Genomic DNA, 144,179 nt, shown 5'->3' on the forward strand with positions numbered 1-144,179 from the left:
TAAAAACTGTCCAGAAAGTGGGCATAGAGGGAAACTACCTCAACATAATAAAAGCCATATATGACAAACCCACAGCCAACATCATTCTCAATGGTGAAAAACTGAAAGCATTTCCTCTAAACTCAGGAACAAGACAAGGGTGTCCACTCTCACCACTATTATTCAACATAGTTCTGGAAGTTTTAGCCATGGCAATCAGAGAAGAAAAAGAAATAAAAGTAATTCAAATTGGAAAAGAAGAAGTAAAACTGTCACTGTTTGCAGATGACATGATACTATACATAGAGAATCCGAAAGATGCCACCAGAAAACTACCAGAGCTAATCAATGAATTTGGTAAAGTAGCAGGATACAAAATTAATGCACAGAAATCTCTTACATTCCTATACACTAACAATGAAAACTCAAAAAGAGAAATTAAGGAAACACTCCCATTTACCACTGCAACAAAAAGAATAAAATACCTAGGAATAAACCTACCTAAGGAGGCAAAAGACCTGTACGCAAAAACTATGACACTGATGAAAGAAATCAAAGATGATACAAACAGACGGAAAGATATATCAGGTTCTTGGATTGGAAGAGTTAACATTGTGAAAATATTGTTTGTATTGTATATTGTGAAATATACTACCCAAAGCAATCTACCGATTCAATGCAATCCCTATCAAATTACCAATGGCATTTTTCACAGAACTAGGACAAAAATTTTTACAATTTGTATGGAAACACAAAAGACCCCGAATAGCAAAAAGCAATCTTGAGAAAGAAAAATGGAGCTAGAGGAATCAGTCTCCCTCACTTCAGACTATACTACAAAGTGACGGTAATCAAGACAATATTGTACTGGCACAAAAACAGAAATATAGATCAGTGGAACAGGATAGAAAGCCCAGAGATAAACCCACACACATATGGTCATCTTATCTTTGACAAAGGAGGCAAAAATACACAATGGAGAAAAGATAGCCTCTTTAATAAGTGGTGCGGGGAAAACTGGACAGCTGTAAAAGAATGAAGTTAGAACACTTCCTAACACCTTACACAAAAATAAACTCAAAATGGATCAAAGACCTAAATGTAAGGCTAGACACTATAAAACTCTTAGAGGAAAACATAGGCAGAACACTCTATGACATAAATCACAGCAAGATCTTTTTTGACCCACCTCCTAGAGTAATGGAAATAAAATCAAAAATAAACAAATAGGACCTAATGAAACTTAAAAGCTTTTGCACAGCAAAGGAAACCATAAACAAGACGAAAAGACAACCCTCAGAATGGGAGAAAATATTTGCAAATGAAGCAACTGACAAAGGATTAATCTCCAAAATATACAAGCAGCTCATGCAGCTCAATATCAAAAAAACAAACAACCTAATCCAAAAATGGGCAGAAGACCTAAATAGACATTTCCCCAACGTAGACATACAGATTGCCAACAAACACATGAAAAGATGCTCAACATCATTAATCGTTAGAGAAATGCAAATCAAAACTGCAATGAGGTATCACCTCACACCGGTCAGAATGGCCATCATCAAAAAATCTACAAACAATAAATGCTGGAGAGGGTGTGGAGAAAGGGGAACTCTCCTGCACTGTTGGTGGGAATGTAAATTGATACAGCCACTATGGAGAACAGTATGGAGGTTCCTTAAAATACTAAAAATAGAACTACCATATGACCCAGCAATCCCACTACTGGGCATATACCCTGAGAAAACCATAATTCAAAAAGAGTCATGTACCACAATGTTCATTGCAGCACTATTTACATTAGCCAGGACATGGAAGCAACCTAAATGTCCATCGACTGATGAATGGATAAAGAAGATGTGGCATATATATACAATGGAATATTACTCAGCCATAAAAAGGGATGAAACTGAGTTATTTGTAATTACGTGGATGGACCTAGAGTCTGTCATACAGAGTGAAGTAAGTCAGAAAGAGAAAAACAAATACCGTATGCTAACGCACAATTATGGAATCTAAAAAAAATGGTGCTGATGAACCTAGTGGCAGGACAGGAATAAAGAAGCAGACGTAGAGAACAGACTTGAAGACATAGTGGGGGAAGGGGAAGCCGGGACAAAGTGATTGCCTAGCATGGACATATATACACTACCAAATGTAAAATGGATGGCTAGTGGGAAGCTGCTGCATAGCACAGGGAGGTCAGCTCGATGCTTTATGACCACCTAGAGGGGTGGGATAGGGAAGGTGGGAGGGAGGATCAAGAGGGAGGGGATATGGGAATATATGTAAACATATAGCTGATTCACTTTGTTGTACAGCAGAAACTAACACAACATTGTAAAGTAATTATATTCCAATAAAGATATTAAAAAAAAATCTCTGCTCCACTTGGAGATTTTTCCAATGCACAGAGTGAAGTACAGAGCCATATCTGTCTTTTCCCCAAAATGGCTATTCTGTTGTCCCAGTATCCTTTAACTAAACTTCATCTTTACAATATTGATTTGAGATGCCACCTGTATCGTTTACTAATTTCTTATGTATGTTCTGAGCTATCTTGGGACTGTTCTGTTCTGTTTGTCCGTATATCTCTTCCAATGCCACATGGTTTTCATTACTGAAGCTGTGGAGTATTTTCAAATTCTCTGGTAGGGCTAGTCTCTTATTGTTCTTTTTTTTTTAAGTTATTTCTCAGGATTTTTTGTTTATTTATTTTTCCATATAAACTTTAGAACACCTTGTCTAGTTCCAGGGGGAAAGCAAAATTTGCTGATATATTATTGGGATTGTATTAAACATATAAATGAACCTAGGAACTATTGACCTTTTCATGATATCGAATGTTCACGTCCAAGAGCATGGCAGGGGCTGGGGTGAGGAGAGAGAATGAGTTCCAGCTGCAGGGTCTTGAGGCAGGTGTGTGATGGGTAATAAGTGTGGTGAGGGTCAAGTCTGAACTTACCGTGTTCCCCCAGCCATTCCTGCTGTGACAGTTTTGGAGCCAAAGTTCACCCCCATTGTTCCTAGTTCACTCCTATTACTTGAGATTTTATGAGGGGACATAAGAGGTACTGAAGAACTTTAGCAGGACACACTAAACATGTGATCTAATTTCAATCATCTCCTGAATATCCAATTTAGGATTAGAATTGCTCAAGTGTCACTGTGGGGAGAAAAAACACAGGAAGACGAGTTACAAGATTAATGGGTGCTTCCTACCTACTAAGACTGGGGAGTGGGATTTACAAGGAGGGAGAGATTCCCAGACACCCCAGAGCATGCAGCTGTGTTCAACAGCTTGCAACTCCTTAATGCAGGGGCTGGGGTCCTATGACACTGACACCAAAGGGAACACGCAATATGGGTTTTAAGTTTTCAAGTTTAGAGAGAAGAGCATTTATGGATAGTAGAGAGGGGCCTCAGCAAGACATTGAGATCCATGAAATTTCCCCTTGTCTTTCACGTAGGCCCTTCCCTCCATCCATCTGAGCCTTCCTGCAGACATATGAACCTCCTGCTGGTGTTGGGCAGGTCATATTCCAGCCACACCAAACAACGCAAGATGCTCAGAGGCAGCGATGGATCTCATCTCTCTGTGCCTCTGCACACGCTGTTTTTTCTCCTGGGTTACCCTTTTCCCCTTGGCTGCCTGGCATATCTTGTCCATTCTTCCAGACTCAGCTCAAGCATCCCAGCACCTCCATGAGGCCACCCTGACCCTTTCCTGTACACCAACAGTCATTAATTCTCTGCCACCCTCCCGGGAGTGCTGTGTGCTCTGTACATCCTCTACTTGCTATGCCCGGTGGTATGCTTCCAAGAAGTCCTCCCCATTAGACCCTGAGCTTCTCCAGGGTGAGGACTTCCTTCGCATTTCAGTGCTGGACACATAGAAAACATACAATATCTGTTTGTAAAAATGAACAAGCTAACAAAGCAATAAGCAGGAAACCCCGGGTTCAAATCCCAAGCCTCCACCACCACCACTTACCACAACTAAGTGACCTTGGACAAGGTATTAAACCTCTGTTAGCCTCAGTTTCCATGTCTGTAAAATGGAGCAAATAATAACACCTTCTCATAGGATTGTTATTAGGATTAAGGAAGATAAGCCATGTAAAATGCCTGAAAAGAACGTAACTAAAATTAGCCACTATCACTGCTGTTAATGAGATTTTAGTAAATGAGGTTTGAAGCTTGAGCTTAATATTAAACAAGAGGATGCAGGGCTGGGCTTGGGGTCACATTTCCTGTAGGAGAGCTTTTTCCACCTCTTCCAAGAAATGTTCCTGCTCCAGCTGAGGCCAGAGTCGGTGTGCCGGGCCCCGCCAACGCAGATGCACTCAGAGTTTCCCGGGTTGAGTGTCCTTTGGAGCAGCTGCCACAGTGACAGAGAGCTCCCGAGCTCACCACAAAGGCTCCGAAGTCTGGGTTGGCGTCCCGGTGACACGCGGGACCCAGCAGGGCAGAAGCACAATGATAGCTCCGTGGGCTTTCCGGAGCATTCAACAGAAATGCTTGCTGAACAGCAAATCCCCACTCGACATACAGTCCCATTGGAAAACCGCTGACAAAGGCCTGGTTATGTAACTGAGATGGCAAATAATTAGCACAAATGCTCCCCAGAAGAAGCAGAAGAAACACCCTCTAAGGCCCGAGTCGTTCTCCGGAAGGAGATCGCGGAGAAAGTGGCTTGCCTGGTCCGAGTATTCGGAGAGGACTTTTCCTCCCGAGAACAGACTTAATTGAAAACCTCTGGAGGACACCCTGCCGAACCGAAGGCTTGGGGATCTACCCGGGGTGGGTGGGGGAGCGGGCGTGACAAGGCTTTCTTCACTTCCTGGGAAGGTGTGGGGAGAGGACAGGGGACAGGAGTTTATGGGCACCAGGCACCTGCACACGGAAAGGGGACACCCGTGCTGCTGGCTGGCCCATCGGGCACTTTTTAAGGCAGGTCCTCCTTGGGCTTCCCGTGGTCAGCACATAGCCGGCTCTGGATAAATGGTGTTGAATGAAGACATTTTTCCTGCATCTCAGGCTCCGGGCCCTCAGGGATTTCCAGGGGACTAGGGGAAGATGTGGGTCATCAGGGCAGTGGGGAGGGTAGCAGGCAGACCGCCTCTCCCTACGAGGTCCCACCTGCCTCCTTGAGTTATTCACCGCCCCTGGCTTCCTTTGCCTGAATCCAGGAGATGTGTTTCTTCCAGCTAAGGGTTAACCCCCAGCTCTCAGCCATGTGGAGTGAGTTCCCGCATAGATTATAAATCGGTGAGGGCTTCATAAAAAGCTGCCGAATAAATAGGCTATGCTTTAAAGGCCCTTAAATGTGAATTTAATTTTATACTACAATTCGCATTTGGAAAGTTGCTAAATGCCAATCCGTGCATGTGTCCGGGTGGCCGCCCTGAATGGATGCGTGTGTAGACATGATACAGCCTCAAGGCAAACTTCAGAGCCTTAACTCTGCACATGAGCCCCCATCCCCACCCTACCACATTATTCATGCTGTCTTTGGCAATGCTGTCAGAGCGTTTGACTTTGAACCCAGCCCGGAGACGAATCAAGGCCTTCAGAGTTACCCCCGGTCTGCCCCTGATGCCATCATCCCATGTAAGCCACGGGCAAAGGAGACCTCACTAAAAGGCCAGGCTTCCTCAGCTTCCACAAGCTGGACTGGTTGGGATTCAGGCTCTGACCTTCTTCGGAGCAAACTTCAGGGACAGTGCCAACTGCTCGACACAGCTTCTGGCGCATTTCCACCAGGCACAGGGCAAAGAGCAGTGACCCAGGCTCCCAGGCTACAGTTCCTATCCCAGCCCGGTCACTCATGGGCTGAGAGATCCCCACCCCATCACTTAACCTCTCTGGCCCTCAAGCTTCTCTCAGAGAATCCAGATGAAAACCACTGCCAGCCTACTTCACAGTCCTGAGACGATGAAACAAGATCATGGCTGTGAAATAGCACTTTGGAAACACAAAGCTACATGCCTGCACCTCGGATAATTACTGCAGCTTCAAGACAGCGCCCGGAAGCCCCGTGCTCGGAGGGCCCATAACCCCAGGCCAGGCTCAGTCTGTCCCCAACAAGGGTCTCTGCCTATGGCCAGGTGGAGCAACATGGTGATGGGGAAGGTGTCCTTGCCTGATGTCAGAAGCCCAGGGTGCCAGCCAGCCTGGCCACCCAGCACTTGCCTAGACCCCAATTTCTCGCACTGTAAAATGAAAGTCAGACCATCTGGCCTCAAAGGCCCCTCCCAGATCTCTGTGCTAAAGACACATGGAACCAGACCAGTATTTGCCTGGACACTTTTTCTAATGGTGTCAGAAGTTTATTTGAGGATTTGCAGAGCCAGTGAGCCCAATCCTGAGCCAGGTGGTCAAGATGACCCAAGAGGAGCATCAGGCAAGGCACCTGGCTCCAGGGGCTAAAAGTCAAGTTAGAACACAGGACACATGGGGCACATCATTCACAGTACCGGAGACTTTTCTGCACTCATCATAAAAATTTGCTGAGCGCTTCCATCGGGCCAAGTACTCTGTTACACACTTTACTTATGTGGTCTTGTTGCATCTTCCACAACCCCACGAGGGAAATTCTATGACCTCCATTTTTATGAGTCAGACAACAAAGGTTAGATGCAAAGCAACTTGCCCAAGTTCACACAGCTGTTAAGGGACAGAGCCAGAAAATGCACATCCTGCTTCTCTCCAAAATCTATGGTCCTGAGCACAAGGTACTTGCTGGCTGGGGTTGGCAAAGAAGGCTTTGTGGAAGAGGAATGTCGTTATTTATTTGTTCATTGATTTATACCCCTCACCCCATGTAATTCCAAAAAGCTTTCAAGTTGTGTTTATAATAAAGGTGTGCAATAATTGTAAAAGATCAAACCCCAGAGAGTAGAAAGAGAAGATGATTGTATCTGACATTTGAACTAAAATGTTCTATTTAATCATGTGTTCATTCATTCATCTCTCCATTCTATGAGCATTTATTGAGTATCTTGTAAGGTCCAGATCCAGATCCTGTGCAGGGCGTACTGAGCTGAAGGACACACTCTATGACCTCAAGGAACTTAAAGGGGGATGTGTGTGTGTGTGTGTGTGTGTGTGTGTGTGTGCGTGTTGAGAGAAAGGAAATGAGACAGTCAGCCTGATAATGTTCTGTAGAAGGAAAGCACGAACACCAGGAGCACTGAAGTCAGCCTCTTTCCCAGACTTGGGGAGTCAGAGAAGTTTTCCTTGAAGGATGTGTAAGAGAGGTTGGCTAGTCCAAGTATTTCAGACATTAGAGCTCCTAAGCACACAATTTAATTGAGTTTTCTGGCAACCAAAGCAGAAAGGGGAACTACGATCCGTTCCACAGTAGTCTAACATCAAGGGAGCCTTTATTTCCCTGTACTCAAGTCTAAGGTCATATGTATCCATATTTCAGGGACATGGCCTATGATGGGCAGTGTCTTCCAGAATGGGTTTGCAGACAGTGCAAACCTCCATCAAGTGGCCGTGACTTACAGCAATCTCCCAAGAGAGCCGAGAGTAGGACGCTGGAACGTCACCCAGTGCACAGAGTTAAGCAGGGAATCAAACTAATGCAGTGCCCCTATGTGGCTTTCCAGTTCCCAAACTTGGTGCTACAATTGAGCAGAAGAATGTAGGAGTAGGCAGTGAGAAAACCAGGAAATGAGAAGGGAACCTATTTTTTAAGAGCTTGCTATGTACCAGCCCCTGCACTAGGCATTTCATCCAATACCTCCAGCTCTTCAAAGTGGCTTCCCAAGGTCACAACGCTGGAGCTTACTGTTGAAGTCCTGGAAATTGAGCTGGCCCGGGTTGAGACAGCCCGTCTTCTCAAGTTGGCCACCCACAGCTCTTACCCACTCCGCTCATTCTAGATTGCCTGACACCTGGTCCAAACCACTCACCTGATGGAAGAGGAAATGGGCTGACAGATGCAAGTGACTTAGACCAGGAGGGGGACCACTTGCCTGACTCCCTTACACATTTTCCTCCCAGCCTTGCTCATCCTGGCAGATCAGCCAGGCTAGAGCCCCCACTAACTGCTACTTCTCAGCGATGGGGAGCTTTTTAGGACCGCTCTGCCCTTTGCCTGCCCTCCATCTCAAAGGCATGGCCACTTCTTACAGCTCTGAGGGCCAGATACAGAATTCTCCAAAGAAAGAACACATCCAGGACTCTATCCAAAGGAATGCAGTATCCAAAAATCCCATCCGTCTTTTATTAGGAGAATGCAGTGTCCCAAAATCCCATCCATCTTTTATTAGGAGACAATATCCACCCAGCGCAGGGAACCCAAGAAAAGTGAAAGGGGAAATCCTTCCACCAGCCTCCTCTGTGGATGCTTCTCTCTTCCCATGCACACTTCCTCTGATTTCTCTCTGAGTTCATGTGCAAATAGCTAATGACATTTTTAAAAGCCAAATGAGGGACTTTTAGCTAAATTCCTCACTAGTTGCAAATTATCACAGGAAGAATACCTTCATGGGGGCCATGGAGGGAAATGGCCCTGGGGGGGAAGGCAGGCAGACAGGCAGCAGGACCCACCGGCTGAGTGGGCTTCCCCCCAGCCACTGCTAGGACAAATCGTGGTCCCCGTGGTCACCTGAGACCACAAGAAGCTGCGTGGATGGAGGGCCAGGCCAAAGAGGCAGCATTCATACAGTCCGGTCATTTCTCTGTCCACTTCCTGTGATTTGCTAGTCAGTCAGCTTCCCACGAAGGAACTCAGGGTTTGGTTCAGAGAACTGTATAAGAGGAAAAAATTCCACCCACCCTCTGTGTTCTGCCAACAAGCAACTTCTACATGTGCGCATATATATATATATATATATATACCCACTTGTGTACACATATCCCAGGGGCCCTCACTGCAGAACGAGAGCATCAGAAAGAGAAAACATGTGTGACCCCGCAGTCGTGAAACCAACAGAGCTGATCCACTGAGCTCCACTAAACATTCTTTTAAGTACAAGATCGTCAGGAAATTTAGAAAACTTAAAACCCAGGGCTGGCCATTCCTGGTCCCTCCCTTTTCCTTTGTCTTCAAAAGTCAGCATCTTAACACATATATATGGAATCTAAAAAAAAAAAAAAATGGTTCTGAAGAACCTAGGGGCAGGACAGGAATAAAGACACAGACGTAGAGAATGGACTTGAGGACACAGGGAGGGGGAAGGGTAAGCTGGGACGAAGTGAGAGAGTGGCATTGACATATATACACTACCAAATGCAAAATAGATAGCTAGTGGGAAGCAGCCCCATAGCACAGGGAGATCAGCTCAGTGCTTTGTGTCCACCTAGCGGGGTGGGATAGGGATAGTGGGAGGGAGACGCAAGAGGGAGGGGATATGGGGATATAAGTATATGTATAGCTGATTCACTTTGTTATACAGCAGAAACTAACACACCCTTGTAAAGCAATTATACTGCAATAAAGATGTTAAAAAAAAAGTTAGCATCTTTGTGACCCCTGACCAGAGGGAGGTGGAGGAACTTTGGCCTCTGACCCCAGCCCTGGCCCCTGACCAATGCTCCTCACTCTCTATCACCATTGGCCGGGAGGATGATTATCCTATAGAGGCCCTCACCCAAATGGACTTTTCATGAAGTTGTGTTTGTCCACCAGAGCACATTGGAATCTTCCCATTTTATCGTTCTCCTGAGATTGTATGTTTCCTCCCCATTTCGAGAGGCAGCTGTTGGTCTCGGTTATGATGGCTTGGTGATTTTCAACAAGCTCCCTGTCCCTCGGCTGGTGGCCTTTCTCGATCACATACCTGAACAAGCAAGACTGGGTTTCCCCTTTCATTATCAGTAGTTCCCACTTAGTAAATAACAACACCCCCCCACCCCGCTCCCCTTTCCTCCCTAACCAGGCTCCTCCTTAACACTTCCACGCTCAGGCACGTGCCCTGGGTTGATTTTTCCTTACTAACTTCCCAGCTTATTTACCAAGACATCTGGCCGCAGTGCAGAGCAAACATGCACTCTTGGTGCAAATTCAGAAAGAGACTTGTAGAAGCCTGGCTTTTTTGCACTGGAATGTCATTTTTTTTTCCCTAGGAGGTTGAGGCTGGGTAAATCAGGACATGAGGTTATTTAAAGGGACAGGATGCAGAAATCCAGATGACAGTCGGCTTCATTATAAGATAAGCTTCCCGCAGAGGAACTCAGCTGAACTTGTTTAAACAGATGTCCGAGTCTCTATCTGCTACCAAGAAGCTCTCCCCACAGGGTTCCCTTCAACATCCTCCTCAATTCCGACCAGGCTGAGCTCCACGGTGCTTTGATGGCTGAACCAAAATTCTCTTTGTTCTACCCAACAGAAGAGAGTTTGCTGAGCAAATTAATTCTTTTAAATGAGATTTCAGGGTATGTATGTAACCGCCTAAGAGAAGAAAAAAAGGAGGATCGGACTAGGAAATAGAGTCTGGATTTCTAGCCTCAGCCTTGCTGCTGAGGACACACGGTGTGGCCTGGGATACTATGTAGTCTCCGGACTTGCTTCAACAAGGGAAAAGTTGTCCCAGGCTAGCACTCCCTGGGCTTCTGCTTCAATATACTAATTCCAGATTTCTGTTCCTCATTTTTTCTCAGTGTTCCACCTGCACACTCTCCTGGGACCCACTGAAATTCCATATCTACTTTCTTTCAGTCAATCAACAAACACTTGCTGAAGTTCCTCTCTGCCAGGCACCGTAGTAGGTGCTAAGGACATGGTGCTGAAAACACAAAAGATGAAGATCCTGCCCTCTTGGAGTTTACACTGTAGTAGAAGGAAGTAGATAATAAATACCCAACACACACTCTGTGCACACATGATCATATATGTGTATGTATAGTATAGTGGATCTGAAGGTGATAAGTAAGTGTGATAAGCTTTGGGAAAGTAAGTGTTCAAGATGGGAAGTCCTGAAGTAGGGGGCAAGGAAGCATGCCTTGGACAAGGAAGATCTCTTTAATTAGCTGACATCTGAGCAGGGAACCTGAAGGAAGGAAGGGAGGGAGGGAGATGGAACAGCCACTACAAAGACTCTAAGGTGGGAGCCAGCCTGGTGTGTTCAAAGAACAGCAGGAGGCCAAGGTGGCTGGAGCAGAGTCAGGGCAGGGGGGCAACAGTTGGAGAGGAGGTGGGAAAGGCAGCCAGACCAGATCCTGGAGACCTCCCAGGCCATTTCAAGGCCTACTTTAGATATTAGACTATATTTGTTAAGCAAGATTCTATAGTTTAGATTTTTTATTCATTTAGATGAGTCTACCTTAACTTCCCAGTTAATTCAAATGAGAGGAACTTGGCCCCAGGTTGTAGAAGGATGCAAGAAAAAGCACAGTGAAATCTGAAGAGGCTAAAACTAGGCGGGAAATGGCAATACTTGAACAAACCACAGGAGCGGAGGAGGCTGCCTAGCATACTGATGTCAACCTCATAGTTTCTGCTCTCAACTCCACTCCCTGTGGAAGGGAGAGTACCCTACAAAGGGGCTGGACCAGACAATGGGGAGATGCAGATGCAATGATGGTGACAGGGAGGCCAGTTCAGGGACTTGGGGTGGATGGTCCCCCGAGATGCTACTCAGTTGGATCCAGCCTCTGAGAGGAAGAGCAGCCTGACCTGAAGCAGAGGACTTGGAGGGGGAAAGCCTCACTTCTCCAGGGCCTGCAAATGCTGAACAAAAATGCCTGAACCAGAAGGTGACAAGGGAGAAAGCCAGCCAGGCAGAAGAAGGCTCAAAAGGAAGAGGATGAAAGACAGATTTCCTGGAAGAGAATGATTCCAAGTGTGCGCCAAGCTGAATTCCTAACAGGACACAGCCATGGGGAGTCAGCTAACCTCGGGGCACAGCCAGGGCCGTACCCAGAGCCCACACCTGTGGTCTCAGAGCCCACCTGCCAAAGGTGGAGGCTCTGGAGTCGCTTCAACAGTAAGGAAAGGTGTCTGAGGCCACAGCCCCGGCCTGACAAAGAGGATGGAGCTGGGGGGGTGGGGGGGTGGGGGGGAGGGATGGCAGATTCTCTGGGGGAACAGCCCCCAGGGATAGAAGTCAGAGGTCCTGCAGATGAACAGAACCTGAGAGGGTCCCCGGGAGCAACCACCAGAAATCAGTCACATGATCAGTTACAGTTATTCAGATGGAGGTGGCACCCCCAGTCCTCCCACTGTCCTGAGCGTATCAAATTTTATGCTGAGGATGTGGATTCCTGAGTCCACATGGAGATGCCCAGGACGGGGCCAGGCTGAGCTGTCCCCCTGATGTGTGGGGAAGAAAGCCCCACCCTGCCCTCTGAGCAGGGTCCCTTTCCCCCGGCAGACTCGGGGCAGGTGATGGGGTGGAGTGGAGGAAGTCCGCCAGCCGACACCCAAAGAGGAATGAGGCCCACGGTGCTAGCTCAGCCCCACCTCCACTCGCGGCACGGAGGGACCCAACAATTGTAGCTGCTCCCCAGATTGCCCAGGCTTTTTCTAGGCCTGTCCTTCCACAGCTGCCCTGGGCTGGACAGAGAGATGCATGGGTTTGGGTGAGTTTGAGGGGCTAGCGAGGGGTCATCGCCATCCCCTGGGATGACAGCATCTCTGGACCGTTTCCAATCATCAATAAAGTCAAGTCTCCTCCATTTGGGAGAGAAGGTTATTTCAGCAGCCCCCCAGGTAGAAATGCTATAACTATACTTCTAGGAGGCAGGCCTTTTCGTCCTTCATGTCACTGTGGTCTCACACTCACCCAGCTTTCCAACACAGTGAGAATTAAGAGTGATTTCAGGTTACTGGGGCCCCTGGAGAAAAAGGCCTTTCATCTTCCACTGAGGATAAAAGTGAAGGCTGGACTGGGCCAGTGGTGTTACCCCGCAAGGATTTGTTTGGCCAACCAGGCCGGACTCTCGTTTTGAAATGGAGAAGAGGGAGAGCTGCGGCCTGTATTTTAAACTGTCACGTTCCCGCATGTGGGTGGGCGGGGGAGGAGAGGAGAGAGGTCAGTCCACCATGCAGGCTCGGGAAAAATCAAGGGGGAGGTTTTCCTGGAAGCCTCTCTTCTGGCTGCAAGAGCTTCAGCACCCTGAATCATGCTCACGGTGGTAACTATGCAAACTCCTCCTACGGGGACGTTAGATGAGAATCAGTCACTTCTGCCTGCCTGGTCCCAGTGGAGGAGGCTCTGTGACCTCTGACTGCCCAGCAGGATCCAGGTCAAAGTGGTGACTAGAGAGCACCGTACCCAGGGAGGGAGGCCAGGGCCGGCTCGGTGGCTGCTCCATGTGGCCGATGGGTATGAACTTTCCAGGAAACACTGTTGTCTGAAAAGAGGAAATGGGGCAAAGCATGAGGGGCACTACCGTCAGCCATACCCAGAATGAGACCCAAGGCAGCAGTCTGCAGTTCTGCATAAGATGATTGGTGACAAATTGGAGCCACCAAGCAGGGTGGCGGTGTTTATTGAAAGAGAGATGAATTCCGCCTCCTTCCAAGTTATTCTGTGCCAGGCTGGTGAGTTCAGAAATAACTGGCAGTCACAGAATCACAGAATCCTGCTGTGGACGGGAACCTTGGAGAGCAGCGTCTCTGACCCTTCCCTTTGTAGACGAGCAAAGTGGGGGCCGGCCAGGTTAAGTGACTTGCCGACAGCCACGCCGGGGCTCTCAGAGCCCCACTGCCCTGCTGGACCTTCTCTGCATTCACGTGAGAACTTCTCCCCTCACACCCCTGGAGCGGCAGCTTCCCTTGCCCTGGACCACAGGTCCTTCTGGCGCCTTCCTGCAAACCAGGGAATGGCACCCCCTCCTTAGGGCTCAGGTGGATACACGGATGGATGAGTTGAGAGCAGCTGAATTGCAACCTCATATGCCCTCCCGGCCCGATGCCCCTGTACAGAGGACAACTTCAAAATCACCTGTGCAGCCCTCATGCTCCAGACCACACGTATGTTTGCATGGCCCACAGGCTATCTGGATTCTCCCTCACAGCCCCTGCCCAATGTGGGGCTTCTCCTCCCAGCGTCCTCTTCCACCAGCTCATCTGCCTTTACCTCCCTGTCGCAGTGGCAAACTGCCCTCTCTCTTCCTCCGACCTGTGGATGATTTCAGCCCCACCACCCGTCATCACTTCCTGCCACCAAAGCCCTATGGTCAGAGAGCCTGGGATTGAGAGCTTGGTCTCAGAGATCGTCTAGAACAGGGAGGTCAACTCCAGCCTGGGCCTGTTTTTGTAAATCCAGTTTTATTGGAACACAGTCAGGTCCCATCACTTACGTATTGCCTCTGTTTTCAAGCTACAGTGGCCGAGTTGGTAGTTGCAACCAAGACGCCATGGCGCACGAAGCCTATCATATTTATTAGCTGGCCCTTGAAAAAAAATGTTTGCCAATCCCCAATCTAGAGCAACATTTCTGAGGCTCAGGGAAATTCCGTGACTTAGCTAGGGTCGCTAGCTGATGGGTGGCCAAGCCAGAGTTTGAGCCCAGGTCCCCTGACACCCTCTCCAGGTATACCCCAGACTTCAGGAGGAGAGAATATGGACTTGAGTATGTCCTCAGACTCCCGCCTCATTGCCAGCCCTTTTTTCTATAAGGAAGTCACAGGGGAGGCGGTTCTGCTCACAAAGCATCAAGATGACTCAGAACTCATTCCCAAAAGCTTGGGTTGCAGACCTGGGGCTCCATCCCTGCAGGGAGTTTCTCAAAACCCCTGGAGGTGAAGCTGCTCTGGTCTTGCCTTGGGCCCCACCAGGGATGCCACGCCAGCCTGCCTGCCCCAGCTCCCACGGCCAGTCAATGCGTCCTGGTCTCAGTTTTGAGCTGGTACACCCACGGCAAAGGCACATCTTCTGCCTTCCCGAGTGGAGAGGGGGTGGCCACTCAGAGAGCGGACTCCTGGGAGCGTGACATTTGGATGTTCTGTAGCCACTGCCCTCAGCGACTTGCAGATCAAATCAACTCTGCTTTACATACAGGAGGAAGTTTCCTTTTTTCCCTCGCCTCCCCCCTGCCCTCTTAACTCCACTTGGCAATGCTTCCAAGAGCAGAGTCCAGGGGCCTGATGGTGATCATTTCTTGTTTCTGCCACAGGGAATCCGTGAAAGTGTCTCAGGACACAGAGAGGAGGAGGAAGAAGGGAGAAGCTCCAAGGACAGACCCCAGCACAGCTCTTCCCGCTGCCAAGAGGAGGAACCCTGGCCGGCCAGGCAGCAGCTGAGAATCTACGGAGGCCCAGCGTCATGTGGACACCGGGCAAAGGGAGGGGTGTAGCTGAGTGCCAGGCACTTGGCAGGGTATCCCATTTAATCCCAACACCGTTCTCATGAGGCAGGGCTGCTGGCCCCTTTTCACAGATAGAGAAACTGAGGCTCAGATTGGACATGGTCACCCAGCTGGTGATCAGCAGATTTGGAATTCAACTCCAGGTCTGCCTCACCCCCAAATGTACCCTCTTTCCAGCCCTGGAGCTGCCACAGCCGGGCCCAGCTGGGGCCTGGGGATGAAATCCTTGGAAGGACTCATGAGAGCAGCGTTGAGCAATCCTGGGAAACCTGTGTTGCCAAACAGGGCCTGGGGTGCAGGGAACTGAGATAACAACTCTGTGTCTGATCTCAGAACAAGGCAGGGAACCAGCCACGCGGCCCACACACCAGGGCCGCCCAGGGCCAGGGCGCGGCCCGCTGGATGCCAAGTCCTCTGAGCCCCTGAACCAGCCTCCTTGGATCCCCCACTGCCGCTGTAGGTCTATTCTAGGCCTTTAGCCCAGTCGAGTGGTCCCAGCTGCATTGAGAGGAGGGTGGCAGGGCAAGAGCCAGGCAGGAAGCTGATGTCTGGGTTCTGGGCAGAACCACAATTGCCCCAGGCTGGAAGCTTCCCCAGGGAGGGCAGAAGCATCCCTATAGGGTTTCAGTCTTGGCACTATACTAGAGCTTAGAAAACAGGATAAGACATCCTTGCAGACAGATGCCTATCCCAGATCAGCAGTGGCAAAAAGCTGGTGGCAAAAAGAAAAAGCTCATTTTACAAACTGCTGACTCTGCAGTAAAGGCACAGTGGGCCTATACTTCATGTGGATGACTCTCCCCGAAAGAACACTAACGTAATTTCAGATCTCTGGTGGCCCCTACCAATCTTGTCTCAATTCCTTTCCTGCTTCTCTCCACTTATCTGTCCCCCTAGCCTAATTTCAAAGTGTAGGCTCAAATGCCTTAGTGTTACTAAGATTCATTCAAACCATTAAACTAATTAGCATTAAGATAGTGAAACTTTATTCTTCCCAGTTTTATTTACATATTTTGAGAGGATCATGGAGAACAGGAATCATCTCAACCAAAGGAATGAATATTGAATGGTAAAATTTCAGCTATGTGATACCTGGGTGGGGAGATGTTTTAAGGCAGAGTAAAGCTGCCCAGCCTCTATTCCTCCTTCATAATGCCACCTCCATTTCCTTTGGGGAAATTTTCTCTCCCCCATGATGCAAGCCAAGGGTTTATCTCCCATTAGGGATGCCAGATGTGACATATAGCCTCCTCTCTCACCCAAGTGGGGAAGGAGGTAGGCACAAGGCCCCAGCTGAGCCAGCTGGATGACAATGGTTGGTTGTCGTTCATCACAGAGACAGTGGCATGCTGACCCTGTAGATTGTGCCTTCTGTCCCTTCAAATGTCCTTTGGTTCCTGCCCGAGCCTCCCTTGGTCCTCCCATCTCCCACTGACTCTATAAGCCAACTTCTCCCAAAGCCTTCTAAGTGAATCAGTCGTTGCTGTTTGCAAAGAACATGGATTGCCAGCTGAACTCCACAGCTGTTCTACCTTGCTCTACCCACGTAAGGCCAGCGGTGGCTGGAGAAGAGGGCGGGCTGGCTCACCATCCCTCCATCAGAGGCTGGAACATAGCACACCAACCTGATCACCACCAGGGACCAATGTTCCTAGTGCATATGCAGCCAGGAACAAGAGCCATTGGGGGGACCCAGGATTGGGAGAGAGAAGCATCTCATCTCCCAGTGGTGACAGGATGGGATCATGTGCAGCCCTGAAGGTCATGCGGGCACAAGGACCGGATTCCCTTCTCCTGGCAGTCTTCCCTCCTCCCTCCTGCTGTGTGCATACTCACACATGCCCTGAACACACACGAGCCCACACTCGCCAGCACTCACGCACGCGCACACACACACACACACGCACACACACACTCTGCCAGCAGGCATTCCCCTAGTATTCTCTGAAGGAGAATCTCTCCAAGAGAATATGGCAGGCAGAGCCTGGGTGGCAAACGGAGAAAAGGAGAAAAAGAGAAAAAGGATGGACCACAAGTGTCTTCCTTCTCTGCTGGGACCCAAGAGGCCAGGTCTCTGCCTTCACAATCACATACCTTAAAAAAACCAGGAGTCCCACCAGGAAGATACCACCCACTCTACATAAGACAAACTGTGCCACCTCACAGGGCCACCCAGGCAGCCTTCAAACAAAAACATCCGCAAGATGTGATGTCAGGTTGTCTCCCCCCGCCATCCCCACGGCTACCTTCATTCTCTTCCAGTTTGGGACCAACGGGCATTGGTGCTGATTGGGAAGGGAGGGAGGAGATGACAGGTGAACAGCCCGCAGGCTCAGCACAGCTGGGACCTCAGCCCCACCGTCTCCTAACAGAGCTCTATCACCCACAACGAGGACACACGACAGACACACGTGTGCACACGCGGACACACACGCTCTCCCAAGGCCCACCAGGAGCCCCCGGGAAGCAGCCAAGAGGTTGGCACTGGGCCAAGAACAAAATAGGGGCAAAGACACACCCAGAGTGAGGCAGAAGGCAGACTGCTTCCTAGTATGTTTATTGGAGCCTCTGCTAAGCGTGATATGGATCAGGAACCCCCTTCCACTGCCCAGTCAACCCGACTGGGGCAGGGACACAGGGAGCCAACCTCCTTTTTTTCCCATTATAGACAACATTATTAAAAAAAATAAACTTTACAATAATACATTTTCGCTCATCTGTTAGGGTATTGTTTCGTTAGTTTTGTTCCTTAAAAAAAGGAAAGGAGGGGGAACCACACAATATATGTATACGGATGTGTATATACATATATGTTGCGAAAGGAGCCGTGTTATGTACATACAGTGTGCGTACGTCTCGGAAATGAGGAAACAGAAGAGCGAGGCAGAGAGAAAAGAATTGGAGAGAGCCGCAGAGACCAGAGTGTGGTGCAGGTAGACGGGCCACCGTGATCTTCTCTGTCCCTCTCGGCACCAGCCCCTCCTTCCCAAGGGAGACCCACCAAATGGACCCAAGAGAAACCAAGGGAGTGGACAAAAAATCATTTCTCTTTGATTTCAAAACTCCTGCCACCAAGCAGGAAGAATCAGCCTTGAGGTGGTATCCAAGTTTTGCTCCCAACCCCCAATGGGATCTCCCAGGCAGGCTGGGCTCCCAAGCCCCCTGGAACTGCCCAGCCTCCCACTCTGTGCTACAGTGGAGGTCAAGGGGGCTCAGCACCACAACCTCCACAGGTCAGATCCAGCCCTCAGAGAAGGGAGGCAAAATAACCTCCATCCTTGAAGCCACCTGGAGGTGCTGAAGGTACCCAGCTGGACTCCGGGGGGGGGCAGCCTCGCTGCTCTGCTGCCCGACGCCCCCCGCCAGCCCCCGGCAGGTCCCCAGAGTGGGGAGCTTGAGAAGAGCGGCAGCCATCCTGCCCCAGCCCGTGTCCCTTAGGCAGTGGGGATGTCATCCTGGTCTCTCATGTCAGCAGGGTCCAGAGAGGAAAACACCAGAAGAAAGTGAAGGGCATCTCTAGACCCTTGTGCCCTCGTCAGCACTGGGTTTCCCCTGCCAGGGGACCTCTGGGCCAGCTCTTAGGCTGCCCGCCTGCTTGTCTGTTTGGTTTAGAAAAACTTCTCCAGAGAAGAAACCTGGGAGGAGACAGGTTCAGAGACAAGGTGGGAAAAGACATTTTTTTTTTTGCAAGGTGTGTGTGTGTCTGTGTGTGTTTCCATTTTGTCAGGCGGGTGTTCTCGTCCGTGTAGCTTTCGGAAATCTCCCAATGCGATTCCCAGAGCCTACAAGGCCAGCTTCAGCATCAGGAAGGAGACAGCGGTCAAGGCAGCCGATGGTCTGGCTCTGCGGGGGCCTGAGTTAGGTTTGACCACCCTTTTACTCCCTGGGATGATATTGGTCGTGAGCTGTGGCCAAGCAGAAGGGGGAAGAGAAGCAGAGAGAAGGACAAACGAGTCAGTAGGGCTGGGATCAGCCAAAAAAAAAAAAGGACTCTGGAAGTGGAGCACTAAGGCCCCTGCCCTCCTGGTCACCCAGGGGACCCTCTTTCGCAGAGCCAGGCTTCCATGGAGCTGGGCTGTGCCTCAGCTGACTACTCGGGGAACATGGCAGCAGCCCCCAGGGAAACGGGCTGCTCTCCCTGCCCGGCTGACGCAGACGAGCGAGGATGGGGATGGTATAAAGATCTAAAGGAAGAAAGTCCCGGGGTCCACAGGACCTGCTTCTGGAGAGGAGAGGGGAGGGGAGATGAGGGGGGAAGAGAGAAGCTCCGTTCTCCGGGTTCCTAAATTTGTTGGAATCCCTCCTCCATGGAGCCTCCGCTGCACACCCCTGTCTGAACTCTCTCTCCTTCTGCAGACTCGTAACGCTAACTTGACTTCTCCTCTAAGTTATATATATGCTATACATATACATAGTCACAGATCTACTCCTGTGCTGGGGCTCCTTCAAGGAAGGGCCCATGTCCTGTGCCATCTCTCCACCTCTTCAATGTCCCAGAACCAGCACAGAGCAGGCTGCTGGGAACACTTGTCTTAAAGAGTCAGGAAGGCTTGCCAGGACCTCTGCTCAGAGCAGCCTCTTGCGTCTCACCCAAGAGACAAGTAAGGGCCCTGGCGGCAACATCTACACCCACCCCGCCTCACCCCCAACAGAGTGAGCCCCTCCCCAGGTCCAGGTGGGCCAGAAACTCAGCTAGCCCAGTACATGCAATGGAATCTGGGAGCTTCAAGTCCAAGGCTCTCCTGGAAAACAACCCCCTCTGGCCCAGCCCCCGGCACCCACCCCCACTCAGGCCCTCACTCACCTCTGTGAAGCACATGCTTAACTCTTTGGAGTTATTGGCCTTCAGCCCCTGCTCCTGTGGGAGAGAAGGCGCTAGTAAGGATGGATCACCGGGGCTGGGTCTCTGGCCAGCCTTTGTCCCATGACTCAGATGAGACGACACATCCCGTGGCCCTGCCATCCATCACTGACATCACAGTGTACACGCAAAGATCACTGGAAGCACAGAGACCTTTGCCCTTCTCTGACACTCTCAGTGGTTAGGGCTCTTGAAGAAGAGAGTTCTAACTCTGCTCTCCAACTTACAGCCTAATAGAGCAATAAGCCACTCCCGGGTCTGTCTACCATACTCAGAGTTCGTCTTGATGAGGCAGGCACCATGTTTTCTTGCCTTGTGTAACAGCAGCTCAATAAATGTTATACTCAGTTACTGTTTGTTAACCGTCATTCATTAACATGTCTGTGAATGAATGAATGAATGAATGAATGAATGCCACAGATCAGAACTAGCATCTCAGTGCCAGCTCCAGAAAAACCATGAGTCCTCATTGGGCTCATGGGGAAGAGAGCTGTGATTGATTAGTGATGTCTGCCATTGGGGCAGGTTAGGCAGACATCTGGCCATGGTGCCAGGTGTTGGCTGTTCCATCCTAAACAGATGTGTGGCACCTGGGAGCTCTGTGGTCCAGGTGAGGAATGAGGAAGGAAAGCTGGCTTGGTGATGACTCCAGGGTTTTCCACCCCTGGCACAACCACCTGGATGAGGACCAGAGGGTATGTGTGATAAGCAGCCCTTTGTTGTCATCATCATAATAGTGATCCATGGGAACCAGCTGGGAGATGTGATGTTTCTAAACTGGCCTCAAATGGCTCTGGCCACCAGAAGCAACTGGGAAGCCCAAGAAATTATGCCTAAACCACTGCTCTTGGCCAGAGGTATTAATGATGCCTTGAACATCACAGGCAATCTACCACCCAGGGCATCTGGTCAGCTAAACAAGGCCCCAGCTGTCACACAAAGGCCCCAGCCAAGAGCAGAGTCACTACCGAAGGTGGAAATGTGATCATGGGGACAATGAGTGCAGCCGAGACAGAACCAGGGACCCAACCAAGGAAGATCCTGTTCAAGGCCGCAGCACCAGTGACTCTGGGTGCCAAGATGTAGCCCGGCCAAGCCACCAGCCTGCATCCCTGCAGAAGGGTGTGTGCTCAGAGGCCCTCGTGGACCCGAGGACTGGATTCCACTGCCCAGGACCAAGTGCAGCTCCAGATAGGGCTGTGGGAGGTCACTGCCTGATGGAGCCTGCCCACCCCACCTTAGAGGCTGCACTGTCACCATTAGCTTACACTTGACTGCCCCCCACCATCCTCACTCGGTCACCTCCCTGAGCAACTCCCAGCCCCAGCTATGTCCCCACCTATGACATCCTGTAGCCTGTCAGGATCTGTGCCACACAGCCCAGCACCTATATTTCCTGGCAGCCTTTCCAGCTCTAACTGTTGCAGGTACAGCAGCTGTGTCTCCACCCCCTCCAGGGTCCCTGTCTTCTCCCTGGCGCCCCCTCCCACAGTGCTCACTAAACAGGAGCCTGTGTGGAATCACAGGCAGACAGCTGGGGATCCTGGTCCTCACCACCACCCCCCACCTCAACCAAGAAGCTCCATTTTTACTTGTTTTTTGTTTTGTTTTGTTTTGTTTTTAACATCTTTATTGGAGTATAATTGCTTTACAATGGTGTGTTAGTTTCTGCTTTATAACAAAGTGAATCAGTTATACATATACATATGTTCCCACATCTCTTCCCTCTTGCGTCTCCCTCCCTCCCACCCTCCCTATCCCACCCGCCTAGGTGGTCACAAAGCACCGAGCTGATCTCCCTGTGCTATGTGGCTGCTTCCCACTAGCTATCTATTTTACGTTTGGTAGTGTATATATGTCCATGCCACTCTCTCACTTTGTCACAGCTTACCCTTCCCCCTCCCCATATCCTCAAGTCCATTCTCTAGTAGGTCTGTGTCTTTATTCCCATCTTGCCCCTAGGTTCTTCATGACCTTTTTTTTTTTTTTCTTAGATTCCATATATATGTGTTAGCATACGGTTTTTCTTTTCTCTTTCTGACTTACTTCACTCTGTATGAGGGACTCTAGGTCCATCCACCTCATTACGAATAACTCAATTTCGTTTCTTTTTATGGCTGAGTAATATTCCATTGTATATATTTATGCACCCAACATAGGAGCACCTCAATACATAAGGCAAATACTAACAGCCATAAAAGGGGAAATAGACAGTAACACAATCATAGTAGGGGATTTTAACACCCCACTTTCACCAATGGACAGATCATCCAAAATGAAAATAAATAAGGAAACACAAGCTTTAAATAATACATTAAACAAGATGGACTTAATTGATATTTATAGTATATTCCATCCAAAAACAACAGAATACACATTCTTATCAAGTGCTCATGGAACATTCTTCAGGATAGATCATATCTTGGGTCACAAATCAAGCCTTGGTAAATTTAAGAAAATTGAAATCGTATCAAGTATCTTTTCCGACCACAACGCTATGAGACTAGATATCAATTACAGGAAAAGATCTGTAAAAAATACAAACACATGGAGGCTACACAATACACTACTTAATAACCAAGTGATCACTGAAGAAATCAAAGAGGAAATCAAAAAATACCTAGAAACAAATGACAATGGAGACACAACGAAACTAAACCTACAGGATGCAGCAAAAGCAGTTCTAAGAGGGAAGTTTATAGCAATACAATCCTACCTTAAGAAACAGGAAACATCTCAAATAAACAACCTAACCTTGCACCTAAAGCAATTAGAGAAAGAAGAACAAAAAAACCCCAAAGTTAGCAGAAGGAAAGAAATCATAAATATCAGATCAGAAATAAATGAAAAAGAAATGAAGGAAATGATAGCAAAGATCAATAAAACTAAAAGCTGGTTCTTTGCGATGACTTGTTTTATATGTTGGAGTTATATACAAAATTATTTTTAAAAATAGTCTGTGGCTTAAAAATAAATAAGGTTTGAGAAAATAGCTAAACTAGATGACCTCTTGGCCTGACCTTCTGTGACAGGATGCCAGCTCTCAGGGAACCCAGGGTCCTGGACACAGACCTGGACACAACTTAGCCGGGTCAACCACACAGAGAGGAGCCGTTGGCGGAGGAGGTGAGATTTGAAGGCTCAGCTCTGGAGCCGCCTGGCCTATGGCTGGACTTTGCTCCTCAGAGTGGCTGGGACTTGAAAGTCTCCTCTTAAGAGGGAAGACACAGGAGGGGGTGTTGGCAAATATTAGATATGAAGCAGGAGGAAGAGGATAAGGAGGAAAGGGATAGAAGTAAGAGGAAATGAGAGGAAGGATGAAGTAGAGAAAAAAGGGAAAGACAGCACCCAAGGAGACAGGAGCACCAGGTAGGGAAGAGGGGGAGGGGAGGGAGTAGCGGGGGAGGGAGGGAGCATCAGGGGAGGGGAGGGAGCAGAGGGGGAGGAGAAGGAACAGGAGAGGACCCCTTCATCCTGTCCTCTGACCTGTATTATCGTGAGAGAGGGATGCCACCTCCCAGGACCAGGGCCAAAGGAATCCGACCCACTGTGTGGTCTCTGACAGGCCACAGGGACCTGGTGGGGGAAAAGGATGGGGCTCCATGAAGATCAGGACAGGACCCCTCCCCATGCCCCTTCAGTGACCCACCTTGGATCCGTCATCCACAGTACTTGCCCAAGCCCTTCTGAACCAACGGCATTTCTATCTGGCAGGCTCCAGGGCTGACCTGCCACACACTGAACACGTGCTGAGTGGCCAGGCGACACACTGGGCTTCCTCTCACTGTCCTGAAGTACTTCCTTCAAGTGCTACAACATCCAGCTTATAGATTTTTTGTCCTCAGAGACCCATCCCAGCCTTTCCTTTTTAGACTGCAGGGTCCTAATCCTTGGTGCCCATCCCCGTGGGACAGCCCCTTGATCCAAGGAAGGACCCCAGAGGCCAGAGCCCAGGGCTCCAGTCTTGGTTCAGCCACTGACCCCCGGCAAATCCCTTCATCTACTGGCACCTCAGTTTCCTCATCTATAAAATAGCGATAGTCAAGCGAACCTCACTGGCGCACCGTGAGATACATGAGACCGTGCATATGGCGCAGCAAAGCTCTGGACAAGTATAAATGCCCCTTAATCCCCAAGCATGATGCAGAGCGAAGCAGAGCTTGCATCCAGTAAACTCCCAGGACTGGGGCTGCAGGGTGAGACCCAGGTCAGCTGGTAGCCTGGGGCTATCCTAGCTCTACCCTGACAGCTCAGCAAGCAAAGCCAGGGAGAAGTCTGGGCCCCAGTGGACCCCTCCACCTGACTTCCAGAAAACACAGAACAGACAGTGAAGGGGTGAAGGCTGCAGTAACCTCCCCCAACAGCAAGCCCAAGACCTCTCCCCCAGTCCTGGGCACACAGAACAGTGTGGGTGTTTGCCAGTCAGCCAACCTTTTCTGAAAGTGGCAGATGGGGGAAGTGCATAGAGAAAGAGGTTCCACTACCTCATGCCCAAGCTTTAGGCTCAGATTCACCGCCTCCTTCACCATTAACTCCCCCCCACCATTCCCCGCAGGGGGTTCCAAAGATGAATGAGTCACAGCCCTGCTCACACCCAGATGAGAGAAATAAACACCCACAAGGTCACCTCTGCCCCAGTTCAGCAAATGGGAGGGGGAAGAGGCTCTATCTTCCCCAAGCCCCCCACGGTGCAGCTGTCCTCTGAGGTCACACCGCCCCCAAGACCACCCTTGATGCCTATGTCACCCGATTATGTTGGTAGCAGAAAGGGAGGATGGCAGCAAAGACAAGGTTCATCCTTCTAGAAATTTCTCCCAGAGGGGCCCTTTGCTCAGGAAGTTAGAAGGAAATTATCGTCTTCCTCCTCTTCCTTGCCACCTCTGTCCACACTCCTGAAACTGGGTCTGACATGTCCAGGTGCCAGGGACCAAGTCCAGTGTTGTCTCTATGGGAAAAGCCCTGGCCGGAGTTGGCAGGCCCTCTCCTGTGTCCCCTGCTTCTGTTCCCAGCCCCATCCCCAAATCTGTGCCCTTGGCGACCTCCGTCCTGCACACGCACACCCCCGGTAACACACCTCGCCCTCCTCCACTCCCCACCATCCCCTAGTACAACCCCTCTTTTCTCACCTCTGATGACCATCGACTATCACTGACTATTGCAAAAATCTCCTGACAGGTCCCCCAGTCACTCTCCCTCGACAACCAATCTCCACCTGCTGTCAGATTATCTTCCCAAATCACACTTCTCATCACGACATCCCTGCTCAAAAGCCTTCAGCGGCCTCTCCACACTCACCAGTTCAACCTGAAAATTAGGTTTGACTCCCCACCCCCTCCCTCCCATATCAGAACCCTGCGTTCTCCCAAACGCATGGCCTGTGCTCCTCTAGGTCGGGGGAGGCAAACATTTTCTGCAAAGGGCCAGAGAGTAACAATTTTAGGCTCTGCCGGCCATAGCGTCTGTCCCAACTTAACTCTGCCTGCAGCACCTGGACAATACATAACAATAGGGTGTGGCCGTGTACCAATAAAACTTAATTTATTCAAACAGGCAGCAGGCCAGATTCAGCCGGCAGGACCCGCCCCCTCCTCAGCTGCTCTGGGCTGCCCTGACTCCCTGTCTCTGCTCCCTCCCCACCCACTCCTCCCAATTCCACATCTCTGCATCTCCGTGTCCTCAATTCTCCCTGTTCCTCCAGGCCCAGCAGCAGGGTTCACCTGGTCCATGAGTCCTGTGCTTCCACTGCCAACCCAAAGCCGCCTCCCCCCTCCGCATCCATAACGCCTTATCCATCCCCCTGGCGCACCCATCACCTCCTGCCCCATAATTCTCTGAGCGTGCACCCTGTGCCTCCTGCTGGTATGAGAACCAAGGTACCGGCCTCATATGCTGGTCAGCCTCAGTGCCTGGAACAGAGTGACATGCGGTAAGAATTTACGTTGAATAAATGAGTGAATGCACTGACGGATGAATAAATGAATGACTACCAGGGAGAGCCAGAGGGAGGGAAGTAAAGAAGGAATGCATCAGCCTCTCAAAGCTTTGAAACGAGCCAAATTTGTAAATCAGAAATGTATGCCTAATAGGCATCTGGATACACTGACCAGCCTCTGGGTCCCATGCTCTGACAGCTACCGGCTTGCGTGCTGAGTAAGAGACCCATCCAGGGAACAGGCAGGAGGAGAAGGAGACGGAGGTGGCTGCTGGCTGCTGAGCCTGTGGCCGGCATGTGGTGAGGAGGGTTCACGGCAAGCCCTCCAAACTCATTTTTAATTCCCCCAGATGTGATGGGCACTAGCAAGGATGAGAGCAGAAATTGGCTGGTGGAGACAAGGAAAGCAAAGGAGATTGCGTTACTAGGGCCCCGCAGCCCTGCAGAAGGTGATATGACAGGGTCCCGCGAACTGGCCCAGAGCCACCCACCGGGAACACCAAGGACACTGGGAACAAACCAAGTCCAGGGAAAGTGGGAACCCACTGCCAGTCTGTCCCGCCCACGCTGCACTGCCCTGGTCCAGGCCCCATCTTATGACAAAAGAGCCTTCTATCCAATCCTCCTGCATCTTCACCTTCTTTACCTACTTCTTTACCTTCATACCTCACGGCACACAGAGGGCATCAATGAGAGGGAGGAAAGCTGAATAGAGTTGCCTGCGAGCAACAAAACAGACCGTTTTCTAGAACAGAGAGCAGGAAGTTCCCATAAATCCAATGATCGGGAACTCTGGGCTCTTTCTCTTGACCTGTGTGGAGCACCCACTCGATGCCAGGCACTAAGCACTCGGTTATAAGGGCTACCAAGGGGTAGGGGTGATGAGGCCCCTGCCCTCCAGGGATGCTTGTCTGGTGCGGGGAGCAGAACACGTCGTGATGGGGGCTGAAGGGAGGCAAAGTGGGAGCCCTAAGCAAGGAGAAGGCAGTTCTGCCAGAGCAGAGTCAGGAGACCACCCAAGAGGTGACATCCAAGTAGGATTCAAAGGCAGAGAGCTGGAAGAGAAGGGAAGGAGACGCCCTTCGCTCAGAGGAACTGATGAGGACAAGGGCCAGCATCTTGCTCAGCCTGGCCCTCGGGCCTACACCAGGGGTGCCTGATGGGCTTCAGAAACAAAGGACCTTGGATGAGGGTACAAGATTGATGGCCTCCTGTAGATTCCTCGCTTTAGGGACCACTGGGAAGGAGGGAGGGAGTTCACACAAGGGTGTGTGTGTGTGTGTGTGTGTGTGTGTGTGTGTGTCAGGGACAGAGGGAGACACTGTTCTGTAGATTCTGCCACACTTTCTCCAAGTTCCAGAGAGCCCCAGGCTGGCAGGGCCACCCGGAGAGGGGACCACAGCCAGGAGCGGAAGCATATGAGAGCCAGACTCCAGAGAGCGTCAAGGACCACAGACACAGGGCCAACTCGGGGTCTGCCCAGCTCCCGGCTCCTCTCTGGTACCTAAGACACCCACATTTCTGCTCAGCAGCCCCTCGATGGAGACAAGAGTCCCTCCAATTCCAGACCCCGCCCCACTGTGGGAAAGTCCTCTGGGGGAGCGGATGTGGAGGAAGCGGCAGCACAGTGCGGCCAGAAGAAAACTGTCCAGGAGCCGGGGGCCGGGGGTGCTGTGGACAAGTCACCGTCCTCACTGGCCTTCCATCCTCTGGGATTTGGGAAGGAGCTCTCAGAGAGCCCACTGATGCTAACATCCAATCACTCATGTGGGGTCCCCACCTGGCTACCATCTCTGGGTCAGTGAAGGAGGTTCCTAAGGCTTCCCCCAGGGTCCACCTGTGGATAAGAAGGAGGACAGAGGTAAGTGATCTTGCCTCTCTCTCCAGGGGTGTCTGGGGTGTGCGGCCTTCCTCTCCCTCCCTCCCTCCCTCGCTCAGCTCCCTGTCTCTGCCCTCACTCGGAGACTCCCTTCTGTGGCCATGGGTTGCTGTCATTCCCAAGGGCCCCACAAGGGCCACCACAGAGCCCTTCCAAGCTAGCAGAGCTGAGGGAGGGGGCACGGGCTGGGGAGGGACAGACCACCCACACCAGCCTCCAGCCAAGCTGAGGGCAGGAACGTGGGCTTATTCCCTCTGCACGCCCAGCACCTGGCACAGAGTAGTAGTTGCTCATTTAAAAGACCGCAATTAGGACTTCCCTGGTGGCGCAGTGGTTAAGAATCCGCCTGCCAATGTAGAGGACACGGGTTTGAGCCCTGGTCCGGGAAGATCCCACATGCCGCAGAGCAACTAAGCCTGTGCACCACGACTACTGAAGCCCACGCATGCTCCGCAACAAGAGAAGCCACGGCAATGAGAAGCCCGCGCACCGCCAGGAAGAGGAGCCCCCGCTCACCGCAACTAGAGAAAACCCGCGCGCAGCAACAAAGACCCAACGCAGCCAAAAATAAAATTAAAATAAAGAAATTTTTAAAAATGACAGAATAAAAAAATAAAAGACCATAATTAAAACAGAATCAGAGGCCCTTCCCTTTCAGTTTCTGTGAGAAAGAATGGGGGTATGAGGGTCTGCTTCTCTTCCATTCCTCCTGGGAGGTCCACCCCTGCTGTCCCACCCAGAGTGACTTAGTCAACAGACCCGAGTGGACGGACCCTGGGGCCAGGCCTGGGGGAGCCCCCTGCCAGACAGCCCTCCAGGATTCAAAACACCTATCATGTATGTAAGGTTCCTCACATACGTCATCTCTCATACAGATCGTGTGTTAACCCCACTGGAATCAAACCAAGTATAAGACAAGCCCCCAGATGGTCGGTCTGCAGAAAACCAGGCTGGGGCTGAAAGAAACCAGGTGATGGTTTAGCAAACCACTGGAGGGAAACAGCGGGTGGGAAAAAGGGAGTCAGAGTCATCAGGCACTGAGGGGGCTGCGGTGGGCATGAGACCAGGGCTTTGAACTTCTCCACGCCCACAGTGACTCTGCGGGAGTCTTAGGAAGGGTCCACAGCCCCTGCTGAGTGGGCATCTCCCCAGTGGGCCAGCCCCAAGGGGCTGGGGAGGAAGGTTGGCAGTGCCCAGAGGGACCACGCCAGAGCCTGGTCACCTGACAGGTGGCACAGCCCTGACCTGCCGAGCTGCCCGCCACTCTAGCATGAAATTGAGCCGGCAACCGTCTGTGGAGCGGACCCCGAGCCCCACCAGCAGCCGCTGAAGCGTGTTCAGTGTAATTAGGAGCCACCCAAGGGTGACACAGGCACCTCAGCCCAAATCAGGAGGGGCAGCCTAATGGAGGGGAGCGGGTCATGGAGGGGCCCACGCTGGGCCTGACCTGAAGGCACTTGGAGGTCAGCTGTTACAGCACAGGGTGCCCACCGGGAAGGGAAGGGGGAGTGGGCCTCCCAACCTGGACGGGCACCAGCAAGGGGTGCCCGGGGCGACCGGGACACCTCTGCCAGGCCCCATCCCTGCTCAGGTCTCACACCAGCACTCTGAAAGCCCACTGCTCTTCATCTCTGGCTGCATTGAGGTTATATTGACCATCAAAAATTGTATCTATTTGGGAATTCCCTGGCGGTCCAGCGGTTAGGACTCTGCGCTTCCACTGCAGTTGCCCGGTTTGATCCCTGGTTGGGGAATTAAGATCCCTCAAGCCGAGCGGCACAGCCAAAAAAAAAAAAAAAAAAAAAATTGTATATATTTAAGGTGCACAATCCAATATACATAAATATTGTAAAATACTCACCACGAGTCAATCAACACATCCATCACTTCACACTTCTACCATCTTCTTGTTTTGCTTTTTTTTTTTCGCACTGAGAACACTTAAGGTCTACACAAATTTCAAGTACACAGTACAACACTGTCAACTGCAGTCACATCACTGTAACCAGTTCTCCAGGACTTACTCATCTTGCAAGACTGAAACTTCGTAGTGAGTGCCCACTGGTGATCCCACAAGCCCACCCCACTCAGACTGGCATCTTCATTGCCACACGCAGCTGGGCCTGTTCCCCCGGCCCCCAAACCTATGCTCACGTTGTGCCCCCACTGGCTGGACTCCAGACCCCACCCCTCCTTGGCAATTCCAGCCCCAATTCCTGCCTGAAATATCCCCTTATCCCCACCACCACACCCTCACTGTTTCCCCCCTCCTCTGTTTTCCCTGATATTCTGCACAAGGTCTTCTTTTAAACTATTTGTTCTAGAGTATGAGTGTATATATGAGTATATATGAGTGTGTGTGAGAGAGAGTGTGTATGAGTGTGTGGGGGGGGGCGCGTTCTGATTAGAACCAACATCCTAAGCAAAGAATCTACTGTAGCAAATGGTGTGACAGCATGAGGATAGCTCAGCAGAGAGAAAGGCTGAGTGGGGAGCCCTGTGTCTCCACAATGCCACCCACGTGGTCCCATCCTGTGGCACTGACCGCAGCCCACGTCTGGTGCTTGTTGAACTGTCTGACCCTCGACAAGACCACAAGGACCACAAAACACAGGACTGCATCAGCCTCATTCACCAGTGTCTCCCTAGCATCTCTCATAAGACGTCGAACACAATGCATGCATAACACACGTTGGATGGATGGATGGATGCATGGATGGATGCATGGGTGGACGGATGGACAAACAAATGAAAATCACAGGTTTTGGAATCAGATGTAGGTTTGAAATCTTATTCCACCACTAACCAGCTGTGTGACCTTGGGTGTGTCGCCTAACACCCCTGGGCTAGTTTCCTGCGTGTAAAACAAGAATCCCAACAGCTCATTGTGTGAGAATCAATGAAATAGGTAGAGTCTACTAGCGCAGTACCCAGTAATTAGTACCCAGGAAATAGGTAGAGTCTACTAGCGCAGTACCCAGTAATTAGTAGATGGTTAGTAAATGGTAACCATTCCATTTCTCCGACACCCCCATGGTATCTAGTACAATCCTGCGACAGAACAGGTGTCTGATACTTGCAGGGTGATACTTAGTGAATTAAGCCCCCATCAGCTTAATGGAAAACTAGCCCCCATCAGCTCTTCCTGCCTCTTGGGTCCTGATCCAAAGGGAGGAACTTGCGTGCCCCGTCCCTGGTCCCCAGGCTGTAATTTCCCACCTCGCCTCTGGCATCAGGTGCTTCTCTAAGCTCTCAGACTGCCCCGGCTCCATTTCCCCAGCGGCAGAGCTGCATCCCCTCACCTGGACAGATGTGCAGGTTGTGATGACACTGGTCCCCAGGCTGGTGCTATCACTGAGGTCATCTGGCAAAGAAGGCGTTTTCTCTACCCGAGGGGCCTGCGTGGCCTGGAATGAGGGGTTTTTAGGGGACAGGTTCATATCTGTGCCATTGCCAAAGGCCTGGATGGCGTTCCCTGTGGGGAAAGAGAGCAGGGAGACACAGAGAAATCAGGGGCCCCTCCATCACTCTGCCCCTTGCCATCCCAAACTTGACCTTCCCTGTGATAGCCCAGAGCTGGGGGCGGGGTGGAACTCGTCCAGACTAACTTGGCTGAAGCTCCCTTTCAGAGAGCTACCAAGGTCTCATATCGAGAGAAGAAAAGAGCAGGAAGGAAGTTGAAAAAGAGAAACCGGAATAAAGGAAATGTACCGGATGCAGAATGAAGAGGAAAACAGGAGGAGAAGTGGGGTGTGGGGAGCCGGGAGGTGAGGAGCAGGCAGTGCCCAGGGCGCAAGCCCACCTTCTCTGCGGCATTCAGTATTGCAGACCACCACGTTCACGTGGCCCCCCGACGCAGTCCCCCTCCCCATGTGGCCTCATCCACCCCCCACTCAGTCAGTTACACTAATTCACTCAGGACCAACTAACAGGACCTCTTGGACAGAACTGCATCCCCAAGCCAAGAGCCTACATGAAGCTCCACCTCCAAGTCCCAGGTGCACTTCAAGTTCATCATGTCACCACCTGAACTAGGCACCACTCCCTCCACTGCAACATTGCCTCCCGCTGCGTTTCCAGTCCTGACGGTGACATCTTTCTCCGCCCAAGTCTCCCAAGTCACAAACCTGGGTTACTCAGGACACTTCCCTAACCACCCGCTTGCCATCAACCAAGCCCACCCCCCCACTCCACCCCCCGCCGCTGCCCTGGATCAGTGGGTGCTGTCTGCGCCTACGACAACCCCTAGCAGACTCTGTGTTGGGTCACCTGTGAGAACCACATCCCTACCCCCACCCCCTCCACACCAGAACCAGAGAGTGAGCCTTCCGAAATCAGATCTGACCATGGCACCACCTGCCGACACCCCTTCAGTGAGCTTCACACCACCTCCGCCACCTGCAGGACCCTAAGATCCAAACGCCTTCAGATCTGCAAGGGCGCTCACCAGGAGGACTCTCTCCACCTATCCAGGTGACCCGGGGCATCCTTATGCAGTGTGGCAAGGCTAAGTGGTCTGCAGTTCCTGAAACCCACCTCTGCCCAGAGCAGACTAGCAGGCCCTCCCTGCCCCTTCAGCTGACCGGTGGCCAGTGATCCCCAAGTGGGTCAGCTTCTGAGATGCCTTCAGGGCCCCCCTCCTCCAGGCTGACTTGGGCAGCCCCACGCTGGGCTTCTGCAGACCCCTCTGCAGACCTCCACCCTAGCACGGTTCCTCCCCCACCGTACTGTGATGGCTGTGACCCCCTGACGGTGCACCTCCTTCAGGGGGTGAGCTGCTCAATGACAAGCACTGTGCTGTCAGAAAGGCAGGATGGACAGACGGACGGAAGGAAGAAAAGAGGGCAGGAAAGGGGGAGGAGATCTCCAGGTGGGTGTGGAGAGCGAGGGTGTCAGACTAGAAAGACCAGGCAGGCAGAGCTTGTGGCTGACCTTTCCTTCTCTCTAGCCTTCGGATTAGGAGTTTGATGAAACTCCAATTCCAAGGGGAAATCGATCCTTAAAGGGAAAAGTGACAGATGCTAAGACCTCACCACAGGGCTGTGCCTGAAGGAACCTGGCTCAGACTGTCAGGATAACAGACCAGAAACCTTCGGCCTTGACTTGACATAAGTGGAAGGCCTCCAGTGGCCTCCGGACAGCTCCGGGGTGAATCTCCAAGAGCACAAAACCCATGGTCTCCGCAGGCAACCCCCCTGCTGGAGAAGCCCCGCAGGCATCACTAGCTGCCACACGGGGAAGGAGGGAATGGCCAGGCAGAGCTCCAGGGCCCCCTGGGATAGGAGGGGTTGGGGGTGGCTGCTGGCTGGGGAGGACGTGGCAGGACTCACGGAGGCACGGGTTCTCGGTGAAGTCCCTCAGGAACTTCTCACACTCCTCCTCCATGTTTCCGCTCCCACGACAACTGCACCAGGGGGACACCACGATGCCAGTGGGGCTGGAGTCCACGTAGTTGGGTGTTATATCGAACCCTAGGCAGGGAGAAAGGGAGGCAAAGGAGAGAGGGACAGTAAGGCTTCCCCTCGGGCCCCCAGACCCCAGGCCCATCAGAGAAGAGGCTTCGGACACCCCCCTCCCTCCCATCCACCTGCCCCTCAACACGCATACATCCCAGCTCACATTCCAAACCACGGGGGTCAGCAGGGGGCATAAAGGACAGACCAGGGTGGCAGAGGGGATACCCAGGAGCCCCCCCCCCGCACCCGAGAGCACGGGCCCTCGCTTTCTCTTTCGCCAACAAGCAGAGCATGTGTCCCCCAGTCAGGGAGGCTAAGGCTCTCTCTTGGGTTTGGATCCCAGTGCCAACGTTGACCAGCAGAGTGAACCTGCACAAGTTACTTAGCTTCCCCAAGCCTCAGTTTTCCCATCTGTAAAATGGAGCCCCATCTCCTGCCTAATAAGGGCTGCTGTGAGATTTAAATAAGACAGTCCACGTAAACTGCTTAGCACAGCGTCTGGAATGTTGCACAATGTATGTTACCCTTTCTTCTTATTTTGGAAGCTCCTAAGGCCCCTGGGGCCTCCTCCCCCATGATAAAGCTCCGGCTCCCATCACAGCAGAGAAGGGCCAGCTCAGGCTGTCCACCCGCCGGCCCTGAGCTGGGCCTCGGTCCCTAACTGAGCCTGGGGCAGCCGGGAGCCACCGAGAGCCCGGGTTGGGGTGGCTTACCGATCATGCCAGCGTAGGAGCCCAGACACGCCTGGTAATTGTCGGTGGGGCAGCCGGTGAGCGTCTGGTAGGAGGCACGACAGTTGGCATGGAAGTCCGCCAGCCGGGACCTGGGGTCAAGAGAAGACCCATCGGACAGCAAGTTAGTCTGGCGGCCCTCCCGCTTCCCTGGCAGCAGAGCGGCTCCTCCACAGCCTCCCAGGGTGGGAAGAAGCCAGGAAGACAGAGAGGAGGAAGATGGAGGGGAAGAAGTTTGGAGGGCTTTAGGCTAGGAGCTCCTTGAGGACAGGACTTCCTGGAGACCCAGGTACCCAGTTTAGGCAAGGCCTGCTCTGAATGGGTCTCTCCGTCGGAGGAACACAAAGGGAACCCAGGTGGGTTTGCTGAGAATGCCTGAGACCCAGCCAGGAAGGCCAGGCTCTGCTTCCTGCTCAACCCACTCCTGGTGACCTTTCCCAAGTCCTCCAGCACAGCACCATTGCCACTCACAGAATGAGTACAATAATCCCTGCCCAGCCACTTCATAGAATCCGTCTGGGGGTCAAAGGGGACAGCCCCCAGGGAGGTTAAAGAAAGAGTCCCCCTAGGACGAGACATCCCCTGGGCCTTCCTGACCCACCTCTTCTGCATCAAATCAGAGCAAAGCCTCCCCTGCCATCCCTCCACCAGCTTCCCCATCCTGCAAGGCAGAATCAGCCTTTTCTTCCCCTGGCGATGTAACCTGTCATCACCCACTCCTCTCTGTCAATGCAGATAAAGCTGCTTTGTAACCACCTGCACACAGTTCTGTGCTCCCCAGTCGACCATGAGCTGCCTAAAGGCAGCTGCTGTCTGACCTGGTCTGTCTCCAGCCCCCAGCACCTGGATGCAGAGGTCACAGGGAGCCCACGGCACCCAAGTCTAACCTGCACGGCAATTCCCTTTCCTTCTTCTTCCTGCCCTAGCACCCTGGCCCCAGGCTGTTACCATCAATCAGCCCAGGCCACCGCCCACCTCCCCACCCACCGGGGCTTCCTATAGGCGAGTGCCCTTTGCCACAAGGTCCTCGCCATCATATCCTGAGTGTCTCACAGCAGCTGCAGGCAGCAGGTACCAAGGTCTTGTTCACTGGTGTTTTCCCAATGATGGGCACATAGTAGGACCTCGACAATACGGGCTCGGTGAGAACATTACAGTAGCCACAGGAAGGACCAGAACCCAGGCCATCTGCCTCCCTGCCCAAGCTCTGTCCTGCCTCACAAAGCCATCCCAAAGGTCACCCCGAATTCAGCTCCCCTGCTTCTCCACTGGAACTCTGTCCGTATCAGGAAGGAGTAGATAGAGAGAAAGACAAGAAGCTGAGAGAGACCAGGACAGCCTAAGAGGAATGCTCTCAACACAGAGGCGGCTCCTTGGGTCCCACCTGGTTTGCCTGGAGGCCCAACAGTCCCGGGAGAGGGGGTTTAGGAGAAGGAGGAAGCTCTCCAGAGTGATCTGACCCCAAAGAGACCTTGAGTGTCCCTGGATCCCTGCAGCCCGCAGAGGCAGCGAGGTGCTGGAGATGGAAGATGAGCTCCCAGCTGAGAGCTGGGGGCGAGGTCTCACTTCAGCTCCGCCCCATCTTGCTGCGAGACCTCAGATGAGTCCTTGCTTCTTGGGGACTCATTTGCCTTATTTATCCAATGAATAAAAAGTATTTTCACAGTCAGGGAAGATGAAAAAGTTCTGGAGATGGATGGCGGTTAATGGCTGCACAACAGTGGGAGTGCACTTAACGCCGCTGAGCTGTACATTTAAATGTGGTGGAAACGGTCAATTTTATGTTGTGTGTAATTGACCACGATAAAAACGTGACTTAAGAAGAGGTCCTTTCACATCCACCTTTTATCACGTAATCCTCACAAAAACTTTGCCAAGATCTGCTGAGCAGTTGTTATCACCATCCTCCTTCACAGAGGAGGAAGCTGAGCCTAAGAGAAGCTGAGTAACTTGCCCAAGACCCCAGAGCTTCTTAGCAGCGGAGTCAAGACTCCAGCCCAGAAGCCCAACAATAAGGGCTACCCCTTCCGGCAGGTCCTTCACCCACATCCTGCTCCTCTATAAAAGTATCTTGTCCTCCATAGGAAAAGAGAAGGAAAGCTGCCGTGTCTCCGCCCTCCCTCCCGCCCGTAAATCATACCCTCTATCTCCTCACCACCCAGCCCCCAAAACAGGGAAAAGCAGCATTTCCAACCAAGCCCCCAGCCCCTGCAGAATGACACTTGGTCTTGAATGGCCAGACCGGAGTCTGTCCTGCTCCGTGAACTAGCAAATGAATGAAGGTCAATGAGAGATGGTCTCTGCCCACACCCCGGACCTCCAGAGACCTGTCAGGGGGCCAGGAGGGGACACAGACTTAATAGGTAAAGGAGATTTGGAGGCCAACAAACCAAAATCTCTAAGCAGCTATCGTGGGTTGAATTGTGTCACCCAAAGAGCTAGGTCCTCATCCTTGGTACCTGTGAACGTGACCTTACTCAGAAATAAGCTCTTTGCAGATGTAACCAAGATGAGGTCACAGTGGATTAGCGTGGGCCCCCAATCCAGTGTCTGGTGTCCTTATAAGAAGAAGAGAAGAGACACAGACACAGAGTGAGAATGCCATGTGAAGATCAAGGCAGCATTTGGAGTGAGGCGCCTACAAGTCCAGGAATGCCAAAGATTGCCGGCAACCCCAGAAGCTACGAGGAAGGCATGGAACAGATTCTCCCTTCAAGCCTTCACAGGGAGCACAGTCCTGCCAACACCTTGATTTTGGACTTCTGGCCTCCAGAATTGTGAAAAAATCAGTTTCTGTTTTAAGCCACCCAGTTGTGGCACTCTGTTACAGCAGCTAGGGAAACGAATACAGCGCCTTCAAAGATTTCACTGTTTGCTTTGGCCAAATGTCTCCCTCCAGAAGGAGCCAAGGGGCTGTGGTCAGGCCCTGCAGTGAGGAGGGCTGCAGGGGGGCAGCGTGAAGCCACATCCGAGCTCCTGCAGGGTGTGGGGCCGCGAGATTACAGGCAGAGCTGCTAGTTACCATCTCCTCCCCACCAAGGAGACGTTCTAATAGGATCTCTTAGCCAAAATACAGGAGTCCATTCTAATGTCATTTGATCACACACAGAGCCCAAGCCCCTCTTACCACCTCCCCAATGCTCACTGTCAGTCCTGCCCGTGAAGCCCTTTCTGCCCCTCCAGCCACATGGACTTCGTCTACCTCTGTATTCCAGCTACACATACAGTCTGGACCAGTCAATTTCATACTTAATTGCATACAGACTTATTGATATTGCCCTGTTTGCTCTCTCCAACTGGAACACACATTCCCAAAGTGGCAGACTCTACTGATTTCTTCATCCATATCCTCCAAACCCCTTTGGGCAAGTGGTAGATATCCATTCATCTTTTCTCCAAATACGTATTGAGGCCCTGCCATGTGACTGACAGACTAAGGATGGGAATGGCACGCATGTCAGTGCAATGTCAGGAAGGTAATTCCAGCTGATGGGGTCAGGGCTCCACAGAGGTCAATGTCGGCTCACCGTCCCAGAGGAGCGTGCCACCTGCTGCAGCAGACCTGAGGGCCCAGCTCCATCCTCCCGGAAGCTCCGCTCCCCACCCTGCACTCAGGGCCTCACCTCCCTTCTGCAAGGCCGGTTCTCCAATCACTGACAGTAAGAACCTCAAGGATCTTGCTGTCCTCACCATCCATGAGGCTTCTTAAAATATCACTGGGTCCCAGGCTGGAGACGGGAGTGAATGTGTGAAAATGGGAGTATGATGCCCGCAGAGAGAGACAAGGTCATCCAGAGAGAAGGGGTGGGTAAAGGAAGTAAGCCAGGACACGGAAAGTGAAAGAGTTCCAACACCAGGTACAGTGGGCCAGTGAGACCCCTCAGTGAGGAGGGGAGGGCAGATCCAGCTGCTGGGAGAGAAGGGAGCAGCTGTCACACAACCACATTCAGTCTACCGCTCGCCTGCTGTGTGACCTTGGGCAGGCCTAGTGTGTCTCTGTGCTCAGTGTCCCCAGTTATCAAATGGGGTGGGCTGTGCCTGCCTGCCTCCCTCACGGGATACATGGGAGAGCTGGGGCACAGAGAGGAGACACCGTCCTTATCTTTCTCCTCTACCCAGATGTCTCATCCCCAGCACCGTGCCTGCCACAGACAAACAGGGAGTAGCTTTTCCTGTGTCTGATGTAGAAGAAAAATACCTGTTCACCCCTCCGAGGCGGGTCTGGACCCCACACAAGGCAATGTGAGCCTATGGGGAGAGACAGCTGCCTCTCTCTCCCCACCAGGCTCCAGAGTCAGCCTGCTGGACCGAGGTGAACAATGGTCTCCCTGCCCCACGTCACTCTCCATGCCATGCTGAGGACACAGGAGGAGCAGCACAGGCCCCTTTGCTAGACCTTGGGTGACCAATGGGGAAAGGCCACCTTGCTCCTCTGAGGCTACGGTCTACTTCCTTTACAGCAGCACTGTGGCTCTCTTCAGAGCACAGGGAGGGGAGGGAGAGGAGCTAAGGGGAAGGGTGGAGGGAAGGGAAGCGGCCAGGCTTTCTGTTGCTCCATTTCTCTGTCCTCAGCATCCAGGCAGCCTTGGCAAGCCAGAGTGACAAATGGGGCTGTTTAGGAGGACGCCGTGTCCAAGTCTCCAGGAGGCCTTTGATTGCTCAAGTTCCCTCTGTCCCTTAAGTCACACCAAAGTCCATAGCAGCCGGCTCCCTCCACCAGCATGCGAGACCAGCGGGGCCAATTTCCTTCAAGCCCATGACACTCTCAACTCCAACCATGAGTGAATCAGTCCAGTCCTGGTAGGTACAGTCTCCAAGGCAAATGTTATCCTTTTCATAATGCGCGGTGAGCCAGCTGGGGATCTCGGGCCAGATGCCACTCGTCCCTGCTGGCGCCATGAGGTCCCCAGTCTCTTGGACTCTGTTCTCACTTCCAGGAGCAGCCTTTTCCTAGACCAGCCACATCGCTTCTCAGATTTCTGCCTTGAAGAGCCCCCATAGGAGTGATGGCATAAAAGAAAGCATGAGAGACAGACAGACAGACAAAGAGAAAAACAGAGAGCCAGCAAGAGAACCAACAATGAACACGAGCCAAGTCCTTCTCAGCAAGGTGGAGCAAAGACTGCCAAATGCGCTCAGGGCAGCAGGTGGATCTGTCCAAAACACACAAATCCTCTTTGGGCTTGTTTCCTCAGCAGCTGTAGCCTATTCAATCACAGGAAAGCGGCAAGAGAGGCAGAGAGAGACATCTGACCCCCAGTTTTATTAAACAGTCACCAGATTAAATGCAGGATGTCCATTTAATTTCAATTTCAGATAAACAATGAATTTTTTTTTAATATAAGTACATCCCATGCAATATCTGGGATATACTTATACCAAACAGTTTTTCAATGTTTGTCTGGAATTCAAGTTTAACTGGGTAGCCTGTATTTTTATTAGATCTGGCAACCCTATTTGATGGGCAGGTGTGTTCCTGAAAGGAAAAAAGAGGCAAAGCTGGAAGTGCCAAGGTCAACCCACACAAGCAGAATCTTCCAAAACTGGGGGGGTGGGGATGGGAGAGGGTGGACTTCCTATAGCTCAGTGGTTCTTAAAGTATGGTCTGCAGACCCACAGCATCAGTGTAAAACTGGGAACTTCTTAGAAATGCATATTTTCCAGATCCCACCCCAGATATAACGGATCTTAAATCTAGGGGCAGGGCCCAGCAATCTTCATTTTAACCAGCCCTCCAGGTGATTCCGATGCAGGCAAAAGTTGGGGGATGAAGCAAATCTGCACAGGCTTCAGAGCTGGGATTGTGGGAACCCTCCAGACCCCACTCCCTGGTCTCAGCTTTAAATATACCGACGATATAGCCCAGCCCATGGAAGAAAGTAATGCTTCAGGCTGTAGCCCAAGAAGTTTCACAGTTACAAGACTGTGCATGTTTGTACACACACGCACACACACACACACACACACACACATTCCTATCCCCATACAAACACAGTTACACTTGGGCACACACCTCTCGCTTCTTTTCTTTGGCCTTAGCCAAGAAAGTACAGGTACCTGTTATCAACAAATCCCTCCCTTGGTGCAGATTGTAAACACCTTCCCAAGCACAAAGACTCTTCTCAAATCTGTCTGGCCTAGAATAATACTACCGTAAATTGCTCCCCAGAACCCCAAAGCATTCCAATGCTGGCCAATACGTAGCTTTAGGGTCTGAAGCTCTTGGCCAAGTTTCCATTTATCAGGTTAGACCTGTTATGCTGCTGCCACAGAAACCCATGGGTTTCTACTGGTTTAGAATCGGAGGAGGAGTAAAGGAAGCTAATATTTACTGAGGATACACCATGTGCCAGTCGCGGTTTTCGCATTTAACTTTCTGAACAATCCCACAAAGTAGACATATTTCACAGCGAGGACATGGCAGCTCCGAGAGGTAGGTCGCACGGTCACACACCCTACAGCCAGCAAGGCAGGGCCAGGCACCTGTCAGTGAGGACAGGGTCTTTCTCTGGCTCTGCTGCCATGACTCGCCACCACTAACAATGCTTCCGGACGGCTGCCACCAGCGCTGCTGCATGCTGATGAACAGGGCACTTGAATATCTTATGGAGGAGAAAAAGGGTTCCCAAGAAATGCAAACTACTCATGATGGTCTTCAGAGACAACTTAGGGGAACACAGAGGAAATGGCTGTCATAGACCCAAGAGCCTCTGGAACGGCTTTCCGAGGCCCCCTCCAGTGGTGCAGGGCACGGTTAAGTAGGCTCAATGTTACGTGACACTGAGAAAGGGGAAAATGGATTTCCCCCACGTGCCTGCTTTCTGACTCCTCCAGGGCTCACCGTGGACAGCCTGAGCCCCCGTCCTCTCCTGCCTGTTCCCGAGGACTACCGCCACTTGTCTCATGAAATCAGGAATCCACTTGGCTTCCTTCCCTCCTGTTTATTCTTTACGTGTACATGGATACTCATTCTCTCTGCCTAGAACAGCAGCTCCCCTTACGGGGTGGGTTGCGGACTTCCTCCTCCGGCCAGGTAGTTCTTACAGGCTGTCAACCGTGGCACTCCACCGTCCGGGGCCACAGGCGGACACGTGACCCAGGCTTGGCCCACCACACGCTCTCTTCCTGGCCACACTGACTAGTCCAGGGATAAGGAAATAACACAAGCCAGGCCCAGCAGAGCCCTGCCCAGAGACTTTCCTAATGGAGCAAAGAAGAACATTCTTTTCTTTCTGGTTATAAGACACTATGGATGTGAGCCCAGATAAATTGGGACCATAGATCTAGCCTCGTGGTCACAGTAAGGATAAGCATGCAGCTGACCTGCAGAGAGAAACAGAAACTAGAGACAAGGCGAGACAGAGGGAGACCTATTTGTATTTGAGTCCTGGAATACACTCCTGCCCTTTCTGTATTTTATTGGAAGCCAACAGATTCCTTTTTAATTTTTCTTAAGGTAGTTGGGTCTGTGTCACTTAAAACAGAAAAATTCTTGGGAATTCCCTGGCAGTCCAGTGGTTAGGACTCCGCGCTTCCAATGCAGGGGGCCCGGGTTCTATCCCTGATCAGGGAACTAAGATCCTGCAAGCCACGCAGCACGGCCAAAAAAGAAAACGAAAAAAAGAAAAATTCTTCACTACTGCTTAGCTTTGCTCTCTGATTTTATCTGATCTTCTTTGTCCAAGTTCAAAGCAAATAAAAAAGGCACACACTGAAACGGACACACACCAAAAACCAAACCCACAAAGGGTCTATCTAATCCACGTGAAAGAGGCAGGATCACAGGAACGCTTCAGTGGGAGTAACTTGGAAAACAGATGATGGTACAATTCATGAAGGAAGACAGACCTGGCCTTGGATTCTTTCCTAGAGAGGAATGGTTCAGATGGGTAAGCCACAGAAAGCCACATGGCTAGTGAAAATGACAAGGACGTAGATGATACCAACATGTGAAAATTTAAACATGAAATCATGTTAAGAGATAAAATGCAGGAGACAATATACTTTACGCACCCTGGTTACAAACAGGGGAACATGGTGAGTGTGTGAACTGACACAATCCAGAATTAAACTTCAAAAGATGCTAATAGAATACACTGTTTATTATGTGCTCTTTTAATAAAGCTGCTTTAAGATGGTAATTCTTTCTCTACATTTAATGGAATGAGGCCCCAGGAATCCTGCGTTTTTATAAACAATGATTTCTCAAAGCCTTTGGTTAGAGAAAATGTTATTGGTTCCAGAAGCATCAGCAAATGCGACTGACCCTAGATCCCAAAAGAAAGAGGCTGAGAGAGCAAAGCTACCCATCTCAGAGCACTGGCCCCTCATTCCAGGGCAGCTCTGAGTCCTAGGAGCTTGCAGGTGAGAGAGCTTGATGCCACACTGGCAAATGCAGGTCAGAACCCTTCTGGACCTGACCAAGAGCTCAGGGCAGGCTACTGCAAGGAGAAATGTTTGCTCCCTTTCCCCAGGAGGTCCTGAACTCTGAGAGAACCCCACCCCTCCACTGAAGGAGGCCCACCCGTGAGGTCCAATTTCTGACATCTTTTCATCCTGGTTGGGTCTGAAAGTTGGCTCAGCTCTGTGGCCTGGACAAGGTCGTTAAACCTCTCCAGGTTTCCTCATCTGCAAAACGGAGGTTATAATAGTACTTACCTCCTCGTACAGTGGGGACGAGGATTGAATGAGCAAACGGGTGATGCTGCCCCATCAACACCTGCTACACTGTTATCGAGATTAGGGGACTCCGCTCACCACTGCTGAGCATGGGACACTGTGTAGAAGGCATGGACTCTCCCTTCAGGCCAAAGGAATATAACATCTGTGATCTATTAACAAGCATCTCCTGCATTTACCCCGAGTCACACAAAGTACTTCCACTAACACCACCACACTTTACCCTGACAACAATTCTCTGAAGTTAGCATGATTACCCCTGTTTTACAGGTAAGGAAATAGAGGCATAGAGAGGTTAATTAACTCACTTAATATCACAGCAGCAAGGCACAAGACTTAGCTTCAAATCTTAGCTCCAAAGCCAGTGGGTCTTCCCCAGCACCCCACTGCCCCCACCCTTATCCAGCCCTCTCTTTTCTCAACCCACTGCTCCCTCCCCTTCTCCCAGCATGTGGAAGCCACAAAAAGGAGAAAGGCTTATTTCTCTTCTGGTGTCATCCACGGGAATCAGTGAGGTGCTACTTTCCTCCTTGGCCCCCCTTTTCCATCCAGTCTGGAGCTCCCCCAGCATCCCCTCTCTCCTCCCGGTGAGCCATGAGGGCATCCAGAGGAAATGACCTGGAGATGGCTGTGGTTGGAGCCACTGGACCCCAGGTGACCAGAAGCAATCAATTAGACCCAGGCCACCATCAAAAGACTGGCATGCCAACCAGAGCGGCCAACAGAAGCCTGCTTTAGGAGAGGATTGGGAGGGTCTGGATGGGACAGAAGCCAACCCGAGCCCACATGGATCTCCCACCCAGGTCCCAGAGATGGGAGCCAAGGCCACATCCTTCTTCTAGACACCACCATTGGATATAGCCCTTCGTGTTCTCTGAAAACACAGGCAGATGGGCAGATGCCCTTTTCCCCAATTTCCCCCCAATCCCTTCACCTATGTTCCAAACCTATTATTACCTGGTAAGAGGAGAAAAGAATTAAACGTGTGCATCATTTGATTTTAATTGAAGGACTGTTCTATTTCATTGAACTGCTAAGTAAGCTGAACAAGAGACTGTGTTTACATAAGCAAACCCAGAGTCCCTACAGACTTGCTGTCACGTTAAGTCAATACTTATGAAGGTTCTCTATTTAATTATTCAGTGAGGATTGACTTATTATTGTGTTAAGAGTGTGGTTAGCCTTGAGCTAGGTAGCCAGCCAGCTGAAAGATTTCTTTCAACTTTCTCCAAATGCTGATATGGTTCCCGCTGGTGGTGTGAGGTTAGTTTCTTCTCTCTCTCTCCCTCCCCACTGCCACCCTCCCTCCTGCTCCAGAGCAAAAAGCTCCAAGTCTACCTCCTTTAAGTCCTTTAAGTCAGGGGTAGCAGGTGATCCCGTGGTGGCCAGGGAGCAGGCAAGATCCCCATGGCCAGTGGTCGGCCCCTCACGTGATCTTCCTAACCCCAGGGATTAGTCCTGAGACTCTGACACTTGAAGTCTCATGAGTTAAGTTCAAGCACTTTCAACCTTTATTCTTCCCATTCCAGAAGCTGAAGACCTCCCACTCAAAGACCCAGATCCCTCCCCTCCTTTGCAATTCCCCTCCCTCCCACCTCCACAGAGCGTTTCTCAACCTTCACAATCCATCCAAACCCTGTGATTCCACGGCATGTTGCTACAGAGACTCAGATAGGCTCTGACATCAAATCATATTTCGTAAAACATAACATACAGAGGAAAATCCAGCCTAAACTACAGACCAGTATGAGGGGCACAGCAACTAAAAGCAAAATCCCAGGCCTCAAACAACCTGGGTTCAAGCCCCAGTTCTGCAAATCACAAAGGGGACAAGCTTGGGCAAGTTACCCCACTGTGAGAATCCTCAACCAGAAAAAAGGTCTAGTCATTTCTGGGAAGTGTCACCGAGATTCCCGTACAGCACCTAGAACTGTGCCCAGCACGCTGGCCTCAGATTTTTGAAGGACTTATTCTGACTCTGGTGACTATGGTCCCACTAATGCCCCCAAAGGGGGACTTCCTGGGTTTCAAGAGCCCAACATTTGCCACCCTGACCCCCACCCATAATCGGGACCGTGATGACTTCCCCATCTCATTTCTCCTCCTCCTCCTCCTCTCTCTCGCCCAAACCCTCGTAGGAATAGCAAATGGCAGGAGTTCCCCAACCGTGATGCTCCATAGAGCCTTACCCCACAGACCCCTCCTGCCAGGACTGCCTTCCCCCAGCCACACGCTCCTTATCTCCTCTTCCAGTTCACCCTTCCAAACCCAGTTCAGGAGGTGTCGGCTCTTCCAGAAAACTTTCTGTGAATGATGCCTTGCCCCAACTCTGAACGTGTTTCACAAACACCAGTTATTATGTTTTCCCCACCAATCATATCATAATTTATATTTTTTGTATCTGTTTCTCCAATTAAAGTATGAATTCTTTCAGAACAGAAATGACTTTATTCATGGTTGAATCCTCAGTGCCCAGAGTAGTACCTGACACTGAATAGAGAGCCTTTTGGATGGAAGGGGGAAGGGAGGGAGGGAAGAAAGAATGGATGGATGGATGGATGGATGAATGGATGGATGGATGGATGGATGAGTGGATGGATGGATGAGTGGATGGATGGATGGATGGATGGATGGATGGATGGATGGATGGATGAGTGGATGGATGGATGAGTGGATGGATGGATGGATGGACGGATGGATGGATGAGTGGATGGATGGATGGATGGATGGATGGATGGATGGATGGATGGGGACTATATCTGGAGGCACAGAAGATTTTCCGCTAAGCAGGAAAAGAATCAAGAACTCTCCAAACACTTCCCCTTGAAAAATAAAATTACAAGCAGATTTCCAGGTGGCAGCAGGGCAAAATGCATTAGGGTCACATTAACTTTGGCACTAAGATAAGTCAGCCCCCCAAAATGCCCTTTGGTGGGTCTGTCTCCCTCCCCTCCTCAGACACTGCCTGGTGGTTGTTAGGAACTTGGAAAAGTACCTTTGCTATCTCTGATACCAGCCATTTGCTAAAGGAGGCCCCAGTGGCCTGCAAGAATTAACACACATCCTTAAGCACCACTCTTAACATGAACAAGTGCCTTGGGGACCCACAGAGGAAAATCCAATGGGTCCCTGTGGAGAAAGGCTGGGTAAACTGTCCATTCTCAAACAAGCAGAAGGGCAAAAGGAATCAGTGTCAGGGTGGAGTATTTGGATCAAAACACTCGCTGCTTATAAGCCGTAAACCCTGGAAACATCACGGTAACTCTTAGTGCCTAAATGGCTCTGACACCTACACAGAAGAGTGTGGAAATGAAACCACATATGCAAAAGTGAACAGTGAAATCACATACGCAAAAGTACTTCCGAAAGATAGAATTCACTTTGTACATGTTTATTCTTTTTCTCCCTGGGAATGATGAAAAGAGAATAAGTGCAGGGGGCCAGAGCAGGGAGAGGAGGCTGGTGTGGCAGAGAGGGAGAGAAGCCTGCACACCGCAGCCTGGCCCCAGCAGGACGCAGGAAGGACCGGGAGTCCGGTCTGCTCTCACAGAGGGCTGGGAGAACACACACTCCCTCGGGGCCACAGAGGCTGCAGGGGACCTTGGGCCCTCAGCCTGGCCCCCCGGCGTCCTTCCTCCAGGCCTTCTAGAGCCCACTGCAGAGACAAATATTTTTCCATTCAGGCAAATATCTGGGCAGCGAGGCCACCACTAGGAGCCTTTCTCATTATATAGACTAATGAGAACGCTGTGCTTCCTGGGAGCTATTTATCAAGGCAATATCCATTATAAATGACATTTTTCCTCAACTAACAAAGGATATGAGGCTGGGGAAGCTGGTTAAAAGGAAATGTTTAGCTGATTCCAGAAACCATTCAGAAATTAATGACCCACCCCCTTGCTGGCCAGTGCTCCCCTCTGTGCTCTGCCTTCCACTTGGACCCCTGGCCCTGCCGGCCCACCTCCCACCACCCACCGGAGCTGGCAGGTTGGGGAAGGGGAGTAATGCTGGCTCCAAGGAATATACTGCCTTCGGAGGAGAGCCGAGTCTTAAGCAGCAGCATCACTGAAGCATACAAGACCAGATTATTTGTGGTCCCAACTTGCTGATGCAAGATGAAAAATACAGCAAACTACAGCTGCTGAACTCAGCTTTTTTTCTTTTTCTTCTTTCTCCTTCGCTGAGGTTAGTGTTTTACGAAAAAGGCTTTAAAAATAAAATCTATAAACTGAGGGACTCCAACCTGTCAGCTTAAGGTCAAGCACACAGAACGCAGCATCCAGAGAGGAAAGAACTGAATCCGGGCCCTCTGCCTCACCTGCAAGCAGGATGCTCACTCACACGTGTCCCCACAGGCACGCCCATGTGAAAGCCCTGCCACCCTGATGGACGCAGCACACGCAAGGCCACACACACCTCCAGGCAGAAAGTCCTCATTCCTCCCAATCACAGGCCCTTCCCCTCAGCCCTGATTCTTGGGCAGGTCCTTCCTGCTTCTACCCTCCAATTCCACAACAGGTGACAACTCCAGGTTGACATCAGAGGGCTGGGAGCCATGCTCCTCCCGTGTGGGCGGTACTTACACCAACGCTGATTACAGGGAGCTGCAGTCCTGCAATGGGCCCAGTGCCTCCCATGAGGAGTGCGCTGGATGGAAATCAGAGGGGACACGGCAAACCACTCAGGGACAGCAAGTGGTCACATGGTCCCAATGGATTTGTCACCAGCTCTCTGAAAACTTCTACTATAAATCAATGAAACATCAGAAACTTGGAGCTTCTGAGATTTGAACTGGAGTTTGGCTTCATCCAAGAAGACAAAGTGTGAAGGTAGACTGTTCCACGTGGCAGAGAAAAGATGGTGACTTCTACGTGAAGACATAACACCAGGCAAGGAGTGAGAAGAATCTTAAGTGCTCATCAAGTGTTTGAATGCATTTATCTCAGAATAAGCAGGTCCTCACTGCTTCTACTGAATCTCTCACACATACCCTAAAGGGCTCTGCTAAGGCCGAGGTTCAAGAGATAGGAGACAGGACACAGGAGTACATGGTACAAAGGGAAGAAAAGGCTGTAAGTGGAAATCGAGACACAGGGAGGAGCAGACCCAGGAAGAGAGGAAAGGCCATCATGGCAACAGTGCAACAGAGAGGGAAGTGGACCCAGCAATGGGAAAGGATGAATGAGTAGGTTCTTGAGGCAGAAACGAGAGGAACATTTGTTCCGGATGCAAAGAACAGAAGCCTTTCCAGGACACCTGGGCAGCCCTGGGCAAAAGGATTCCCCTGAGGGGCCTGCTGTAGACTAAATGTTTGGTCCCCACAAAATGTATATATTGAAACGTAATCCCCAATATGATGGTTTTAGGAGGTGGGGCCTTTGGGAGGTGATTAGGTCATGACGGAAGAGCCCTCGTGAATAGGATTAGTGCCCTTACAAAAGAGATCCAGAGAGCTTGCCCCTTCCACTTTTGTTGTTATACCCCCTAGTATATGGTATTTCTGTTATAGCAGCTCAAATGGGCTAAGACATGGTTCACCACCAAGCCCTCATTCTCTCCAATGAGTATAAGAGGCAGGGCTCCCCAGGCACACCTGGAAAGCTTTAAGCCCCCAGGAGAATTCTGAAGTCAAGGTAGGTTCCCCCCAGCTGCTCACTCTGTCGTCTTCCCAGTCGGCTGGAAAGTGGGTTGGCCGTAACACCACTGGACATCCAGCACTTCCTGTAAAACACACTCCAGTTCCTGCATCCTGCTCCTGTGGTAGGCATCTGGGGTCAAGGTGGGAGGCAACATCTCAGTGTGTCAGCCAAGGTGGATCCCCACGGCAGCTGGCAGACGGCAGGGGTGACTCGACAGGTACAGCCCCAGTGCAGGGAGTCAAACAGGGCGGGAGAAATGGATGCTGATGGGCACAGTGGGTAGAAAGCTGCAAACCACAGCCCAGACCCACCAGGACACAACAGGGGCCATGTGCCATCAGGGTCTGCTCAAAGAAAGCCACCAGAGGACACCCCAAGAGGCACAGAGCCTGAAGACATCAGTCAATCAGGCTGATGATGTCTGAGCCCAGGCCCCAGGGAGCAGTCCTCCAGCTTCTGGCTCAGGAAGGTAATGTGTCCCAGCAAGAGAGCCTGACAGTGTCCCCCCGTAGATGGTCTTCCATGGGGGCCTGGCATTTCGTGGTGGTCCTTCTCGTTGCCCCTTGGCCTACTAGACGTGTACTGGATGTCCTTACGGGCAACGTGAATTTCATCTGGGTATTGCTGGTGGTGATGCTGGTGTTCAAAGGAAAGAGTAGAACCTACCATTGCACTGGAATAGGGTACAGTGGGTTTTAATATATGGAAATGAATGTGGCAAGAGGAAAGTAGACCAGTTGTATAGCTGATAGGAAGGACATCCCTTGAATACCCAGCTGCACTCCTCTGCAGTAGTAGGTCTGCAAATAGTAGGTAGATAGACAGGCTGTTGGAAGGCCTTAAGCAGAACCCTTCCAAACCAGGAGGCAAACTGGGAATGGCAATTAGAGATCAGGTAGCTGGTGATCTGCAGGGAAAGGATCTGTAACGGGTGATGACTGACGTTTTAATTAAGGTATCCAGGACCCCAAGACAATGATAAGTCCATGTGCATAGAACTGAACAGAAATGAAATAAAAAATAACTATGTTCCAGTAGACATTCAGAGGTTGGCAGAGGATGCCCCTGACCCACCTTCTAGGCTCAAATCCAAGTAGCACACATAATGGCATCACACGGAGTGTCAGTCCTGGTGGAAGTCTCTGTGGGACACACTCAATGTGTTGACCAGGCTACAATGGCCCACTGCAAAGGAGCCACAGCCCAGGCACAATCTCTGGACACCAGCCTTCCAGGCTAGGACTTTCTCCCACTCACTCTCATACAGCTGACCTTCTCAAAACCCATCACTTTTGACCCCTCCTGCTCTGAAAGGAAGCAGAGGGAGGCAGCAACAGCCATGAGAGAACACAGGATGCCACCCAAGCTTCCACATTCAGAGCAGAGCCAGCCAGCTCGGAGAAGTTGGGGAGTCAACAATTAATATCAATTAGTTCATCCCAAAGGAGGTTTCTGAGTTTCAACCAAAACTGAGACCTCAGAGCTGGGTCGCTCCAATCCAGCTCCTGACAAAGACCAAGACCTGCAGCCTTGCTCCCACCACCAGGAAACAGGCTGCTGCCACCAGCAACGACACACTCAAGAGGCCGAGAGGCTCCAAGGCAGGCGGCCAGGTGGAAACCGTCACGGAATCCCGATGCCCAACCCGGGGAGAGCCACGAAGATGCTGAGCCAGCCCAGACACTTGGGATCTGAAATCTGCACCATGGAAACCTGGGTTTTTTAATGCAGTTTATGTTTCCTGTATTTTTATGCAGTTTATGTTTGCTATAATTATTTCCATTTCAGTCCTGTCTTTGCAATTACTGAGACCTACCAAACTAATAATAAGTAATAATAGCTAACAATTTTGAGCATTTGCTGTGTGTCCGCTGAGCACCTCTAAAAGCATTAACGTGTTTAATCCTCACAAAATCCCCCACCAGACAGAGAAGGAAACCGAGGCTTGGAGAAATGACTGTGGCATGCCTGGGAAGTGCTGCGGCTGGGACTTGAACCCTGGCCTGTCTGGGTTGCAAGCCCAAGGCTGCCAGTCCTCTCAGAGCAGCAGAGGGGCCTGGGCCACTGTTCCCATGTGGGAGGGACATCGCCCTCTGGGGTTGGGTACGATGGCGGCAGCAGAATCCAAGAGAGAGGCCCCAAGGTGCGGCCACAGCCACCAGGGCAGAGCCAGTGCTGCCTGACCTTAAACAGGCTCTGCCTTTTTTCCTTCCCCCTCAAGAGTCACTGGGCTTTGTTGCCACGAGGAAGGCTTGCCCCTTACAGGCCTACAGCACACCTGCTTTTCTTTTTTTTTTTTTTTTTTTTAATTTTTATTTCTGGCTGCATTGGGTCCTCGTTGCTGCGCGCGGGCTTTCTCTAGTTGCGGCGAGCGGGGGCTACTCTTTGTTGCGGTGCGCGGGCTTCTCATTGCGGTGGCTTCTCTTGTTGTGGAGCACGGGCTCTAGGCACGCAGGCTTCTGTAGTTGCGGCGCCTGGGCTCAGTAGTTGTGGCTCACGAGCTCTAGAGAGCAGGCTTCTGTAGTTGTAGCGCACGGGCTTAGTTGCTCTGCGGCATGTGGGATCTTCCCGGACCAGGGCTCTAACCCGTGTCCGCTGCATTGGCAGGCGGATTCTTAACCACTGCGCCACCAGGGAAATCCCACACCTGCTTTTCTTGATCTCTGCCCTCAAAATCGTGGTCTTTCCCCAGCTCCTCTCTCTGCCTAGGAAACCATAGCACCCCTCACCTACCCCAGAACAGACCCCAGACCTCCCAACCAAGTGCCCTGGAACCCACCATCTCACGCCCTCTCCCTGTCCTCAGAAAGCCCCCTCCCTTAGCATTTTCCCACCTTTCCAAGCAGCACCTGCCCATTTGAGGTTCCCTCCTGCCCGCCTCTCATGGGAAATCAACTGTCGTGAACTTCACCAGGGCCCACCAGCCTTGGGGGTCACAGTCTTTCTCTAGCTAGGGACACCCCTGGAGAAGTGGGGGAGACCCTGCTTCGGTGTGTTCGTGTCCCATGGCTCCCACGGCAAGCCACCACAAATCGAGGGGCTTAAAATAAGAGAAATTAATTCTCTCTCCGTTCTGGAAGCTAGAAGCCTGAGATCACGGTGTCAGCAGGGGCGTGCTCGCTCTGAAGGCAGCGGGAAAGGAGCCTTCCTCGCCTCTTCCCGCTGCTGGTGGCTCCAGGCAATCCTCAGCGTTTTTTGGCCCGAAGCTGCGTCGCTCCAGTCTCTCTGCCTCTGTCTTCCTCCCTGTATGTCTATGTCTGCTCTCTCCTTCTTATGAGGACGCCAGTCATCGCATTTAGGGCCCACTCTAATCCAGCATGGCCTCATCTTAACTAATTACATCTGCCAAGACCCTATTCAAATAAGGCCACATTCTGGGGTTCCAGGTGGACCATCTGGAATTTGGGGAGGGAGGCTATTTAACCCACTTGCACTCATCAATCCCCTTCCCCTTATAGCCGGCACTTGACCTTGCCGCCGACCCCAGCTTGGTACAGATGCAGGCTGAGACCCTCTGTGTCTGGCCTGAGCAGCCACTCCTCCAGGACCAGGCTTTTGCTCTCCAGGGTCTCAATCTCTGCACGGGAGAGAGGCAGGGCCTCCCCTGCCCATGCTGGGGGCCTTCTCTGGGTAGGTCCTGGGAGAGAGGATTGGGGCCGCTCCAGCACAGTCCCCCAGGACCTGCACCTGCAGCCATGATGCCCTGGGGGAGCGATTCCCACTGTGCTCTCCCCCTGGCAAGGACAGCTGTGGGGCCTGGGTCTCACTTCCTCTGGTTCCCAGACTCCAAGTCTGTGTCCCCCAGGGCCAGGCATGCCCCAGCGTGGGAGAGGGAGAGGCCGTGCAGGGTGCTGCATCTGGCAGCAGACTCGCTGTGATGGGAGTCAGCCAGACCCGCGCAGGGGCGTTGCCCATCCTTGTCTGGCCACAAGCACCAGCCTCCATGCTGGGCCGAACCCCGTCTTCAAGGCTCAGGCCCACCCGTGCATTCCATTCCCACCACAGTGGTCTCTCTGCACTGGCATCCCACTTCCAACGGCTGTGTGGATTCACGGCAAATACTTTGATTGTTTTCCAAAGGATAAACAGACAGGGGTCATTTTAATAGTAAAAAACGCCAGCTGGATGTTAAAGCAAAAGTTGTTGGATGCTCCACACAAGCAAATGGCAGATGAATCTGGGCCACTCTCCGGCCCAGGCACACTCCTTCCACCATCAGAAGAATTCTAGAGAACATGGAGAAGGAGAAGACACCAGCAAATAAACTCCTACTCACAGGTGAACCTGAAAAGCGGATTTGTTTGTCAGGCCGCACATCCAGGACCTTCTCTGCAGGCCCCCGTACCAAGCCGACTCCAGGCAGGGGCTCCAGCAGCGGACCTGGCACAAGGGTGCCTGCAGGTGTCAGTTCTCAACTTTCACAGTGAAGATAATCATCCAGCGAGCTGAGGGAAATTGGATTCCTAGGCCCCAAGCCCAGGAAGCTGTCTCAATAGGTTTTAGGAAGGACCTGGGAATCAGCATTTTAATAAGAGCCGCAATTGATGGAGATGGGGGCCCACGGGCCACATCTGGAGACACTGCAGAATAACTGTGAAAACACAGCCTCTGGAGCCAGCCCTGCTTCAGGTTCCATCCTATAAGCTGTACAGCCTCAGGCAAGTCACTTAAAATCTCTGGCCCTCAGTGCTCTTATCCAAGCATAGAGAAACAATAGTAGGGTTTTAAAGAGCACTTGAGGCTGAGTGTGACAATCCCTCATAGTGACAGGTACCTAACACACTCCATCAGTGTCACCTGCCTTGGAAGGCCACATCCTTCTGGGCAAGCCTGGTCTCCCTAGGAAATGGCATTCCCAGCATCAACTACAAGGGGAAGGGACAGGTCCCCTCCAGCAGCCTTGCCCTCTGGGGTCTGGACAACAAGGAGTCAGGCCTGTGCACAGGGAAGCAGATGCCAAATGGTGCCTACCACGCGGGCAGCCCAAGACCAGAGTACCATGGGGATGGGGTGGGTAGCCACAGAGAGCGTGGCAGGCCTCGGAAAAACAGAGAACCTGGGCTCAGGGTACCCTCCGTGCCTACCTCCCTTTGTCTCCCTTTATTTAAGTGTCATTAACAACTGATCCCGGCTGTGCGTGAGGTTTTAGAAAGTGGAGAGGCATCTCCACTGGAGCCTGAGTGTTAAAGGGGAGCAGGGCTGCCCCCACCCCTTCACACTCGGGAAGTGGCAGTGGTCAACCCTGAGAGAGTCCCAAGGGAAGGGGGCCCCAGGAGAGGACGGTGGAGCCCAGGAGATTTCCCCCTTTTCCTGTGGAGAGCCTGGGTTTCATTATTATTAAAGCAGATGGCAATTTCTTTACAGCAGTAACACCTACAGGGCAGAGACACTTTGAGGGAGCGTGCTGATGAAATCCACAGACCTCCCACAGACCTGCTCCCAGAGAACATCCCTCTCCCATAGGGACACACACTTTCATTCACTCAAGCACCCTCCTCTGAGTACACACTCGTCCCCCAAAGAACACACACGCCTGCATCTCCCTTCCTCCCACTGCCACCACCAAAGGGCATCCCCTGGGTGGAATCACCAGAGAGTGACTCTCTCCTCTTTGCTCTTCCAGCCACCAGAATTAGGAGGACCCTGATCTGCCTGGCCCCCATGTCTCTGAGCATGGGAAGCCCGAATGCCACACAGCACAGCCCACGGGCCCATGGACCCGCTCTCAGACCTGGAAAGCCTAGAATTAGAGATGCAGCACCCAGGATGCTCTGGAGAGATGATCCGTCATCTGCACCCCAACCAGAGAATCCAAGGAGGGGATGGGCCATTGGGCAGAACCCCCCATGTCCTCCCTTGCCAGGATGAGGGGGGACTGTAAAGTGTTTCTCTGGTTCTCAGTGTTTTGGGTAAAGAGGGACCTTCGAGACCAGTGACTCCAGAAATGAGGCAGCTGCTGTCCAGAGGCCCCTGCTTCAGCTCCTACCTGCACGGCAGAGAGGCAAGAGTCTGGCCTTGCACAGGCATCGAAGCGGAACGCCCTTACTCCAACAGCTCCACTGGTCAAGCTGTGCCTCCCTCGGTATTTCTGTCCCCGCACCTCCTAAGGCCACACACACACCACCTGCATCTTCTCATGCAAACTTACGAATCATAAGACAAAGACACTTTTGACCTCACTGGGTGGCAGGAAGTTTACTGATGCCCTGAGCCCACGGTTCTCCTCTGTCACATACTCCCTCCTCTCCTGCCCAAATCCCAGAAATAAGGCAAGCCACAGTTGATGAAGCATAGAAGTTGGGATATCATTTCATTCACTCCCTTTGCTTTCAGATAAAGGAGCCAAGGCTGAGAGGGTACAGAGCACCTGTGAGGTTTCCCAGAGAGATGGGGCCGGTTTGGGGGCAGGACCCAGGAATTCTGGCCCAGGCTCGTCCCTTCCATCAAGCTGCTGACACCACCCCAGCTCACACGTCCCTCGTATCTGAAAAGAGGCCCTCACGAATATAAATTGGCTCAGCTACTATGGAAAACAGTATGGAGGTTTCCTAAAAAGCTAAAACCAGAGTTGCCATATGATCCAGCAATCCCACTCCTGGGCATAAACCTGGAGAAAACTATAATTTGAAAAGATAGCTGCACCCCAGGGTTCACTGCTGCACTGTTTACAATAGCCAGGACATAGAAGCAACCTAAGTGTCCATCGACAGATGAATGGATAAAGAAGATATGGTATATACACACAATGGAATATTACTCAGCCATAAAAAAGAATGAAATAACGCCATTTGCAGCAACATGGATAGACCTAGAGATTATCATACTAAGTGAAGTAAGTCAGAAAGAGAAAGACAAATATCATACGATATCGCCTATATGTAGAATCTAAAATATGACAAAAATGAACCTATTTACAGAATAGAAACAGACTCACAGACATAGAAAACAAACTTATGATTACCAAAGGGGAAAAGAGGGGAGGGATAAATTAGGAGTTTGGGAGTAACATATACACACTACTATATCTAAAATAGATAACCAACAAGGACCTACTGTACGCAGAGGGAACTATAGTCAATATCCTGTGATAAACCATAATGGAAAAGAATATGAAAAAGAATATGTGTATATATATTCTGTGTACACCAGAAACTAACACAGCCTGGTAAATCAACTATATTTCAATTAAATTTTTTTTTAATTTCTGAAAAGAGGCCCTCACCGTGAACTCTCTCTACCTGGTCTTCACAGCAGCCTAACTGGGTCAGGCCTTACTGTCACCACCGCTGACTCGGGTGCTTGCAGTCACCCAGTGCAGAGGCGACAGCTCCAGGATGAGACGATATCCCCTGCTGGTGTGACAACCCTCGCCCCTCCAAGGCCCAAACCTCCCTCAGCCGAATCCCCTGGCCCACCGTCAGTGACAAAAAAGGTAAAATTGTGCCGTTACCCAAGGTCATCAGGGAAAACTACAGATGATGAAGATTCACTGATATTCTTTGCAGATAAAAACAGAGTTCGCCTCTCCTTATCCATCTACGTAGCCAACTCTAATTCCAAAAGGCCTTAATATGCTCTCATGTCCCTTTTCCAAAGTCATCTTAAAATATATATTTTTAATCTGAAAGGTCCACCATAATAGCACTTTTATAGGTCACCCCTCAGGCAGCCCGCCAAGAACAAGGAAGCCGCACGGAGAGAATGGAGTTTGTACACTAAAACAGATATTTTACTTCTAAGAAAATCCTTCATCTCTTTGCTTAAAGTCTAATGGTGCCTAGTGCATAGATAATCTGAACACACAGGCAATCTGGTTTTCTGTTCCAGAGAAAACCAGTGAAAGGAAACGGATGACAGAGGGAAACTCCCAGGGGCAGATAGAACCTTCAGCGAGAAGTGACAGCAGACACAGTGCAGGAAATAGAAATACTAGAAAAGCAAAACACAGTTACTCAAGATTCACGGTGTCTGAGACTAATTAGTGTAGGGTCCAACAGTTCTCTGTAAGTCAGTAACACCTGAAGGCATCGCGGACGCCATCTGTGCGAATTAACCGGTAGTTAAGGAGAGCACGGTGTCAGTAAGAAAAGGTTAAGTTACCTCCTACAATCTCTCTTTAAGGCAAGAAAGAGCATTCAAGAATTTAGCAAGTGTTTCTTGCACCCTCCACTGTGCCAGCCCTAGGCTAGATGCCGGGGTACGTGTACAGGCCACATGGCAGCTGCATGCAGGATAACTTGGTGGAGAAGGCACCGAAGAAGGAGAATTGAAATGATAAAAGGTGCTTTCCCTTCCTCCCCTGACACCCATGTGTCCCTTCTAGAAGGAGAACAGGATTTTGAGGCCGGGAGGCCTGAGCGTGCCTGCCGCTAAGAAGAGGCCTTATCTTCAGAAGCCCCGTGAAAGCAGGCCAAGAGCGGGAGGTGCCAGGGCTTAGTGATGGAGAGGGCAGAGAAGCCCAGTGGGGCAGGAGAGAAAACCATTCCCCAAGCTAGAGGAAACCTGGGCCCCCTGCTCTAGGACCCACATGAGGGACCCCGGGAGCTGCTGAACAGGGAGCCCCCATGGCCTTGAGGGAAGTGCCTGGTCGGGGGGCTCCCTCTAGGCAAGTCTGGGGTCAGTGGAGATTACAACTGTGGGGTCTCGGGGGTGCCCAGCAGATGCTGAAGGACCCAGCCCCACTGTCAGGCTGGCAGGAGGAGCAATGCCACAGGCCGACAGGCAGTCTCCCCACCGCTGCAGGTTTCCCATGCCCTGAGACTGGATCCCGCAGGCCACAGACAAGGGAACTCCATTAACTGGTATTGCATTTCCTGCCGGCCAGGCTGGGGCAGGGAGAACCTGGAGCCAATTTAGAAAAATCAGGAAATGTGATCTGACCCCAGAGTGTGTTGTAGAGTGAAATCCACACACGTTACAAATGCAATGCATCCTAAGAAGACCTCTGACGGGGGTCGGGACAAGCAGTGTAGGAGCCCAGGAGACAGAAAACATAACCTCCAGGAAGACAGAGGAGCTTCAAAGAGACGGTGACCTCAAAGGGTCTCCTAAGATGAACGGGAACTTTCCATTTCATTAGGAGGATGGCCCAGGCAGGGGAGCCGGTCCCTGCAGAACCCCAGAGGCAGGAAAAGCAGAGGGAAGTTACACATCCAGGGAGGCTGGGGCACAGGCGCCTGGAAGGAGGGCCAGGAGAGGGGGCTGCAGGCGGGGGTCTGAGGCAGGCAGTCTCAGATCCCAGATTCTTCTGGAACCAGAGACGGGAGGGCCCTGGGGTTTGAGTGCTTTGAAAAGTTCATTCTGAGGACTTATCTGATGGCTGCTCACTGCCAAGCTATTTGCTTGCAAAATCCGTTTCCAAATGGCCTGCTCATCTGTGAGAAGCTACAGGGACTCTATATCAGGAGCAGCCATCCCCCCGATGGTCCGCATCTGTCTCCCAGCTTCCTTAGGCCGCAGCCCCTCCTATTCCACCAGACCCAGCCTGCAGGCCCTCACACCCACACCTCGAATCACCAGTCACCTACCCTGAGCCCAGCCCCCGGCCTGCCCGCAGCCCGAGATCGGACAGAGGAGGGTCACTTCTCGTTAGAATGAGCAGACTACAACCCCTGCATTTATGCACGGCACCTGGTCAGAACCAAGGGAAGAAGCCCACAGTCCCACCACCGCAGCGCCCCCCCCCACGCACCCCACACCTGAGGATGTGCCCTTTCAATCCTAGGAGAGAGGAGACAAAGGGAGAGAAAGCCCTGGCCCCTCCCCCATTTCAACCACCACCTGGCAGGTTCTCCCGGGCCCAGCAGGACTCACAGCTGAGCCGGGGACCCACTGAAAACCCTGCTCTGGTTAAAATACATCTATCTGCAGCATTCAGAAAATAGCTATCTACAGTATTGCTTTCAGCTATAATGGAAAACTGATGGCTTTTATCTCCCCAACTTTATGACTATTGATGGGATAGAGGCTGAGGTTTGATGACCATTTAATAGCCGACCCTGTGCAGTTAGGAGAGCATCAGAAAGCAATGAAAGCACTGAGATGATTGTCTGGCAGAGAATTCTCCGCTGAGGTCCAGGAAGCAAAACAACCACCCTCCCCAGGCTCCGACAGGAGAAGAAAATCAAAGTCATCATCATTTCTGTTTCTCCCCCTCCTTTTTGCCACTGACCTCTGAGAGGTTGATCCAGCGGGGGAGGGAGGGCAGTGGGGAACAGGAGCAATGCAGGTGTGAGCCCTTCTGGAGAAAGGGAGGGTGGGAGAGGGGCTCTGGACTGGGGACTCCCAAGATGGGCACCCCACGCCCTGCCCCTTCCAGCCCAGCCTTCACTGTGCCATGGACAAACCAACTGGGATTCTCGCAGAACAACAGGGGCTCAGGACTGTCTAACGAGCTTCCTGCAAAGAGCTGAAAGGAAAAGGAAGGGAGCGGAGGTCCGGTCTAGCCCGTGATCCAAATGGTCTTAGACCTCCTGTTCACGGCCAGAAGCCAAAAGCCACCTCCAGGGCTCTGCATGGACTCAAGCATCAAGCCTTCCCTGACAGTCCGCGCCTTCCCCCTGTGTGGGGACCTACCCATCGCTGCCCGCCTCCCTTTCCGTGGTACAGGCCAGCACCCTGTGCTGGGGAACATCACAGTTTTAAACATGGTGGGGAGGGGTGTAGAGGAGGGGGATTCTTTGCAGCATTCCAAGTACCGTCACGGCGCTTCTCTCATTTTCTGTTCTACGACAGCCCCATGAGGTGGACAGGACAGATTTGATTCCGTCCGTTCTTTAAATAAGGAAACTCAGAGATGTTCCAAGTCCTGAGTCTGGGACCCCAGTGTCTGACCCCCTGTCCAGTTAGCCCTCCACCACGCCAAGCCTCCTCGCAGGACAGGACACTGCCCAGGGAGGCCAGACCTGACCTCTTGCCTGAGTCCTGCCACTCCCTAGCTGTGTGACTGCGGGCAAATAACTCCACCTCTCTGGGCCTCAGCTTCTTCATCTCTAAAATGAAATTTTGTGGGGATGAGCTTCAAGCCCGCCTCTAGCTCTGTTTTGAGGTGGAATCATGGATCCCCCAGGCTCCACCCAGAAGCATTTTCAGACTCAACGCTGTCCTGCTCTGCCCACAGCTGCCACCTCCTCAGACATCACACCTTCCTCCCATCATGAATCAGGCTGAGGCACACTACAGACAGAGCAACCAAGGCCCCCCCCCACTGCCAGCACCCCCTGTTACACATCCTCCAACTAGGGGCCCTCCAAGCCACGCCTCCTTCAAGCAGTGCAGGAGGCGGGGTGCTCAGGCCAGTGGGCGGGGATCTCCAGGGCCCTCTCCTCCCCATCTAGGACCAGTGCAGGTGTTCTGGTTGGTTCTCTCTGAGGTCCCCTTACCGGCTCAACCTCCTTAAAGACACAGTCCCTAATTAAAGCAACTAGAATACAATTGAGCCTGCAAAAGGAGAAACAGGCAGAAGAGGTAGCCAAGAGGTGGCCAAAGTGCCTCCTCCTCCCTGGGCGTCTGTGGATGAGTTCCCAGCAGGGGAAAGGAGGAGGCGGGGGTTCCCCAGACCTGTGCACCTGCCCAGCTTTCTTCCCGCCCCGTGCATCTTCCGGGAGGTAAGAGCCCACCTCTGCTCCAAGCACAGCTTTCCACCTCCTTCCGAGAGCAGCGGGGAGAGCCGGCAGCTTAATGACCCCTGCTGCTGCAGCCTCCATCTTCTGAGCTCACTGGTTACCACCCGGTAGCTACTATTTTTTGACTTCTTAGGGATTTCCAAACGTCTCTGCTGTAACTAGGGGAGGATTAACAAGTTGCAGGCAATGATCCTTGCTTGGTTTACTTAAAACTCCCCCAGAGACACAAACACTTAGGAAAACCGAACGGAGAAAATACGCCACCACCCCCAGACCCACCTTCCTTCCAGGCTTGGCCCACCAACCCTCTCCAGCCCTCTCCAGCGTGGCCCGCAGCCCTGCTCTTGACATTACCAACCAGCTTATTTTTTTATGATGCCAACACACATACAGATTCCTAAAACGTTCCACTTTGGGCATCATCTGTCCTTGTCTTTGGATGGCTGCTAAAGAGGCCTCCGCTTTTTCCGTTCTCAAATTCACTGCTTGGTACCATCCTCACCCTGCACACCGCCCTGAGAAGTTAGAGGAAACAGACTATCCTCTCCTGAGTGGTCCCTCAGTGGAGAACAACCCAAACCCACAAATGGCAACAACCCAGAAACACACCCACCCACTGTGAAGATCCCACTTCAATCCAGTCCCCTGTCCTCCCCTTCGCCTCGAGGAAGGCCGAAGTCAGGGATCCAAGAGCTCTCTTGTTGCCTAAGTACCCCCTTCCCTCTGAGGGCCCAGAATATCTGTCCCCTACCACGTGGCAGGCTCCGATACAAACATGAGTTTCCTACATGACAGAGTGAATGTACACGTGGAACCACAGCAAGCTCTGCGTGTCACCCACAGGGGAAACGAGACCACCACCAAAACCAGTAAACCTGCATGTGCGGAGACGTTAAGATTGAAACATTCATATATTTAGAGGAAAAAGAGCTAACAAAACAGCATGTACTACATGACATCATTGTTGTTAAAAATATGTGTATGCATATTTTAAAAGACTGGAAGTATACATTCTCCTAAATATTCACTTATTTCAGGGTTATTTCAGGGTGTTAGGGTTGCGGATGATCTCTACTTTCTTGAGATGACCTTCCTGTCTTGGCAGAATTATGTTTTATAGCGAGCACATACAGCTTTTGTAATCAGCAAAAGCAGGAAAGTGAATTTCATTTTGAAAATCGGGAGAAAAAGAAAGAAAGGGGAAGGAGAGGAGGGGAGGGGAGCAGAGGGGGCCTCCTGGTACACGTAATCCATTCCCTTCACTTGACCCCAAGAGACAGGAGATTCACGTTACACCAGCTCAGAAGGGACCTGAAAAGTCCCAAACCTGACACTCATCTGAGGTCTGGCAAGGGGCCTCCAGCCTCTGCTCCATAACTCTTAGGATGGGGAACTCCCTACCTAACAAGGTGACTCATTCCAGTTTCCAACAAGATCACAGAGTTAGTTACAGGCCGAGGTAGTACTAGGACTGCGGTAGTATTAGGATGTAGGATAACTCCTAATCCGGGACTCTTTTCACATGCCTCTATTTCTTCCACTTATTGAGCAACAAGTTTGGAGAACCCAGAGTCTGCTGGAATTGGGGACCAACAGGTGGGAGGCTGGGAAGGGCTGCAGTCATCCCTATCTGCCCATTGTCTCCCCAGGGCATCTCCAAGCTCCAATCTCTCTCTCTCTCTCTCTCACACACACACACACACACACACATATACACACACATACACATACAAACACACACATACACACACACAAACACACACATACACATACATACACACACATAAACACACACACATATACACACACATACACACACATACACACACACATATACACACACACATATACACACACATACACACAAACACACACACATATACACATACACGCACATACACACACATACACACACAAACACACACACACATACACTCCTCCCACCACTGGCACCATCATCTTTGGGCATGCTAAAGAGGGATGTCCTGCTCTGTGCTGCGAGCAGGACATCCCTCTCTCCTGGAGTAGCCATGCCCAGCCCTGCTTCCCCCTCCTGCCCCCTTCTGGAAGCCTCCTTCCCTCCCCAGCTGTGGGACCCCAACTCCACGCCGCCTTCCGTGGCTCTTCCGGCCACACCGCTCCCCTTTTCTGAATGGCTGCAGCACACAGTATAATCCTTACAACACTTAATTCAGCAGGGCCTCCTCTTCATATTAAATGTTTCCACACGTGTGAGCCTTGTCTCCCCAAATGAGCTTACAAGCTCTTTGAAGGAACTGATGTTTACCGTGCGCCTGTGTGCCCAGCCCTAGGCTCACTGCTTTTCCTGCTTTATTTCACTTAACCCCATAATCTCAATCTCAAGCCCCGGCCTCTCTCCCAAACTCCCACATACACGATTCCACTTGCCTGTTCCAAAGGCTTCCCAACAAACAAGCTCGAAACCCAAACATCTCCCCTCTGTGCCCAGACCTCCTCCTCCCTTCCCTCAGGCAATGGCTTCGCCAGCCAGCGGCCACCAGGCCAGAGACTGCGGTGTCCGCCTGGACTCCTCCCCCTCCCCCACTGTCCACATTCAGCAAGTCCCTGGGAACCGACCTCTGAAGGTCTCAGACCCAGCACCTCCCCACCCACCCTCTGCCTCAGCCTCCTGATCTCAGGCCCCATCACGGTGGGTCCCCAGCAGGCCCCCAGTCTCCAACCTCTCCCTCCTCTGACCCATTGTACACACAGTGGCCAAAGGGATCTTTCTAAAGCATTAACTGTACTGTGTCACTCTATTGCCTAAAACACTTCATGGTTCCCATTGTCTTCTGGAGAAAATCAGACTCCTTGGCAAAATGCACAAAGGTTTTAGGAGCTGATTCCCCCTTGCCTGGACCCCCCCTTTCAAGACACACATTCCCCCTGCGAGGACCAGAAGGGCTGCCTGCTAGAACAGGCCTGCCTACTCCTCCTTCAAGCTCGGCTCAGATACCTCCTCCAAGCCGCCTTCCCCGACAGCCCCTGCCAGCCTCGGGGGCCAGCCCTCTGCCTCACAGCCGGCACAGCCTGGGGGCTGCTTGGGCAGGCCCGCAGTTTATCTCAGCATCCTGGCTGCTGAGCACCTAGAAATGGAGCTCCATGGAAGTCCTGGGGAATGCGTGACCAAGCTTCCATGTGGGCATAACTATCCTGATTTTGACAAGGAGCACAGAGGCTGCGTGACGTTAAAGAACCAGGCCGAGGTCTCACAACTGCCTACGCAAGGATCTGAAGCCGGGGCTGTGACTCCAGCCCCTCTGAAGAACATTTCTGGGGAATCTTTTCTTGAGCAGGTCGCAGTGCTCAGAGAACACCCCCGGCCCACCAGAGGCTGAGCGATGGAGAACTCACGCACTCAGGAGGACTCCTCTTGGACCAGCGCAATGCACCTTGGGCCAGGCAGGGTATGAGCAGCTCTCCCCAAATCTCCCTCTCGCTCCGTATGAGGATCGTACTGTTCCTTGGTGCTTAATTCAACGTCCTGGTTCTACTCTAGGTGGGAGGGCGCCCATGGTGCTCCGCTACGCTTACCCACCTCAGAGACCCTGGGATAACAGTGGCATGTGCAGGTCTCCGAGCATTCCAAGAGAGCCCCCAAAAGGGCCCTGAGGAGGACAGCTGGCCCCAGAATACCAGGCTAACGCTACTTAAGAAGAAGCAGGGCAGGATTCCTCACCTCTGTGGGTACCGCCCTGGGAGGACAAAGACCACGTTCTGGCTGGCTACAGGAGAGGTCACATCCCACATCCAGCACGGAGAGGAGGTCCAGCGCAGGGAGCCCAGGAGCACCTCTCAGGCACTGCTCAGCCTGTTCTAGGAATCTCCTCAATGAAGAAGGCTGAGAAAGCAAGGCTCCTCCCGGCAGCCCCAGACCCTTCTTCTCTGAGAGGGCGGGCCAGCTAGGTTGCTCAGAAGAGCCCAGAGCTTAGAGAAAGTTCTCTTCCCACATTGTAAAGAGTCTTTTGGCCATGGCTGGAGAAACTGAGTCTGCGGCATCCATATCGTGGTCCCTGAGAGCCCAGGGAGGACATGGGTGGAGGGGATGCTGAGGTCCTAATCCCACTGCAGTGGTTGCACTAGCATCCAAGACCATCAGGCACGTGTGGCCCACACGATGGGCTGTCCCAAGGCTGCATGGCCTCAGGATCCAGACTGACCCTGGCTGAGGGTGTGCTCCCAGGACCTGCAGAGTGCCATGACGGAGGCCCTGGATTGCCCATGCTGGCAGGACCCCCAGCCCACACTTCCCAAAGCCAAGCCAGTGTTGAGTTTTCCTCAGCTATCTCTCCACTGAAGGGACAGATGAGCAACTTCCCCACGCTGGATGGGTTCCCTTTCCATGAGGATGTTTCCCAGGAAGCTCTGACCAACCAACTTACAAACATTTCTTTAGCTCTGCTCAGGTTTCTTTTTTTTTCTTTTTTTTTTTTTTTTTTTTGGCCATGCCGCTTGTGGGATCTTAGTTCCCCGACCAGGGCTTGAACCCAGGCCCTCGGCAGTGAAAGCACAGATTCCTAACCACTGGACCGCCAGGAAATTCCCTCTGGTCAGCTTTCTGTAATCACCACTTCATCAAAACTGCTTTTGAAGAGGTCACCAATGCCTTCCACTTTCCCAAATCCAACAGTTACCTGGTGTCTTTACCTTTCCAGACCTCTCAACAGCATCGGGCACAGCTGTTCACGCCTTCTTTTTCAAAAATCTTCTTTGACTCCTGGGGCGCCATAACAACACCCCCAAACCCTTACCGGGCATTTACAGGGGAGCCAGGCACGTTCTCAGGGCCTCCTCTCGTGCTGCCCTCTCCCTAGGAGAACCTACATATTCCCCTGGCCTTAACCACCATAAATATGTTAATGACTCCCAGAATTTATAACTCCAGTCAAGCTCCAGATAGGAATGTCTCAAAGGCATCTCAAAGTTAACATGCCTAGAATGGAACTCCTGATTTATCTCCCCCTCCAAGCCTTCACCATCTCAGAAAGTGGCACCACTGCCCACCAAGTGGCTCAAGCCAGAAGTCTGTGAGCTCTCCTTGAGTTCCTCTGTCTCCCTCGCTCCCACATCAAGGTACATCATTTCCATCTCCAAAATATCTCAAATTTACCCACTTATCTCACTCCACATGGCCAACCCCCTGGCCTGGGCTGCCGTCATCTCTGATCTAGTACACTAAAATAACCTCCTCCCTGGTCTCTTTGAGGTCATTCTTGCCTTCTCCCTTAATTCTCCACCCAGTAGCCAGAGTCATCTTTTTATATCACAACTTCGATAATGTCACTAGCTGGCTTCTAAGTGTACTCAAAAGAAATCCAAACTCCTTGCCCCGGGCTACACGGTCCCGTGTGACCTGGCTCTGCCTGCATGTCTCTCCCAAGTCCCCTCTGCTCCAGCCACGCCAGCCCCATCAATGCCAATGCCAATGCCAAGTTCCTCTCCTCCCCCAACTCTTGCACATGCTACTGCCTCTGAGTGAGATGTTCTTTCTTCTACCTGGCTTACTTCTGGCTCCTCGTTCTTCAAGTCTCAGTTTAAATGTCATCTCCTCAGATACACTTTTCCTGACTGCTCTGTCCAAAGAGGTCCTCCCTCCTTCCCCCATTATACCCTCTTTCTACATCCTGCTCATTTCAAAGATGTTAACCATATACTTGTCTGTTTGCTTGATTACTGTCTATCTCCCCCATCAGACTATAAGATCCAAGGGGGCAAGGACCATTTCTATTGTGTTCTCCAGTAAGTATCTATATCCAGTGTCTAGCATAGTGCCTGGTACACAATAAATATCTGTTAAATAAATTAATCAACATTATACATATATATGGCGGTACATATACATATTATATACATATAAGAATATTAAAAACAGAGACCTAGTTGGGAATATAAAGTATCAAAGGAAAGCTACATGATTAGTGCCACATGAAGGATGCAGATGAGTTCTAGAAAGCATCATTGGAAGGAGAGGCTAAGAAAGGGCTCAGGGAGATGAGAACCAAACAGGCTTTGAATGAAGTGCAAGTCTAGGTGCTACAAACTGAATGTGTCCCCCCACCCCAAATTGATACGTTGAAACCCTATCCCCCAATGCAATGGTATTTGGAGGTGGAGTCTTCGAGAAGTAATTAGGTCATGAGGGTAGAGCCCCCGTGATGGGATTCGTGCCCTCATGAAAAGAGGAAGGAACACCCAATCCCTCTTGGCATGCATACAACAAGGAAGCCACGTGAGGAAATTACCCCAAAGAGGGCCCTCGCTGAGAACCCAACCATGCTGGCACCCTGATCTTGGACTTCCAGCCTCCAGAATTGTGAGAATAACATGTTTGTTGGTTAAGCCCTCTGGTCTATGGTATTTTGTCAAAGCAGCTCCAGGGGACAAAGACAGTAGCAAAGAGAAAGCCCACGTCACTGAATGGAAGCGGAAATAATCAAGGAGCCTGGTGTACGAAGTAACATCTGGGTAGCTGAGAGCATGCCCCGCCCTGTGTGAGCAAAAACACACCCAACCCTGACCAACTTGTACTCTGATTCTCTCTGCATAAGCAGCATCCCCACGATGGGTCATTCCTCCTTCCAATCAGCCAGGGATGGAGTGGGTTCTCACACAGAACTCCACCAATGGGAGCCTTAGCTAGGCAAGGGTGCACCTCATCTCTCTGGGGTATGAGCTTTATGGAGCCCAGGTGCCCAGAGAGCAGCCTGGGTGGTAAAAGGTAAAGGCGCTCTCTACCCAGCCGTGCTGACCTCCCTGTAGCAGCCAGAGCAGAAAGCCGTATAAACCCTATCTTGCAAACTAACTATCTAGGTTGCAGCTTCTCTCTGTGTTTATTCTCCCAGAGCTTTTAGTAATGTTCAACATTCCAGCCTTGTGTCAATTTGCCACAGGAAATTCCAAGAGGAATAATCTAGGCACCCTTGGCACAGAGTTCAAGGGTAAACAGGGCCTCTACTGAGGTTAGTAGCAGAAGCCAACATGGGATCCCCAAGGGGAAGATGGGTCTCAGGGTCTCTGGCAGGGCCGAGGATCCCATGTCCCCTCCCCACAGAGCCTCCCCCCACTGCAACCTGGTTACGTCTTCTTCAGGAGGATGTGACTTCTTTACCCCATGGCACTCCTGGGCACAGCTCTGCTCAGAGGACAGGTAGGGCTGCTGGGTTCTGAGCTCTGTTCGAGGCCAGACGGGCCCCTGAACAAAGTTCATCTGTCTGTGCCTCATCTCCCCCAAGAAACAGCTGCTCTCTGGGCCACCGGAGTGATCCAGGGAAGGCCTGGTAGGGAGCAGAGAAGAACTGGGATTTCAAGAGAACTTGAATGGAAATGTTATCATCTAGTTCATTGTGTGGTTCCATTCCCATTGCAGAGGCAGTCACCACAGTGTCCAGTCACCGGACTGTGAGTCCCCTGAGGGCAAGGGCCTCTGTCTACTTCATTAACTCTCTAATCTCAACACGAGGCCTGGCCCAGAGTGGATAATCAACAAACAGTGGTCAAATGAATAAAGGAATGGCCCCAAGACCCCCAGTCCTCCTGCTACTGGTGAACCACTGGTCCCAGGAATGACTAGCTGGGTTCTAGCAGGGCACCCATTCTGTCCCTTCCATGCCAGTGGCAGACATCACTAATCAATCACAGCTCTCTTTGCTATTGAGCCAGGAGGCAGATTCACAATCCTTCAGACAGCCAATCCAAGTTGGCCATCTAGAGATGGCAGAGATTCTTAAGTTTGGGGAGGTCAAAGAATCCTTCAAGAATCTAATGAAAGCAGCAAGTTTCTCTTTAGAATATACACGCAAAACTTTACATCTGATTTAGAGATATTCAAGATCCTCTCCTTTAAAAGAAGTAAAGGCTTGGAAGCCCCAAGCCTGTACTCAAATAATCATTGGCTGCCATTTAGAGATAATCTGCTGAAAACATCAGCCAACAGATTCTAGAGTCCAAAAGAAGCTGAGGGACAGCCCCCAGGAGCCAGGAATCAAACCCAGACCTGTCCACCCACACTGCCTACAGACACCAGACACGCCCCAAGCTAGGCAAGGGTGGGGAGGGGGCTTGCTGAAAGGACGCCTCCCCGCTCCCTGCAGACAGTTGAGAGGGGAGACACCAACCCCTCTGCCTTCCCAGCAACCCTCTCCGACAAGGACAGAGTCCACGGCACAAAGGAGCCCAGGCAGCCAGGGTAGCCCCAGGCTGGAATCTATTTATGCACATCCTCGGCACCTAAAGGTTAACTTACAGCCCGAGATATGGCACAGGGCCAGCACCGAGTTATTTATATCCTCTTGGCCGACCAAGAGGAACAGGGCATTTTAGGGGGCCTCTCCAAATGAGGCCTGGAGGGACTCAGTTTACAATACAACACAATCATCCCCCCCACAACACACACACACACAATCTAGACCATCCTTGCAATGAGTGTAAGCTGAGAAAGTATAAACCAAAAGATTACGTTTAAAAAAGAAGTAGGTCATGGCCCACTGGGGGGCTGGGGTGAGATAAATTAGCCAAAATCCATGGAATCATTCCAAGAGATTCTCCAGGCTTTCCAGACTCCGTATCAGAAGGCTTTTAAAGGAAAAGCTTCTCCTGGTCCTAAGTCTAAAGCCCTAGAGGCCCGTGGGATGCGAACCAGACAAAGGCGGAAGGCAGGTCATGGGCTCCCGGAGTGCAACTTCAAGAAGAGTCGGACCCACGACTTGACCAGGAAGCTTCCACTCTCAGAGGTTCCCTGCCTTGGTCACTGACCCCAAACCGATCCTGGTCCAAAGAGCAGGAGGAGGGTTCGGAAATGCTCCCAACAACCCCGGGCCCCAAAAGAAAATACCCTTGTTTGACCAAAGCTTCTTCAAACCCCTCTGCTTTGTGCTTAGTAACATTCATAAGACAGCACGGCAGAGTCTGTTAAATATCACACGGGGCTGTACAAGGCCTGCCGCTAGGTGCGCTGCACAGCACGTCAATGGGCTTGCTTTAATGTAGTGCCGTGTGGCGGGGGTCTGGCAGAGCTGACCCCCAAGGAGTCCTGGGCCGAGATTCATTCGGGGAGAAGCCTGGGCATAGCCGGGCCAACTCCCCAAGCTGAACGGCAAGGGGGGCCAGGCAGGCCCAGTGAGGTGCAAACTGGGCACTATAGCCCTGGAGCGTGCAGCGTGTTCTAGGAGATGCCTGCAGACACGGGCCTCATTCCCAAAGAGTCAGCCCAGAGAGGCTCTCCCGTGACCCCCATCAAGGCCAGCTCCATCCATTAAAGTATCCAGGACAGGAAGACTTGGGGGGTCCCCCGTTCCTGCTCCAAACACCATGGCACTGGGCCCTTCCATTTTCACCGTCAAGATTTCCACCTGTGGTGGCCACCCTGGTAGGCAGAAACCTGGAGGAAACCAAGGCCAGGAGGGAAGGGAGAGCGCCCCTTCCTGGGCGTAGTGGAGAACTGCCTGTTCTCCAGAGGCTCCCTCCCCAGCCACCCATCACCTCCCGGGCTCCTCCATGGACCACAGAGACAGGGTCCAGGCGTCAGTAAGTCAAGCCCACAGGAGCATGGAAGGAAGTCGGCTCCTCTCCTTCAAATCTGCCCTTCCACATCATCTACCCTGACGAGGGATCTCTGGTCATTTCCTCTTGTAGCAAGGGCTCACCTCTCTAGGAATATGACCTCAAGTGGAGGCGCAGGGGGAGAAGGCAGATGGGAAAGCTGCTTGTGATAGACTCAGATCCAAAGACCGGGAAGGGTCCTTGGAAAATGGGGAGCATCCTTGTTTGATCAGTGAAGAAGCAGCCCGGGCACGCAGAATGAAACGGTCCATCCAGGATCACGCGGAAGACCAGGGGCAGGGTGAACACAGAAGGCAGGTCTCACAGCTGCGGGGTTACCATGGCAACCACCTCCACCCACCTCCCACTCTGCATCACAGGCAGAGCTTCCCAAGGACACTTGGCCACACTGTAACAACCCCCCAGGTCCTGCCAGACTCACCCTACACTAGGGTTCTGCCCTCACCCCTCGTCTTCCCACTTGCAGGACCATACTTTAAATCTGCATGGGGATGGGAGCTGGGTGGGATGGGAGTTGGGGGAGATGCATTAGAGGAATGCCCTGGTTCTAGACCAGGAGCTCAGCCGGCCACATCCAGGAGCACCTGGAACTTCCTACGTGTGACCCAACTCAATAATCCAGACACAGCACTGTCCGTGAGTTGCTGTTATTTTTTTTTTTTAAGATTTTTTTTGATGTGGACCAATTTTAAAGACTTTATTGAATTTGTTACAATATTGCTTCTGTTTTATGTTTTGGTTTTTTTGGCCGCGAGGCACGTGGGATCTTAGCTCCCCAACCAGGGATCGAACCCGCACCCCCTGCATTAGAAGGTGAAGTCTTAACCACTGGACTGCCAGGGAAGTCCCACTGTTGTTTAAATTTACATCGGGATGCGTGGCACTCACAGGCTTGGCTCGGTGCCTCTCAGAAAACTGTCAGCCCTTAGGTCCTGGGACGCCTCATTCTTGACCCTCCCAATACTTAGTTCTGTTTAAACACCCTCTCTGGTTCTACCACGTGAAGCTTCTGCCCCAACTCTCCTGTTCCTAACTCCCCCCATCTCCAAACAAACAAAAACCCCTCTGGCTCTTTGAACAGACACAGATGTTCTACAGGCCACCAAAACCACCCTGCTCCACGCTCTCCAATCTCCTTAGGAGCTGCACATGTTGTCCTCCCTTAAAACACCACTAATAAAGGGTGTTCACAAGGCTGCTCTGGCTCAGGACCCCTGTAGAGACGTCCACCTGAGATTTGATGCTGGGCAGTGGTGCACCTGGCCTTGGTCCTGACACCCTGGCTTGTGGCCACTGAGCCTGGACTCAGGCTGGCCCTCCAGCCCCTCCACTCCCTCGTCCATCCTGTCACCCCACATACACCGTTTGTTGTGCAGCCTGACCAGGTCAGTTTAGCATTTAGGACAAGGAGAAATGCATTTCCATCCAAGAATTAATAGGCTCCTTCCGTCACATTTGGGGAGTGACATGGTCCATCCAGTCTTGGCTTTCTCTCAGCTCTCAGGAAACTGAGCCCCAGCCCAGGAACCCCACCAGACTCCTGACTTCCTTTTGTGGGCCCTCAGTTTCTAGGTTTTTTTTGCCGTTTTTTTTTGGCTGCGTTGGGTCTTCATTGCTGCATTCGGGCTTTCTCTAGTTGCGGCGAGTGGGGGCCCCTCCTCGTTGCGGTGCACGGGCTTCTCATTGCGGTGGCTTATCTTTGTCGCGGAGCACGGGCTCTAGGCGAGCGGGCTTCAATAGTTGCAGCTCGCGGGCTCAGTAGTTGCGGCACGTGGGCTCAGCAGTTATGGCTTGCGGGCTCTAGAGCGCAGGCTCAGTAGTTGTGGCGCACGGGCTTAGCTGCTCCGCAGCATGCGGGATCTTCCCGGACCAGGGCTCGAACCCGTGTCCCCTGCATTGGCAGGCGGATTCCTAACCATGGCGCCACCAGGGAAGTCCCTCGGTTTCTATTTTTAACCATCCTCTTGTAGTGCCCATATTTTATTTGAAATCGCCCCCATTGTTTTTGTAAGCGATAAGGTATGTTTCTTTAAGTAAGCAAAAGAGAAAAGCCCACTTTCTTCAGGCTTTCCCAGCCCTGCGGGGATCAGCCCTTCTCCGAACTCCAGCTCATTTTCCAAATCAAGGTAGCGCCTCCCCTTCAGCTACACAGGCCCTGAGCTCCCTTCCCTCTGCAGCCCCATCCTCCAGTCCCCGCCGCAACCCGCAACCCCATTTCTCCACTCCAACCTCTTTATTGAGCTCCAGGCCCACAGGTCCAAATGCCCCAGACATTGCAACGGGGGTGGCAATGGTCCCCCCCCCCGCGGCACCATCTCAGATGCTGTGCACCCCCATTGCTGAATTATCCATCGCCCCAGAATTATTCACCCAGTAAACATGGTGGCCACCATTCATGTATCCATTCAGGTAATGTTCATGGAGCGCTCACCATGCACCAGGCTCTATGTGCAGGACCAGGTGCAGAGTAAACAAAACAGAAATGCCTCTGCCTCCAGGGAACTTTCAACCAGTCCCCAGTCCTGTCAAGTCTACTTACCAATCATCTCTGAACTGATACACTTCTCCCCATGCCCACAGCCACTATCTTAGCCCAGGCCAGTGTGCTACACTGGGAGGAAAGCACTGGAGATCGGATCCAGCTCTCAAATGCATGAGCTGTGTGACCTTGGGCAAGTTACTTTCTACGACTCTGATCATTTGACAGATAAAGACGATAACAGTACCTACCTCGTAGCCTTGTTGCAAGGATTAATGAGATAAACCATATAATAGACCAGCATCTGGGGTACAGTAAGCAATCTCTGCTTATCTGTGTGATCGCAATCCCTGTCTCCCTAGCAGCCTCACCTCTGGCCTTCCCACCCCGTGGCCCACACTCCACATGCACCCACCACCTGCAGGTGCCCATAACCACAGGCTCTCTCCTACCCTCCAGCCTTTGCATATTCTTTCCCCACATACAAATAACACAACAAATAATTCTGTGCAAAAGATGTTTCTCCCTCATCCATACATCCATCTAACAGCTGCCCTCCAACAACATGTGGCCCCATTACATGTTCCTTTTATTTGCATGCCAGACTCACTCCCTGGCTTTCTCCTTCTCATGTTCCAAGGTTCAGCTCAAGGCCCCATCCTCTGGACCCCCAGGCTGAGGCAGATGCCCTTCTTCTGTGCACCCTCCTCTGGGAGCCCACAGCCCTCAGCCCACTGCACTGGGATCCCTGCTCCCCTTGTCTGTCTCCCTTCTGGACTGGGTGCTCCTTGGAGAGCGTCGTGTACACCTCTGCATGCCTAAGCCTTAGAACCACGCACTGGATGCAAGAGAGGTTCAATAAATGGTTAATAACAAACGAGAAAAACAGAAGAATCACAGAGGCAAATTTCAACTCACTGTAACAAAACAAACCTTCCAAATAATTAGACACTTATTAAGCAATTACTTTATGCCAAACTCTGGGCTAAGCTTTAACACACATGTCATCTAATCTTCACAATAATGCTGTGCCTTGGGTATTTTTATTCCCATTTCATGGGTGAAGGGATGGACACTCAGGACATTTTAAAAACCTGCTCCAAATCACACAGCTAGTAAGTGGAAAAGTCAGGATTCAAACCCAGGACCGTCGGAGTCCCCATGCTCCACCCAACACTAGACGAGCTCAGCTGTCAGTGTGGAAGGAGCTGCCTCTGGGATGTGCAGGAGCCCTTCCATGACGGCCACAGGACCTCACTGGGATAATGGGTGGGCTTCCTTTAGAAGTGGACCTAAAGTCACTGAAGGTCCCTTCTTACTCCAGGCTCTAGGGTCTATGATGTTAAATTAGGAGCTCCTAGGGTGGTTCATCTTGGTTCCCCCCATGGTGCTTAGCCTGAAGCTGGGCACACAGCAGGCAAATGATAAACCTGTGCTGAATAAATGAATGGACAGATGAATGAACGGATGAATAGATGGATGGATGGATGGATGGATGGATGGATGGATGGATGGATGGATGAATGAATGAAGGAAGGAAGGGAAGGACGAATGAATGAATGAGTGACAATTTGTTTTGCACATGTCCGAGTCACCCTCTCTTCCGGGCTCAAGATCGTAACCCAGCGAACTCGGGAATGCCGAGCAGGCAGAGCACCCCAGCCGACTCCCCTCGGAGCTGCGGCGGCCCCTACCTGCAGAGGTGGTCCGTCCGGCACAGGCTGCGGAGGTCCAGGCAGTTGGGCTTCTCCTTGTCCTCGTAGGAGCAGCTGGGCAGGATGGTCTGGCGGCGGCGCTCGGCGCACGCCTGGTCCTGGCAGGAGCAGAAGAGCATGCGGTAGGTGTACTCGCCGGGCACGCGGTCAAAGAACTGGCGCAGGGCCTTGTGGCACTTGCGGCGGTTGCAGCGCTCAGTGGGCGAGATCTCGCGGTTGCAGATGGAGATGTAGGAGGAGCGCAGCTTCTTGCAGTTGTCGTTCAGGTTGCAGGCTTTGGCGGCATCCAGGCAGTGGTTGCTCTTGGCGCTGACTGCCGGGTCTGCCCCTGTCCCTGCAGGGAAGGAAGGGGGCAGTCAGCCCATGCTGGGGACACCCTCCAGGGTCACTGTGCTCTCTGACTCGGCTTGCTCATCTGTGAGATGCGGATCACTTAGCGGCCCTCCCGCCTAAGGCTGTGATGAAGATCAAGTGAGTTAATATGCGGGTCCGCTGAGCAAGCTGTACGTACGGTGCGCTTTTAGGATGACAACTATTAAACCAAAGTCTTATTTAAAACTTATTTCAAAAACAGTATGAAGATTCCTTTAAAAAGCTAAAAATAGAGCTACCAAATGATCCAGCTATCCCACTCCTGGGCATATAACCAGAGAAGACGAAAACTCTAATTTGAAAAGATACATGCACCCTAATGTTCATAGCAGCGCTATTTACAATAGCCAAGACATGGAAACAACCTAAGTGTCCATCAACAGATGAATGAATAAAGAAGATGTGGTATATATATACAATGGAATATTACTCAGTCATAAAAAAGAATGAAATAATGCCATTTGCAGCAACATGGATGGACCTACAGATTATCATACTAAGTGATGAAAGTCAGAGGAAGATAAATATTATATATCACTTATATGTAGAATCTAAAAACTAATACAAATGAATCTGTACACAAAACAGAAACAGACTCACAGACATAGAGAACAAACAAGACCAGAGGGGAAAGGGGAGGGAGAGGGATAAATTAGGGGTACGGGATTAACAGATACAAACTACTATACATAAAATAGATAAGCAACAAGGATTTACTATATAGCACAGGGAACTATATTCAGTATCTTGTAATAACCTATAATGGAAAATAATCTGAAAATATATATATATGTATATAACTGAATCACTTTGCTGTACACCTGAAACTAACACAATATTGTGAATCAACTATACTTTGATTTAAAAAAAAAAATTATCACAAGACGAAAAAGCAAGCAACTAGGTGTTCGTGGCCCTGTTCACAAAAGTGGGAAGTGGGGAAACAAAGGGACTGGCTCAAGAGCACACAACTGGGTGGCCACCGATGCAAGATGGGTCCCCGGGTCCCTGGGCACCCAAGGCCGCGCGTGTGAGCAGGGCTTCCGGTCAGGGAGCACTGCTGGCCCTTAGGAAGTTCCCACTATGGGATCTTCAGCAGCCAGGGTACCAATAGCACCACGGCCACCATCCTTGCCCCCGCCACTGTGACCACTGAAACTGTCCCCACACATTTCAAAAGGCCCCATGGGGTGGGACTGCTATTGCAGCCAGTTAGTGCCGAGACCACTGAAAGCAAGCGCTGGGCTGGGAGCTCGGCAGCGTGAGGAGGAGGCTGAAGGCCAGCCTCAGGCTCCAGCAGGGCTGAGTCCTTAATCAAGCAAAGCGCAGATGAGCTGGAGGCTGGGACCTTGGCATTAGAGCCGTGGCTTTGAGTTTCATGCCACTGCCTGTGGAGCAAAACACCTTGGTGATCCCAGGAATTGTCAGGTTCCTTCTGTGGTGTCTGCCCCACCCCCCAAGTCTCAGCTGTTCTGAGGGGAACACATGGCACAGGGACCCCCCAGCCACCAGCCTACTCCCACCTGCAGAGCACCTCTTGTCCATCCTGATGACAGACAGAGTGGGGAGGCAGGAATTCAGTCTGCACAGGCCCCTCACCCGCCACCCCATGACATTCTGGTGAGAGCTGGATGGGAGATCTTCTAGCACACTGGCAGCAAACCAGAGCAGGAGCCCAGATCTGGCCAGCACCGTGGTATACCAGGGAGAGCCACCGGCTTAGGTTCTAGGATGGGTGAGCCATGGTCTTTCATTCATTCCTCATCCACCCAACAAATGCTTTTCAGTATTTCTTGAGCACTACCCTATCCACGCGAGGCCCTGCCCCACAGAGGGTGGGAAAGACTAGGGTGTGGCCACATCTACCCGCCCATGGCACTTCCAGCACAGGTCCCAGTGTTCGGATCACCTGGTCATTAGTGATCTATCAAGTCTCACCTCTGCACAGCCCTCTCCCTGCCAGGTGCTGGGCTGGACCCGTACATATAAGAGGAGCGCCTTCTCAAAGACCTCACAAATCTAGCTAGGAAATGAAGAGGCAGAACAGCAGAATGATTAAGACTGGGCATCCTAAAACTGAGGCATCTGCATCGATTACTCATCCTGCTGCTTATCAGCTGCATGGCCTTGGGCAAGTGGCTGGACCTTCCTTTGCCTCAGTCTCCCTGTCTGGAAAATAGTACCTACTTCATAGTGCCGCTGTGAGCATGAATGAGCTCATTTTTCTCTCTCTCTCCCTCGTGATAATTTTGCCCTGTCTACTAGATCATCCCCATCTGCTATTACATTGCCCATCTTTAAGAGAAAAAAAGAACTTCTTGTGACCACGCGCTCACTGCTAAGCTACCACCCTATCTTTCTGCTCCTCTTTAAAGCAAAACCCATCAAACGAGTCATCTATACCAGTAGTCACTTCCTCCCCTCCCGTTCTCTCCTGGACCCACGGCAGCCTGGCATTTGCCTCCTTCCTTGGCAGTGATCAGAGACGCTGGGGGTTCCTCCTCCCCTGCCCATCAGCACACTGGACACAACTGGTGGCTCCCCCAGCCCCCCATTTCTCACAGCCTTCCTGCTGCTTCCCTGTGCTCTCCCTCCAGGCCTGCTTCGCTGGTTCCATCTTCTCCACCAGGGCTCAGCCCCCTTTCCTCTATATGCACCCACTCCCCAGGGCCCTCCACTCATGCATGGCCTTACACACCATCAATACGCTGTTGACTCCCAAATTTATATCCCCAGCCAGGGTAGGGACCTCCGCTCTGAACCCCAGACTCATATGTCCAGCTGCCTGCCCACCAACTCTACCTGAAAGGTTGTCACCCGCATCTCAAACCACACCCCATGTTCCCCCAAGGCTGCCCCCCACCCCGGGTCTTCCTCATCCCTCTGAAAACAACTCCAGCCTTCCAGTAGCTCAGGCCAAAAATCTTGGCCCTCCCTTGACTGCTCTCTTATCCACAGCAGAAAGACCTGGGAGAATACACCCAGAATCCAGCCACTCTCACCACCACCACTGCCCCCACCTTGGTCCAAGCCATTGTCACTGTGTACTGGTAAAGGCCTCCTTCCCAGTCTCCCTGCTCTGTCCTTTTGCCTCCCACCCCACAGCAATCTTCTCTCATCACAGCTGGAGCGAATCTTCTAGAACCTAAGTCAGAGATAACGCTCCTGGGCCCCAAAGCTTCCAGTGGCTTCCCCATCTCATTCAGAGGCCTTGGCAGGGTCCACAAGGCTCTATATGTGTGCTGTCCAATATGGCAGCCATTACCTCATGTGGCCATTGAACTTGAAATGGAGCTAGCCCAAAATGAGATGTGCACACCAGATTTTGAAATCTTAATAAGAAAAAATAATAATGTAAAGCATTTCATTTCAAACAATGTTTTACCTGGTTACATGTTGAAGCGATAATATTTTGGATATACTGTGTTAAACAAAAGTATTCTTAATTTCACTTGCTTCTTTTTAACTTTTTTAATGCACCTATCAGAAATTTTAGAATTGGTGGGGGGGATAAATTGAGAGACTGGTATTGACTTATACACACTACTATATATAAAATAGATAACTAATAACGACCTACTGTGTAGCACAGGGAACTCTGCTCAATAGTCTGTAATGACCGATATGGGACAAGAATCTAAAAAAGAGTAGGAGATTGGTTCAAGATGGAGGAGTAGAAGGACGTGCGCTCACTCCCTCTTGCGAGAGCACAGGAATCACAATTAACTGCTGAACAATCATCGACAGGAAGACACTGGAACTCACCAGAAAAGATAGCCCACATCCAAAGACAAAGGAGAAGCCACAATGAGATGGTAGGAGGGGTGCAATCACAATAAAATCAAATCCCATAACTGTTGGGTGGGTGACTCACAAACTGGAGACCACTTATACCACAGAAGTCCACCCACTGGAGTGAAGGTTCTGAGCCCCATGTCAGGCTTCCCAACCTGGGGGTCCGGCAATGGGAGGAGGAATTCCTAGAAAAGCAGACTTTGCAGGCTAGCGGGTTTTGATTGCAGGACTCCAACAGGACTGGGGGAAACAGAGACTCCACTCTTGGAGGGCACACACAAAGTAGTGTGCGCACTGGGACCCAGGGGAAGGAGCAGTGACCGCATAGGAGACTGAACCAGACCTACCTGCTAGTGTTGGAGGGTCTCCTGCAGAGGCAGTGGGTGGCTGTGGCTCAACGTGAGGACAAGGACACTGGCAGCAGAAAGCCTCGGAAGTACTCCTTGGCAGGAGCTCTCCCAGAGTCTGCCATTAGCCCCACCAAAGAGCCAGGTAGGCTCCAGTGTTGGGTTGCCTCAGGCCAAACAATGAACAGGGAGGGAACTCAGCCCCACCCATCAGCAGACAAGCAGATTAAAATTTTACTGAGCTCTGCTCACCAGAGCAACACCTAGCTCTACCCACCACCGGTCCCTCCCATTAGGAAACTTGCACAAGCCTCTTAGATAGCTTCATCCACCAGAGCGCAGACAGCAGAAGCAAGAAGAACTACAATCCTGCAGCCTGTGGAACAAAAATCACCTTCACAGATAGATAGACAAGATGAAAAGGCAGAGGGCTATGTATCAGATGAAGGAACAAGATAAAACCCCAGAAAAATGACTAAATGAAGTGGAGATAGGCAACCTTCCAGAAAAAGAATTCAGAATAATGGTAGTGAAGATGATCCAGGACCTCGGAAAAAGAATGGAGGCAAAGATCGAGAAGACGCAAGAAATGTTTAACAAAGATCTAGAAGAATTAAAGAACAAATGAACAGAGATGAACAATACAATAAATGAAATGAAAAATACACTAGAAGGAATCAATAACAGAATAACTGAGGCAGAAGAATAGATAAGTGACCTGGAAGACAGAATGGTGGAATTCACTGCCACGGAACAGAATAAAGAAAAAAGAATGAAAAGAAATGAAGACAGCCTAAGAGACCTCTGGGACAACATTAAACGCAACAACATTCACATTATAGGGGCCCCAGAAGGAGAAGAGAGAGAGAAAGGACCCGAGAAAATACTTGAAGAGATTATAGCCAAAAACTTCCCTAACATGGGAAAGGAAATAGCCACCCAAGTCCAGGAAGCACAGAGAGTCCCATACAGGATAAACCCAAGGAGAAACATGCCGAGACACATGGTAATCAAATTGACAAAACTTAAAGACAAAGAAAACTTATTGAAAGCAACAGGGAAAAACGACAAATAACATACAAGGGAACTCCCATAAGGTTCACAGCTGATTTCTCAGTAGACACTCTACAAGCCAGAAGGGAGTGGCATGATATATTTAAAGTGATGAAAGGGAAGAACCTACAACCAAGATTACTCTACCCAGCAAGGATCTCATTCAGATTCGACATAGAAATCAAAAGCTTTACTGACGACCAAGAGCTATGAGAATTCAGCACCACCAAAACAGCTCTTCAGCAAATGCTAAAGGAACGCCTCTAAGTGGGAAACACAAGAGAAGAAAAGGACTTACAAAAACAAACCCATAACAATTCAGAAAATGGTAATAGGAACATACGTATCGATAATTACCTTAAACGTGAATGGATTAAATGCTCCAACCAAAACACACAGGCTTGCTGAATGGATAAAAAACAAGACCTATATATATGCTGTCTACAAGAGACCCACTTCAGACCTAGGGACACATACAGACTGAAAGTGAGGGGATGGAAAAAGATATTCCATGCAAATGGAAATCAACAGAAAGCTGGAGTAGCAATACTCATATCAGATAAAATAGAGAATAAAGAATGTTAAATGTTTAAAATAAAGAATGTTACAAGAGACAAGGAAGGACACTACATAATGATCAAGGGATCAATCCAAGAAGAAGATATAACAATTATAAGTATTTATGCACCCAACATAGGAGTACCTCAATACATAAGGCAGCAGCTAACAGCTACAAAAGAGGAAATCAACATTAACACAATAACAGTGGGGGACTTTAACACCTCACTTACACCAATGGACAGATCATCCAAACAGAAAATTAATAAGGAAACACAAGCTTTAAATGACACAATAGACCGGATAGATTTAATTGATATTTATAAGACATTCCATCCAAAAACAGCAGATTACACTTTCTTCTCAAGTGCACACAGAACATTCTCCAGGATAGATCACATCTTGGGTCACAAATCAAGCCTCAGTAAATTTAAGAAAGCTGAAATCATATCAAGGCATCTTTTCTGACCACAATGCTATGAGATTAGAAATCAATTACAGGGAAAAAAACGTAAAAAACACAAACACATGGAGGCTAAACAATACGTTACTAAATAACCAAGAGATCACTGAAGAAATCAAAGAGGAAATCAAAAAATACCTAGAGACAAATGACAATGAAAACACGATGATCCAAAACCTATGGGATGCAGCAAAAGCAGTTCTAAGAGGGAAGTTTATAGCAATACAAGCCTACCTTAAGAAACAAGAAAAATCTCAAATAAACAATCCAACCTTATACCTAAAGGAACTAGAGAAAGAAAAACAAACAAAACCCAAAGTTGGTACAAGGAAAGAAATCATAAAGATCAGAGCAGAAATAAATGAAATAGAAGCAAAGAAGACAATAGCAAAGATCAATAAAACTAAAAGCTGGTTCTTTGAGAAGATAAACAAAATTGATAAACCATTAGCCAGACTCTTCAAGAAAAAGAGGGAGAGGACTCAAATCAATAAAATTAGAAATGAAAAAGGAGAAGTTACAGCAGACACCGCAGAAATACAAAGTATCCTAAGAGACTACTACAAGCATCTCTATGCCAATAAAATGGACAACCTGGAAGAAATGGACAAATTCTTAGAAAGGTATAACCTTCCAAGACTGAACCAGGAAGAAATAGAAAATATGAACAGACCAATCACAAGTATTGAAATTGAAACTATGATTAAAAATCTTCCAACAAACAGAAGTCCAGGACCAGATGGCTTCACAGGTGAATTCTATCAAACATTTAGAGAAGAGCTAACATCCATCCTTCTCAAACTCTTCCAAAAAATTGCAGAGGAAGGAACACTTCCAAACTCATTCTATGAGGCCACCATCACCCTGATACCAAAACCAGACAAAGACACTACAAAAAAAGAAAATTACAGACCAATATCACTGATGAATATAGATGCAAAAATCTTCAACAAAATACTACAAACAACACATTAAAAGGATCATACACCATGATCAAGTGGGATTTATCCCAGGGATGCAAGGATTCTTCAATATACGCAAATCAATCAATGTGATACACCATATTAACAAACTGAAGAATAAAAACCATATGATCATCTCAATAGACGCAGAAAAAGCTTTTGACAAAATTCAACACCCATTTATGATAAAAACTCTCCAGAAAGTGGGCATAGAGGGAACCTACCTCAACATAATAAAGGCCATATATGACAAACCCACAGCAAACATAATTCTCAATGGTGAAAAACTGAAAGCATTTCCTCTAAGATCAGGAACAAGACAAGGATGTCCACTCTCACCACTCTTATTCAACATAGTTTTGGAAGTCCTAGCCACAGCAATCAGAGAAGAAAAAGAAATAAAAGGAATACAAATTGGAAACAAAGAACTAAAACTGTCACTGTTTGCAGATGACATGATACTATACACAGAGAATCCTAAAGATGCCACCAGAAAACTACTAGAGCTAATCAGTGAATTTGGTAAAGTTGCAGGATACAAAATTAATGCACAAAAATCTCTTGCATTCCTATACACTAATGATGAAAAATCTGAAAGAGAAATTAAGGAAACACTCCCATTTACCATTGCAACAAAAATACCTAGGAATAAACCTACCTAGGGAGACAAAAGACCTGTATGCAGAAAACTATAAGACACTGTTGAAAGAAATTAAAGATGATACAAACAGATGGAGAGAGATACCATGTTCTTGGATTGGAAGAATCAATATTGTGAAAATGACTATACTACCCAAAGCAATCTACAGGTTCAATGCAATCCCTATCAAATTACCAATGGCATTCTTTACAGAACTAGAACAAAAAAATCTTAAAATTTGTATGGAGACACAAAAGACCCCGAATAGCCAAAGCAGTCTTGAGGGAAAAAAACGGAGCTGGAGGAATCAGACTCCCTAACTTCAGACTATACTACAAAGCTACAGTAATCAAGACAATATGGTACTGGCACAAAAACAGAAACATAGATCAATGGAACAAGATAGAAAGCCCAGAGATAAACCCACGCACCTATGGTCAACTAATCTATGACAAAGGAGGCAAAGATATACAATGGAGAAAAGACAGTCTCTTCAATAAGTGGTGCTGGGAAAACTGGACAGCTACATGTAAAAGAATGAAATTAGAATACTCCCTAACACCATACACAAAAATAAACTCAAAATGGATTCGAGACCGAAATGTAAGACCAGACACTATAAAACTCTTAGAGGAAAACATAGGAAGAACACTCTTTGACATAAATCACAGCAAGATCTTTTTGACCCAGCTCCTAGAGAAATGGAAATAAAAACAAAAATAAACAAATGGGACCTAATGAAACTTAAAAGCTTTTGCAAAGCAAAGGAAACTACAAACAAGACAAAAAGACAACCCTCAGAATGGGAGAAAATATTTGTAAATGAATCAATGGACAGAGGATTAATCTCCAAAATATATAAACAGCTCATGTAGCTCAATATTAAAAAAACAAACAACCCAATCCAAAAATGGGCAGAAGACCTAAATAGACATTTCCCCAACGTAGACATACAGATGGCCAAGAAGCACATGAAAAGCTGCTCAACATCACTAATTATTAGAGAAATGCAAATCAAAACTACAACGAGGTATCACCTCACACCAGTTAGAATGGGCATCATCAGAAAATCTACAAACAACAAATGCTGGAGAGGGTGTGGAGAAAAGGGAACCCTCTTGCACTGTTGGTGGGAATGTAAATTGATACAGCCACTATGGAGAACAGTATGGAGGTTCCTTAAAAAACTAAAAATAGAATTACCATATGACCCAGCAATCCCACTACTGGGCATATACCCTAGAAAACCATAATTAAAAAAGACACATGCACCCCAATGTTCATTGCAGCACTATTTACAATAGCCAGGTCATGGAAGCAACCTAAATGCCTATCAACAGATGAATGGATAAAGACAATGTGGTATATATATACAATGGAATATTACTCAGCCATAAAAAGGAACAAAATTGGGTCATTTGTACAGATGTGGATGAATCTAGAGACTGTCATACAGAGTGAAGTAATTCAGAAAGAGAAAAACAAATATCGTATATTAACGCATATACGTGGAACCTAGAAAAATGGTACAGATGAACCGGTTTGCAGGGCAGAAATAGAGACACAGATGTAGAGAAAAAACGTATGGACACCAAGGGGGAAAAGTGGCGGGGCGAGGGGGGGTGGGTGGGTGATGAATTGGGAGCTTGGGATTGACATACAGACACTAATATGTATAAAATGGATAACTAACAAGAACCTGCTGTATAAAAAAATAAATAAGATTCTAAAATTCAAAAAATAAAATAAAAGAGTAGATACATGTATATGTATTACTGATTCACTTTGCAGTACACCTGAAACTAACGCAACACTGTAAATCAACTCTACTCCAATAAAAATTTTCAAAAAGGAAAGAAATTTTAGAATTGCATTCGTGACTCATAACATACTTCCATTAGCCAGCACTGCCGTATACGACCTCACTTCCTACTCATTCCCCCTGTTCACTTACTCCCTTCCAGCCACACTGGCCTCCTTACTCTTCCTGGAGCATGCCAATCATGACCCGACCTCTGGGCCTTTGCACTTGCTGTTTTCTGCCTAGAAGGCTCTCCCCCACCCCCATGACCACACACCTCCTTCCCTCACTTCTTTCAGGTCTCTGCTCAATGTTACCTTACCCGTGAGTTCTTCCTGACCACCCTATACATAATAACAAGTCACTCCCTTCACCCCCTACTCTGATCTCTTTTCCCCAGATTACTCATCACCATCTGCCATCGTATATACTTATTTAGTCATTTGTATTTTTCTACCAAATATAAGCTCCATGAAAGCAGGGGTTTTGTCAGTTGTACTCACTGCTGATTCCATAGGTGCCAGTGTCTGATACATAGTGAATGCTGTATCCGTATTTGATGAGTGAAAAAATAAATGTACTTAGTACAGTATCTAATAAGTGTTCAAAAAATGTTGGCTAATATTATTAAGGAAGCCAAAAATGACACAGGGCCAGCAACAGCAGTCAGTACAAGACCACATGCAGTCAAGCATCAATGGGGGGTCCAGCCCGGAAGTGTTCAGAAGTGAAAGTAGGGGGGCGATCATCAAAGACTGAACCATCACCCCAATATCCCACCCAGACAACAACAGCCCTATGAAGGCAAAAAGAGAAAAGTTCCCTCCCTTATTGTAAAAATAAAAGGGGAATTAGGGCAGAAAGGGAATCAAGGTTCGTTTTCCTACCCATTCAATTAACAAATCTTTGAGGGTCCACCATGTGCCAGGCACTTCCCCAGACACGTGGCTGGGGTCAAGGTTGAGGTGATGCTGATGTGCTGGGGAGGTCAGGGCACTGCCTGTAGGAGCCAAGAGGAAAGCATCCTGCCCAGACCAGGGGGTCCCAGAAGCAGCAACAGCACTCCTGCAACCTACATGATGAGGGAGAGGAAGCAAAAAGAGTGGAAAGGGGGTCCCAGGCAGAGAGAAAAACAGCAAGGTCAGAGGCTGGAAGGAGCCGACAGCAATCCAGCGTGCCTGGAGATGCAGCCTGGGAGAGGCACCACCAGAGACGATGCTGGGGAGCCATGCAAGAGCTTTCAGCCATGGGGCAGGGCGGGGGGCGAGGCACGTGGCCTCCCAAGCGGTTCTCTGAGCAGCTGCCAAGCCACTCTGCCCGGGCCAGGCGAGGACCCAAGGATGCCTGCCTACACGAAGGCTATTCTGGGGCACCACTTCCACGGGAGGGCTCTCCCGGACCAGCCAGGGTGTTCTTTCCCATTCAGTGCACCTGTCAGGACGCTGGCTGGTGGAAGCGAACAGTCAAGCAGCCTGGGGCTGAGGTGGAGGAGAGCAAGGACATGAGGGGCTCCAGAGAGGAGCAGGGTGACAACCGCCAATGAACAGCAGCTAATTTAGGCCCACGGCTGCTCTCAGGTTCCCAGGTGCACCTTCCCGCTCCCCTCAGTATGTTCCCGAGCTAATGTGGTGTAATTACAGCCTCAGCGGCTTCCATTTGGAGCTTGAATAGTGAAAGCTTTTGCTAAGGGGGTGGGAAATGTAAACCCCTGGGCCAAAACTTGGTAAATTTCCTAGGAACACACACACACACACACACACACACACACACACACACACACACAAAAGGTGGCGAAAGTAACAGCAATTGCCTACTTACAAGGAAGATGCCCCTTCTGATCCTCCCGGAGCGGGTAGAGCGGCCAGTGGGCCGAGGATGGGGCCCCGCTCTGCCGTGGAGAAAGGCCCAGGAATGGGCTGCTCTGGCTCCCCCAGTAAGTGAGGAAGCCCGTGCTGGGGCAGGCAGGCCTGGGAGAGCCTCTTCCCAGCCCATCCACTGCCTCTGCATCTGCACTAAGGAGCCTCTCCCTTGGGTCCAGAAGGCTTTGTTATCCTTTTCAAGAGTCCCCACTGTGGAGGAAGAAGGATGTGCTGGATTGCAAACACCAGCCCAGTGTGGGCCGCAGCCCCTGAACTAAAATATCCAAACAGCAGGGAGGGAGGCCCCTGCTAGCCCACCGCCACCCCGCCCCATCCTTACACAGACCACACAGGACCTTTGAAGGATGCAGGAGCAAGGAATTCCTCCCGGGCCTGGGCCAGCCCGCTCTCCAGGCCTGCTGAGAAGAGCGCAGATGGGCCAAGGAGTAAATGGTAACAGCTGCGCCAAGGAGTAAATGGTAACAGCTGCTCGAAGGAGGGGGAGGTGGGATTTAACCATGCTTGGCACTTCCCGAAACCTCCGTGGACGCATCCTCCCAGCTCCAGCCCCTGGGGACAAGGAGGGGTCAGCTGTAGAGGGACTGCCTAACCCCAGCCAAGCCTCACCCACCTCCCCCCTTCCCTCCTGGGGCGCTGCCCCAAGCCAGTGACCATCTGTCTTTAAATCTTCAAAATGATATCCTTGAACATTTTCTTTTATAGAGCTAGGTTTACCAAACCGCAGTCACCCGGGTACCACCTATATCGTTTTGGCCATGTTACCAGTACCACCTGTGCCAATATTTAATTAATTTTTTCTTTAAATCCCTTAATACTTATATTAAATGAAATGTTTAAATTTCTTCAACAGACTCGCTTTAAAATTTTTTTAAATACCTACCTAGATTTGTCCTGAATGATAACATCTATGTTAGTTCTGAATTTTTCCAAGACGTTAAAATGCACTACTATTCAAATTAAAATATTTATTCCTATGCCTATCTCCCATTCTGGCAACAGTGTACATGCCCTTGAAGGGAAGTAACTGATTTAGATGTGAAGTTCTTAAACTTTGGTGCATTTGTGACTCGCTCGAACTACCTGTTACCCACAGATGCTCAGTCCCACCCAGACCCTCCCAGGCGAGAGCTCTGTGGCTGGCACCCAGGAATCTGGATTTCACAAGCTCCCCATGATTCTGAGGGTGCCTTCCAAAGCTGGAGAACCAGAGGCTCAGAGGAGAAGCAGAGGTGCCCCTGGCCTGGTCCCCCAACACGCACACACCCCATCCAGCCCACAATCAATCGACCAAGCCCATCCTCAGCAGAAGGGAGTTGATGGGCCTCTGCTGTCACCAGAGCATGTCCCCTGGGGGCTTCACCACCCCATTGCCCGCCCCGAACTGAGAGGCCCATCAAGGTAGACCTTCCAACCACAGAACAGGCCTTTCCCTGGAGGAGCAAAAATAAGATGCTCACCTTTCCACAAGGCTTCCAAAGCAATAGGACTTGAATTTTTCATCTCTTCCTTCTGGCCTTCCAGGAAACTGCCACGCTTGTCACTTGTCCCTAATTCTGCTTCTGGCCATGTCCACCCTCAAGCTGACCCTGGGCCCCTAGGCCATGCTCTGCAGCTTGGCCACTAAAGTGGAAGTCAGAAACCTGGGCCCTAATTCTGTCTCTACCTCTCCCAAGTGTGTGAAACCCCCAACAAAGCCTGACCCTCTCTAGGTCTCATTTCCTCACCTGAAAAATGACAGGTTGTTTTTGTTTTTTAATAAATTTATTTATTTTATTTATTTATTTTTGGCTACATTGGGTCTTCGTTGCTGTGCACGGGCTTTCTCTAGTTGTGGCGAGCGGGGGCTACTCTTCATTGCGGTGCGCGGGCTTCTCATTGCAGTGGCTTCTCTTGTTGTGGAGCACGGGCTCTAGGCACACGGGCTTCAGTAGTTGTGGCATGTGGGCTCAGTAGTTGTGGCTTGCGGGCTCTAGAGCATAGGCTCAGTAGTTGTGGCGCACGGGCTTAGTTGCTCCGCGGCACGTGGGATCCTCCCAGACCAGGGCTCGAACCCGTGTCCCCTGCATTGGCAGGTGGATTCTTAACCACTGAGCCACCAGGGAAGCCCAAAATGACAGGTTTTGAACTATATGGCTTTCTAGGAAGTTCTGTGACTCTCCTGTCTACTCCCATCCCCCCACACGCCAGTGCAGGACTCTGCGAGCTGGAGGGAATAAGGAAGCTCCCCTGTCCCACCCTGCAAACTCAACAGCACATGTGCACACCGCAACACGCACACACGCACCAGGGCTCACAAGGCACAGCTCCAAATCCCAGTCGGTGAAACAGCTGTCAGCCAACAGCTGTTTTCACGTGCTGACCACATGCCCCAGAAATCCAGCCGTGATCTGAAAAGACAGAGTCCCTGCTCTCCAGGGGCTTTTATTCTAGTGAGACGAAGACTGGTAATAAACACACGAACAAATAAATAAGGCAACTTAAAGCGCTATGAAGAAAATCAAATAAGCGGAATTCAGAAGAGAATGAGGGATGAGGGAGGACCTGTCCTAGGAGGTGACATCCAAGCTGAGAAAGAATGATGGGCAGAAGTGAAACATGCAAAAAAAAATCCAAGGTAAGGGAATCCCCAGCAAAAGGAAGAGCAGGTACAGAGGTCCTGAGACAGACATGAGCTCGGTGTGTTTATAGGCAAAAGGAGGGGAAAGTGGCTGGAGTTTCCGAAATGAAATGAAAGTAAGAGGGAGAGGAAGCCAGAGGGACAGTCAGCAGAGATCATGTGGGACCTTGCAGGGCAGGGTAAGAACTTCAGATTTTATTCTAAGATGCAAAGCACTTAGAGGGTTTTAAGAATGGGAGTCACCCAACCTCATGTACTTTGGCTGACAGATGGAAGACCGAGTTCCCATGAAGGGGAGGGCGCTAAAAAGGAGACCAGTTACAGGCTGTTGCAGTAGCAGGCTTGGGGAGAATGGTGACTGCAAAGATGTCAAAAAAAACGAGCGTATTCTGCATATAATTTAGAGATAAAGCCAACAGGATGGGTTGGATACTGAATGGGAAGAAGGAGAGAAATCAAGGAAAACGCCTAGGTTTTTGGCCTGAGCACCCAGCGGATGGTGGAATCATTTTGTGAAACAGGAAAAACTTAGAGAGAAGAAGGAGGGGCAGAACAGAATGTTTTCAACTGAAGTTTGAGATGCCTATGAGATGTCCACATGGAGATGTTGAAAGGCAGGAGGATAAATGAGTCTGGAGTTCAGAAGAGAGGTCTGAGCTAGTGATAAAACTGAGCATGACTGACATTGGAGGCTATTTAAAGCCACATAACTACATGAGGTAGCCGAGGTTGAGGACGAAAATAAAGAAGAGGAAGTGGGTCAGGACAGAGCTCCAGGTGCCATCATTTAGTGGAGATTGGGGAGGAGCGGGCCATGAGGTGATGGACAATCAGGAGATGCTGGTGTCGTGGAAATCAAGACAAGAGTTTCAAAAAGGAGGACAGTCAACTGAGTCCAGATAATTAGGGGCACAAGGGTGAGCAGAGAGGCACTCAACAATGAGATGTAGACTAAACAAACTCTAAACAGGGCTGGATGGAAGGCAGGAAGGGTGAGGAGGAGGAGGGAGGGGCAAGAAGAAGAGATTCCACGTGGGGGCCCCATCTTCCCGGCTGGGTTGCAGCCACCCTGACCATTACCTCCATGCTTCTTGCCCTATGGGGCCACCCATGACCAGCGCTCCCTCAAGATTCATTAACTTTTACAACAGTCAATTACTGAGCACCCACTACACGTGGAACACTGCTGGAGAAATGAACAAAACTGACAAAACTCCTCTCTTCCTAGAGCTTACATTCCGGTGTGAACATGAGATTATAATCAAGTTAACAAACGGAAACTTTCCCTTTGGCCTGAGGCTTACCCTGCAGGCTTCACAAGCATCCCTGCCCATCCTGCTTGGGGCTGTGCTGGTGATTAAGAGCAGGGACTCCCAGCCATGTCTGGGGAGTTAGAGGACCCGGCTGGGCCACTGACGAGCAGAGCAAGCGTGCACAGGTAACGCAACCTCTTTCAGCCTCATTTTACTCGTCTGCAAAATGAAGATACAACACCCACCCTTCCTACACACAGGACTGCGCTAAAGATTACACGGGATAATGTGGACACAAATGCCACAAGCAGTTTCCAGCCCATAGCACATGTGCAATAAATGCTTATTTAAGAATGTGGTCCCTGCTGTTGGTGGGAATGTAAATTGGTGCAGCCACTGTGGAAAATAGTATGGAGGTTTCTCAAAAAATTAAAAATAGAACTACCATATGATCCAGCAATTCCACTCCTGGGTATACGCCCAAAAAAAAAAGTAAAAACGCTAATTCAAAAAGATATATGCACCAATGTTCATAGCAGCATTGTTTATAATTGCCAAGATATGTAAGCAACCTAAGTGTCCATCGACAGATGAATGGCTAAAGAAGATGTGGTATATATATACATACAATGGAATACTACTCAGCCATAAAAAAGAATGAAATTTTGCCATTTGCAGCAACATGGATGGACTTGGAGGACATTAAGCCAAGTGAAATAAGTCAGACAGAGAAAGACAAACACTGTATAATGTCACTTATATGTGGAATCTTAAAAATACAGCAAACTAGTGAATATAACAAATAAGAAGCAGACTCACAGATATAGAGAACAAACTACTGGTTACGGCGGGGAGGGGCAATAGAACGATAGGGGAGTGAGAGGTACAAACTGTTGTGTATAAGATAGGCTCAAGAATGTATTGTACAACATGGGGAATATGGCCAATATTATGTAATAACTGTAAATGGAAAGTAACCTTTAAAATTTGTACAAAAAAAATTTCTTTTAATTTTTTTAAAAGAATGTGTTCCCTGGCTAGAAAAACCCTCCCCTCCAACTCTCCGTTTTCACACGGCCCTGCTAGAATTGGCCTGTCCCATGTGCCTGTCACTCCAGCCACGTGCATCACATACCAAGAGCCAAAAGGGTTCCCAGTCTCCCTGTCGGTGAGCAAGAGAAGGGCTTCAGAGCTCCCTCTGCTTATCCAAGAAGTCTAAGAGAGCAGGACCTCAAAGATCTTCCTCACTTCTGGGCCCCTGCACCACCGGGAGCCCCACGCCATCCAGCATGAGGTGAAAGCTCAACTTCCCCGAGAGATGACCGGCCAATCCCAAAATGCCCTCCTGCCAGGGCTCTGCTGTCACTCAAGGCCCATGGACCCAGTGGGTCCCCAGCCTTTATCCCCACTGCTCTGGTGCCCGCCCTCCTCAAACCGGCCCCAGCAGTCTTAGCCCAGGCTCCCTAATGTCCTCCGCTTTCTGTCAGAACTTTCCCCTCACCTCCACCCCATGTAGCACGCGGCCACCCCAGCGCTCTCCGGGGCCCCTGCATTTTTGGAAGCAGGCCAACCCACCAAAAGTCAATTTGATGAATGGCAAATTCACTGCAAATCCATTCGAAAGAAATCAATTGCTTTTGAATATCATTTTATATTTTGACAAATTTTAACCACTGTCAGAATTTTCTCCAATTCTGCAAAAGGCATATTCGTCTTGATTTTGTGTTTCTAGCAATTAAAAATTAAAACTTCATTACAGTATTTCATGTTTGAAGGGACTTCTTTAGCCACGTTTGAAGGCTCTCTGTCCTTTTAAATATAGTCTTGGTGTGATTTTTTTTTTTTAATATTTAAGATTTTTACCATTCTCATACCAATTCCCACAATGGCTTATCAGCTTTAATTCTGAATTTATAACAATTTAAAAACCAAAATTGAGGCATTTCATATTGATGTGGTCCACCTTAATCCTTCGTCAGCCTTTTTTTTTTTTTTTTTTTTTGTGGTGAATGAAGGTAGGACCGGAAGCACCAATCGTAAGCTAAATTTTTTTACTGATTACGAAATATACTTTATTGCTCTAAGAAGTCTACATCAACTCCTGACGCTTAAATTCCAAAAAACTGAATATATCTTAAAATACAGCAATGAAGACCATTTGCAAGAATCTTCAGAAGCCATGAAAACCATTCAAATGTGAATTTCTAAAAGCTTTACAAATGATGAAAAGAAACAAGTTTTGGCAGATTCATAAATCTGGTAAAATCAGAGATTTGGTCATTTAGCACACTGATTTTGGAAGAAGTGACCCTTGGGCAGCTCCAGGCCCAGAGGTGGTGGGAGTCCTGCCTCCTCCGCAGGGTCATTTCTGGGCCATTTCTCGTCCTGTGGGACTCCTGACACCAGTCCGCTCCCCTACTCCTCCTTGGCACTGTCATCTACGGACCCCATCATTCCCCGCTGCCCTCTCTCAAGAATGATCTCCCATCCAGCTCACCATCCTCCCTTCCTCCTCTTCCCAAGCATCCGGCCCAGGGGCTCCCCCTCCACACTCCGCCTCCCTGCCTGCGGAGCTCCCCTCCCACCCCTGACTTGGCTCCCCTTTCCTCACTGGCCCTGGTCTCAGCCTCCTTTGCTAGCGCTTCCTCTCTGCGTGAAGAGCCCCAGCCTCCCTCTCTGTCTATACTCTCCCTAAGTGACCTCACGGTTCTGTAAATATCATCTATATGCTAACGATTCTCAACCTATATATCAACCCTGACCTCTCCCAGGGCTCCAGGCTTACATCCGACTGCCTACCTGGCATTTCCAGGTGGAGGTCTAACTAGCATCTCAACACCCACGTGGTTGAAAGAGAACGCTGGAGCTCAGCTCCCGCCCCCAACCTGCTCCTTCCCTCATCTTCTCCATCCTAGTAAACAGTGGCACCATTGTGTTCAAGCCTAAATTAGCAGAGTCATCCTTAACTCCAGCCCCACAACAGATCCCAGCTCCTCGCGTCCTCTCCTCTCCTGCCGTCGTAGGACGTGGACCACTGTCACAGCTCTTAGCCACTCTCCCGGCCCCTGATCCACTCCCCCACAGCACAAGAGCAATCTTTTCCAAAGCATAAATCACACAGTGCTACTCTAGTATCTAAAATCCTCAAAGGTTTCTCATTACTCTTAAAAAGAAACCCAAACTCCTTAACTCGCCTGCAGCATCTCAGGGGTCTGGCCCCTGCCTGCCTCTGTGGCCACCTCCCAAATCATCACCTCCACCTCAACACTGTCCCAGCCTGTGGCCTTCCCTAAGCCCCGCCCTCCACCACCCACATCCCCACCTAGGGGCCTTTCCCCAGCTGTTCCCTCTGCCATTCCCAGGCCTTCCCGTGGCTGGATCCTTCCCGGGAGTCACACTTCGGCATTTCCAATCCAGAGTAGCCACCAGGCACCTCTGCCCGTCATGCTATTTTAACCCTTGCTTAGCATTCATCACTATCGTACTTGTCATTTTTGAGAATTTGTTGGCTTGTTTGGTTTTTCTGTCTTAGGCTAATCGAACGTAAGCTCCACTAGAGCAACAGGACTCCTCTGTCTTGTCCACTGAGGCATCCTCAGCACCTAGATCAGGGGATGGCATGCAAGGGATGCTTCGTGAATCTGAGGGATGGATTCACACACACGCCGTTTCTGCAGAGAGGGTACCTAAGCGTCCAGGTGCAATGACATAACCTCCGGACTGTAGGAAGCCGAGAAACACACACATAAGGTTGAGTCTGCTAATTTTTGTTGATCAGGAGAAGGATGGCCTTCCATCCCTCAGTATTCACCCCTGACCACTGTTCCCAGGGCTTCCCTAAGAGGTCAGAAAGAGGCCGAGGGCAGCGCTTGTTCCCCGAGGGAAGGGCCACACACACCCCACTTTCCCACTCAGGCCTCTCCATCCCTGCCTCCTTCCCCTCCTTCCCTCTCCACATGCAGAAGGAGGCCACTGCCAAAAACCCATAAACACACATCACCCGACACACACACACCACACACACACACATCACCCCACACACACATAACACTCTACACACGCACCACCCCACACACACATATAACACTCCACACACACACCACACACATACACACACCACACACACACACACCACACACACACATACATACCACCCATGTGTGTACCACACATACTTATACTCCCCACCTACACACTACACACACATACACACTTGACCCCAGTCAGATCTGTTCCTTTCTCTACATACTCATGGGGTTAAAAGAACACGTTGACAGAAAGAGAAAAATAAATACCGTATGCTAACACATATATATGGAATCTAAGAAAAAAACTGGTTCTGAAGAACCTAGGGGCAGGACAGGAATAAAGACACAGACGTAGAGAATGGACTTGAGGACACGGGGAGGGGGAAGGGTAAGCTGGGACGAAGTGAGAGAGTGGCATGGACATATATACACTACCAAATGTAAAATAGATAGCTAGTGGGAAGCAGCCCCATAGCACAGGGAGATCAGCTCTGTGCTTTGTGACCACCTAGAGGGGTGGGATAGGGAGGGTGGGAGGGAGGGAGACGCAAGAGGGAGGCGATATGGGGATATGTGTATATGTGTCGCTGATTCACTTTGTTATAAAGCAGAAACTAACAAACACACCATTGTAAAGCAATTATACTCCAATAAAGATGTTCCAGAAAAAAAAAGAACACGTTGACAGATAGGTTGGGAGGAGCATTCCCAGAACAGTTACTCAAATCCTACCTTCCACCCAGATAAATAAGGTGAGCATGGTTCCTGGCTAAGCCAGGAGGAGCACGCCTGGGGCGGGGCCGGGGCGGGGCGTGGCGTGGCGGACCAGAGCCCTGCAGAGCCACCTCAGGAGCCATGAAAGAGCTGGGAGGCCCAGCCCAGAAATGCCCACACCCCCGCTGCTGGCAGAGCCTGTCTATCCGCCCAAGGGGAAGCAAGTAGGTGCCCCTAGAAGATGCTATTTGAAGGGAACTAGAAACACCTTTCCCCCCCCAAAGACCTCACCCCAACCATGGCACCTGAACTTCTACCATTAAAAAGCCTCTCTTTGGGGTTAAATTTTGTTCTCTCCTGGTTGTTGTTGTTGTTTTTAATCCCAATTTCTTCCTTGGACATGAAGACAACCAAACATGAAGCCACCGACACCCTGCTCACGCCTTCTGCGAGCAAATCCTTCTCCTGGCTGGGGGAGCCCGGGGAGGGGGGCACGGAGAAGAGGAAATGAAAGGGAAGAGGGGAAGCGCTTGGCACCCCTGAAGGAGCAGCTGGCGTCCTCCTGTGGGTCCCAACTGCTGACCAGCGCGGCCAGGGTCACGGGTCACCTGGCCCGCCCTCCCCACTTCCCCCCGCCCCACACCCTCTCCTGGGCCATCAGACAATTCCTCCCTGAAAGGGGGGGCGTAAGAGGTGACAGAGCTGCAGCTAAGGCCCAATTTTCATTGACACTCAGAGTCTCTGACAGCTGTTAGAAGAAGAATGTGATTTTGAAATTTAAATAACATGCTTCTGCATTCAGCTCAAGGAGACAACCTGAGGATAAGCAGTTTATCGCCCGAGCCACCATGCAGGTGGCAGGGAGACAGGCTGCCTGCTCCCTCCACTCCTCCCCTGCCCTCTGTCCCCAAAGCCCCACCGCTTCCTCACCGGGGCCGCCTCGGAGTGGGGTCTCTGAGAGGCACCAGCTGACCTGCTGGACCTCGCTCGCCATCTTCTGCTCAGCAGCCCCAGGGAAGGAGGGGCTGGGGGCACAAAGGCTCGGCAGCCCCTCAGCGGAGCCAGGGAAGGGAGGGGGGCTCCCTGGGCATCCAGCGGAGTTAAGCCAAGCCCGACCCTCTCCCTGGCCCCTACATGGCCACTCAGGCAACCTTCACAGGGGACTGACTCTTGAGCCCGGGGCTAAGCTCGTCCCCGCCCAAGGGCAGCTCAGCCCCTCTCCACACAACCAGCCCCAGAGCCAGGCTGTCACCTGAGCTCTGTCCCGGAGACTTCCTGGGCAGGAGTCCCAAGGAAGGAGACCCTAGAGACGCCAATCTCCCATCTGCCACAAGGTCTCTAGTCACCGTCCTCTGAGCCCACCAGGCCCAGAAGGTATGCGGTTCCTGCTGAGCCTGGCCAGGCCTCCGAGCCATGATGCTATGATGCTGCCGGGAATGTCATTCCCAGATCCCACTCTCTCCTCTTCCGAGACTTTGCTGATTTTCCCCAGGTACTGCCTACTGCTGCCTCCCTTGAGCTCTCAGGGTTACTCTACCACCATTGACAAACCACCCAGCGGGCGTCTAAGTGGTGTCCGCCTGCCCCATAAGCCAGTAAGGACACGGTCTGATGCCTTTCAAAGCAGCATCTTAGGTAGCATCTGCACCACACAGAGATCCGGCCCCAGCCCTACCTCTTCCATGAAGCCCTCGTGAGCTTTCCTTTCCTTCTCTAAACCTCAGGGCCACGTGACAGGCGGCCCACACGGGACGCCTCAGACTTGCCTGGACCTCTTAGCCAGCCTCCCTTGTGCAGCACTAAGGGCTCACACTAAACCACTAGCTCCCCCCAGCCCCTGACAGCGTCACCTGTGGCCACCACCTAGGGTGCTCCTGGGCTCCGGCGCCCTGTGGGGAGCCATGCACACGTCATCACCCGTCCTTGCAGGGCTCCATTTTACAGCTGAGAAAAATGAGGTCCAGAGTCAAGTGACCCCCCCCCCCCGTGGTCAACCAGCGGGTAGGGCAGGACCAGGATTCAAACTGGGACCAGCAGGCCTCCAAGTCCACCACCGCCTTCTGGTCCAGGATCCTCCACGGATGGGAGTCAGGAGCACAGCACAGCACTAGACACCCAGGGGAACACAGAGAGAGGCGTGGGTGCAGTGACACAGAGACCAACGCCCACAATCAGAGGGTGAGCGCTATAATAAGAACCAAGTGCAAGGGCACAGAGTGGGAGGGTGGTGTCCCTCAGGGGCCATCCGCAAGGCTTCTTGGCCGGGGTAGGGTTCCCTCCTCTCCTGAGCCCCCAAAAAGGGGACCACTGGAGCCTCCAACTAGAACATCCCCGGGCCTCTCCTGGCTCCATCCAAGCAAGATGGCCCACCCCAGAGGCTTGCGGCCAACTGAGGCTGTCGCCACCCATCGCTTCTTCCTCCAACCCACAAAAGGCCCGAGTCCAGGCCTCTCGCCAGCCTCCCTGTGTCCCCACCCAGTCACAATGCAGCTAAGGCCACAGAGGTTCAGCAGGAGCCCCAGGGACCTGCTGTCCCCTGCAAATCACCCCGTCACCTCCCACTCCAGCCCCCACCCAGCACTAGCATGGGTGGAAGGCAGCCTCACGTCACCAAAAGCCATGCAACCATCTCCCAGACGCAGGCTCCAGGCCGGCCCTACCCCAGCCGGCCAATGGCCTTTGGAGAAATCACTCCACAGTCAGTTCTAAGAAGCTACGTGTTTTAGTGCAATGTGCCAGGCACTGGACCAGGCACCTACCTGCAACTTCTCATTTAGTCCTTACAAAACCCGAGCAGGTAGGTTTTGCTATCAGCCCCATGTTGTATAAGAAGAAACCCGGGCTTAGAGGTGAGGCCCCTGCCTGAGTTACGCACTGGGCAGGGGTAAAAGCAGGACTGAATCCAGGTCTAGTCCATCCCTTCCCTTGGGGCCTCAGTTTCCCTTTTTGTCAGGTAAGGGGTGAGTTTAGATGATCTCCAAGTTCCCCTCCAGCTATAGAAAAGACAAGACCTGTTTGCATAAATATGCTCCATACCCATGTATCTCCAATGCCTGCATCGGATGCCCAAGGCCCTGGAGGCCCCCAGCCTCACCAGAAATGCAGAGGCAGCGCTCGCTGACAGCCCGGCCCACACCACCTGCCTGCCGCTTCTCCCGGTCCCTGAGGCACAGCCCAGCGGCGAGGGAAACCACTGTCTGGCCCTCCCAGGCCTTTCATCCTCACTTTGATGGTTTCACCCCACGTGGATGGAGCATTTCCCTTCCCTCACTGTCCGCATCACCCCTCACAACCTCTCTCTGCCTGAACCATCTCTTCTTTCCCTAAGAGGGCTTTCTCTCCTCTCTCCACTTTATTCCATCCTCTCCTGCCTCCCCAGATGGGACCAGCTGGGATTCAGTATTCATGGGGTCACAGGCGCTTGGGGAGGGAGGGACTCTCAACTTCAGCTCCTGCACCCAAGGGACCCCTCTAGAGGAGCATCCTCGGCAGAGAGGATGGCTGTCACTCTGCCTGCATCCATCCTCATGGACTCCTCTGTATCGACCAGATCAGTAGCCATCCCCTTCTCATTTTACAAATGTAGGCACTATAGCTCAAAGAGGCCCAACAAGGCCTCCAGAAACACGCCATTTCCTGTTTCCAAGGGCAGTTTAAATTGCTAGAAACAGGACAAACCTCATTACAAACTTCATTTCTTCTCCGTGAAATCTCCCTTCCCGTCTATAAGGCTAGGGCAGGACATCTGGATCCCTCCAACAACTCTGTCTCCACTGTTCAGGGCAGAGCCAGACTGCTCCCCTCCCGGCCTTGGACTTGGGATTAACTGGACACCAGGAATCCCAGACCCAGTCACTGATCCCAGCGCCTGTCTCTGAACTGGGCAGACAGGAGGGGAGGACTCGCCCTTCCCCCAGGGCCTCGGCGTCAGAGAGTGTTGGGGGAACCCCGGCAGCTTTCTTTGCCAACAGAATCCCAGCTGGGCTTTCGAAGAAGCCCAACAGAGAGAGCAGGCTAGAGGGAAAGAAGAACACACGTTCCAGGAGGCCCCAAATTCTCAGATAGTAGCAACTCGGCCCCAAAGATACAAGAGCACCTTCCTCCAAGTCCCTGGGCCCCGACTGGGGGTAGTGCGACCTAGAGGAGCCTCCATGGCCCACACCACAGCCTTTCCACACAGAGATGGCGAGGGGGAACGTCATACAGCCACATGTAAGTGTGTAGAAGTGGGGAGGGACGCCATACAATCCTGCAGGGCAGATTGCTATCATCCTGGAGCATCAGTGCAGGACCTGGGGTCCCCCAGACCAGGCTTTCCCAGCCAGCGAGCCACAGGCGAGTGATACATGTGCCCAGATATTGACCCCTCAGCCCGCAGGGCAGCCAGGCAAGGGCCTGTGACCACCTGAGCTCCAAGCGGCTCTGCTCATCCTAGATACCAAACAACTCTGCCGCTGTCTGTGCGCCTCGATGGGGAAAAGGCTGCTCTAAGCTCACCTCTTCCTTCTTCAGAAAAGAAACGTAAGGTCTGGAGCAGGGAAGTGACCTGCCCAAGGCCATCAGCTCATCCGTGGCAGAGAATGAGCTGGAATCAGGGTCCCGGCTCCCCATCCAGCCTTCTTTCTGCTGCGTGCTCCCCACCACGGCCCACTTGGTTTCTTGGTGGCTGGGCCAGGGCCTCCCCACCCAGCTATGTACCAGAGTTTCCCCAGATAAGAGCCACCCGTGCACCAACTCGAGGGCTGCTCTGGGTGGAGCGGGGTCAGCAGGGGCAATGAGGGGGAGCCTTGCCCTCACTGTGGGGAGTGGTCCCCAGAGCCCAGGGATCTACGGTCGTGTGGGGCCCAGTTCCATCTGAGCAGGAGGTAAAGGATGCTGATTCAGCGAGCTGCAGACCAGTAATCTCCTCATTTGTCTTGTCAACATCCTTGTCCCACAGAGTGTCAAGTCCATTATGGAAAGATTTTCTGCCAGGAAGATACTTAGTGTCAGTCCAGAAAGCAGCAGGGGCCTGAGCTCAGGTGCGGACTCTGACCTTCAACCTCCAGGGAGCAAGCCAAAGCCATTTCTGCACTGGAGGTAAAGCCAGTGGCTCCCGCCCAGGCAGTAGCACCTGAGCCCATGGTAGGGTGGGAAATGGGTATGTCGGGCCCCTGGGATTTCCCCATCACAGCGTCCACGCGCAAACCATCTCCTCAATCTGCTGGAGCGCCCTAGCACTGCCTCAAAAGGAGTGGCCCAAAACTAATCAGGAAACGTGAGAATCAGAATGTCTGTGCTAGGAGGGGCCTCAGTCAGTCAATCACCCAGTTCAGCCCTGTGGGATGGGCAAGGCTTATCACTGAGTCATCACAGTGCCACAGGCAGAGGCAGGATGGGAGCCTCGGCCAACACCCCACTGTGGGGTATGATGATGAGAGCCCAGGGCAGGCCACTCAATGCACAGACCATCTTCGAAGTCACCATTCCATCCGCCACTAACCCTGCCCACCACCAGGGCCCAAGGGTATGTCCAGATGGTCACCCTTTGGCCAGTGCCTCCCTTCTCATGGGGCCCAGGATTTCTCCCACCAGTACATGTGTATCATCCTATCTCAATCCCTTAGAGCATGCTTTCTCAATGGGAGAGGAGGGTATCACCCCCAAGGGAGCAAAAACGGGCTCCTGGGTAGGCAAAAAAAAAGTAGATATTACAATGGTTTGTGGCCCTCCAAAACTCAACCCTATCTGACAAAATTTTAATACTTGGCATTTACTATGGACTAAATTGTGTCCCCTCCCCAAACTCATATGCTGAAGCCCTAAACCCTCAATGTGACTGTATTTGAAGATAGGGCTTTTAGGAGGTAATTAAGGTTAAATGAGGTCATAAGGGTGGGGCCATAATCCAGTAGGACTAGTGTCCTTATAAGAAGAGGAAGAGACCTTTCTTTTTCTCTCTCTCTCTCTCTCTCCACCCCCCTCTCTCTTCTCTCTCTTCTCTCTATCTCCCCACTCCAATCCCCCACTTCCCTCCCACCCATTCCCACCCCTACCCTGTGAGGACACAGTGAGAAGGCTGATGTCTGCAAACCAGGAAGAGAGCCCTCACCAGAAACCAAACCTGCCAGACCTTGATCTTGGACTTCCAGCCTCCAGAACTGTGAGATAATAGACTTCTGTCGTTTAAGCCAACCAGTCTACGGTATTTTGTTATGGCAGCCCAAGCAGACTAAGACAGTATTTCTCTAGTTAGAGAGAATTAACTTTTCTCCTTAGAGGGGCAACAATGAAAACAAAGAAAAAGTTTGAGAAACATTGTCCTAGAGAGTTCTTCATATGAAAGGGCTTAGGGTCTCACTGGAGAATCTTTCATTTCACAGTCTAGAGTAGTTCTTCTCAACTGGCAGCAACTGTGCCCCCAGGGGACATTTGACAGTGTCTGGAGACACACTGGGTTGTCACAACTTGGGGGACTGCTACTAGTGTCCAGTAGGTAGAGGCCAGGGATGCTGCGAAACATCTTACACTGCACAGGACGGCTCCTGCCATGGAGAGAATTACCCAGGTCAATGTCAATAATGTTGCTGTTGAGAAACCCTGGTTTAGAGCAAAAGAAACTTCGGAAGGTTTTACATATTGCCACAAAGTGCCTGGAAGCCTGAGGTCTGGGGCCCGGGAGCAAGCCCACCCTGGCGCCCTTTAAGCAGCAGTGGTGACTCCAGGAAGCTCATCCCAGCCCCAGGACTGCCCAAAACCAGAAGGTCCTCCCTAGTGCCCGAGCAGGGGCAGGCTGCCCTCGGTCACCCAAAGGCCAGAGGGAACAAGGCCAAGAAGAAAGAACCAAAAAACTCACTGGGCTCCTATACACAGACCACGGCAAGCAAAGCTAGAGCTCAAATGGGCCTTCTCACTCCCCAGGCAGGCCAAGGCGGGAGTGGCCAGAGAGCAGAGGCTCTCCTCAGCGGGATTCAAGAAGCAGAGCCCCCAGGGGAGAGGGGAATTTCAGAGCAGAATGGACGATGATGATAGGAACGCGGACAACCACAGCTAATGGCTCCCACGCACTCGGCAGCGTGCTGAGCCCTGGACAGCCATTGGTTCACTCTGACCTCATGACCATCCAAAGAGGTAGGTACTTTCCCCTCTGCACCAGAGAGGAAACTGAGGCATAGAGAGGTCGAGTAACTTGCCCAAAGTAGAACAGCTGGAAAGGACCCAGCCAGGCAGGACAGGTGACGAAATGGGAGAGCAATACCAGGTTTCAGATTCAAGATCTCCTGCACGGCAAGCTCATTCTAGGCAATTCCCGTAAATGCTTTACGCCACACACAACCTTGTGGGTGGGTGTTATGGCTCCCTCTTTACAGATGAAGACCCCAGGCTCAGAGGCGTTCAGGGGCCTGCTGGCGAGCCGACACCTGAGCCAAGCCCCGAGGCCCGATCCACCACCCACGGGGGCCGGAGCAGGTCTGGCGAGGCCCCAGCATGAGCCCACTCACCTGAGAAGATTGAAGCAAGCCTGAAGATGTCCGAGAGGCGGGCGGTCACTGGCTCGTAGGGTGAGGCTTCATAAAACTCTTCACCTAGAAGAGAGAACCGTGTCAGGCCCAGGCTCACATCCTGCCCCAAGTGCTGCACAGGGCAGGTTAGGAATGAAATGCTGCACATTTCACATGAGCAAGGTACTTCTCTCCAACCACAGCAGGTCAGAACTGCCTAATACATCTCCCTCGTGACCTCTCTGCATGTCCCAGCCTCTTCTAAGGACTTCCGAATGCTTCTGGAAAGAAGGCACAGGGGAGCTGGAACCCTGTGGAAGGCCAGGTACAAATACCAGGATTTGAAGCCAAGGGACCCTCCACAGTCATTCAGTACAACTTCCTCATTTCACAGGGGAGGGCTCTGAGGTGGCCCAGAGAGGCGAAGCAACCTGCCTGAGATCACACAGCTACTCACGGTGGAGCTTGAGCTGGACTCCAGCCTCACACCAGCATTCTCTCCCATCACACCAGGCTGGCTCTGCCCAGACTTAAGGGGACAGGATTTCCCCTTTGCTTCCCACCAGGCCACCAGGAGAATCTGACTGGCTGAAGGTCCGCTGGGTGGAGGGCTGACTGCGGCTCCTCTCTGACTGACTCCCGACCCGCCTTCCCCTCCACCTGCTGCTTCTGAGCCCTCTCCTCCAGGCTCCGGGGTGCACCAGAGGCCCGGGGAACAGAAAAGCAAGCGAGTGACAGGAGATAAATGGCACAAGGCTGCCCTGGAGACCCACCACCACCTCAGCGGGACTCCAGCCTCCTCTGCCAATGCCTCGGCAGCAAAGGAAATATCCTCTTGAGACATGACGGCGAGGAGAAATCAATGGATAATCACTCAGACTGTGTGTGTGTGTGTTGAGCGGGCGGGGGAGACAGGTGATGACCACAGCCTCACACACTGATTTCCCACCCACCCGGGGCCCAGCGCCAGGGGCAAGTACCCCCGCCTAACGAGGAGCATGTGGGGCAGCACCCCTGGGGGCCACCTGCAGGAAGGAGCCGGCCTCCAGAAGAGGAGCCTTGGAATCTGCTTGCAAGGGGCTCATTCAGGAGGCCCCCAAAGTCACCCACAGGCTAGCCCTCAAGGCTTAACCAGCCTTCCGCTGGTCCACGGACCAGGCATCTGTCTGCTATACGAGGCAGACCCCCAGAGAAGGGTACAGACCCCCAGAGGACGTGGAGCAAGAGCATGCCCCCTGGAGAAGCGGCCCCGCCCTTCACTGTACCTCCCAGGAGCACATTAGGCCCTGCCACACCCAGCACACAGGGGACCTTACGCACAGGGGGTGCCCACTGGTACCTGCCAACGGACCTAATCCAAAGGTTACTCTTTCCTTCAGGCCTGTCTCCAATCCCACCTACCCCCGGGGCATGCAGGGTCATCGCAGGCCTGCATGATCTCAGCATCCTCCACTCTACCCACCGGCACTGGAGAAACTCCCTGTGGTGGGGTTACCAGCCATGCTATCTGCTGCAGCCAAACAACACAAGAGTTTAGGAAGCACTTTTGTAATAAAGATGATGTTGTATTGTGCTGCCTTCATGCCCGCACTATTAGAAGTGCTTTAGGGGGCTTCCCTGGTGGCGCAGTGGTTGAGAATCTGCCTGCTAATGCAGGGGACACGGGTTCGAGCCCTGGTTTGGGACGATCCCACATGCCGCGGAGCAGCTGGGCCCGTGAGCCACAACTACTGAGCTTGCGCGTCTGGAGCCTGTGCTCCACAACAAGAGAGGCCACGATAGTGAGAGGCCCGCGCACCGCGATGAAGAGTGGCCCCCGCTCGCCGCAATTAGAGAAAGCCCTCGCACAGAAACGAAGACTCAGCACAGCCAAAAATAAATATAAAAATAAATAAATAAATAAAAGATTACTATAAAAAAAAAAAGAAGTGCTTTAGATGTACTAACTCATTTAATCCTCAATTTCTCTAGGGGGTAGGCACTATTATTCTCCCTATTTTACTGATAAGGAACTGGGGCACAGAGACACTGAGGTACTTGCTCGAGGTCACACAGCTGGTAAGTGGCAGAGCCTGGTTTCAAACCCAGGAAGTTGGCTCCAGAGTCCAAGTACTTAACCATTATGAATACTGTCTCCAAAAGTAAAAAGTGTTATTGAAACCAAATTGTTCTTAAACAAGTACTACTGTTGCTTAACTTTTCACAGAGCAATCTTCTGCGGGCTGGGCTGCTCCCCCAGAGCAGGGTCTGTCCGTCCCTATAGCATCTGGCATAGCACTGTGCCTGGGTGTGGATAGGCTAGTATGATTGACTAGGAGGGGACAGGGGATGGATCTCTGGGGGAAAAGAGCCTCTTCCATGACCAGGTGGGAGGGGCCCGTCCTATTTAACTCAATTTCCATCTCCTGCTCCTGCAGCGGAATTCACCAGCGGGAAATCCGAGACCTGCCTGGCAGCCAGACTGAAGCCAAATCCAGGATGTCAGATTCCAGGGTCACGACCTGGGAGATGACAAGTAGGAGAGGCCTTGGCACTTCACGTTTGCAGGACCAGGATGACCCTGAACTTCAGCATCACCTTTGGAGAAGGCAAGAAGCCTGGTCCCCTGTGCAGCCAACAGTGACAGCCCTACCGTGTAAATACTGGTGGTTACGGGGGTGGTGACGGCAGAGGGGAAGACGGGCCCAAGGCCACAGCTCTCCCCCAGGGCAGTGGAAAGGGGTCTGGATAAGGAGTCGGGGGACTGGTCCCACCAGCTGCTTGCTGTGTGCCCTGGGAAGCCCCCGACTCGCCTCCCTGCATCTCAGCTTCCCCGCCAGAATGATCTCGAGGCCCTTTGCAGTTGGGACTGTCTAGGAGCTCGGCAGAGGCCACAATCCTGCCACCGCCAGCTCTGCCCACACGCTGAGGGCCTCAGTCTGCACAGCGAGCTCAGCCTCAGGTAGAGGCAGCAGGTGGAGCCGAGTCTCCGGGGAATCGCAGCAGGAGAAGCCAGAATCTAAGTGCAAACCCACATGGGTCTCTCCTCTCCGTGATCCCCCCACCCTGGCCCAAGCCAGGTTATTAAGAGTCTTAAGGAATAGGGAGGGTGTGTCTGTAGCCTCCCCAGGAGACCACTCACCCCACACCAGGAATAGCCCCCTCTCAGGAAGATCCTGTCCCTCAGAGGAACACCACCTGCTGTTAAAAGGCCTCTGGGTTCCTCTGGTCAGCCCTGGACGGAAACCACCTCTGGCCCCAAGACCCAGGGGGAGGGGACTGTGCAATCTGCAAGGGGTGGGGGGGCAGGGTTCTGAGGAAAGAGAAAAGCAGGGGTCTGCCTTTCTAGAGTGGGACCAGGGGAAGGGTCCCCCAGCCTGTACACGCCAGCACAGGGACCACGGCTTCCCCAGTGCTTTCACCCCCCTCTGAAGCACACAGTAGGTGCTTAACAGATATTTGTTGAGTAAATGAACCAACAAACCATCTCAAGCCTTGGAACGGGGAGAGTTTACAGTCAGGCCCTCCTGGGTTGAAAGGGCCTTGAAGACACAGCAGAAGGCAGCATAGAATGCACATTATGCCTATTGTTGTCATCAAACTGCCTCATCGTCCCGGCTCCGAGCAAGGTCCCCGGAGCTCTGATGCTGTGATGCCCACGGAGCCAGTCCGATGGGAAGGTTCTCAGGCGGCCCACCCAACTCTCCAGCCAGCAGCTCTTGCATCCCTTTCCTGTCCATTCTGCACCCACAGCAAGCCCACCCACCTTCTGCCCAGTCTCCCTCGGACTGAAACTGAAGGCTGTCGGAAAGAAAGCAAAAACCTAAACAACCCAGCTGGCTGAATCGGGGCCTTTAATGTTCTGGGCACGAGTCAGCCAATGTGGCGGGCGGGGACACAGCTCCTTGTCTCACGGAGAACAGAGTGCCCGTCTCTGTGGCCGGCTCCCTCTCTTTGCTAACTTCTAGTTCTAGGACTCCAGCATTGCTAGCAATGGAAGAAGTGACCACCCGATTCATGAGGAATTACTTTGTTACTAATGGTGGTAATACTACTAATAATTCCATGCCCGCTTATTCCTATTCTCAGGGCACATTTGAACCCTCGGGGCCACTGCTCAGGAAGCTCTCGATATCCAGGCCCCACCCCTGGGCCCAGTTCCCTCCTCCCCCTCCAGCAGCTGGAGGCGGTGCTGCCCCTCAGATCCTAGGCTGACGCCTCCCCTCCCCCAAGGGCACAGATCCACAGAGCACCCCTCTCTCTTCTTCACCTCAGCCCCTCCATCACTACTATCCTACCTTAGAATTTAAACTGCTCGACTCTCTCGCATCTTTAAAAAAAAAAAGTCATCCTTTGTTCTTCTCCCATCTTCACACCAAAATTCAAGAAGTTGGCCACAGTCATCATTCCCCTCTCCCCGGCTCCCAGGCACCCCCTAAGCAGGCTTCTGCTCCCAGCAGCCACCTAAGGAGCTCACCCCAAGGGCATCAGGGACCCTTTCCACCCCTCTCCTGCTGGGCCTGAAGTCTTAGAGGCTGGTGACCCTCCTTCCTCTGAGAGTGAGCCCCTCCCGAGGTGTCCTACTGTCCCTCTTACCTCACCCCCAGAGCCTCCTTAGTCATCCTTGCAGCCCATCTTTAAATGGCAGTGGTCCTGGGGGCTCTGTCTCTGACCTCCTCCCAATGTGACTGCACCCACTCCCTTGGCCCCAGTTACCACCTGCAGTCTGCTGGCGACTTCTAAATCCCTATGTCCAGTCGCTCTTCCTCACGTGACCCCCAGCCCTGCGTGCCCAGCTGTCTGTAGGGCGGGGCCGATGAGGGGCACACACCCCAGAAGAAATTCACATCTCCCAGCCCTCCCCCCACTCAATACCTTCACTGTGATCAGCCACATCACCCACACAGCTGCCCAAGACCGAAAACTGGGGGCCCCCCTGACTCCTCTGACCCTTCACCAGGACCTGTCGATTCTACCTCCTGGACAGCTCTTAGATCCTTCTTTCCTGCCACTGTCCTCATTCAGCCGCCATCATTCCTGGCCTGTATCACAGCAGTGGCCTCCGAACAGTCTCTCCAATCTACTCTCTTCATTAGAACCACATGAACTTTGTCCTGAAGCACGTATCCATCATGTAAAGCCTTCCAGGGGTGCTGCCCACCAGATCCGTACCCGTCCCATCTCTCCTCCCCCATCCCCACTTCCACCCGCCTCTACCACACTGAGTTACCTGCAGGTCTGTAAGCGAGTTCCACTAACCTGAGTTACCCGCAGGCCTTTGCCCAAGCTCTCCCTCCACCTCCCATACTCTCCCCATACACCTTCACCAGGTAACTGCAGCTCATTCTTGAATCTCAGCTTGGAGGCTGCCTCTTCCAGGAAGGCGCTTTAGATTTTGTAAGAAGGGGTTTGAAGCCCCTGCTTGGTGCTGCCACAGCACCCAGTGCTTTCCACTCACATCACCAAATGACAGATAACTGTCACCAAATAACTTCTCTGCATCCCCCCCGAGCATGAGCTCCATGAAGGCAGAGGCTGCCTCAGCTGTTCTCAACTGTTGCCGCAACGCCTAGCAGCCGGTAAACCCTCAATAAACAGTTGCTGAATTAATAAGTGAATGCCTGACCCCGGTGGCCAGCAAATCCTCCACACCCCAGTCTGGAGGGGGAGGAAATCGGGGAGGTGGCTGTCTGGGGAAAGGCTTACAGGTTCTGCCTTGGGCCTTGGAGGCGGGCTTGCCCAGGGCTGTGGGACCTGCTGCCCACACGCCGCTCAGAGCTCTGTTGAAGGTGCCTAAGCCAGGCCCGGGGTCAGGAAGCCACCTCAAGGGCAGGCCTCCTGGGAGCAGGAAGGCAGGAGGGGGGCAACGGGGAGAGGCAAGGGCTGGTTTGCTCTCGTGCAGACCTCACAGCTCCGCCTGCACGCCACCTACCCCTTCTCACTCCTCTGTCCTCACTTGTCCATCCACCTGGGCACCCTTGCCTCCCCTTCTCTTGTCACCACCGCACACGGCCGTCCAACCAGCCCCGGTTCACTTCCCCTCCCACCACCACCCCCACCGTCTCTCCTCCCCACCTCCTCCTTCATCTGTCTCTCCAACAACAGCTGCCCTCCTAGGTTGGGCAGCTACCTCCTCTGGCTTCTAGGTTCCCTGGAAGGTGGAGAGAGAGACAGCTGTGGCCACTCTGCCCCGTTACCAGGCCCTCCCGCTGAACCTGGGCCCCAGGAGGCCCTCCCACCACCCCATCCTCAGCGTGCCTCCCATCGAGGCGGGCGGACTTACCCTCGGTCAGCCCCAGGTGGATGCTCCAGTAGATCTGCAAGCACTGCAGCTCCTTCTTCATGCCCCGCTTGCAGCGGCAGTCGTACAGCGGGCTCTCCTGCAGCACCTCCAGGGCCGCCTGGCACTCCTTGTTGGCCAGCATGGTGTTGCGGTCCCGGCCGGCCAGGCACTGGCGCAGCGTGCGGTAGCGGGAGCTGCAGTTGGATTCGGCCGCGCACAGCTCATTGGCCCGGACACAGTCCACTGGGGGGCGCCAGCCGTGGAGCTCGGGGCCCTGCGGGGAGGAAGGGCTGGCCAAAGAGCGGAGGGTCTCGTCTGGGTGGTGGGGAGGGAAGACAAGCACGAATGAGGGCCGCAGTCTCCGACCCCAGAGGCAGGCCTGGGGGCTTGGGCCCTTCTGGGAAAGTCACACCCATTCTACTCGGCACAGCAAGGCCGACTCAAGGCTGCCTTCCCCAACAGACAGCAGGTCGGAGGAAGGGCTGCTAAAGGGTCCCAAGAGTCCACCATCTCTCCTCAAACCCAAAGGAGAAAAGCTGCCCTCTGCCCTGGTCCTACCAGACTCTCTTCTGGTTCCACTCCGTGGCCCTGGGCCCAGGAGCACAGAAAAGCCAGAGGCCCCAGCAAGACCACAGACAGTCTAAGATGCCAGGAAGCCAGAGAAGGATGCCACAGCCTCAGCAGAGAGCTGGCGGCTGCAGGGCCTCCTGGGGTGGGCCGAGGGGGCATCTCACTTTCAGAGCACCCAGACCTCCTCCCAGCAACCTCGGGTCCAGCCAGAGGTCCATCCAAGACACCAGACTAAACCTCGAAAGCAGCAGCGGATGGTTTAACTCTCACAGCCTCTTAGAGGCCAGAGTCACCCCCTGCATTCTACCCTGGGGAAACTGAGGCCCAAGGAAGGGAGATGACAACTCAAGGTCACACGCAGGCTGAAAAGACCCCTCTAACCCCCCCAGTCTATCCGTTCTGAGTCCCCAGACTTCCCGAGGAGACAGGGAGAGACAAGCATGACCCCATGGTCTGAGCCCAGAGGGAGGCGCTCCTCCAGGGGGGCTCAGCCCTCCACACCTTCCTGTCCCACAGTGCAGCCAGAGACAGAAAACGTACCCTGCAGACAAGATCCACCCCGGGCCCCGCCAAAGAAAATGCTGCAGACCTAGCAACTCCATCCCACCACACCTCCCACCCAGACACACCTCCCTCTCTCCCTCTCCATCGGGCTGTCTCTCTCCCTTTCTCTCCCCTATTTCTTTTTCTCTTTCTTTCCTCTCCTCCCCATCCTCCCTTGAAACCCTCTCCCCTCTGTCTCCCCTTTTTTTCCTTCTTTCCAGAAGCCAAATAACAAGTCAATTGCAAGCTGACCCTGGCCTCGCACACAGCCCCTCGCCTCCCCAACGATGAACAAGCAGGAATCAGTACACGCTCCTCATGCACGGCCTCAAGTGTCCAAACCCACGGTCCTCGGAAGGGAAGAGGTCAAGTAAGGAGATTCGGAGGGGAAGGGCAGGGAAAGAAAGGGCCGCTTGGTCCTTTCAAAAGCAAGCTCCCAAAACGGCTTCCTCCGGACACAGACATTCTCCCGGTCTCCCGGTCCTCTCCAAGCCCCTCAGATCCTGCCCCACAAAAAAGCCATACCATGGCCCAAAGCCAACACTGGCTTTTCCAGGACCCGAGGAGTGATCTGGGGGGGCTTCCTCCACTCCATCCTGCCCCAAAACATAAAAAGATCCTAGGGAGAAGTCCCCCCCCACCCCCCGGTCCCCAATCCCACAGAATCCCCTCCATCTCTACCCAGAACCGCCACTTCTCACTCCTTTCCCCAAGGAGGCCCTGCTCAGGGGGCAGCTACCACAGGGAGACAGCGACACCTAGAGGCAGAGTGCTGCACCGCGAGCCTGTCACTTCCGACTGAGTGCCGAGGGGAAAGGAATCAAGGAATGGGCTCTTGGAGGGCCAGGCCTACCCCACTAGGAGAGCAAGGGGTGGGCCTGGGTTGGAGAAGCCCTCAGGGTCCAGAGTAAAAGACTTCCCTTCTCCTCCTGACCACACCTCTGCCTCAGGACAGGAGGAGCTGAAGGCTGTGGCCAGGCTGAGACAAGACCATTGAAAAAACCAGCATGGAATGTGGTCATGGACAGTGGGGCATCTGCCCAGGTGTGGGTGGAGAAGTGTCCTCTGCCCAAGCCCAGGCAGCAGCTTTACTGCCCGGCTTCAGCAAATTCCTGGGTCTCTGAGCAGGACTCGGCTGTATCTGGGCCACCCAGGAGCAGCTGTGTTGACCCAGACTCACTGGTACCTGCTGCCCCACCTAGCCAGCCAGGTAGCCAGCCAGGTAGCCAGCCTGCTGGAGCCTCAAGACCGGCCCAGCCCTGGGCCTTCCACTGACTCCGCTCACCCCAGCATCCCAGCAGGCGTCTCCCCTCCCCCATTGGCGTCACCTGAGGCTGCACTGTCGGAGGTAAAATGAGAAAGGGGCATCCTACCCAGGCTTAAAGGTGAGGACCTTAGCCTAGGGAACTGGGGCAATAAGGAGACTTCCTCCCTGCCCTACAGGTGAGGTCTAGAGCCCCAAGGGATGATCCTTATAGAATCCTGGGCTTCCCTCATCCTGCCAGCTCCCAGGCAGGGAGATGCTCTGTAGGAGGGCCGGTGCATCTTCCGACCAAGCTCCCTGACTCTTCTAGTCGGAGTCATGACCCCCAAAACAAATCAAGCCCAGCCAGAGAAAGAAGTCATGGCAACTCGGTGCCTTTGGCCAAGAATTCTAGGAGAGTAAAGGTTGCAAGGTATCCTGGTGATGTTTCCAAATTCTAGATCAGGAGAAAACTCAGATCCCTCAAGGAAAGCAAAGACATGTAAAAGAGCTTTTAAAGATACAGAACGACTGAGAGACCACACAGAACTACAGCCACCCTCGGGCATCAAATGCCCCACAAGAGCTAGAATGCCAGTGGGAGGTGGGCCCTCTGACCAGCCCTGATCCCCACCCCCATCTCACTTTCTCCCTGAGCTTGTCAACACTGGAGGTCAGGCAGGCTGGGCCAGAAAGGCCTCTCCAGCCCCAGACCTCACTAGAACCTTGGGAGGGGCACACCAAAGGCCCCTGCTCCTAGGAACATGCTTCACTCTACCCCCCACTGAAAACGCCCATCACCTCTCAATCTCCAGAAAAGCCTATCCCCCTAGTGGAATTTCCAACGAACTCCCAACTATGGGTTCCTTGCCAGGAAAGGGCCCTGGGGCTGAAATGTCCTCAGCACAAACCTATCCCTTGTTCTCGACTGGCCTAACCCAGAGCCTTTCAACGTCCTGTGGTCACTCAGTTAACCCCACACCCCAGCTTTGGAAAGGGGCTTCTCATGGGAAGGGAACTGAAAGGCTGTAACCAAAGAGGATGCCGACAGCACCCTGCTCTTCTCCTGCTCTCAACCCCCCACACACTAGGGTCACAGACACCTGGGAGGACATCTCTGAACGGGCCCCCTACACGTGCACAGGAGAACAGTCTCTCCTCAGGCTCCTCAGCCGGGACAAGCCTGCCTGCAGCCTGGGGGGCTGGGCCTGGAGGTGACTGACGGGCCGGCACTGCTCTCCTCCACCGGGGGACGGAGACCTCAGAAGGCGGCCACATCTGGAAGCCCTGCCGGCCCAGGGGGTGTGCAGCTCAGGAGCAAGCAATCTGGCTGCTTTTCCTGAAATACAATTTTCTTTTCTTCTTGGCCCTGCTCATTCTTGGCCCCAGAAAGCTGCGTTTTTTAACCAGCAGTAGGAGAAAAGGTCAGGTTTCGTAATAGCCCCTTCAGAGAGAAAGCGTTGCCAGGAAAGGCCGCAGGAGCACAGTAGGCCAGGAGCACCGTCCCAGCCCCCTCCCTCAGCCCCTCCCACCCCGAGGAAGCTGCCTGGAGAAAAGCCACCTCTGGCTCGGGGAGGCCGGACAGTGAAGGCCACACCCTAGAGCGGGGCCTGGCCCCCTGGGGAACTCATGCCTGTGGGAGGGGGAAGAGGAGGGAACTGGCAAAGGGCCCAGGCCCCAACCAACATCGACTGGACTGCAAGCCCCCGTCCTAGTCAGGACACTTCTTAGACACCCCCCAGCAAGTGTTTCTGGGATCTGCACCTACCTCCCCAGGCCTTCCCCTCTCCCCTCCTCCGGGAGGGAAAGGGTGCCCTCATGACCCATCTGGGCAACCTGGCTCACCGCTGGCTACACAGCAGCCCAGGGTGGCAGGAGCAGCACCCACAATGAAGCAGATGTGTGCTTCAGAGCACACACACACACACACACACACACACACCCCGTTAGCCTGCCCCCTCTCTGGAGCACCTACTGGGGCAGCAGCCTTGCCTGGGACTCCTGGTTAGCACACAGCCTTGCAAACACCCACTTTTCCTCACCTCCACCCCCAAGAATGCTCCCTCTATACCCCTGTTTCCCAAGCAGCTGAGATAGATCTTGTGTAGCATAAAAAGGGGACGAGGGGTTGGTAATTCGGGGTGCGAAAGAGACTGCCGGGGTTCAGGGGCACCAGGCAGCCCCTGCTCGCTGCCCTTGGGGGAGTGGGCTTACAGAACGAGCAATGGTCTTTGTTCAGTCCAGGATTCTCCCCTCACCCCTCTCCTTCTTCACCCAAGGAAGCAAACTTTGGCCTCCCTCCCATCTCTTCCCACCAGCTATGGGGTCCCCTGCCCCAGAGGTGGCAAAGGGAAGGCACTGAACAGCGGCCAGAAACACTCCATGCCCGCCCACCCACCTGGCTCGGGTCTGGGCGGGAGGGAGGGCAAACGGTGGGGAGAAACTTGAAAAGTGTTCCAGGGAGTGGAGCCCCTAGGAAGGGGTTCGGAGAGTGGGAAGCGGGGTGCATTTTCCAGACGTTGATTGGCGGGTGAGGGATGGCTGCCAGGGCTGCCCCCACAGATGTCCAACCGGGAGCTCCTGGAGAAACCCATGCCCTCTACCACGATCGACTCAGGGAGCCGCCGGGAAAGGTGGGACTGGCATGATTTTCCTTTCCACGACACTGAGCCTCTCCCCTCCCTTCTCTCTTCCAGATCAAGAGTTGGAATTTTTTTTTTTCTTAAGTTGCCGCAATTTGAACCCATTATTTTGAGGGAAATGAGCGCTATCACTGCGTGTGAGTGAGCGAGTGTGTGTCTGCGTGCGTGTGCGCGGGGATGGTCTGGGTGTTATAAGTCTCCTTGCCAATCCCCCGCGTAACCAGCCAGCCGCGGCTCCCGTCCCTCCGCCCGCATCCTCGCCGCCGGCCCTGCTCGGTTCCTCTATGCCCGGGCCCGGCTCGCCCCGCCGCGCGCTCTCCCCGCCGGTCCGTCCCCCGCCAGCGCCCCGCTCGCCCCCCGCGTTCCCGGCTGCTCGCCAGCGCTCGAACGCACGGCCCGCGCAGCCCCCGAGGCTCCGGCGGACACGCTGCCCTCGCCACCCGCAGATACTCACCTAAAAAGAAGAAGAGGCAGAAGGCGTTTGCCAAGATCATGTTAAATAAATCCCACAGTTGTTTTTTTTTTTTTTTTTTGTCTTTCTCCCTTGGATTAAAAAATAACAACACCAACAACAGTAATAATAATAGCCAAGCAGTGATAATCAGCCCCAAATCCAATGCGGAGATCCCAGCTAGTCCACCCGATGAAGATCTTGAGTCCTGCGATTCTCGCCTCTGGCTGGAGGGGGTAGTGGAATGGAGGGCGGTGGGCGGCCTCTCGACGCCCCCCTTGCCCACTAAAATCAAATACACACGTATTCGGATGTATATCTGCTTTCCAAGCCGACAGCCGGTCCTCAGGTCTGCCCTCCCCTCAGCTCATCCGGGAAGGCGCGAGTCCCCACAGGTCCGATTCCCCTGCGCTTCCCGGGAGGGGACTGGGGAGGTGGGGGAGAAGCGATCTGAGAGCGAAGGGCTGGAAGGAAGCGGCGAGGGTGGGGGTCAGAATAAAGCGCAAATAAGAAAGAAATCCACCGACGGGTGTAAGCGCCTAGGAACAAACCAGCGGGAGCTTCGAGGACCAGAGACCGGAGTCGCTTCTTTCGCACAAGACGACGGAAAGATTTAAAAAAATCTTCTCCCGCTAACCCTTGCTCGTGTCACTTTTTTCTAATGGAATTCCAGTGACCGTGTCTCTCTGCGTGCGTGTGTCTTTCTCTCTCCTCTCCCTCCCTCTCCTCTCCCCGGCTCTCGCTCTTTGCTCCCGCTCTCTCCGGCTCTCCCTCGCTCTCCTTTCCCTCCCCCTTCTCCCTCTCCCTGCTCCTCCCTCCGCCCGCCCCCTTCCCCCTTCGCGGCTCCTCCGCCGGGGCTCTCGCGCCCGCGCCCCTCTCGTCCGCCCGGGGCTCGGCGCTCGGGCTCCCAGGCGCTGCCGGCGCGAGGCGCGGGCGCGCAGCGGAGCAGCGACACTCTGCAGCGGCGGCGGCGACAAGGCGGTGGCGGTGTCGGTGGCGCCGGGGAACGCGGGCCGAGAGGAGAGCTCCGCCACTGTCTCCCTCTGGTCTGCCGCCCGCCCTTCCCCGGATTGACCTGCAGCCTTGCCGGAAACTGACCGGCTCCCCTGGCAAAGGCTCGGGCTCCAACCCAAAGCCACCAAAGCCTCCGCACCCTCCTCCTCCCCACGCCGCGCGCCAACCCCCCCACTGCCCCCGCCCCCGCGCCCCGGCCACCGGCTCACGGAGGCCTGGGGAGGCTCAGCGGAGGCCCGAGGGCGTGGAGCGCCGGGCGCCCGAGCCATCCCGGGGGCGTGGGGGGAAGGGCGCTAGAAAAAAAACCCTGCTTGGTGGCTAGGGTCTGGGGACGGGGCTGCACCATCCGCGGGCGGATGCGTCCTTCGGCCAGCGAGCCGAGGCAGAGCGTCTTCCCGAAGGCGCTAGGGAGAAGAAGGATCCCCTCCGGCGCCAGCCCCCAGCGTCCCCGCGCAGCCTTCCTGCCCCGGTCGAGCCCCGCGTACGCCTACACGTGTGCTCTCCGCGCGGAGCTCGAGAACTTTCCCCGCAGGCCCGCGGCGCGCTCGCCCCCTATACGCCCCAGCGTCGCAGCCCTTCGAGACTGCCCTTCCCCACTTGTCTCCCTCCTCCGGTGCGGGAAGAAGTCTGCCGAGCCGGGGCGGCCTGACCGCCTCATCGGAGGCCGGCGAACCTCCCCGAACTGCGCGGGAGGGATCGGGGAGGGGGACTCGCACCCCATCCCGGCGGGAGCGCCTCGGGACCGACCCGGGCCAGGGCTCCGCGCCAGGCTCGGCGGCCGGCGCTCGGCTGCGAGCTGGGCTCCGGGGAGTTCTCCCGAGGCAGCAGGCAGCTCCCCGCTTCCGAGGCTCTGGGTGGGGTCCCCTCCCCCTTCCGGGAAGGGGGCGATTGATCCATCTGTCCACGGGCCGGGCTCACCGGCGTGCTTTAGTCACGGAATTTACAGTAAACGCTCAGAAGCACCAAAAAGGAAGCGTCTGGCTGGGATAGGGCTGAAGGAGAGGTGAGACTGCTGACACGTTCCTACAAGAGGGGGCGAGACGGTGGGCTGTGGACACGCGCGGGCACACCCACGCACCCCGGGCACCCCAGTTTCACGCTGCCATCTGACACATCCTTAGCTGCGTTAGAGCTGCCCAGCATCCCTCGGCTCCCGCGCACACATTCTTGCACGCAGCTCTGCGCGCGCACCCCAAGTGCTGGGGCGTGGTACACACAGTGCCTCGTAAAGTTTCCACGCTACCCAAAACCGGATCTGGGCTGGATCGAAGGTGTAGGTGTTAGTGCCTTTTAAGATGCGTTTTTAAATGAACAAGACTCTGGAAAAGAGTAAATGCTAGAAATGGACCTGGGCGCGAAGGGAGGGGTCACTTACAAAACCTGCAGCCTAGCCTTCGCTAGTGGAAAAGCTAGAGGGAGCAACTTCCATCTTGCGGATTCAGGCGGGAACGCGGCTTCTCCAGCCTTGGAAGCGCAGAGCTAAGGGTCTTCTCCGAACGCCTCACATCTGCCCCATCCTGGGGCATCAGCCCTCGCTCCATCCTGTCACCCTGCCATTGAGTGGTGGCCGCTTGGAGGCGTGGCCCTAGCAGGTGAGTGGAGAACCTGGGCCAGGAAGGCTTGGGGATTGGAGCTGGGGAAAGTCCCCTCGGGGCTGCCCTCCCTGCCATTCCTCCGGGCCTCTTCAGTTCTAGGAAAGGACTTCACATTTTCACTCCAAATGCTGGGAGACTTAAGGAACCGGCTTCAGAAAAGTTTAGGTTAAGGGTTGAAAACCTGATAGGAATTATACTCTTGGATCAGAGGCTGGAGGCTGGGAGACTGGTGTGAATAAATTTTCCCCCTCTCCTCTCCTACTTCCTGGGCCTTCTGGCTGCCCAAATGCCCTCCACCACTCCCACATTTCCGTATCCCACCTCGGACTTTCCCTCTCCCAAGGCCCTACTCCAGGCTCCAAAATTGCTGCTAGGCACATCTCTCTACCTCCCCCACCTCAAAAACAATTTCTATAACTTTCTTTTAATCCTGACTGGGCATAAGAAGGAAAATTCTCTGAAGCATATATGAGAGCTTTGCTGAGAAAGCAGTGATAAACACCCAGGGGTGGTGCCCACTGATTTCCCATGGTGGCGGTGGGGGGAGGGGGGATCTAGTAGCAGGAGGTGAGTGGCTGAGATCCTTCAGGGACTCCAGGTCACAGAGTCGTCACAAGGACAGTGGACAACACCAGCCAGGCCAACATTCACCTTGTTGTGGCCATGAGGCCCTCTGACCTTGGGCCCTTTCTTCCCTCCTGTCTATACAAGCATCTCCCACTACACCTCACTCTCTGCTGACCCACCTACCACCTGAACTGCCCTTAGATATGGCAGAGTCCAAGTGTCACCCCGTGATTTCCCAAGAATCTCCCATATGCACGCACCCCTGCCCCGTGCCAGGATCTGCAGAGGAAACACAGATGGACATGTGCTAGCCATAGGCAATTTAATCTCTCTGAGCCTCAGTTATCTCATCTATAAAATGGGGATTTTTTTTAAAAAACCCAACCTTGTCCAGATGAGATGAGATACTGTACACAGAGCAGCTAGTCAAATGCCTGACTCTTAGAAGGTTGTTCGTAAAATGTCACCCCTTTCCTCCAGGATCCAGAAGAATTTGGAACCTATGACAAGGCATAAACACCAAAGTGGCAAATGAAAACCAGAGATAAAAGGCTATGGGGCTTCAAGGGAAATAGAGACAGCTTTGTAGAGGGTCAAGAGAGAGACTTTCAGGAGGTGTAAACAGATGCCCTTAGGTTCACGGATACACGTTCACACACCCTTCCTCAGACTTTAAGGGCCCATCCCAGCTGCTCCTGAGCTCATGGGTAGATGAGTCTCTTGCCCACCCAAGATGGCCCCTCCGCCATCACAGATCCGGGAGTTATAATGTGCAGGGAGAGGGAGAAAGGACACTCGGGCCGTTAGTTTCTTCCCCTTCCCTCTTCTCTCTAGGTCTAGTCGTCTGGTGGAGTGGATTCTCTGGGGGGGAAGAACAGTAGGGAAGCAGAAGGACTAGCGGAAGTGGGGAGGGTTGCAGGCCTACCCGAGGATGCGCGCGTGCGCACACGCACTCTCATCAGCCACACAGCTCAACGGGCCAGACTTGTGCTACTCCCAGCAGAATCTCAGCCCCTCTTTTCCTTCTGTGGAGCAAAGAACGCTGAGGATTCCCTTGCCCCAGAGAGAAAAATCCAACCAGGAATAAAAAGAAGGAGGTGCAACTAAGATGTGTCAGAAACCATGGAGCTGGCAAGCGGAGGTGCCCTCAGCCATGGGACAGCAGCTGACCCAGGGCCTCCCACAAACCATCAACCAGCATAAACTTACTAGATCCCGCACCACAGTGCCAAGGGCTGTGGGGAATACAGTCCTGAGCAGGACTGCCCCTGCCATGGAAGCGTGCACAGGTAGAGTTAGATCGGGTACCCATGAAAAGAGCAAGCAGCCCAAAGGCACACTGGGGCCAAGTGAGAGAAAGGAAAGGTTAGTACCCGTGGGCTTCAGGAGGACTCACAGGGGGACGTAGGATTCGAGATGGACCTGGAAGGATGGTGGAGTTTGGCGGAACACAGAGGAGGGCACTCTGGGGAGGGGACAGCATAGGTCAAGCACAGGGGTAAGAAAGGTTTGAGGAACAGTCCAAGCGTTGGGAGGAACGAAGGGCACAGGTGGGGAGGGGCCTGGCAGAGAAGATCTGGAGGGTCCGATCGGGAGGTACGGTGGAGGTAAGCCTTCACTGCTTGTCCTTGTTCCCCTAGGAGCCACTGAAGGTGTTCGAACAGGCCAGTGGCATGAGAACAGTGTTTTAGAAGATTGATCTGACAACTCCATGAAGGATGGAGACAAGAGACGGGTTAGGAAGCGATTTTAACTGTCTCAGCCTGAAATAATGAGGGTCCAAAACAGGAAGTAGTGGTGGGCCCGAACACAAGGGGAGGGTTGTCAGAGGCTCTATAAAGATGAATCGGCAAGATGTGATAGATTCAACACAGGGGACAAGGAAGAGGGGAATTACCTTCTACTCACACAGTGACCAGCCAGGGGACAGCCCTGACTTCTCAGACTTTGTCATGGGAAAAAATAATTAAGGTAGCCAACTTTATGGCAGGATACATGTTGATATTCCTTTAATTTTTATAATAACTCTATGGGGTAGTTACTATTAATAGCCCCAATTTACAAATGAGAAAACTAAGGAAAAAAAAAAAAAAAGGTGATATAGCTTGCCTAAGGTCATATTTTAAGTGGCAGAACCAGGATTTGAACTCTGGCAGTTGGGATCCAAGGCCCCACCCTGGTAACCTCTATGCCCTGAATAAATAAGCAAAGTAACGGCTCTCCAGGCTATAAATTTTCATGTCCCAATTCAGAACATCTTAAATACTCCCTTTCTCCCTGCCCTGTCCAGCAACAGAGTAAAGAAATCATGAGAATTGAAATTTCTTTTTTATCTTTCCTGTGGCCTCGTCTGGCCTAATCCTTGGAGTTCAAATCTAAAGCCTAGAAAGGATCCTGCCTTACCATGGCACATGCCACAGTGTCCAACTCAGCACCCTGGGCCTGAGTCATGGTCATCCATGAGCTTTCCCAGGCCCGTTCCAGCCCCGTCCCCCCTCCTAATGGCAGGCTGACCCACTCACCAACCTTCCCTCCCCACAGGGGCCACTCCAGATCCCTGAGGCCCAGCCTGGCCAGAGCAAACTAGTCTGGGAATGGAGACCAGCAGGGATTTAACTAAAGCTTCTGATTCCCAAAGAGTGAACAGGGCTGCTGGGGCAGGGTGGGTGGGACCAGGCTAGGAGGAAAGAAATGCATACCGCAGTCAGGGGCATTGATTTCTCTAATTGATTTCAGTCTGTGTTCCCGTGCTTCATCATTCTCTTTAGAGGTAGGCACCAGCAAGAGGTGGGAATCTGGCTTTACTTAGCCTCTCCCCAGGGCCTCAGAGACCTCTCTGCAGCTGCACCCATGCCAGAGAGGCCCGCCCTAGCCCATTAGAAGGGGAGAAAGCTGCTGCTGCAGCAGGGATGCAGGGATGCAGATGGGGAGTTACTCCGTCAGGAAGCTGTCAATACCACCTTATGTAGATATAACACCTCACAGTTTCACAACTTCTTTCTCCCAGATCTTGAAGCCCTGACACCATCCCCCCTCCCTTTGGGAAGAAGGCGTGGCCAAATCAGCGTCCCTTCCAAGTGAACAAACTCAGGCTTGAAGATGGCCCATGACGTGGCCCAGGTTACAGTGCCCCCAGCAAGTGGCAGAGCCAGGACTGGAAAGTAGGTCCTCCCACACCCTGGTCTAGTAAGCTTTCACCTTCGGACAGAGAAACCAAGCATCCAGCCAGCCAGGGCTCCCGGGCTCTCTGCTGCTTTCTCCCACGCAGGAGATCATGGAGGAAAGGGAGAAGGCACCCAGCAATTTTTGGCTCTTCTTTTCATCTGGGACAGGTCTGGGAAGGGCTTTTTCTCTAAACTCCTCTTTCCCCAAAAGTCACAGGCGTCCTGAGAAAACTGAAGCCCCACGCCTCCCCTGCCACCTTCACAACTCCCCAGTGGCAGCAGGAGCTGAGCTGGTAAACAGCCCTTCTGATGAGCTACTGTCAGCTTAAAATATCCCAGCTACTGTCGAAGCCTCCTCCCCACTGGCCCTGGCTACGCTGCCCTCAGCTGATGCTGGCCCCATCCCGGCCGCGCCCCGGCGTTTGTCCTCGTGCCAGCACTGCACTTGGCAGACCCCAACTGCCTTCTCTCCTGAGCATGCCACCCACCCCAGCTCTCAGGCGCTGGTGATCTGCCAAGTTACCCAAGGTCAGAGGCAGAAGCCAGGGAGAGGGGCAGTGATTGCTTCTGCCAAGCTGTGGGGAGCCGGCTCCTGCTGCCTGGAGCCCCCCAGGGGAGCTCTCAGCCCCAGCAGCTCCCCACAGGGACAGCGTCTTTATTTACCTAAGCCTGGCAAGGTGGGTGGAGTGTCAGAGCTGGGTCTGAGATGGACAGTCACTTGAAGGGCCCAGCTTGGTCTCCAGGGGCTGGAAGGCAGCTCACGAGGGGCTCTGGACAGAAAATGGGGCCCAGAATGTCCCTCTCGGAGCAGACATGCCTTCCTCAGGCCCACCCGAGAGTTTGGCCAGATGAGCACATTTACCTGCGTGCCCACCTCCCTCACCCCAATCTCTTGTCCTGGGAACTTCTTTTCCCATATCATCCAGAAGGTTGTTTCCTTATCCTCACTGTCCCCAGGAACTACTGCTTTCCTGTTATCTTATCTCTCTTACTGCTCCCAGGGGGAGGGGTAATGTTTAACCAGAAAGAGTGAATTCCAATCATCATCAGCCCTCAGGCTCTTAGGGTTGGAAGGAACCTTCCTTGACAACAAAAATAAACAGCCAACAAGTGCACAGCACTCAACAACTCACAAAGCTTTTTTCTATAAATTCATCTCTCTTAGGCCTCCCAAACAGCCTCTTGAGGTGGGCATTTTTCAGACGAGAAAACCTAAAGTCAAGGCACCCAGTGACTTGTCCCTGATCACAGTGAGTGGCTGACCTAGGACTTGAACCCAGTCCTGACGGATTTCAAACTCCCTTATTTGGGAAGTGGTCTTTGCTTAAACGCTTCAGTAAAATAAAATCAAAATAAAATCCTTTTAATTATAAAAACTAAGACAATTTCACAGAAACACTTCCCAGGACAGGGTTCTCCCAGGGCCCCCATTCCCTGATTCCAGACAGCTTGGATATTTGAGTTGTTCCTTTGCCTCCCCATAACTCCACCTCCACACAGATGGGAAGCGTGAGGGAGTCTCCCAGAAGTCCCTCAGACTGCACACGTCCCTGGACAGCCAGCTGCCCGTCGGCCTCCCTGGTGGCAGGCCTGCGTGGATGGTGTCTGCCTGCAGCAGAGCAGGCCAAGTCCGCATCTGTCAAAGCCATCAGGTGCAGTCCCCACCTCCTACTCCACAGCCCAAGTCATCACACCCCCCAAAGCAGGCTCCGTCCGGAATGGGCCACTCCCCGGGGTCCAGGCACCCGCTGCCTCCCTATTCCAAAACGGGTGAGTCCCTGCTCCTTGGAGAGTCCGGGGCTGGCTTCACTAGAGGGTCTGCACTGCTGATAGCAGTGAGCGCTCCAGGATTCTGCAATCGTCCTGGCCCTAGGGTGGGTCTCATTTCTTCATATTCTTGCTACCTGACTCCTGGGATGACACCCCAACTGGCAAGTGTGGCATTTTGGAATGAGTGTCTGACTAGGGTTCAAGTTCCACGTTTGACCTGGGCTTGCTGGCAGCCCAGGAAGGAGTTCAGTACTGTAGCACCATGCACGTAGCCAGTGCTCAGTAAGGGTTTCCACGTTGCAAGAAAGAACAAAAGGAAGAGGAAGGCTGAGCTATGTACTATTGGAATCTCTGTCCTCTCCTCGTCTCCGTCTCCATGCTAACTCCCCAACTCATCTTCCACCAGTGCACCCCATGGAATGAGCGAGCAAAGTGTCCTCGGGTGCTAGCCTCCAGCTCTGCCCCCAGCTACACATGTGACCTTAGGTCCCCTGGAATGATGACTCCCACACCCTGCCAGCCTCACAAGGAAGAAGGAAGATCAAATGAGACGCTGAACAAGGCAGTGCTTGGAAATGTATGCGGTGCGGCGCTCTGCAGATGCAGGCAGCAGCCATTCTGTTTGGGGGCAGCCCACACCCCAGGGCGATGTCTGGCGTCACCCTCTCCCACCTGCTTCAGGGACGAGCAGCCCACGCCCCAAGCACTGCTGGGACAGCTCTTGCTGCTCTAGTGACTCGGAGACAAGGTAAAGAGGAAAATTCCCATTTCACAGATGGGAAAACTGAGGCCTCCAGAGCTCGGCACCTACCACACTCTGTCAAAAATGGCTACTTCTTGTCTATACTCCTCATTGATCCAAAGCTCTATGTAGACAGGATCTATGTCTTCTTCATCCATATATCATCAGAGGCTGGCACAGTAAGTGCTTGTTGAATGAATGAATGGATGGATGAACCAATGATTCCTCTCACCTGACATAACCTCAGTACAGAGACTCGGGCTGGCATCGCTGACCTGGTTCAAAGCACTTATCCCCTGTCACTGGACTCACTGGGGTAAATGACCCATATATGAATATTTCTCTCTCCTCCTATTCTGTTCTTCTTAGAAAAAATTGATAAATCTGACCAGAGGATTTTTTGGCCATTTAAGTTCTTTTCATTCACACTAGATTGGCTTATACTCTTCAAAGTCTAATTCTGCAAGACTTAGTACATTAATGGAAGTCGGACTCGTTAGAATTCCCGACCTACACAGTGAACTGCCTGGCTCTTACTCGAGAGCGTGTGAGTCCCCCACCCCCGACACGCCACCCAGTGACCCCAGTAATTGTTCAGTATGAAAACTAAACTTTGGTCCTCCCCCAGCCTGACCCCACTGAAGCAGGTGGCAGGGGTACAGCCCACAGAGAACAGACCACAGTGCTGGGAACACGGGGCTCCCCCAAGAAGGAGTTTCTGAACAGAAGAAAGAGTGAAGCTGAGCTCGTGTGCCTGCACCCCAGGTGGTCAGTGCCCCTGGTCACCTCTGGCCCCCTGGTGTCCCTGTTGCAGGGTGACCCCTGATGGGGGAACCCCAGTGTCCAAGCTTGCCTTCCGCCACATCCAACTAGTTTCCCGTTTCCTCTCAGCTGGCTGCCACTTTGCAAGGCAGTCTGATAACCCATCCTAAGCCAAAAGATAATCTATGTATTTGAAGAGTTGCCAGTGCATCATTGCATTTTCCAGAACTAGCAAAACTGATAATGATCTGTTTTTGGGCATCAATCCCAATCAATCAATCACTGAATTCTTTAATACCTTCTTGGTACTCCTCTCTGACGCATATGCATTTTAAAGAAATATGAACAGAGAGACAGGCCTTAACGTGAAGTAAAGGCTCTCTAATAGCAGAAATGAGGCACCAGGAGAAGGAGATTCAAATGAGAATCTGAGAAGATGAATCTGCATCTGTGGCATGTCAGCCACTCCCCTCTCTTCACTGGGGCAGATGCTGTTAATTGATTGCAGCTAAGACTTCTCAATGCAACGCACCAGGCAGCCATAACCAGTCACTTGAGTCGGCACATGAATTCAGCTAATCCACTTGCAAATGTGGCTCCATGAATTCTGAATGACCTCCGGTTCTAAGATCTGGGGTTTGGGCAGGTACCTGGGAAGTTGCTCCCTCCGCCCTTCAAATCACACTCGGGGCTGACCCCCATGTATGCCCAGCCATGCCAGGAGTGACCCATGGGGGTGTCCAAAAGGCTTTTCAAAAGAGAGAAAACTTCCTACTCCCTGAAGGAGGACAGGGAAGGGGTGTGTTGGAGCAGACCCATTGTGCCGAGAAAAACCATCGGCCCCTGTTGGAATCTGATCCCTGCTACAAAAGTGCTTCCAACCTCCCATCAGTCCTGAGGGAGGGGGCATTTCTCCCTGAGGTGCTGCTAGGTCCCTACCAGACCACCACACGCAGAAGCTCCATCCATCTCTCTCCTGGCTCCTGGGTCTGACTCAGGCCGCCTGAGGATGAGAAAGGGCCTCCCCTCCGGCCTCCCCCACAGGAGGAACCAGGAGTCGGGGAGGCCACAGGGCACGCCTGATGTTGTGTCTGTTAACGAGTGATCGTGATCGAGAGCACTTAAATGGGCTGCACAAGTGCCACACCAAGCCGGCCGCCCCAGCCCCGGGGCAGGAGACAGGGGATGCAGGCAGCCAGAGGGCACACGTTCCCCACCTCACACACTCCATCCCAGACCCCTGCTTTCAGAATTCAAGTTAGAGTTTCCTCTCCTGCTTCCCCACACCTGCTTCTTCCTTCCCGTTGGTTCAAGAGGACGCTGTATTGAGCACCTGCTATGCTCCAGGTACCATCCTGCTGCTGAGGGTACAGCAGACAAGGCTCCTCCCCCGGGAGCCCCCCCGCCCCCAGTCCTCTCCTGGACACACTACCTTGGGCCAGCCAGGCCCTTCTCCAGTTAGGACACCACCACGTGGGCCTCCTTACTGGCCTTTGGAAATAGGAAATGCAAAAGTAGTGGAATGCCTTACAAGGCACCCTGGCCCATACGATCTCATTTGATCCTCAAAGCAGCCTGTGCACAAACAGGCAGGTCAGGCTCTCCAGTCAGAAGGAGGCTGGTTGGCTCTGCCACTTACCAGCTGTGTGACCTTGGGAAAGCCCTTTAACCGAGATGCGCCTCCAGAGGGGGACAGTAGGCCTCCCTGTCTGCCTCACACAACCGGTGGTCCATCAGCCATCATTAAAGCACCTGCTGCAATAGACACAGACAAACCAAATCGATGAGGCGCTGCCTCTGTCTTAGATAAGACGGTATCAAAGACCTTCCAGCCTGGCTGGGGGAGGCAGATGGACAAGCAAATAAGTGCAACAGAGTTTGGAAGCTACGGTGTAGAATTAGGGTAGAGTGGGGAGAGGGGTTGATTTAAAACTGGATATGTATAGAAATGGGGATTTTAGAGCAGTCATTGCATGAAGAAATAACACTAAGCTCTTAGCAGGGGCATTCCCATATATGTACTTGTTCCAAGGATCAAAAACGATGGTAGATGCGAGCCTGCTCTGTAATAAACTGCGGAAAGCTGTCCAGTGCAAGGTATTATACTATTAATGTAAAATGTCATACTTCACCCAACCAAGATGGGTTGCATTGGTTAAGCGAGGCTATGCTACAGCAAAAAAACAGCTGCAGAGTCTCTGAGGGTTACACCACCAAGGTTTATTTCTTCTTCATGCAACATGCTCCGCGTACGTTGGCAGGCGGCTCTGCTCCACACAGTTGCTCAGGGATTCAGACTGACTGACGGGCTGTCATCTTCCATCTCCCGGAACACAAGGCATTCTCAGTCACTGAGGCTGGAGGAGAGACAGCTGGAGTGTGGAGAGCCAGGAAGAGAGATAGGTGTCCCTTTCACCCACAACCCATTGGCCAGAACCAATTACGTGGTACCGTCTAACGGCACTGGGACTGGTAGATGTGGGGGAACAGATGGGGTGTCTAGTGGGCATCAATGTCTTTATCACAAGGGCCAGAGGAAACCTCTCTCCATCGTGGGTGTTGGGCTAATCAGAGAATCCTTTAGGGAACTCTGTGTCTGGTCCCCTGGGGGCCAAGCAGTCTCAGGGGGATGGGACTGGACCTGAATTTTACCCATCTCCAGAGTGACTAGCCATGGCAGAGAACTCAGGGACAACCACAATATCTGAGTTATGTCTGTGACTCAGATAAGCCCAGAGTTAATAATAATCATAGTTAACATTTATTGAGCATTTACTATGCGCTAAGTCTATAGCACCTAAGTTGTTTCATTTAAGCCTCACAATAACCCAGGAAGGTAAGTGGTATTGTTAGCCCCAGTTGATATATGAAGATAATAGAGAAGTCCAGAGTTCTTCATACTCTTCAGTGAGTAAAATAACAGAGCAGGAAGTTGAATGCAGAACTACCCTGTCTCCAAAAGCCATTCACTTTACCACCAAGCTATACTGTCTCCCACTGTAGTCCCAAGCTCCGGATTCTCACTGGGTATATGACCTCCGGTAAGTCAGTTCACCTCTCTGAACCTCAACTTCCTCATCTGTAAAATGGGATTAATAGAAATACATTATCTCATGGGATTGTTGAGAGAATCAAAAGATTATCTCTTAATTATCTTAGAGAAAAGAGTTTTTGTCAACTATACACTTCTCTGCTGTTACATGACCAAAAAATAGCTGTGGATTAGACATCTCTGAGGGACCAGGCAAGAGTCTGAAGAAAGATCACACCTGCTGGATGGGGGCAAAGCAGGACAGATCCCTTATTCCCCGAGGAATCTTGCTGACACACTCGAAACAGCCCCAGCCAACCAGCCAACTACAACTAGGTATAGACCTTCCATGCCTCTTCCTCTGGCCCCAGGCTCCCTTTGGCAACTCTGCTACAGCTTCATATTTGTTTATTTTTCCTGCAGAGGTTTCTGCAATATTTCTCCCAAGTGGGACAGCTACATCAATAAGTTCCATTGCATCACGAATGTAATGAAGAGCAGAGTGTCTGGCTTGCTGGCTGGGGCTTCTGGTCCAGTGCACAAGGCACTGTGTCACACACACGCACCCCTCCCCCCTCGACAGTTTGGCCCCTTATGCCCTCGCCGGCCCTTTTCCCCATCTCCAGCCTCTAATTCCATTCTGCCCCAGGACCCCGGCTCCAGCCTGCTTGGTCCGCACATCCATCCCCCAAAGTGCTGATCACAGATCCTACCCTTCCCCAGCCCGGAGCTTTCTGTCAAGACATTTCCTCCACCTAGAATATCCTCCCATCATCTCTGCCTGTCAGATCCTCCCCGATACACACAAAAGAGTCAACAGCGGTTATCTCTGGCTGATGAGATTACGGATTATCTTTATACTTTTCTTTCCAATTTTCTCTCTTCAGAGATTTGGGGGAATGAGCACATGTTATTTTTACACTCAGAAAAGCACAATGAACTCATGCTTCAAGTCCCTGCCCTCCTGCAAGGCACACCCCTCACCCTAGCACACAGTTATCTTTCTCCTCTGAAATCCCATAGCTCTCCGCCCTATCACAAATTGTTTTGTGATTAACTCGAGTTAATTTACTGCCTGTGAATGTCTGATACCCACAACCAAATCATAAACGCTGTGAACGCAGGGACCCGTCATCCGCATCTGCCCTCCCCTGCATAGCCCTTTGCATACATCAGGGCCCCAGGCACACACGAAGTTGTGAATGAGACTTAGTGATTTCCAGTAACAGGGACGTCTCTGGTATACTTTACATTGGCTTGGGCTGGGGTGGGGGGTGTGGCCGGGGGGAGATCATTGGAAGTTAGAATGAAGGGGCATTGGAGTGTGTATAACCCAATGGCCTGAATTTATACAGACTTTCTGACATTGAATTTGCCCACTAATAGGGCTTTATTACTCCCACCACATGAGCAGCCAAACTAAGGCCTGGAGAGGTAAAGCAATTTGGCCCAAGAGTCTAGAGCCCACATATCCTGTCACTCAGCCCACACCTTAACCACTAAACCACAGCTGCCACTCCAAGATCTTATTAATAGCCATTTCTCCCCCCAGTCAGCAGCTGGACATGGCTTGCCAGGTTAATAATTTGTTCATTAGGCGCCTAATGAATTACTTGTTAATTGCTAACTTGATGCACAGCCAGCAGTCCCCATCTGCCTGGAGAAATGGCAGCAAATAACCACAGAAGGGCCGGCCAAGCTCCGGCCTCTGGAGAGCAGGAGTTTTCAGCCTGAGAGGGTGGTGGCAGTGGTTCCCAGGGAAAACGCCTGTCTCGGCCAGTCGCCTGGAGCACTGAGAAGTCCCCAGGGAGTGGCACTTTCCGGGTAAGCCAGCACAGACAGGGCACCTCTTGCTGGACCGATAAGTTCCCTACAAATGTTCAGGGCTGCCCAGATCTTCATCCCCCATCTTTCAAGCCTCCTCTCCACAAGACTTCCCCTAATGATTTTCTTATATTTTCATTTTCTCTGAGCTTCCACCACTTGAAGTCAGCACTATTCAATTTAAACGTCACATCGTGTTTTCTCTGAGTATCGGTCTTGTCTCCCCATCTTGAAGGCATCTACTATATCCCTATTGGACTCCAAGCTTCCTGAGAGCAGAAACCACATCTTTCTTGTTCATCTTCGTATCTCCTGTACCAATAGTGCCCAACTTAATAAGTATTTATTACAGGAGTGAATAATTTACACTTTCCTGGATAAATGTGTACTAGTTTGCTAAGGCTGCCATGACAAAATACCACACACTGGGTGGCTTCAACAACAGAAATTTATTGTCTCACAATTCTGGAGGCTGGAGGTCCACGATCAAGGTGTTGGCAGGTTTGGGTTCTCCTGGGGCCCTCTCCTTGGCTTGTAAACGGCCGCCTTCTCACTGTGTCCTCACGTGGCCTTTCCTCTGTGTGTGAGCATCCCTGGTGTCTCTCTGTGTGTCCAAATTTCCTCTTATAAGGACACCCTTACAAGATTGGATTAAGGCCCACCCTAACAGCCTCATTTTAACTTAATTACCTCTTTGAAGGTAATTATCTCCAAATACAGTCACATTCTGAGACAGTGGGGGGTCAGGACTCCAACACAGGAATTTGGAGGTGGACACAATTCAGCCCAAAACAATTTCCCACCCCACAATGCCTACCTCAGTGCTAGGCATGTATTAAAGGGTCATTACATGCTCCAAAGTTGATAGGCCTTCCATTTTCTCTGCAGGAAGGGCTCACCTTTGTGACCTGGGTTCGCAGTCCTGCTCAGGTCCCAGAAAAACTCCATAGTGGAATATTTAAGGCAAACCCTCTTGGTCATGTTGGCTCCCAAATCCTAATAGCTCTGTTATTTTTGAAATCATTTTAGAGCAGCACTGAATAAAGATGATGATTTTTCACATTTGCATAGCAATTTTTCTTATCAGAGCACATACTCGTTTTATCCTTCCAGCATTGCTGTGAGGGAGGAAGAGGAGGGTTACGACGTCCATCTTACTGACAAATAATTGAAATAGGAAGGAATTAATAAACTTTCCCAAGTCGTGACTTTCACTCCCAGGTCCCTTCCTAGGAACCCCTGTAGGACGGGCCTCGGTCATTTCCTTCTCTGTGTCTCAACACCCGGCCTGGTGCCAGGCACAGAGAGGATGCTCAGGGGATGTTTGGCATTAACAACAGTGGAGCTGCCGGTAGAGCCTTGATCCACAGCGGAAAGAGGGTGACGAATCAGTACTGACTACCACCACCCACCCCCGCCCAAGCACCCTCAGGAGAAACCAGCTCGAGGGCCAAGTAGATGGCCAGCTTCAGTGTCTGAGGTTCCCATGCCAGCCTGCTTTTCAGATAAGACCTTGAAGGCCAAGGTTAAATTGAACATGATTCTGGGAAATAATATATGTATTATCACTTTCACACTGCTCCCAGCGACGATAAGGAGAATGTGTTTATGGTACAATCGCAAAATGATTTCACATATTATTTATTTTTATCCCTTTGTATCGCAAGTATTTTTAGAAGCTCTCTCAAATTCATTGCAGAGTGAAGCAGGGGATACATTTTAAAAATACACTATCTCATTTCGTCCTCAGAACAAAGCTTCAAAGAGGATGAGAAGGATATTATACCCATTTGGCAGAGAAGTAAAGCAAGGCAGAGAGAGGTCAAGTATTTGCCCAAAGTTGAACAAGGAGCAGCAGGCCTGACTCAGACTATCTGTCCTTTCCTTGGTATCACTGGATTGATGTGGGAAGAACTCTGAGGAAATGGACCAGGAGAGGTCCCTTCTGAGGGCAGGAGGCAAAGAGAAAACTTTGCACCAGCAGGTACCAGATTCTATCTGCAGATGTATCATCTTTGGCAGACATAGAGTTTTTAAACACTTTGTATCTGAATGATTTCAACTGAGGTGCAGCCTCCCCAGCCCCACACAGGCCACACCACACCTTATTGCATCAATCCCCACTGTCCACAGTTATGTTGCCATCCGGATGCTAATGGCCTTTGAGTTTGCAACCCGTTTAGCCTGTGAACAGCAGCCTTGCAGTGGGCTTCCTGGGGCAGACCAGTGGATGTTTGGGATGGGAGAGATCTTTAGGTACGAGACAGGGCTCAGGAAGGGGAGTGGGGGAACAGCCAATGCAAACTGCACCCCCCATCACCCAGCAACAGAATTCTGCCAAAGTCAGGCAGACCCTGAACCAGGTGATGGGATCTGGCACCTTAAAGCCCCCAGAGGCTGCTTACCCCTACAGTCCTGGGCATAACTGGACCACATTTTTTACCCTCCTTGATCATCCTCCAACACACGGTGTGACATAGGCAACAAAATAAACCAGCCGAGGTCTCTCATCAGCTCAGCCAACCAGGAGAAGTTGTGAGCCTCACAATCTCCATTAAAAAACCAATACAAGAAGCACATAGCCGATGACACAACAGTCCCACTGCTGCCTCCCTGCTGGCTTTTTCTCTGATGAACACAGGTGCCCCAAACCCAAACAGGCTCCCTGCTGCTGTGTATAACTCTGGACTCCTGTGTAAATGACCTAAAACATACAGTCCTTCTCCACCCCCCCTTCACCAGGTCCGTCTGTCTCTAGCTTGGGTGTGGTCAGCCTCCTTCCCTCTCCCCTCCTCCCCTAATTGGTCTGGAGCTTTAGAGTTGCTCTTTTGTGTCATACTGATGTCCCCAATCTCTTCAAGTCCTTCCCTTCCCCAGGCAGAGTCCATCCTAAGCATTTGCTGCCCGCATAGGTCAAAATCTATGACCACTTGGTGCCAGCTCCTTGGCACACTGAGGATGCAAAAGGAGTGGCCTGGGGGTGGGGCAGGAGCATGACAGGTCCCAGCGGGATGGGGGGAAAGGGAGGCATTAAAGGGGCTGCCCCTCAGAGACCCCCTCTCAGCAGCACTGCAGCACTGCCAAGGACCCAGGAGAATGCCATCGGGAGAGTGGGCTGCGGGCACTCAGTGGAGTCGATGGTGTTGGTGGGAATGTCAGCTACAGAGGCTGAATTCTCTGGGACTCTGTGGCACAAAGAGGAGGTGGTGCAGGACCAAGGCCCCGGCTCCTGGAAAGGGGCCCCAGGAATGAGGTGAGAGATGCACTTAGACACGCCTAGTACTTCTTGTGCCCTGGGTACCAGTCTTGGTAGGACTGGGAGGATCTCCCAGCAACCAGGCAACCCCCGTGGAGAAGGGAAACCTGGAAAGCACCTGCCTCTGCCAGGACCTCAGGGGAGGGGGCTGCCTCTTGATGGCCTTGCAGAAATATTTGACACTTCTGCCCTTTCCAGAAAATCCATTTTCAAATCCCACTGTCTTGGGAACAGGACAGTGGCTGGACCGGCCTCTCAAGCCCCCAGGAGAGGCGGGGAGCAGCGTGCAGAGAGCAGGACAGACCCAAACCCCCGAGCTGGGCCAGGACGGAACATGCACTTGCAGCCACCTCCTTGGAGGCCACCAGGGCCCCTGTGGAGTGCCCCTCTGCTCTCTCTGCCTCATGTCTGCCCTGGAACAGAAGGCAGAGCTGGCCTCCCTCTGAGGCAGCATCACAGCTGGTCCACAGCTCAGCCAGTGCTGCAGGAGGTCCCAACCGAGGCAGGGTCTTCCCTGCAGCTATAACCCCTTCTAAATTCCCAAGCCAGGAGACCTTAACTGTCCACTTTTCCCGCTGTTAGAGAACTTGGGGCGGGTTTCCCCAGGCTGGATCAGCCAGATAACTGAGTGTTCCTCCCAGGACTAAACCCCAAAGGATGTCTCCACTAACCAAACTCTAAGCAAACTCATGGGCAGGGCCCGAGCATGCGGAGCCTCCCCAGTCCCCTGGCCACCTAGGGTGATTGGTGGGCTCAGGGAGCAGCCCTTTATATTCCCAAAGTCCCGGGCCCCTTGTCACAGGTTCTTCAGATGCCAGAAACCCTGGGGTCCTCCTGCGTACAAAGCCTCCCCCTCCACACGCCCCCAAAGGCTGTCCTAACAGCTCCATTCCAGGAGTGAACGGAGATCTGCCCCTCCACTCCCACCCCTAGGACACTCACTGCAGAGTCTGCCTTAGCTTCTTTTGTTTTCTTTAACTCTTAAAAAAATTAATTACAGATTCACAGGCAGTTGTAAAAAATAGTACAGATGGGTCTCATAGACCCTTCATGCAGTTTCCCCTCACGATTACCGTTTACATAGCTCTCTTACAGTATCAAAACCAGGAAACTGACTCAGTACAACTACAGCGCATTGCATTTTCTCACAGGTGCAGATTCACGCAACCACCACTGCAACCAAGATACAGAACCATTCTGTTGCCACAAAGGCCCCTCCTCTTCCTCCTCCCCCTCACCTCCCCAGCCCCAGGTTGTCACTAATGGTTTTCTATCTCTGTTGAGAGTATCACTTCCGGTCTTTGCCCCACTGAGCTAGTGCCCATTGGGAACCACCTCAGACACCAGGCAGACCCCAGCTGAGAAGAGGACTGACCAGAGCAGGCAGGCCCAGGACAGAAGTGGCCCAAGGCATCGGGAGCCCAGCCTCGCTCGGATTCAGACACCCCACAGACCTGGAGCCTGTGTACCACAGACCAGTCCTCACCTGCCCGTGTCGGGCCTGCTCAGTCACTCCTGTCCCATTCTGCCTCCAGGCCTCTTGCTGCCCTGGACAGGGTCCCTCACCTGCCTGGTCCACTCCCCCACAGGTGAGTTCTCCAAAGCAGCTGCTCTCTGCTGCCCCCATCAGGCAGTCTGCCATTCAAGTGTCCCGGCCCCAGGATTTTAATTTGAGATTCTCCCAAGTCATGCTTCCCCATACTGTACCGACATAATTCATTTTTATTACCTAAATATAGAGCTTAATATTTGTCCCTGTTAAATTTCATCTTGTTTGTTTCAGGCATCATTTAAGCTTATCAGGATGTTTTCAAACCCTCAGCTATCTCTCTGGACCTCAATTATCCCTTCTGTCATCTAAAAATTTAATAATCCTGCTGTGTCTTCACCCACGTCATAGATGAAATGGTTGAACTGAACAGGGTTTAGAACTGAGTTCTGTGGCACAATACTAGGAACCCTCTTCTAAACTGAGATTTGAGATTTAATCAATCCCATTTAGGGAACGATTTTTCAGCATCTGTAGGTCCCCCCAAGTGCATATCAACTGGACTTCATTTTTTCATTTATTCACAAGGCTGCCACGGATGATTTTACACTGTCTGCTCAAGGGTTGACCAACCCGAGTAGCTAAGCCTCATCAGCCCCGAAGTATAAAATGTGCTCACATTTCCTTTCATACCCAAGTTACGACACCTTTTGAGTCCTTACTCACTTAACTAAGGTTCTGATTCCCGAATATTCCCAAGAATACCCAGGATTGTGTACATTTATCTAAAACACAGCCCTCCTCAAGGCTACCTGGCTGCTTTACCTGCAAAGAAACCGCAAACCCAGAGACCAGTTCTGCTCCCTGGCCTTGTGGTAGACCTCTGCCTGATTTGTGGAGGCAAAGATATGGCTTTCTAAGGTGAGAGGGAGGACATCAAATCTGCTCAGGACCCAAGTTTTGCACCTGTAATTGGAAGTATGCAGCTTTTCCTCAGAATCACCAGGGTCCTGGGCCACTAGGGCTCCAGAGCTGTCCCCCACATCCCTGACTGATGGTCCTGGAGGCCTGGCCCCAGGCCTGATTCCCCCTGCCTTACTGGTGAGTTTCCACCCGTGGAGCCATGCTATTCTTTCCTGCCTGCTGGCCCCAGCGGCAGCCATCCAATACATCAATGTGGACATGGGTCCCATTCCCCATCTCTGTGTGGACCCCTCTGCTCCTGTGTATGTTCAGGATAAAAATAGAGACTTAAGAGAGGTACCATCAACAAGGCCACCCCATACCTAAGTCCCAGGTGCACATGGACAATATCAGGAGAAGGGTGACCCCCACCCATCACCCTCGGCTAAGCGGAAGCGCCCTGTGCCACACTGCCGATCAATCTAACAGCTGTCAAAAAGAGGAAAGAAGGCGGGTTGATCTGCTTTGTTCTAAGTGAACTCATGCTGGCTTCTAGCAATCACCTTTCTTTTCTAAGAACTCACAAATCAAAAATTTCAGGTATCTGTTTTAGCATTTTGCCAAGAATCCACACTGAAATTACTGAATAATCATTTCCAGAATCAGGAAAGGTTTCAGGCTATCTGGGGCCTGATGAATAAGATTCTTAAGTGGAAGCCAGGCTTCCCCAAGCCCTGCCAGCTGTTCCTTCCCCTCTCACTCGCCATCATGATCACACACACGCACACGTGCACACACGCATGCGCACACACGCACATGCACCCGTGAGGCACCCTCCAACCAGACTACACTCAGAGGACAGACAGCCTAACACAGACATGCCATCCGTCACAAAGACACCCAAAGTCAACGTTCCTGATTCTTCCCCATCTTTTCATCTCATTCAGAATTGCTCTGTCCTCTGTCCGTCACCCCAGCCCCTCCCCAGGTGGTAATAGACATCTTCATATCTCTGTAATTGTGACTGTGGCTGAGGAGCCGTGTGATGGCAGGGAAAGGGGAACCAGGCACACGGGAAAGTGCTCAGGCGGGCTCTGACCCATGCCGCGGGCACACACCTCCATCTGCCAGTGGCCGCCCTCCCTGCGTGGGGAGTTGGTGGAGCGTTGGGGAGTTGATGGAGCGTTGACTGCCAGTTACGTCCTTGTCTGCGGACGCTGCAAAGACACAGTTTTCCGTGGAGGAATTCTAAGTCTTAGACTCAAGTCTTCTCAGAATTATAGTAATTAAAGTTGAGAAGAGCAGCATGCCAGGGCCCCTCCTTAACCTGTCATTTCTGGGCTGATGACGGGGATCCGACTTCAAGGTCACTCTGTCCTCCTCCCAGATGTCCTCTCTCTTTCCTTCCTGCCCCTCTCTCCTCTCCAAGCCAGGCCTCAGACAGCCAAGGGCCCAGCCTTCCCCGGTCACCAATGAGAGGCCAACCAGGTCCCCTAGAATGGCAGGCACCTTCAAATATTTGCAAATGAAGCGACTGACAAAGGATTAATCTCCAAGATTTACAAGCAGCTCATGCAGCTCAATAACAAAAAAACAAACAACCCAATCCAAAAATGTGCAGAAGACCTAAAAAGACATTTCTCCAAAGAAGATATACAGATTGCCAACAAACACATGAAACAATGCTCAACATCATTAATCATTAGAGAAATGCAAATCAAAACTACAATGAGATATCATCTCACACCGGTCAGAATGGCCATCATCAAAAAATCTAGAAACAATAAATGCTGGAGAGGGTGTGGAGAAAAGGGAACCCTCTTGCACTGTTGGTGGGAATGTAAATTGATACAGCCACTATGGAGAACAGTATGGAGGTTCCTTACAAAACTAAAAATAGAACTACCATACGACCCAGCAATCCCACTACTGGGCATATACCCTGAGAAAACCATAATTCAGAAAGAGTCATGTACCAAAATGTTCATTGTAGCTCTATTTACAATAGCCAGGACATGGAAGCAACCTAAGTGTCCATCATCGGATGAATGGATAAAGAAGATGTGGCACATATATACAATGGAATATTACTCAGCCATAAAAAGAAACGGAATTGAGATATTTGTAGTGAGGTGGATGGACCTAGAGTCTGTCATACAGAGTGAAGTAAGTCAGAAAGAGAAAAACAAATACCGTATGCTAACACAAATATATGGAATCTAAGAAAAAAAAAAAAAGGTCATGAAGAACCTAGGGGTAAGACGGGAATAAAGACACAGACCTACTAGAGAATGGACTTGGGGATATGGGGAGGAGGAAGGGTAGGCTGTGACGGAGTGAGAGAGTGGCATGGACATATATACACTACCAAACGTGGAACAGATAGCTAGTGGGAAGCAGCCGCATGGCACAGGGAGATCAGCTCGGTGGTTTGTGACCACCTAGAGGGGTGGGATAGGGAGGGTGGGAAGGAGGGAGATGCAAGAGGGAAGAGATATGGGAACATATGTATATGTATAACTGATTCACTTTGTTATAAAGCAGAAACTAACACACCATTGTAAAGCAATTATACTCCAATAAAGATGTTAAAAAAAAAAAAAAAAAAGCAGCTCTTGGGAGGCCGCTGAGTCTTCCTGGGCTGGTCGTCTAGGCCTCTTGGGGTCTGGGGCTGTGTCAGAGACAATGTCAGAACTGGAAGAGACCTCAATACCATCAGAACCTGCTAATTCCGCAAAGGAGGAAACTGAGGCTCCAAAGAGAGAAGTAACTTGCTCAAGTTCAGCTGGATAGTCACAGGGTCAGAAGGAGGGCTCAATTCTCCTGACTCCTGGTTTATTCCACTACCTCGGGGCCATTGATTGAAGCCAGGCACTGTGCTAGGTGCTTTAGATAAATTATTTCTAATTTTGAGAAAATGGAGTGATATGCCCAAGGTCACATAGATCGAAAATGGTAGATGAGAAATTCAAGCTCACTACCCCATTCTTTCTCATAAATAGCCATCAAGGGAAGACAGAAGCAAGTCTAAGTAGGTTTGTGAACATAAGAGTGTTTCTCTCTCTCCAATGGGAGAAGTCCCGAAAGCTATGCCCCAACTATGAGGCTCCACTGATAACATTCAACTCAACATGTCCCTCACAGTAAGGACCACATGTGGCCAAATGTCATCAAAGGTGGGGTCAGGAAGGAGAGATGCACCTGAATACAAGAGACGAGAAAGGACGCATGGGAGAAGGTGTGCCCGGAGGTTGACCTTCCAGGAGGAGGATCTGGAATGTCAGACGGAAGCAGGGAGAACCCTGGAATTGATGGAATCTCAAGGCAGACCTAGTAAGACCATAAGCCTCCCTTGGGTATGGTGGCTATTCGTAAAGGAAACAGAAGGAACACAGATTCCCAATCTAGCTCCCACATGTCTGCCCACTCCCTCCCCGTTTTCCATCCCCTGCCTCCTGGTTTGACAGGAGGATTGATCAGACCTCAGAGAAAGTTCTGGGATTGTTTTGCTTCTGGGGCACTGGCTCCGTATACCACACGCCTACCCAAGCTCTTGGGAAGTTAAGAGGTTTTGCAGAAAGAAGTCAGAGGAGAGGGAGTAGAGGGGAGGGAGCAGAAAGTGGTTGTTTGTGAGCCCGACACAACTTGGGAACGGGCGGCGAGGATGACCCCTCCCATCATGGACTTAGGCACGCCCCCGAAACTTTCGCGGGTGGTGGGGCACTGCTTTCTTAGCTCTCTCCATGAGGTGAAACAATTGCCATGTCATCATCAGTTGAGTTATACCAACTTTCTCATCGTTTTTCTTTGCAAAATGAGGATGATAATAGCATGCACCACACAGGTTGGTTTTGAGGATTAAATACGACGCAAAGCACCAGCTATAGTGGGTGGCACATAATCAGCACACAGTAAATGTTAGATTTTTATAATTGTTTTTATTTCTAGCTTGATGAAAAATGTATTATTTTTACACTGTTATAAAACTAAGAAAACCACAAGTTAGGTCCCACACATTTCATTGCCAAAATCATGTATTTGGACAGTTCTATTACATTTGTGTTATTTAAACAAAAATTTACCTTCTCGAGCAAGTGGAGAGGAAAGTGTTCCCTCTACCACCCCAGGGCAGTGCTTATGCTCATAAAATACACTTCTTCATTTCAAGGTGATTTCTGACCGCTCCTCATCATATGCTCACTGTGTAATTCTGAGGTCAGTGGGGCAGACATTGTTCCACTTCCTTTATTAGATGCTGAAACTCATGGTAAAGAAAGTTTGTTGCTGGACCTAAAGCCAGGTCCCTGATGTCCCGCTCAGCCCACAGTCCAAAAACACTGAACACAGATAGATCAGCAGACTGCTCGCCTGTCCACCGCAGCAGGCACAGGGGGTTCTATTTATGACCTACCCCTGCCCTTTGCTGAGTCCTGCAGCTGTCTCAGGCTTCAGCCCAATCCGACGGGACCCTCACCTGGAAATGAGATGTTCAGAATCTTGAGAAGTCTGGAATCGTACGCAAAGATGCTAAGACTGCTCTTTTAAAAGGAGCATAATACAGATCCCACAGGGACTTCTGGTACCAACCCTGCCATTGCCAGCTCCACCACCAGCCCCTACCCCTGTTCACAACTAATCCTTTTCCTTGCCTAGCCTGTTTCCAGAAAGATGGCCAGGCTTACACTGGTATTATTGCTTTGAGGGGGGTCACAGCTGGTACATGTTCTGATTGGTCAAAGCCCATGTTCCTCCAGGTATCAGAGCTATTCTAGGTATTAGCTATTTTGAATATCACCCCTGCCTTTTTCCATATTTCCCATTATTCCTTTTTGCCCACTCCCCAACAGGTAGGCTGACCATCATTCACCAAACATCTAGGCTCATCCTCCAAGGCTTTGCTCAACCTTCTTTCCTAGAAAGACTTTCCCTTACTAATCCAGCTCCTGCCCACCGTCATGGATTCCGGTCAAGGGCCTTTTCCTACAGGAAGCCCTCCTAGACCATCCCAGCCCACAGTGTTTACCACCACTTTCTAGCTCCCTAAAGGCTCTATTGCGTAGGCTGTTTTTTTTTTTTTCAAACTGCAGGTTGTATATCCTTAAGGGTCATGGAAATCAATTCTGTGGGTCACAATGAGCATTCTTTAACAAAACTGAAAAGAATACAAAATATCAGAATATATTGCCAGTGATAGGTATTGAAGCTGGCATACCCATGCACATATACATATATATGCGTGTTGCATACGGATGTAATGTAAGATCTGTTTCTCAGGGGAAGGTGCAGGTGAGGACACGGCGCCCGGGGACACCGCCCAGCTGCCCCTGCCCAAGAGCGTGCTCCCCAGCCTGGGCTCACAGGCTCCGGGACCCCGGTGGAGGCGGCAGCAGAAAAAAAAATGTCTCACTCTGAGTTGCAGTCAAAACTTTTTTAAAAATATTGGATATTAATGCTTTTCATTCTCAATAGAACCACGAACCTATAATCTGCCTAACTTCTCCACCAAAGATGCCAGGAGTGAGGAGGTCAAGAAGGGAAGAAGGGGGAGCTAAGCTGGAGCCTCTCCCACCTGGGAGAGAAAACATGAACTGGCAAAACACGGTCAGAACTGTCCACCACCTGGCGTGAGTCACCTGACGACACTCTAAAGAGGGTAGGGCCTCGGCACCCCCAACTTACCTCTCTCCCTACCACCTAGAACCAAATAGCAGGAGTTCAAAAGTAAGCGTTGGTGAATAGATGGTGCAGGTTAGGCTAGATTACTCTGATAACAAAAGAAGAAACTCCATGGCTTGACGTGGTTTGGTTCCCACTCATGAAAAGTCTGTTCTGGGTAGCTGTCCTCCAAACAGGAGCTCAGATATCTGGGCTGCTTGCATCATATCACACTGCCTGCTGCATCAACGCATGGATTCCAGGTAACTGTGGCAGGAAAGAGAGAGCTGGAGGGCTGCACACAGTGACACGTCACTTCCCCTCCCAGCCATTGGCCGGGCCTTGTCACATAGCTCCCACCGAACTGCCAGGAGGATGGGAAATACAGAGAAGCACACAGATATCTGGTGAGCAGTCAACGTCTCTACCACGACACCGTGTGACCCCCTTTGCCTTGTTGCTTAACTACGCTTCACTCTGTGTATGGACCTATCCTCCCCATCTGTCCCGTTATTCATTCCACTGGGCTCTGGACGTCTGCTCTCAAGTAAGCACTGTGCCGACCTCTGGAAATACAGAGATGACTAAGATGGTCCTCTAGTTTGGATCACCCCAGAAGCAGACCCTGAGCCAGGGACCAGAGCACACGTGGCCAACTTGGGGGGATGCAGAAAACACCAGCTGCAAAGAGGGAAGTAACCCAGGAGATGCATTTTATTAAGCCTGCTACCTGGGTGGGTGTCTAAGATCAATTCCATGGAGAAGCTCTGGAAAACAGAGTGACGCACATCTCAAAATGATCCCCACTTGAGGGTTAGGGAGCTCAGCTACTTCTCAACCCATTCCCATAAGCCAGTTATGAAATCCTCATCCGCTTGCTGGATTCTTGGTCTTCCAGGCTCTCCTGCACCTAGCAGTGGTCATGTAACCCCGTTCTGGCCAGTGGGAAGTAAAAGGAGATCTGCTGGCAAGGGTTCTGGGGCAGCATCTGCTCTCTCACACCAAAGAACAGATGGATTTGCTTCTGGCCCTTCCTCTCCTCTTGTCCTGAAGGCAAATGTGATGCCTTAAGCCACCATAGGCATCTTGCGACCATCAGGTGTTGAGAAGGAGGACAAAATACTGACAAGCAAAGCACGGCAGCGTGGAAAGGGAGAAGGGACTTGGAACTCGGACAGCATCACTGAACAGCCAAACAATGTCTAGCAACTGCCTGTCTTCTTGTCATATGAGAAGTATAAGGTCCTCCAGACTTAAGCCCCATCTACCCCAGCACCCTCTGCTTGCAGCCCAACACAATCCTAACCAAGCCAAGTGGGAGACTTCAGACGGAGGGAACTTTGTGCACATCTAAGTCACACGTGGGGCTGGTGAGAGGTTTGGTTTGGCTGGAGGATGGCGTGTGTGTTACAGACTGCAGGGAAAGAGGCTGCAGAGGAAGGTTAAGAATAGAATATCAAAGGTCCACTTTGCCATGCAAAGGGGTTCAGTGGAGAGGTTTACAGAGCCCCACACAAAGACGTGAGATGATCATTTGTGTTTTAGAAAATAACTGTATCAATCATACAAAGGGGAAAGGAATAAATTAGGAGTTTGGGATTAACGTATACACACTACTATATATAAAATAGATAATCTACAAGGACCTATGTAGAGCACAGGGAACTCTACTCAATATTCTGTAATAACCTATATGGGAAAAGAATCTGAAAAAGAATGGATATATGTATATGTATAACTGAATCACTTTGCTGTACACCTGAAACGAACACAACATTGTAAATCAACTATACTCCAATATAAAATAGAAATTAAATTTAAAAAATGTTTAAATCATACAGAGGAAGAACTCTCAGCCCCTTAAAGACATAGATGATCTCCTGTGGGTGGCGTCCAGTACTGTCTTGCATTCTCTGCAATTTCTGATACAGTTGTCACTTAATACTTACTGAATTGAGTTGAAATGAAGTCACCCTAATTACTTTCCTGCGACACACTGCTTCCATCAATTGCTAAAGCCATTCAGGCAGGTTTCAGGTATGTTTCTGGCCCTGCCACTAACCTAGTTTAGAGGCAGTTTAAGACCTTGGCCGTGTCACTTCCTGCTCCGGGCCTCATCATCCTCACCTGCACAAGGGAAGTGTAGAACTTAGTCTCACTTTCTTGAATAATCCTGGGGACCTTGACAGACTGCATGCAGCAACCAGGACAGGTGTCTGAGCTCCCCCCTCTTTATTTCCACAGAACGGGCAGGAGAGGTTGGTGGGACGGCTTTATCAAGGCCCTTAGACACCGAGTGCTGAGCAGAGAAAATAGGTCAATAGCTACGCCATTCCAAACCTGATTTGGGAAAGAAAAACTACAGATCGAATATACATATTTCTATAGGTCTCTGATCCCAGTTTGGTTTTTTATATATAACATATACCCAAGTTTGGGGGTTTTTTGTTTTTTTACTCTCCCAACTATTATTTCAAAACCAAAGATGAGGGGAGGGGGGAAATCAAATATTTTCTCATGTGGCATTCAAACAGTGATCAATTAACCCCCCAAATTAGGTTCGTACCAGGGAGACCCACAAAGATAAGGCGTTAGACTTCATGCTCACACACCTATCAGCACTCCAGTCCTAAATTATATTTGACATTTAATTAAAACCCCAGGGCAGTGAAGTCAAGAGCTGAACTACTACATTTCTAGAAAAGGAGCTGCTCTTTAGGATGGATTCATTTATCTCCTGTCACCAAAGGCATCAACATCCCACCATCACCACCACCACCCCCCGCCCCCGGCCCAGTTCCAACTCACCACTATGGGAGAAATACAGTGACAGGAGGAAGGGGCCTGCCCCCTCCCTTCCCCTCCCCCACACACTCCCTCAGACTCTGCATCTGTAAGGATAGAGCTGGTCCTTCCCAGGTCCCCGGCCATCTAGAGCCGACGTCCTTCCTGGACACTCACCCACACTCCAGCCCCAATTCCCCACTCATTTCCTTTCCTAGAGACAGCATTTTTGCCTGTCCAAGGACGTGAAGGTTTTCAGCATTGAGCAGTTTTCCTTTTCCCCTTCCCTCTCTCCCTCCTTCCTTTCCTCCCTTCCTCCCTCCCCACTCCCTCCTTCCTCTTTCCTTCTTTCCCGGCTCCATATTCTAGGGCTGTGCTAAACGTGATGGGGACAAAGACCCATAAGACTCAACTCCTGATCTTTTGCCCCTGGAAATTTTTTTTTTTTTTTTTTTTGGTTGCACTGGGTCTTAGTTGCTGCAGGCGGGCTCCTTAGTTGTGGCATGTGAACTCTTAGTTGCGGCGTGCATGTGGGATCTAGTTCCCTGAGCAGGGATCAAACCCAGGCCCCCTGCATCGGGAGCGTGGAATCTTAACCACTGCGCCATCAGGGAAGTCCTTCAACTCCCGATCTTTTGGTGGAAGCAAGGGAACTCAGGGCATGCTGAGGGTCTGCACTGGACAGAATGAGACAATGTGTAGTTCATGTCAATGGTCAACAAGGGCTCCAGACAACAGGGGCTTTTGAGTTGGAGGGGAGGAAGGGGAGACTCAGGCGGGCAGGAAGGTCTGCTTCATGGAGGAGCCCGGGCTTGTGCAGGGCCTTAAATACGATGACATCTAGGAAGACAGCAGGAGGAGGAGAGGCATTCCAAGCAGAGAGAACAGCACATGCAAAGGTCTGGACACAAGAAATAATGAGAATGCCTTTCTGCCTAAAGAGAAAAGAGGGTCCGTAAAAGGGGTAGAGAAGATGGAGTGGGAGAAGCCTGTTGATAATAGGAAGTGCGGGCGTGGGGTCTGGACTTCCTCTGGAATCCGATAGGCCCTGCAGGGATTCCATGTTGGAACGATACAGCAGGCTGAGACTGTGCCGCTTTCCGACTTTGCTGGGGATTGTCTGTGTAGCCTTGGGCAGGATGCTTCCTCTCTGGGCAGAATTTTCTTCTCTCTGTGAAGTGAGGAACATCACCCTCATCCCTGCTTCCTCCCAACCTACCTTTCGGGACCAGGTCAGTGACGAATGGTACCACGTGCCAGGTTGGGGACATAGGGAGGGTCCCTGGACTCTTCTTCCACAGGTTTAGGTATCAGACCAAATGGTGCTTCCCTAAATCAGATCACAAACCCAGCATGGACACAGAACACGTTAGCAATGATTCAAATGCACAGAAATCTCACTCTGCTAACAACAAAGCATTTCATAACCTCTTGACTCGCCTGGTTCACAACTTCATCCTCAGAAGGTTTAGGAGGTAACAAAGGCAGCAGCCCTCTCAGACTTAATTCTGATCCACCGAGGAGAAATTACTGAGTAGCGGAAACGACAGAAGCCATGAACAGAGGCACAGAAGCTTAGAGGAAAGTAAACGTGTCATCTTAGCATTCAGAGCAGCCCAGAAAGAGAACACTGGTGCAGAGAGATGTGTGTCAAACACTTTTGGAAGTCTAATTTCAAGTCATTCAGAGAAAAGGTGGCTATAATTCTGTGACCAGAGACTCTAAAGGGGGAGACAGCTCAAGAAAGATGGGAAACAATTCCTGGAGACAAGATGCTCACTATGTGACTGCAAAATATTCCAGTGGGCAAGAGAGGAGAGAGAAATCTAAAGAACACAGTAAGAATTTTGGCTGCACTAGAAGCTCTCTGGCTTCAGCAAGAAAGCAGAATTACTAAGCTCCTACCTCCTTCTACATCAAGGAGGATGATCTTTGCCCTGAAAATCCAGTTTTAGTCACGTCACTCCTGGCTCTACAATGTTCCGTGGCTCCCTCTTTCACTGTGAACGGCCTACCTGAAGTGGACCTGGCTTCCCCTCCCAGCCTCAGCTCCACCCCACCACCCCACTGCCACATCCGATGCCCTGGCCAGGGGTCAGCAGGCTACAGCCCACAGGCCAAAAAAA

The 144,179-nt window shown here is 51.5% G+C and overlaps 1 protein-coding gene across 1 annotated transcript; it reads right to left on the bottom strand.

Moving 5' to 3' along the window:
• Positions 1-18,019: 18,019 nt before the first annotated feature.
• GFRA2 (GDNF family receptor alpha 2) lies at positions 18,020-113,572 on the bottom strand. The gene is made up of 9 exons (XM_061199390.1): positions 113,501-113,572; positions 108,049-108,363; positions 101,787-101,870; positions 73,802-74,156; positions 34,090-34,199; positions 33,251-33,391; positions 31,223-31,395; positions 20,053-20,106; positions 18,020-19,153 (listed from the first exon to the last, which is right to left on the bottom strand). The coding sequence occupies exons 1-9, from the start codon at positions 113,538-113,540 to the stop codon at positions 19,031-19,033; spliced, it is 1,395 nt and encodes a 464-aa protein (XP_061055373.1). The 5' UTR covers positions 113,541-113,572; the 3' UTR covers positions 18,020-19,030.
• Positions 113,573-144,179: the final 30,607 nt, after the last annotated feature.

This window comes from Eubalaena glacialis, chromosome 9, assembly GCF_028564815.1.
Source record: "Eubalaena glacialis isolate mEubGla1 chromosome 9, mEubGla1.1.hap2.+ XY, whole genome shotgun sequence".
In the NCBI taxonomy this organism is placed as follows: Eukaryota; Metazoa; Chordata; class Mammalia; order Artiodactyla; family Balaenidae; genus Eubalaena; species Eubalaena glacialis.

Bases quoted from the DNA above. Each gene is read 5' to 3' on its own strand.
- GFRA2 (XM_061199390.1), bottom strand. From the start codon at position 113,540: ATGATCTTGGCAAACGCCTTCTGCCTCTTCTTCTTTTTAG. The intron at 101,871-108,048 runs GTAAGTCCGCCC...TCTCTCTTCTAG, and splicing joins CCACCTGGGGCTGACCGAGG to GTGAAGAGTTTTATGAAGCC. The intron at 34,200-73,801 runs GTAGGGGCCGCC...TCTTGACCCCAG, and splicing joins CGGACGGACCACCTCTGCAG to GTCCCGGCTGGCGGACTTCC.